This window comes from Mizuhopecten yessoensis, unplaced genomic scaffold (genome assembly GCF_002113885.1).
Source record: "Mizuhopecten yessoensis strain PY_sf001 unplaced genomic scaffold, ASM211388v2 scaffold5141, whole genome shotgun sequence".
In the NCBI taxonomy this organism is placed as follows: Eukaryota; Metazoa; Mollusca; class Bivalvia; order Pectinida; family Pectinidae; genus Mizuhopecten; species Mizuhopecten yessoensis.
In genome coordinates this window covers 516,730-620,538 of record NW_018405900.1, presented here as the reverse complement: position 1 = coordinate 620,538, position 103,809 = coordinate 516,730, and the positions used below count along the sequence as shown (strand labels likewise).

General features: G+C 36.3%; 5 protein-coding genes and 1 long non-coding RNA gene across 16 annotated transcripts in view; 5 read left to right on the top strand and 1 right to left on the bottom strand.

Annotated features, from left to right (window-relative positions):
• Window positions 1-8,846, top strand: part of LOC110450246 (sulfotransferase family cytosolic 1B member 1-like) — a 24,493-nt gene extending 15,647 nt beyond the window's left edge. For 3 of the 4 annotated variants that reach the window (XM_021497646.1, XM_021497647.1, XM_021497648.1), the window contains exons 2-6: window positions 2,923-3,137; window positions 5,443-5,781; window positions 6,452-6,555; window positions 6,681-6,867; window positions 7,048-8,846. In XM_021497646.1, the coding sequence (XP_021353321.1) occupies window positions 2,939-3,137; window positions 5,443-5,781; window positions 6,452-6,555; window positions 6,681-6,867; window positions 7,048-7,160 (942 nt within the window). In that variant the 5' untranslated portion in view covers window positions 2,923-2,938 and the 3' untranslated portion in view covers window positions 7,161-8,846. Of the gene's footprint in view, window positions 1-450; window positions 536-2,922; window positions 3,138-5,442; window positions 5,782-6,451; window positions 6,556-6,680; window positions 6,868-7,047 lie in introns of those variants that run through there. The other variant, XM_021497645.1, reaches the window with a different exon arrangement.
• A 7,993-nt stretch (window positions 8,847-16,839) lies between these two features.
• Window positions 16,840-28,017, top strand: LOC110450247 (sulfotransferase family cytosolic 1B member 1-like). 4 transcript variants are annotated; one of them, XM_021497649.1, is made up of 7 exons: window positions 17,969-18,114; window positions 23,287-23,537; window positions 24,042-24,256; window positions 25,396-25,734; window positions 26,402-26,505; window positions 26,631-26,817; window positions 26,999-28,017. In XM_021497649.1, exons 3-7 carry the CDS (start codon window positions 24,058-24,060, stop codon window positions 27,109-27,111), a joined length of 942 nt encoding a protein of 313 aa, XP_021353324.1. In that variant the 5' UTR covers window positions 17,969-18,114; window positions 23,287-23,537; window positions 24,042-24,057; the 3' UTR covers window positions 27,112-28,017. The 4 variants fall into 4 exon arrangements, with proteins under 4 accessions (XP_021353326.1, XP_021353324.1, XP_021353325.1 ...); XM_021497651.1 differs by lacking the exons at window positions 17,969-18,114; window positions 23,287-23,537 and adding an exon at window positions 16,840-16,942; XM_021497650.1 differs by lacking the exon at window positions 23,287-23,537.
• An 11,329-nt stretch (window positions 28,018-39,346) lies between these two features.
• LOC110450272 lies at window positions 39,347-46,130 on the top strand. Its single transcript, XM_021497726.1, has 3 exons — window positions 39,347-39,428; window positions 43,801-44,900; window positions 45,219-46,130. Exons 1-3 carry the CDS (start codon window positions 39,347-39,349, stop codon window positions 45,432-45,434), a joined length of 1,398 nt encoding a protein of 465 aa, XP_021353401.1. The 3' UTR covers window positions 45,435-46,130.
• Window positions 46,131-55,352: 9,222 nt separating this feature from the next.
• Window positions 55,353-76,135, top strand: LOC110450244 (putative sodium-dependent excitatory amino acid transporter glt-6). Of its 2 annotated transcripts, none has more exons than XM_021497644.1 (11): window positions 55,353-55,610; window positions 62,654-62,728; window positions 65,769-65,891; window positions 67,151-67,238; window positions 67,406-67,448; window positions 67,804-67,897; window positions 69,807-69,933; window positions 70,883-71,116; window positions 73,117-73,185; window positions 73,699-73,833; window positions 74,937-76,135. In XM_021497644.1, the coding sequence occupies exons 1-11, from the start codon at window positions 55,415-55,417 to the stop codon at window positions 75,118-75,120; spliced, it is 1,368 nt and encodes a 455-aa protein (XP_021353319.1). In that variant the 5' UTR covers window positions 55,353-55,414; the 3' UTR covers window positions 75,121-76,135. The 2 variants fall into 2 exon arrangements, with proteins under 2 accessions (XP_021353319.1, XP_021353317.1); XM_021497642.1 differs by having other exon boundaries at window positions 73,117-73,311.
• LOC110450245 lies at window positions 71,042-82,946 on the bottom strand. Its single transcript, XR_002462955.1, has 3 exons — window positions 82,893-82,946; window positions 72,360-72,402; window positions 71,042-71,124 (listed from the first exon to the last, which is right to left on the bottom strand). It is a non-coding gene; the product is annotated as an uncharacterized LOC110450245 (long non-coding RNA).
• On the top strand, window positions 80,719-99,836 carry LOC110450243 (transmembrane protein 117-like). 4 transcript variants are annotated; one of them, XM_021497638.1, is made up of 6 exons: window positions 80,719-80,934; window positions 84,125-84,884; window positions 91,887-92,122; window positions 93,769-94,026; window positions 94,432-94,555; window positions 94,916-99,836. In XM_021497638.1, exons 1-6 carry the CDS (start codon window positions 80,830-80,832, stop codon window positions 95,500-95,502), a joined length of 2,070 nt encoding a protein of 689 aa, XP_021353313.1. In that variant the 5' UTR covers window positions 80,719-80,829; the 3' UTR covers window positions 95,503-99,836. The 4 variants fall into 4 exon arrangements, with proteins under 4 accessions (XP_021353313.1, XP_021353315.1, XP_021353316.1 ...); XM_021497640.1 differs by having other exon boundaries at window positions 80,825-80,914; XM_021497641.1 differs by lacking the exon at window positions 80,719-80,934 and adding an exon at window positions 80,952-81,252.
• Window positions 99,837-103,809: the final 3,973 nt, after the last annotated feature.

The window sequence follows — 103,809 nt, the reverse complement described above, 5'->3', positions numbered from 1 at the left end:
GGGTTGTCTAAATAATCATACTTTATATTACATTATATGACAAATCACAGTTTATATTTTAATGTGGTGCACACAAATGCACATCTGTAGAATATATGTGTGTTAGCTCTGTAACGGGTTGACTGACCTATCGTGCGGTGATAACGTGTAAACATGTCGAACTTAACAGGTGAGAAACACAACATTGCTCGATGGGAAGGTTCCATTACGATGGTAGCATGAGGGGTCAGACATGCTGGCCTACATATATATATATATACGGGTACCTTACAACCGCGTAGCACCTATTGTTTGGATATATATATATATGACAGATGGTGATAGCGGTACATGGACGACACATATGATATATAGATGTCAGACAGAAAATATAAATATCTGTGTCAGTGTAGTAAACACGGAACACGTGTTCAGGTAAAAGGAAAATGGAATATTCCATTATGAGGTTAACACGAGGGGCTATAGTCAAAACTTGTGTGTGCTGACGTGAAGAGTGGGATGTATTATTGGGGCGGAACAATTGGGAGTGCATGGTGTGAGTATAATATGTTGGTAATATTGTAAGTAAGGAGTATATAGGTGCGTGTGTGGATATTAAAACGAGTAAGAACAGTAGCGTTCATAGCACGGTGATATAGTGTACATGTATCTGGTGGCCGTGTAGGAATGGGTACGTGATTATATCAATATAGGGTAGATAAGTTAAGCTAATACCAATTTATTCCCATTATAAAAAAAACAACAGTGGTACAAGCATAGACATATATATTAGAACACATATAAACAAGTTGGTATTATCAAATTAATAATCAAACTAGGGAAAACAACTACTACATTTAAACTAATGGTTTAAATTCTAACCTTTTATTTTGATACCTAAAAGACATAATATATATATATATACATATTATGTAATTGTTCAGGCTTTAAAAATACCACAGATTACATACTTACCAAGTGTCCAATATATGAGTAAAGAACAAGTTACGAAGCTATGGGGAAAATATATCGTTTTATTTGGAACAATGGACCAGACCGTGTTAAACGTAGTGTTATGAAAGGTGATAAATCGGAAGGCGGGCTATCTATACGCGACATTGAATCCCAGATAGATGTTTAAAGGGCATCCTGGATACGAAGGTTAGTACCTCCTGTAGACGCCTGTTAGTTTAAATCAATTTTATTGCAACAAAACGCCTGTTGTTAGGGGATTCCAAATTAGTATTTGGAAAAGCTCGGTGGCGCCAGTATTGTGTTTATTATGTCCCATGGACACATAAGTAACCTTCCAAAATATAATGTACCACAACTTTACACTGGTATCCTACAAGCATGGTTGAAACTTAGAGAAATTAATACACTACCTTTTAATATGATTATAAGGGAATTCGCCGGGAGATCATTTTGAGAAATAAAAATATCGGAATTAATGGAAGTTCGCTAATTTCAAGAAATGGATTGAGTCTGGCCTAACTTTTATCAACGATATACTAGATAAGGATGGCGGTATAAATAAAATTAAGATAAACCGACAGTTAAAAGAGGAGTAAGTCATGTAAAGAAAGCTATACCAAAAGAATGGAAGGAAACATATTTAAATGGAAGCTCTTCCACAATATTCTCCAAATTGAATCTTCCTTTAAAGATGCAATAATAATGATAATTGATATATATGTAAAGTTAAGGATAATTATATGCACTATTTCATTGAATGTCAAGAAGTACACTCATTGTGGAATTTGATCAATGAGATTCTACGAAAAATATTTTGCAATGTTCAGTTAAGAAATATGTATTCGTTGTGATAGGATATAAGATATTTGATACGAAGTGCAAAGAATTTAACCTTTCACTGTCTCTGATTAGTTACACAATATACAAATATAACCACATCTCAAATAGAACGCTTGACAATTGCTCAATTGTATATACCTTGAGAGAAAACTACTACTACAGAGATATAAAGAGATTAACTTTTCAAAAGGCATGGCAGTGTCAACGATTAATGAAAAACCTGGTATACAATGAGTAAAATTATTAAAAGAATAAATAGAAAAAAAGTGCAATGATGATGATACTGAAGGCTTTCCGTGTTGGAAGTTTTACAATTCAGACTGGCAGGAATCTTTTTGCGGGGATTTAGAACCGATTTCGTCTGCAATTTCAGATTTTGAAGAGAACACTTTGTTTTTATTTATGAGATGGGAGGATGGTGATGATTTCCTTTTTCCAGCTATTTTCCGAATCATGTTCCATACTTTTTTGGAGGATGAATTTGAAGATAAAGTAGAAACTCTTACATCAAAGAGGTGGTGGAAAGATGAACCGCTGGGATTTGGCTACGATCAACCCGGAATGGCTGTGGCTGTATTGACACTTTTGTGGTGTTGATTTCACATTCTAAATATGCTGCACTAGGTAAAACCTTTGCATGTTGTGGTTTGTTACAGTCGAAATAGGCTGCACTAGATAAAGAATCGTCTGTGGTCAATGCTGTCAGTGAAAGATAAAAAGCTTTCAATTGAGATTTAAAATAAAAAAAAACATTTTATATTATGTTCTGGTTTTTGATATCTTCCCCAATGACTATCTATTCCGGCTATCGTTTCTAAGGAAGTGCCGACATTTTAGTTTGTCCTTGCTTGGTAACGAGCATGTCTCGCTGGGTATAAAAAACGCTGTACATTCTAAAATGTCAGCGCTTCCTTAGATACGACAACCGTAAAAGATTGTCCCTGGGGGAGATCTTAATACAAGATTCTTTTGCTTGTTTGTTAAATTTCAATTGAAAGTTGCACTGTCAGCATTAAGTAAGCTGCACTAAGCTAAGAATCTCTATAATCAGTACATCTTAACATGCTCATTATTATTTTTTCTAATATTTTCATGCAATATAAATTGAGATGTTTTCTATCATTACAGATAAATAGGAAATAAGATGAATCCCTCTGCGCTTGATCCTGAGATAATAAAACAATACTTAAACAATATGTGGAGCAAAAAACATCCCACTTACGATGGTTGTATGCTTCCGAAATTCGGACCGCTATTTCCTGATCCACAAAAACACATGGAGGCAATAAGGAATTTCGAGTCAAGGGAATCAGATATACTACTCTGTACATTTCCCAAATCAGGTAAGAAGCCGTCACGTGTCTTGTTTTTAACTGTGATACCAAATGTTAGTAATGGTGGCAAAATTGTAAATATTATAAAAAGAATATAACACATGTAAGTAATTAAATATCCTACAGTAACAAACAAATCACATTTATTAGCTTACATTAAATATCTTACAAAAAAATACTTAAAATAAGCAACAACGATATTACATTAAATTGCAAACAACAAACTTTCATCAAATATATATTCTAACACGATTCGTTTGCAACGCGTGTTTTGATTGGATACGAACCATGTTCTAATCTGCGATAGAATCATGATCAATCGTGTTAAGCTCCTCCTATCGCACTTAAGACACGCCCCGTTTCTAACCAAAACAATATGGCGTCAAGCTCGCCTCTTAGCGAAATCCCGCTGAGGCTAGCAGGCAACAGAACAGAAACGACCAATGAAATGTATTTGTTGAATGAATTAAAAAGAAAACATTCCTTGTTCTTACCTCCATTTATTACTGAAACGTTCGTTCCATCCGTGTGAAAGCATCTAGTCAGATCCGAAATCAAATGAAACATTTTACATGTGTCATATGAATTGACACAAAACTCTTCACAAATCTATACAAATAATCACCGATTTTGTTGATAAGCACAGATTGGTATGCATACTGACATGGAAATGTAAGAATTTTGTCAATATTAGTCCAAATGTGTCGTATAAACTTTGGTAACAGGACGTTCACGAACAATCCAAATATTCCGCCTCGTTAACATACAGATCGAGCGCTCGCCAGTATGGGCGGGGCCAAATGACCGACTTTTGAAAGCATCTTTCCGATTGGTCAGTCCGCTGCAGAATGACACGTCGCCAGTTCAGGTCACAAAGTACTGTACTACGTACTTTTGTACAAGGAAATACAATGTTTCTAAACATATTAGCTTAGTATATTCGTAAAGGTGTGTTAGAATGGGGATAGTACGTTGTTTTTCGTGTCTATACTGAGGATTAGAACATGAAGTTTGGTTTAAACTCTCTACCTATCGGTCTCGAGTTCAAACCAAATTTCATGTTCTTATCGCCAGTATAGCCACTCAAAACAACGTACTATCCCCTAAACAAAGAATGAGCCCAAAGTTACAAAGAACTCACATAAACCATTTGTTTTAGATATATAATATATTGAATTTGTATAAAACAAAACAAATGTAAGATTGATTTGGAGACCCTTGAAAAAGCACAAGGAGAATAAGACCATGTGTTTCGTAAGGGAAGCGTCTACTGCTTCATCGACGGCTCCCGCCATGTAAATCTAGGTCACCTCCAAGTAATGTCACGTCCTCACATGGAGAGCACGGTTAGTGACAACAAAACCACAAGGCTCACTAATTGACATTATTAAAAAAAACATCGACCTTCCTATCACACAAAGAAATATCTTATTTCCTTGTTGATGACGACCATAAAACTTGCCTATAGTCCTCATCCACCTGCATCCTTGGAAGCTCTGTGTTGTGTGTTGTCCGTCAGTAGTCGACATCTATCACAGAAGTCATGCTATTGGAAGCTCTGTGTTGTGTACATGTGTTGTCCGTCAGTAGTCGACATCTATCACAGAAGTCATGCTATTGGAAGCTCTGTGTTGTGTGTTTGTCCGTCAGCAGTCGACATCTATCACAGAAGTCATGCTATTGGGAGCAAGCTCGTGTATACCGAATCAGCTGTGATATATAAACTCCGAAGTTAGGAGACTATCAGAATTTATTACAATCAAAGACCAGTTAAGAGTTCACATCAAATAGCCCATAAAAAGTAACATCAAATAGTTAACACATAATTTACTTCAAATACATGATAATTATAGCTTATTTTGAATTTGTGATATGTTCAAATAGTCACCTTTCTTATAATACTAAAATGTAGGTAGTTAAGATTAAGTTGGGGTTATTCGGGCTATTTTGTGCCTGCTTTCAACTCTAACTATTCGTTATCATCAAATATATATCATCTGTTCATATATTTTATCAGAACTTCCTTCATCTGAAATTGCTAACAAAAACCACCGTAGAAAATAAGTTTTATCAATCAATTGTAGAAGACGTGTTTGTTTCGATAGCTTGATTAAAGAAATCATAAAAAATACATATTACTGAAATTCAGATTTAGATATTACGATCATCATTTGATAGCAGTTAAAATTCAAACAATTTAAATCTGGTATATAATGCCATCTGAAGCATTTCAACAATCAGAAATATTTTTCTCCTAAATATTTATATTTCAAATCAATAAAAATAAAAAGAATAAGGCGATGATTTGTTACAGGAACACACTGGGTACACGAGATTGTGTCGATGATTCTACAAGGAGGGGCACAGTACACCAGTGGTCATAAGATACACACGATGATGGAGTCTGCCGATATTGAACAAATGCATGAGCAACCCTCTCCGCGTTTCCTCAACACGCATCTTACATTTCGTCATCTCCCAAAGAAGCATGTAGATAATGGATACAAAATCATCCATGTTATAAGGAACCCTAAAGATGTGATGGTGTCCTTTTACAACCACTGCCAGAATGACCCATTAACGGCCTGTACAGAGGAAGACTTCCCCGGGACATGGAACAACTTTATCGAAGACATGTGTGCAAACAAGCATAGTATGTCCTACATGTTTTAATCTGAGAACAGCAACAACGTATTTTTTTCGAATTATGGCAACAATGTATGTTTAATTCTAATGATAGCAACAATGTATATTTTAGTCTTCAATGTATGTTTAAGTCTAATGATAGCAACAATGTATATTTTAGTCTACAATGTATGTTTAAGTCTAATGATAAAAACAATGTATATTTTAGTCTACAATGTATGTTTAAGTCTAATGATAGGAACAATGTATATTTTAGTCTACAATGTATATTTAAGTTCATTGATAACAACAATGCATGTTTATGTCTGGTAAGAGCAACATTTTTTTATTTTTTGTTTGTTTGTCTGATGATGTTTGTAGGGATGCATATTTAACAACAACAGAAAGAAAGTATTGTGAGTGACGTCAGACAAAAAATCAGTAAATATTATAATCTGCGGGGTTTTAATTGATAATGAATTAACTTGAAATATAGTCAATTTTGTCTCCCGATCAATTGGGGATATGAAAAAAGTAAAAGATTACGTATAAATCGTTATAAATCAAGACTCGTGACATGTCTTCTGAACAATTATTTAAAAAATGTTTGTCGCCATATACATAGATATAAGCGGTTTGTGTAATGTACATGTGTATTAGATACTTTGTCACTGATTCCTCTACTTTTCATGTTCCAGATTTCTATGGGGGTTATATCGGCTATGAACGAGAGTGGGCGATGTCAAAACAGGCAAAAACTGCAACAAATATCCATACTGTGTTTTACGAAGATTTGAAAAAGGTATCATGCTTTAGAGTTAATGCTCAATAACTACAACTTTCCCATTACCTAATGTATACATATTATCACGTTTTATATTGAACTTAAACATTTTGCTTTAAGAAGCAATGCTATTTATTTTTCAGAATCCAGTTGTAGAAATTAAGCGTATGGCAGCTTTTTTTAATAAAGAAATAAGCCCCAAACTTATGGAGGAAATCGCTGACAATTGTTCGTTCAAAAACCTTGCGGACGCAACAACATCAGGCAAGAAAGGTGTGGATATACTCAGCAAAGTTTCAAAGGACGGAACCAACTTCATATTCAGGAAAGGTAACCCTCCTCTGATACCATGTAAAGTAAATTTATCTAACAAATTGGATACACTGTTCAAACCAGTGTTGAAGCTTGGCTCTTTTGGATGTATAGTTCCTCGTGACTTTAAATGTGTCTTTTCGTCTCAGTAAACCGTTTTAACGTGCTTTGTTACGATATCTCCTCTCTTGTTCACAGGTACCGTAGGAGACTGGAAAAACTGGTTCACTGTCGCCCAAAATGAAATGTTTGACGCCATGCTGGAGACGGGGTTGAAGGATACCAATTTGAAATTTACATATGAACTCTAAAAACGTGATATCCTATCCATTATCTATCCGGTAGTACAGTGCAGTCTTATATGATGTACAATAAGGAGCTGACATACAATCGTATGGTGTATTTTTATGGAAATACTGTGTTATTACAAAGTAATACTGTAAATACACCATATGGTACTAACTCAGTAGTACTAACGACATCTACTGAGTTAGTGCCGCATGATGTATTTTTAAGTGGCTGTTGCCGAGTTAAGATGGTTAAATGTATTAACATGAACAATCTTCTAATTAACAATTTGAATAGAAAATGCTGTTTAATTAAGGTATGACGTATTTGTTTTTGCATAAATTGAGTAACTGTGGTATGATGTACTGAGACCGGTAATTTTGTCATTACAAGAAAAGAGATTATGCCATCCAGTTTCAATTCAAATTAATCAAATTATTTTCAGAGGGATTAGCTGAAATAAGAAGTAAAGCTGAAGCCGTTTTTAAATAAATGTGATAAGACGCCCGAGTACAAGAAGAGGTTCAGATGTTTATCCTGTGTGCGCGTAGCATCATAAGACAGAGTCCTTGTTTTAACAGTTTTACGTAAATTTGAAATTCTGCTTTAAAGAATTTAGGTGATTCTCGTTGTCGATTATCCAGGGGTACGTTGTAGATTGTTGTCGATTGTCCAGGGGTACGTTGTAGATCGTTGTCGATTGTCCAGGGGGACGTTGTAGATCGTTGTCGATTGTCCAGGGGTACGTTGTCGATCGTTGTCGATTATCAAGGGGTACGTTGTTGATCGTTGTCGACTGTCCCGGGGTAAGTTGTAGATCGTTGTCGATTGTCCAGGGGTACGTTGTCGATCGTTGTCGATTGTCAAGGGGGACGTTGTTGATCGTTGTCGACTGTCCAGGGGTACGTTGTAGATCGTTGTCGATTGTTCAGGGGTACGTTGTAGATCGTTGTCGATTGTCCAGGGGTACGTTGTCGATCGTTGTCGATTGTCAAGGGGTACGTTGTTGATCGTTGTCGACTGTCCAGGGGTAAGTTGTAGATCGTTGTCGATTGTCCAGGGGTACGTTGTNGATCGTTGTCGATTGTCTAGGGGTACGTTGTATATCGTTGTCGATTGTCTAGGGGTACGTTGTTGATCGTTGTCGATTGTTCAGGGGTACGTTGTTGATCGTTGTCGATTGTCTAGGGGTACGTTGTATATCGTTGTCGATTGTCTAGGGATACGTTGTTGATCGTTGTCGATTGTCTAGGGGTACGTTGTAGATCGCTGTCGATTGTTTAAGGGTACGTTGTTGATCGTTGTCGATTGTCTAGGGGTACGTTGTGGATCGTTGTCGTTTGTCCAGGGGTACGTTGTAGATCATTGTCGATTGTCTAGGGGTACGTTGTATATCGTTGTCGATTGTCGGGGGGTACGTTGTAGATCGTTGTCGACTGTTCAGGGGTACGTTGTTGATCGTTGTCGATTGTCTAGGGGTACGTTGTAGATCATTGTCGATTGTCCAGGGGTACGTTGTATATCGTCGTCTAGCTATCTGGTGACTTTACATAACTATTATACCTGTTTCACGTGTTGTACAACATTCCTTTCATACAAAACGTGTTGGGGATACGAACATCACGTGATGTATACAATCGATGGATCCGTAACCTGTTTTGATCGAACCCATTTAATCGATATTACATGAAAATAAACTTTGAAAGTAATTGAGAGTATTTTTTAAATGTGTTGCATTTTTATACTGACTTCTCATTCCGTAACTCGGTGCTAACCACACAGCTAGATATAGACACAGGGTATAGACACGGAGTATAGGATATTCACTTGATTTGCTTAGTGCTGCTTATTTACATTCAGTAGCTTATGTGTATTATATTTGGAAGAGTTAGTAACTTAATAATTTTGCCTGTAGAAAAAAATAATAATTGCGTAATAGTTAAAACATAGAGGAAGGAAGATACAATTACAAACGTTTATTCTAACTTTCTCACATAGCCTAACCACATCTTACTAATTGTCTTCTACAAAGTTTGCCTTAGTTTTATAAATACATTTTGTGGAATCCTCGTCATTGAGATATTATGGTCTCCTTGTAGGTTCCCAGACCCGTTCATATCAGACGAATTAATGACTATAACATTGTTAATTGACAAAACGCTAACTTCCCGCAGAATATGATGTCAACAGACCAGAGGAGGGGAGTGCTGACAATATCCTCAAGTGGACATCCCTGTTGATGAGAACAGGGGAACAGGGCAATAAAACATGAAATACTGATCATGGCTTGAGAGATTATTGCAGCGTAACTTAACATAGTAATCATATCATTGTCCCCACCACTGTAAGGGTCTCGTCTGCTGTGGTAAATAACAACACTTGCTGTGGTGTGACCGTGTGTTCAAGTTATAAACTACTGAATGAAATACAGTTATTAGCATGTTTTAAATTCGTTCTGGTTCTATAATATATATGATATATTTCTAAGTTATTAGTTTTGTTAACGAATCAACCAATCAAAATATCCGGTTTTCCCTATCTTCATTCGTAAAAGTTAAAAATATGTTTTGTTAACGTAATATTATCGCAGGGTTAGGGTCGGGAAACAGACCGAGTGGCAACTCCTTACATGATGTTTTGAACTTCTAAACATGATATTTAATGCTACCATGCATTAGTAAAATTTAGACAGGTTATTTCTAGGTGACAAAAGCACGCAAATGCAGCTGGGAGTAATCCAGTTTTGTGTCGCCTTTTAATAAATAGGATAATAAGGTTAGATATCAGAACGACTCTTGTGTAGACTATAAAGTTTGGTTTGGTTTGGTTTAGTATTGTTTAACGTCCTATCAACAGCTATGGTCATTTAAGGACGGCCTCCCCTGTGTGCAAGATGTATGCATGTAGTGTATGCATGTGTCTTTTGGGAGTCTGCGATATGTTCGTGTTTGTCTCCTTGTGATAGCGCGGAACTGATGCCGACTTTATAGTGCTACCACACTGAAACATACTGCCGAAGACACCCAGCAGGACACCCCACCCAGTCACATTATACTGACAACGGGCAAACTAGTCGTATCACTCCTAAATTGCTGAGCGTTAAGCAAGAGTAGAAACTACTATTTTTACAGACTATAAAGAAACACATATTTGTTGAAATACCAGTTTCCAAAGTACATTTTTAAGTTGTACGTAAATCTTACCTCTGAGGGAATTGTTAGAGTATTTAATATAGATTTAATCATTAAATGAATGAAATACTCATTTCAAATAACTTAATTTATATGTCGGAGATTAGCTTCAGAGCGATAGTCAAGGCATTGCGGAAGTACTCAACTGTTTATTCAGATCAAGCAATAACACAATATGAAGTAAAAATGAAATATCTGAGTGAAACGAACAATTTTACAGTATTAGAACCAAGTAATGAAATTATTGATTTAAACAAAAATAAAATGTTTACATCATTACATAGACATTAGTTTTTTTTTTATACAAGTGAGAGTACATTTGTTTATGTGTACATGCCAACGTTGTGACTTCCTTATTTTAGTTGTGTTTCTTGCTTTAGGTCTTTTATTTCCCGATTGTCGAATGCTGTACCGATTTGATTTCAATACAGTGCACAACATATTAGAATGGAGATTTGTACTAAAGTGACTTTTGACCAATACCAGTTTGCAGTGAACATTGGAGAGTAAGAACATGTTTAAACATACATTGACTGTTATACACGGGCTCAACTCTCGAGTGTTATTTGTTTCAATTTCTTAATAGATAATATTTAAATAATTGCATCGATAATTTTATTAACATTTTTTCAATAATGAACGGAAAATAACTTTTACTGTTCATTCTTAACTTATATGAATATACATATTTATTGCAAACGTACGACTGGTTATTTTAATGACCTTAACCATTTGTGTATGGCACTTACTATAACAGGAACGTACCAAGAATATAACAACACTCATTGAGGAAACCTGATGTATATAAATCAAAATCATATTTAGAGTAATCGTCTCCACAATTTGAATTGATGGTTTAAAGAATACCAAAGATATATTTGAATCTTTATATTTAGCAACTCATTTAAATATATAACTATTTCATACAAACACATAATGTATATGTACTGTTATCTGTTATAATTAAAACAGGTAATTTCTATTGCTATATACGAACCGAATTGTCACGGACTTAAACCCTATTTAATAATAGCTTTATATTTGGTCTTTTTCGGTTATATATCTAGTTTCTATCTAAATAAATATGTTTCCGCTCAAAATTTTGATTAATGGGCTGGTTTAAATACAATTGAATTATTTGGGATACAGTAAGGGAATTTCCATATCAATTTTCCTGTTATCATAAATTTACTTTTTAGCATAAAGTTATTCTGAAAGTTGATTATAAGGGACACATATATGCTATACATGGGATGTGAATAAGGGTAACGTACATGTGACATGATATAAACGGTTGTTCAAATACATGTGTTCCGCAGGCATATGATAGGAGTGATAAGATTAAGTGTTGAGTCATGCGCTGTACTGGTGCACTAAAATGTAGGACACGTGAGGCCTGATACAGCATAGGAATGTCTGAAGATGTAAATGGAGTGACATCTCAATGGAACTGGATTTTAAGGATCCCTGTCCCTCTGCACTATGGTTTTACGTATACTCAGTAACCTCCTCGTCATTTCGTGTTGACTATACTTTAGCACAGGTTTGCTAAGGCCACTCCGTTGACCAGGTAGATCAGTCGATTAGAACTATAGTACATGTACAACCATCTGAAATCTGCGGTTAATTCCGGTAAAACCCCTACTGAACTTTTTTTAATCAGATACCCGTTGCTGATTTTATTTTGTTTATTTCATCTCTATTATTTTTCATACAAATAAAACTCCGCAGGGTATGGCTAAAGTGATGTCGGAGAAAACAGTTTCAAATACGTGGTTACAGTTTTGTCCAGTAGTATCAGGATCCTTAAGAGACAACTTAATGACACAAGTTTGTATAAAGTGTTAAGCATCCTGATCTGTATGTCAAATAGAAGATTTGTTTCTGAAACCATTGCTTATTTCAGAATACCTTTGAAGAAACTCTTATTCAAATATATCAGAAAAATAAACCATTTGAATGTTAAACTACATCTTGCGTTGTTATGCTGTGTATTGTATCGGTGTGTGATTTATTATCTCACCTGCCCGAATGGCAAGTGAGTTTAATTCATGGTGCGGCGTCCGTCGTCCGGATGAAGGGTTACCATGTTTGTTCAAATGAATCACCTTCACCCATTTGCAAGGTCACAGGGGTCAAACATGTTGAAATTTTTAAACAACTTCTGAATAATCTAAAGGTCAAGGGCAACGATATTTGGCCAGAATCATGCTGGTATGAAAGACTTTAAAGTCTGTTCAACTTAATGTCTTTGTTTGACTTTCAAGGTCACATGTGTCACAAGGTTAAATCTTGTTATAGATTCTTTGAATCAAACACTTGTATTTTGCTTGTAGCTGTATTTTAGTCCACTTTTAAGATTGCAAGTGTAAGATTAATACCAGGTGAGCGGTTCATGCCCAATGGGCCTCTTGTTTACTGATAGTCTATATCAGTTAATTTAACTATCATAATTGTCACTGATGCTTGGTGTAATGAGAAATGGACACCTTTCACGAGACATAAACTCAGTGTACGTGACAGCCTTATCAGACGATAATTTGTCACACATTTCAGAGGCGACGGTTTGATATGTTTCTGTACCATGGTTCTTGTCGGCCGCTGTGTTGGTACAGAAACATACAAAAAAACACTGGTTTGACAACCATTGTGCACAATGATATGAGTTTTAGTCCCAAACCGGTTCCCGGGTAGGATTATAGGTTTGCACTCCGTCCGTACGTCCGTTCGTCCGTCCAACAAGTTTGTCTGGCACATATCTTCTATACTATTTCACATGGAGTAACCAGATTTGGTGTACAAAGAAATCTTGGGATGGCGGAGTGCAGAGTGCAATAATTAGGTCACTGTGACCTATGACTTGACCTTTGACCTTAACTTTTGAAAACGTTTATCCGTGGCATATCTTCTATTCTATTTCACATGGAGTAACTTTATTCGGTGTACAATGACATCTTGGGATGACGGGGTGCAGTGTACAAGAATAAGGTCACTGTGATCTATGACTTGACCTTTGAACTTAAATTTTGAAAAAAGTTTGTCCGGGGCATATGTTCTGTATTATTTCACCTGGAGTAACCATATTTGGTGTACAAAGATATCTTGGGATGACAGAATGCAAGAAGTAAGTCACTATATCCTCATTGTGACCTATGCTTCCTGATATAGGTGTACTGTTTTTTAAATATATAAATCATTACTGGTGAGGGACTATGGATTGCCTTGCAATACTCTGCCTTGTTCTTATCACTGTGTTGAAAAGTGTTCCATGGTACACAAAGATATGAAAAATGAATTAATTTTGTCCGGCACTTGTCCGCCATCATATCACATGGTTATTGTATACATGATGTCACTTTTGGTAATTAACACTTGCAACAATAATTAAATTTAATCGAAGAGGGTCTGTCACATAGTCATGGTCCTGACTAGGAATAGACTGATGAATAGGAATAGGATAATGAATATCATCTCTATCTGCAGGAGCAGCATCAATGTGCTTCATGTTTTTCTTGATGTTCTCTGCAAAGAATAATGTAAAATTTCACAATCCTGAAAACGTAAAGTTAAATAGCCGTAATCATAGCAGTGCATGATGTCATGTTAGTAAAACCACAAAGAGAAAGTATTGATTGTAATGATGGTGTTATATTCATTTAAGACTGAAGCGAAATGATACAGTGATTGTTCATGACTAATTAATGAAAACTTTTAGAATCAAATTGATTAAACCTGCATACATGAAAATATATTATAATATAGCGATGAATGCTTTAATGGTTATATGATCAACATTAAAGAGAAAATGTTTACATTTATTGAAAAGGGCAAGGTATACATGCTTGTCTGAAGATTGATAAGTTTGTTAAAATATTAAATTGTGCTGATTTTCACCTTATGCATGTCAACTGCTAGTTGTGAGCCCTCTGGGACTCGAACCCAGCATCCAAAATCAATTGGATGGTACCAAATACAAAATTCTGTTCATGCAAAACGAATGAAAATCAGCAGAACATCCAACCAAGTACAAGTTCAAATGTTTTTTTTTTATAATTTGGTTTATATTGATCAAATTCTTATTCAATTATGAAACTATATATGTAGCATATAGTAGTGTCATGTATAGCATATATAGAGGTTACACAACGAGTGGTTGTTGAATATGGTATTTATTTCACTCGAGTTAGTTAATTTTCAAAAGTTACAAAAGACACGAGCTTTAGCGAGTGTCTTTCTGTAACTTTTGAAAATTAACTAACGAGAGTGAAATAAATACCATACTCAACAACCACGAGTCGTGTGATCTGTTTCTTCTACCACAATACGCTGTGTTATTCCACTCTCAGATCATTGTATAAACACGCAGACTGTTAGATAAATATGAGTTATATACCACACGTTGTATATGACCTTCAAGAGTTTTGATTGGTCGAGAAGATGAACTTTGACCGGGAAGACTTTTTCCACGCGCTTTTTGCCACATGCTGTTTTGTTTACGTCGTCTGCTGTCCACATCCGACAAATGTTGGTGACTTTGTGAGGTTATGCGGAAAAGGGGGTTATTAAGGCAATATTAAAAGAAGATGATACTTAAAGATTTGATCGCTGGTTTCAGGCAAAATTGCTACAGACGCTCAATATCGTTTCGACGTCACACCGTCGCGTGTCCAGGTCGTGAAACCAAAACAAGATCTTTCACAGTGTCGGGAAATATTTCGTTCTCCCAACATCACGTTATCGCTATTTGGACGGTCTGACTATGGCTGAACTTTCACTATAAACGTCAACCATAGAACCGTCACTAAGAAACGTAGGCCTATGGTTTTGGACATAGACAGGATAAGTTCGTCTTCATCACTTGGCGGGAGGCAGACTTCGTACGATATGCTTACGCGCATCAGAGACGTATAAAGCTGTGTTATATACGTCTCTGCGCGCATATAGTCCGTGGTTTGTTTATATAAATTAATGCAATACTGCTACTCTCAATATTTAAAGTCGTTCATCTATTATATTTTTTCATAAAGTTGTTGCCGAAACATTAATTTTGACAATTATTAAAGAGGTATGGCGGAAAACTGCCCGTATTTCCCTAAGTCGGCTTTTTTGAAAACGGAAAAAATTATTGATGAGTAAATAATCTTTAGTAGCAAAAATGCATGGAATAGATATAAAACCAATTGAATATTAATTTATGAACTGTTGAGAAATTCGGTATTGTTGATATAATACTGCAAATATAGCCATATTCACTATATCTATGAAAGTGAAGGGGTTTCTCAACCTTAAAAAATACTTTCAATACTTTCCCATCCGAGGACCAACTTTTGAATAAACATTTTGATTCCGTGATGTAATATGCAAAAACAAATCGTATGACGGAAAAGTGATCCTCCTTTGGGAAAGTGCTCAAAATAATGAAAAACCGGGTTGATCAAGGTTTTAAAACTGCGACAGATGTTTCTTGGGTTAAAGCAGTTTGTATTTCCCTTTTTGTCTATGTCCGATGTAGCCTAATGTGTAATGCAGTTAGCTTGTGACCAGAAAATGTGAACAGCGTAGGTTCGAATCCACATTCAGATTCACTTTTTTGTTTGTTTTACTTTTGTTTAATATTTAGGCATGTGATCATTTTCCTTAATTAAGTGATAAATATTTTTCAAATCAATAGAACATTTTATTGATATTTTAATAACATACCCATTGATTTATCTTCTACTGAATCATGTCAACAAATCTCTGTATGTGTGTACAGTACAGCTACGCTTTGTAGTTGAGACATCATTTTAAATGATATTTTTGAATTGTTTTACAGTCATATTGGCTCTAGTATTTTTATTTATTATCTTAACGCAAACAAACGATGCCGAAATACAAAATATATGGCATTGTTACAAAGCAAAAAAAATGAAGTGTTATTATCGAAAAGATCTTACCGAACATGCGGGAAATTCATCGTCGAGGCCAGTCTCATTTGTTTGAAATGCAGGAAGACTGCAGCAAAAAAGTTAGGAGCGCAATACACGTGTAAGACAAGCTATTCGAAAACTATATGTAATTTTATCAAAGAAAGAACAAAATCGATATGTGTGTTTTTAAAAAAAACAAGTAACAGCATGACGTAGCAGTAGTAATGAAAACTTAATCCTTTCAAACTTGTTGGTAATGAATGTACGATCTTGTGTTTTATACAGCATAACGCGAAATACGCATGTATTAGTAGCCATAGCCTTGAATTCGTCTGTTTACAATAATCTATTCTTAGACACGGGATTCCGATCGTGCTACCTGTATAGAAATACCTGAGGACGTGTCATAACAGTGCACGGTTGGAAGCGCGCACTATAGCGGATCATAGCTTTGGGGAAATAGGCATAGCAACCCGCCTAGCTCTTTGTAAAAAAAGTCATTTTTGAATATTAATGAGTGACTTTTTACATATGGGTCATATCACTACGCCAGCCTTGTCAACAAACACATACATGTGTGTATGTTATTTCCGACTGATCATGAGATTGTGGTAATATATATACACCATTGACACATTAACTAGGTTGTGCCAAAACAGCAGAATTGGTATTGATGTTCTCGAGTTTCTTTAGCTACTATTACTGGTAAGTGTATCTTTATTTTACAAAAAACTGTTAAAAAGATTTGTTTATGATAGACAAACTTCTGACTTATATATATATTTAAATTAAATGATTTAGTTTATCTTAACATTTCAAATTACTCTCATTTATTTATTTTCAAATTGGCGGCTTCATATACTTACCAATATATAACCAATGATATGAATGAATCATGACTTATTTATCTATTTTGAAAAATTGTTTAGGCATTATTTTGATTACATTTGAGATTATTTGAGATTATTTTTTAATTTTACCAGAAGAAAATATCACAATGTGTGGGTATTTCCTTGTAACCATATGTTAGATACCGGATAGGTCTCAAAACCATGGCTGCTCTCCACTCTGACCTCAGACCTGCATTACAAAAGTGTGATAGCAATAAAGGAGTCAACATGTTAGGCAAAACAAAAAATATGTGGTGTTTCCAGAAACCCTACTTACCTTAATTGTTTGTGCCTATAGTACCCTACATTTTTAAGGCAATTTTCAAAGAAGCACTGTTAAAGTAAGATCACTCTCCTATTCAAACACATTGTTTTTGTCTGGCCTTATGATAAATAAACAAATCAATATGTACTATACCTGGTCTTTGATGAATAATCAACCAATCAAACATGTCAACATATATGAATTGTAAAGAAAGGTCATATACATAGATTATTACTGTAAAAGTGAAAAGTTCATGCTTAACTATGCTATACTGATATGGGTCACAGCACACATAAACATACAAGCATATATGACTTTTGTAACGAAGTCCAAATAATGTTTACCTGGTTTTAGTATCAACAACATACAGCTAATATATGTCTCTGTCTCGCAGCATTCGAAACTGACCACATATCAGTATAGCATGTGTATTAGACACGATTAGTAACGAACCCCTGTGAACTGACGGAATACTTTAGTACAGGTATCGACAACAATGGTATCTGTGTCAGGACGAATTTATATTTAGGACGGATATGTATTTACGCTGCCTGTGTGCCTTCAACCTCGTTTTGACATCCGTGGCCACCCATGACGCGTGAGAAAAGAGTATTACATCATCCTCGCCTGACATATAACTATATCAGATCTAGATAACACGTAAAACCTTACACAAGTGTACGTGTACCCTTTTATGTCGAATTTAGACAGAGCTGTACAAGGTAAGAGACGGACATATTTGCACAAGGTAATTTTTCGTGTGCAATGGCCGATAGCAGCCTTCACACCCTATATCTTATTTGTGTATGACTTAAGCATGTACATTTTTAAAAAGTACATTTACACAGCTTATATCTTATATGTATATGACAAGTACATGTGCATTTTGTTTTAATTGGACATATGTACACATGTTTTATGTTATACCGATAATCAATCCAACATATACACAGATCTTTTTCAGACGACAGGTAGATTTGGTACAAAATGATAAAACTTCACAAAAGAGTTGTAATAGTATGCCAACAGCTGACATTTAAATCAGTGACTGCATCATTTATGAGAGCTTGCAAAGTTGGAAGGACTTGTGTGGCTTTGTCTGATTTTTTTATATTTAAAGGGACATCACGTGAAAAGGCGTTTTTTTTTTAATGAATGTATGTATTCACTTATGTTACCTCGCTATCCCCATATTCATAGTCCGTTCCAAATGTCCAGGTTGACCATTTGAATTGTTCGGGAAAGCCCTGCTAAAAATAGCGCCGATAACGTCACCTGACTACGAATTGTACACTGTCACCTTCATCAGACAAATGACCAGTGAAGCGTATGCACACAAAGGTGTAAAATGTGTACGAGTTGTCCATAAAATCGATGTCGATTTCGGCTGTGCTGGAAACTTATGAACGATAGTTGTTATATATGTACCGAAATAACTCAATTCAGCTACGCTACTTACACATTTGTCTGATGAAGGTGACAGTGTACATGTCGTACTAGTCATCGAAACGTCACATAGAAAATTTGATTAGTTGTGTAAAAAGAACTTCTCATAATCCATACTTACCAACCCGAAGAAAATGTTTAAAAAAAAATTTGAAACGGTTAGAAGGAAAATATTGATGCAATTTATATACTATCCCCAGTCAACATATAGCAGATGGTATAGGGGAGATAAATCCATGTATGTTTCAATTATATATAAATATATCATTGATATTTTGAGGTATACAATGCTCTTATTAAAAAGTCAATCAGAATTAATTAGTAATAGGCAAGCAATGCCCTTTTGATATATTAAACAGAGAAATTGCTATAATTTTATTTTTGTGCAAGTTTTTAATGCATATATGGATATATATATACCCTGCTGCTGCTAAACGAAGTAGTTAAAAGTATAGAACCATGTAGTATCAATATATATCCATTGGTAGGATTGATAACAAATAAGGGATACAACAATAACAAAATATAAAATAAAATGAGGCAAAACAACTAGAAGATTTTTAAATACATGTAGTATATAATTATGTGTAAGCTGTATTGCCAGTGTTCTATGTGTAAATCTTTCATCCCATCGACTTTCAGACGAAAAGTCTCTAACGGCCTCTACCGTTCACATATCATCCACTCGAGAAGAATCTAAATTCAACCACAGAACACTTAAGTATTAAAACTTCACACATTTTTTTTTTACTTTATTGCACCCATCAGTAAAAACAGCACCCAAAGCTTAATCCTTTAGGTGTATTGTATAAATATCAATGTATATATAACAATCAGTCGAAGGGTACATATATTTCCTTTTTTTTAAATTATATAGTATAACAATATCTACTCGTAACAGGAACCGTTACACCATATGGTGCCGATACTAACCCAGTGGTCGCAAGTGATGCATCAGAAAATAATCGCAATGCCATACTATTAGGGTTGTCAAACCGGTATTAATTTAGTAACTGGTTACTCTTCTACCGATCGAGTAACCGTTTTTACGCCACAAACATACATGTATATATTAATTAGGATGATAGTTTACTCGTGTATTTTAAGATTAACGCAGTAAATAGTTGCATATGTAACCTCAGCAAGTATATTTCATGGACAACAAATGTCGGAATGCAGTAAGACGGATTCAATTACAGTTATCTGTACTCGAAATGATATGCGGTAACAACCCTACATAATAACCTACATATCAAATCTATAAGATCGTTCAATATTTAAATGTCGACCAATCAGAACCCGACCTTACACGGACATTTTGTCAAATAAAAAAATCAACGCAGATCGCAGTAGTGTTTGTAGTGCCACTGCACACTTTTTCATAGGGATATTGGACAATGCATAAATTTCGACTAATCACGGGTCAATCTGCAGCAGCCATTTTGCGGAAGATGTTGGCCGTTTTTCCCATCTTCAAGAACATGATTAAAATATTCAATTAAACAACTTTTATTGTGGTCCATAAATCAGAACAGAAATTGTTATAGCCTGAAATGATTCAACAAATGATAGGCCGTGCTTTAGATCTGTTCGGAAACTTAACATCGAATATCTTTAGTGACTACATGTATTATATGTAACTGCAGTAAACCTCTATTACTATGACAGTTGTATCCCTCTGTACAACCACGCATGCTTATACACTAAATATGTGTATGTTACATATCTTTGTATATCATTGTACATGTAAGTCAAAGGTGTTGAGATAAAATTTTACATCAAATTCCCCTATTGAGCCCCGCAACACTGCACTCAAATGGGCCACATCCACCGTTTATACAAAATTGAGTCCCCTTGGCCTAAAGATGCTCAAGGCCGAATTCAGTCAAAATCTACTGGGTCGTTCAGGACAAGTAGCATTTTAAAGGAAAAAAAGTTGACGGTATAAATTTTTAGGAATTTAAAGACAAAGACGAGCGAAACGGCTATCACATATCAAGCAAGATAACGAAAAAAACGCTAACGATCCTGAAGAAATATTGAAAGAAATTGAGAATTTTTATTCAAAGCATTATAGCAATGACTGCATTGATAAAAGGGATATAACTGATTATATTGATAACTGTGTGACTTTCAGGATACGTTATCAGAGAAAGAAAACTTTCATGTGAAGGCGAGTTGAAATTAGAGGAGTGTGCAGCAGCAGTCAAAATATTTAAGCCAATCAAAAGTCCAGGTAGTAATAGTTTTTCTGGTGAATTCTACAAAACATTTTGATAATATTTCGGATATTGCGTTAGGTTCGCTAAATGACGGATACAGGAGAGGTGAGTTAAGTAATACACAGAAACTTGGAGTCGTAACAGAGTTAGAAATAGGAATATAAAAATCGCCAACGGGATGTGATGAATATTTAATCAGAAGAAAGTTGTAAACAGCTAATAGTATAACTAGTTTCGTTCGCATGGAGAAGGAACAATCACGTGGTCTGATATGTTATGTATTTCCTTAAATTTACTGTATTGTTGCATTACTTATCCAAAAATTTAAAATAATTCGGACTCGCTAACCCCCTCTTCCCTCTCTCTCCCCCTATCTCTCTCCCTCTCCTCCTTTATATACATGTTTATATTAGTGCGCATGCGTGTTGTTTGGTGTGTGAATGTGTGGATGTATTTATGTCAACTAATCAATTAATTTATCATGCATAGCTTATTGTCGTATTTCTGCCATCATGAAATTTTGTTAAATATATTATTGTACAGGGACAGGGCTTGATATAAGTTGTACAACTTGTGCCCAATTCCATTAATATGTAAAAAAGGCAATAAAATACAATGTAGTTTAAATAAAAAATCGGCCGACTAGGAGATGACACCACTTTATTTATGCGGTATAGGGACATCAGAAGCGCGTTATTAATTGTTGAACAATTTGGAAAAGCGTCTAGTCTGCAATCGAATAAATCAAAGATCGAAGGTTTGTATTTAGGCTGCAACAAAAAAAAAAACGGTATATACTAGGTGAAGCAAGTTAAGTCGTTGGGAATATACTTCGGCGCAAATTCAAAGTTAAGTTCCAATCCTAATTGGGCAGATATAATAACAAGTATCGATGCACTTATTAGATATTGAAAATAAAATAAAAGCGGCCATGAAAGGAAAATGTGATTGTTCAATTTCAATTTCAATAAATTTCATTGTCAAAGGACAAATGGATTGGGCAGCAGGCATAGCCTATTTAAGCCCTCTCCTAACATAGTAACAAACAGTGGTACAAGCATAGACATAGACATTAGAACACATACAAACACATATAAACAAGTTGGTATTATCAAATTAATAATCAAATTAGGGGAAACAACTACTACATTTAAACTAACGGTTTAAATTTTAGCCTTTTATTTTGATACCTAAAAGACATAATATATATATATATATATACACACATATTATGTAATTGTTCAGGCTTTAAAAATACCACAGATTACATACTTACCAAGTGTCCAATATATAAGTAAAGAACAAGTAACGAAGCTATGGGGAAAATATATCGTTTTATTTGGAATAATGGACCAGACCGTGTTAAACGTAGTGTTATGAAAGGTGATAAATCGGAAGGCGGGCTATCTATACGCGACATTGAATCCCAGATAGATGTTTTAAAGGCATCCTGGATACGAAGGTTAGTACCTCCTGTAGACGCCTGTTGGTAAGGGATTCCAAATTAGTATTTAAAAAAGCTCGGTGGCGCCAGTATTGTGTTTATTATGTCCCATGGACACATACGTAACCTTCCAAAATATAATGTACCACAACTTTACATTGGTATCCTACAAGCATGGTTGAAACTTAGAGAAATTAATACACCTATCTTTTAATATGATTATAAGGGAATTCGTCGGGAGATCATTTTGAGAAATAAAAATATCGGAATTAATGGAAGTTCGCTCATTTCAAGAACTGGATTGAGTCTGGCCTAACTTTTATCAACGATATACTAGATAAGGATGGCGGTATAAATGAAATTATGATTAACCGACAGTTAAAAGAGGAGTAAGTCAGGTAAAGAAAGCTATACCAAAAGAATGGAAGGAAACATATTTAAATGGAAGCTCTTCCACAATATTCTCCAAATTGAATCTTACTTTAAAGATGCAATTATAATGATAATTGATATATATGTAAAGTTAAGGATAAGTTTATGCACTATTTCATTGAATGTCAAGAAGTACACTCATTGTGGAATTTGATCAATGAGATTCTACGAAAAATGTTTTGCAATGTTCAGTTAAGAAATATGTATTCGTTGTGAAAGGACATAAGATATTTGATACGAAGTGCAAAGAATTTAACCTTTCACTGTCTCTGATTAGTTACACAATATACAAATATAACCACATCTCAAATAGAACGCTTGACAAGAACCGATTTCGTCTGCAATTTCAGATTTTGAAGAAAACACTTTGGTTTTGTTTATGAGATGGGAGGATGGTGATGATTTCCTTTTCCCAGCTATTTTCCGAATCATGTTCCATACTTTTTTGGAGGATGAGTTTGAAGATAAAGTAGAAACTCCTACATCAAAGAGGTGGTGCAAAGATGAACCGCTGAGATTTGGCTACGATCAACCCGGAATGGCTGTGGCTGTATTGACACTTGTGTGGTGTTGATTTCACATTCTAAATATGCTGCACTAGGTAAAACCTTTGCATGATGTGGTTTGTTACAGTCGAAATAAGCTGCATTAGATAAAGAATCGTCTGTGGTCAATGCTGTCAGTGAAAGATAAAAAGCTTTCAATTGAGATTTAAAATAAAAAATCATTTTATATTATGTTCTGGTTTTTGATATATTCCCCAATGACTATCTATTCCGGCTATCGTTTCTAAGGAAGTGCCGACATTTCAGTTTGTCCTTGCTTGGTAACGAGTATGTCTCGTTGGGTATAAAAAACGCTGTACATTCTAAAATGTTAGCGCTTCTTCAGATACGATAGCCGTAAAAGATTGTCACTCGGGGAAATCTTAAAATAAGATTGTTTCTTGTTGTTGTTAAATTTCAATTGAAAGTTGCACTGTCAGCATTAAGTAAGCTGCACTAAGCTAAGAATCTCTCTATAATCAGTACATCTTAACATGTTCATTCAATTGTTTTCAAATATTTTCATGCAATATAAATTGAGATGTTTTCTATCATTACAGATAAATAGGAAATAAGATGAATCCCTCTGCGCTTGATCCTGAGAAAATAAAACAATACTTAAACAATATGTGGAGCAAAAAACATCCCACTTACGATGGTTGTATGCTTCCGAAATTCAGACCGCTATTTCCTGATCCAGAAAAACACATGGAGGCAATAAGGAATTTCGACTCAAGGGAATCAGATATACTACTCTGTACATTTCCCAAATCAGGTAAGAAGCCGTCACGTGTCTTGTTTTTAACTGTGATACCCAATGTTAGTAACGGTGGCAAAATGGTGAATATTAAAAAGGCTATAACACATTATGTAATTAAATAAACTGCAATAACAAAGACATCACATTAATAAGCTTACATCAAATACCTTACAAAAAATACTTAAAATAAGTAGCAACGATATTACATCAAATTGCAAACAAAAGCTTTCATCAAATATATATTCTAACACGATTCGTTTGTAACGCGTGTTTTGATTGGATACGGACCATGTTCTAGTCTGCGATAGAATCATGATCAATCGTGTTAAGCTCCTCCCATCGCACTTAAGCCATGCCCCGTTTCTAACCAAAACAATATGGCGTCAAGCTCGCCTCATAGCGAAATCCCGATGATACAGGCTAGTAGGCAACAGAACAGAAACGACCGATGAAATGCACTTGTTGAATGAATTAAAAAGTAAAAATAACCCATTCCTTGTTCTTACCTCCATTTATTACTGAAACGTTCGTTCCATCCGTGTGAAGGCATCAACTTAGATCCGAAATCAAATCAAACATTTCACATGTGTCGTATGCATTTACGCAAAACTCTTCAAAAATCTATTCAAATAATCACCGATTTTGTCGATAAGCACCGATTGGTTTGCATATTGACATGGAAATGTAAGAACTTGTTCAATATTAATCCAAATGTGTCGTATAAACTTTGGTAACAGGACGTTCACGAACAATCCAAATATTCCGCCTCGTCAACATACAGATCGAGTTCTCGCCAATATAGGCGGGGTTAAATGACCGACTTTTGAAAGCTTCTTTCCGATTGGTCATTCCGCTGCAGAATGACACTTGCAGTTAGTTAAGATTAAGATGGGGTTATTCGGGTTACTTTTTGCCTGCTTGCAACCCTAGCTAATCGATATCATCAAATATATGTCATCTTTAAATATTTTATGAAAACTTCCTTTATCTCAAAATGTTAACAAAAACCACAGTAGAAAATATGTTGCATAAATCAATTGTAGAAGACGTGTCTGTTTCGATAGCTTGATTAAAGAAAATCATAAAAAATAAATATTACTGAAAATCAGATTTAGATATTAAGATCAAAAGAATAAGGCGATGATTTGTTACAGGAACACACTGGGTACACGAGATTGTGTCGATGATTCTACAAGGAGGGGCACAGTACACCAGTGGTCATAAGATACACACCATGATGGAGTCTGTCGGTATTGAACAAATGCATGAGCAACCCTCTCCGCGTTTCCTCAACACGCATCTTACATTTCGTCATCTTCCCAAGAAGCATGTAGATAATGGATACAAAATCATCCATGTTATAAGGAACCCTAAAGATGTGATGGTGTCCTTTTACAACCACAGCCAGAATGCCCCATTAACGGCCTGTACAGAGGAAGACTTCCCCGGGACATGGAACAACTTTATCGAAGACATGTGTGCAAACAAGCATAGTATGTACAACATGTTTTAATCTGAGAATAGCAACAACGTATTTTTTTCTGATTATGGCAACAATGTATGTTTAAGTCTAATGATAGCAACAATGTATATTTTAGTCTTCAATGTATGTTTAAGTCTAATGATAGCAACAATGTATATTGTAGTTTACAATGTATGTTTAAGTCTAATGATAGCAACAATGTATATTTTAGTCTACAATGTATGTTTAAGTCTAATGATAGCAACAATATATATTTTAGTCTACAATGTATATTTAAGTTCATTGATAACAACAATGCATGTTAAAGTCTGGTAAGAGCAACATTTTTTTAATTTTTTGTTTGTTTGTCTGATGATGTTTGTAGGAATGCATATTTAACAACAACAGAAAGAAAGTATTGTGAGTGACGTCAGACAAAAAATCAGCAAATATTATAATCTGCGGGGTTTTAATTGATAATGAATTAACTTGAAATATAGTCAATTTTGTCTCCCGATCAATTGGAGATATAAAAAAAAAAGATTACATATAAATCGTTATAAATCATGACTTGTGTCATGTCTTCTGAACAATCATTAAAAAATGTTTGTCGCCATATACATAGATATAAGCGGTTTGTGTTATGAACATGTGTATTAGATACTTTGTCACTGATTCCTCTACTTTTCATGTTCCAGATTTCTATGGGGGTTATATCGGCTATGAACGAGAGTGGGCGATGTCAAAACAGGCAAAAACTGCAACAAATATCCATACTGTGTTTTACGAAGATTTGAAAAAGGTATCATGCTTTAGAATTAATGCTCAATGAGTACAAATTTCCCATTCCCTAATGTATACATATTATCACGTTTTATATTGAACTTAAACATTTTGCTTTAAGAAGCAATGCTATTTATTTTTCAGAATCCAGTTGTAGAAATTAAGCGTATGGCAGCTTTTTTTAATAAAGAAATAAGCCCCAAACTTATGGAGGAAATCGCTGACAAATGTTCGTTCAAAAACCTTGCGGACGCAACAACATCAGGCAAGAAAGGTGTGGATATACTCAGCAAAGTTTCAAAAGACGGTACCAACTTCATATTCAGGAAAGGTAACCCCTCCTCTGATACCATGTTAAGTAAATTTATCTCACAAATTGGATACACTGTTCAAACCAGTGATGAAGCTCGGTTCTATTGGATGAATAGTTCCTTGTGACTTTAAATGTGTCTTTTCGTCTCAGTAAACCGTTTCAATGTGCTATGTTGCAATATCTCCTCTCTTGTTCACAGGAACCGTAGGAGACTGGAAAAACTGGTTCACTGTCGCTCAAAATGAAATGTTTGACGCCATGCTGGAGACGGGGTTGAAGGATACCAATTTGAAGTTAACATATGAACTCTAAAAACGTGATATCCTATCCATTATCTATCCGGTAGTACATTACAGTCTTACATGATGTACAATAAGGAGCTGACATACAATAGTATGGTGTATTTTTATGGAAATACTGTGTTATTACAAAGTAATACTGTAAATACACCATTTGATACTAACTCAGTAGTACTAACGCTATCTACTGAGTTAGTGCCGCATGATGTATTTTTAGGTGGATGTTGCCGAGTTAAGATGGTTAAATGTATTAACATGAACAATCTTCTAATTAACAATTTAAATAGAAAATGCTGTGTAAGTAAGGTATGACGTATTTGTTTTTGCATAAACTCAGTAATTGTGGTATGATGTACTGAGACAGGTAATTTTGTCAAATTGAAGAAAATCCAGTTTCAATTCAAATTAATCAAATTATTTTCAGAGGGATTATCTGAAATAAGAAGTAAAGATGAAGCTGTACGAGTTGTTTTTAAATACATCTGATAATACGCCCGAGTACAAGAAGAGGTACAGAGGTTGGTCCTGTGTGCGCGTAGCATCATTAGACATAGTCCTTGTTTTAACAGTGTAACGTAAGTTTGAAATTCTGCTTTACAGAATTTTGGTGATTCTCGTTGTCGATTGTCCAGGGGTACGTTGTAGATCGTTGTCGATTGCCCAGGGGTACGTTGTATATCGTTTTCGATTGTCCAGGTTTACGTTGTAGATCGTTGTCGATTGTCCAGGGGTACGTTGTAGATCGTTGTCGATTGTCTAGGGGTACGTTGTAGATCGTTGTCGATTTTCCTGGGGTACGTTGTAGATCGTTGGCGACTGTCCAGGGATACGTTGTAGATCGTTGTCGATTGTCCAGGGGTACGTTGTAGATCGTTGTCGATTGTCAAGGGTTCCGTTCTAGATCGTTGTCGATTGTCCAGGGGTACGTTGTAGATCGTTGTCGATTGCCCAGGGGTACGTTGTATATCGTTTTCGATTGTCCAGGTTTACGTTGTAGATCGTTGTCGATTGTCCAGGGGGATGTTGTAGATCGTTGTCGATTGTCCAGGGGGATGTTGTAGATCGTTGTCGATTGTCCAGGGGTACGTTGTAGATCATTGTCGATTGTTTAGGGGTACGTTGTAGATCGTTGTCGATTATCAAGGGGTACGTTGTAGATCGTTGTCGATTGTCCAGGGATACGTTGTATATCGTTGTCGACTGTCCAGGGCTACGTTGTAGATCGTTGTCGATTGTCAAGGGTTCCGTTGTAGATCGTTGTCGATTGTCCAGGGGTACGTTGTGGATCGTTGTCGATTGTCCAGGAGTATGTGGTAGATCGTTGTCGATTGTCCAGGGGTACGCTGTAGATTGTTGTCGATTGTCCAGGGGTACTATGTAGATCATTGTCGACTGTTCAGGGGTACGTTGTAGATCGTTGTCGATTGTCCAGGGGTATGTTGTAGATCGTTGTCGATTGTCCAGGGGTACGCTGTAGATTGTTGTCGATTGTCCAGGGGTACGTTGTATATCGTTGTCGACTGTCCAGGGCTATGTTGTAGATCGTTGTCGATTGTCAAGGGTTCCGTTGTAGATTGTTGTCGATTATCCAGGGCTACGTTGTAGATTGCTGTCGATTGTCCAGGGGTACGTTGTAGATCGTTGTCGACTGTCCAGGGCTACGTTGTAGATCGTTGTCGATTGTTCAGGGGTACGTTGTAGATCGTTGTCTATTGTCCAGAGGTACCCTGTAGATTGTTGTCGATTGTCCAGGGGTACGTTGTGGATCGTTGTCTATTGTCCAGGAGTATGTGGTAGATCGTTGTCGATTATCCAGGGGTACGCTGTAGATTGTTGTCGATTGTCCAGGGGTACGTTGTATATCGTTTTCGACTGTCCAGGGCTACGTTGTAGATCGTTGTTGATTGTCAAGGGTTCCGTTGTAGATCGTTGTCGATTGTCCAGGGGAACGTTGTAGATCGTTGTCGATTGTCCAGGGGTACTATGTAGATCATTGTCGACCGTTCAGGGGTACGTGGTAGATCGTTGTCGATTGTCCAGGGGTACGTTGGAGATCGTTGTCGATTGTCCAGGGGTACGTTGTATATCGTTGTCGACTGTCCAGGGGTACGTTGTAGATCGTTGTCGATTGTCAAGGGTTCCGTTGTAGATCGTTATCGATTGTCCAGGGGTACGTTGTGGATCGTTGTCGATTGTCCAGGAGGATGTGGTAGATCGTTGTCGATTGTCCAGGGGGACGTTGTGGATCGTTGTCGATTGTCCAGGAGGATGTGGTAGATCGTTGTCGATTGTCCAGGGGGACGTTGTGGATCGTTGTCGATTGTCCAGGAGGATGTGGTAGATCGTTGTCGATTGTCCAGGGGTACGTTGGAGATCGTTGTCGATTGTCCAGGGGTACGTTGTAGATCATTGTCGATTGTTTAGGAGTACGTTGTAGATCGTTGCCTATTATCAAGGGGTACGTTGTAGATCGTTGTCGATTGTCCAGGGATACGTTGTATATCGTTGTCGACTGTCCAGGGGTACGTTGTAGATCGTTGTCGACTGTTCAGGGGTACGTTGTAGATCGTTGTCGATTGTCCAGGGATACGTTGTATATCGTTGTCGACTGTCCAGGGGTACGTTGTAGATCGTTGTCGATTGTCAAGGGTTCCGTTGTAGATCGTTGTCGATTGTCCAGGGGGACGTTGTGGATCGTTGTCGATTGTCCAGGGGTACGTTGTAGATCGTTGTCGATTGTCCAGAGGTACCCTGTAGATTGTTGTCGATTGTCCAGGGGTACTATGTAGATCATTGTCGACTGTTCAGGGGTACCTTGTAGATTGTTGTCGATTATCCAGGGCTACGTTGTAGATTGCTGTCGATTGTCCAGGGGTACGATGTAGATCGTTGTCTATTGTCCAGGGGTACGTTGTAGATCGTTGTCGATTGTCCAGAGGTACCCTGTAGATTGTTGTCGATTGTCCAGGGGTACTATGTAGATCATTGTCGACTGTTCAGGGGTACGTGGTAGATCGTTGTCGATTGTCCAGGGGTACGTTGTATATCGTTGTCGACTGTCCAGGGCTACGTTGTAGATCGTTGTCGATTGTTCAGGGGTACGTTGTAGATCGTTGTCTATTGTCCAGGGGTACGTTGTAGATCGTTGTCGACTGTTCAGGGGTACGTTGTAGATCGTTGTCGACTGTTCAGGGGTACGTTGTAGATCGTTGTCGATTGTCCAGGGGTACGTTGTATATCGTTTTCGACTGTCCAGGGCTACGTTGTAGATCGTTGTCGATTGTCCAGGGGTACGTTGTATATCGTTGTCTATTGTCCAGGGGTACGTTGTTGATAGTTTTCGATTGTCCAGGGATACGTTGTAAATCGTTGTCGATTGTCCAGGGGTACGTTGTAGATCGCTGTCGATTGTCCAGGGGTACGTTGTGGATCGTTGTCGATTGTCCAGGGGTATGTGGTAGATTATGTGACTTTACATAACTATTATACCTGTTTCACGTGTTGTACAACATTCATTTCATACCAAACGTGTTTGAGATACGAATATCACGTGATATATACAATCGATGAATCAGTAACCTGTTTTGATCCAACCCATTTAATCGATATCACATGAAGATAAACTTTGAAAGTAATTGAGAGTATTTTTTAAATGTGTTGCATTTTTATACTGGCTTCTCATTCCGTAACCACACAGCTAGATATAGACACATGGTATAGACACGGGGTATAGCATATTCACTTGATTATCTTAGTGCTGCTTATTTACATTCAGTAGCTTATGTGTATTATATTTTGAAGAGTAAGTAACTTACTAATTTTGCCTGTAGATCAAATAATAATTGCGTAATAGTAATAATATAGAGGAGGGAAGAGACAATTATGAATGTTGATCTTTATTCTAACTTTCTCACATAGCCTAACCACACCTTATTAATTGTCTTCTACAAGGGTTGCCTTAGTTTTATAAATATATTTTGTGGAATCCTTGTCATTGAGATATTATGGTTTCCTCAAAGGTTCACAGACCCGTTCATATCAGACGAATCAATGACTATAACATTGTTAATTGACAAAACGCTTACTTCCCGCAGAAATGTCAGTCAGACACACAATACACCCCTCCCCGTTAGGCACCTCAGATATATTTCTGATCATATCGTATGTCAACTGACCAGAGGAGGGGAGTGCTGACAATATAGTTAAGTGGAAAGCACTGTTGGTGAGAACAGGGAACAGGGCAATAAAACATGAAATACTGATCATGGCTTGAGAGATTATTGCAGCGTAACTTAACATAGTAATCATATTATTGTCCACACCACTGCAAGGGTCTCGTCTGCTGTGGTAAATAACAACACTTGCTATGGTGTGACCGTGTGTTCAAGTTATAAACCACTGAAAAAATACAGTTATTAGCATGCTTTAAATTCGTTCTGGTTCTATAATATGATAAATTTCTAAGTTATGAGTTTTGTAAATGAATCAATAAATCAAAATATCCGGTTTTCCCTATCTTCATTCGTAATAGTTAAAAATATGTTTTGTTTACGTATTGTTATCGCAGGGTTAGGTCCGGGAAACGCCACTTGGCAACTCCTTACATAATCACGCGACACAAAGACCGTTTAATGTTTTGAACTTCTAAACATTAGTAAAATTTAAACATGTTTTTCTAGAAGACAAAAGCACGCAAGTTCAGCTGTGGAGTAATCCAGTTTTGTGTCGTCTTTTAAGATTAAGACTTGAAATAGGATAGTAAGGTTATATATCAGAGCGACTCTTATGTAGACTATAAAGTTTGGTTTGGTTTTGTTTAGTATTGTTTAACATCCTATCAACAGCTATGGTCATTTAAAGACGGTCTCCCCTGTGTGCAAGGTTGTATTCGTGTAGTGTATTAAACTGGCTGCCAGCCCCTAAGATTTAATGAAGAATTTCTCAGCTATTCATTACAACTAGCATATATCCCGCTAGTTTAGAACTTAGGCTAGAATCAGACACCGAAGTGATCAAAATATTTTGAGTTAAACTTTTTTCTTAATAATTAAATATTCTAGAGACGGTGGCCAGTCTAGTAGTGTATGCGTGTGTGTTTTGGGAGGCTGTGATATGTTCGTGTTTGTCTCCTTGTGATAGCGCAGAACTGATGCCGACTTAATAGTGCTACCTCACTGAAACATAATGCCGCAGACACCCAGCAGGACCCCCACCCGGTCACATTATACTGACAACGGGCAAACCAGCCGTCCCACTCCTAAATTGCTGAGCGTTAAGCAGGAGTAGAAACTACCTTTTTTACATACTATAAAGAAATACATGTACATATTTGTTGAAATACCAGTTTCCAAATAACATTTTTAAGTTGTACGTAAATCTAACCTCTGAGGGAATTGTTAGAGTATTTAATATAGATTTAATCATTAAGTGAATGAAAAACTCATTTCCAATAACTTAATTAATATATCGGAGATAAGCTGCAGAACGACAATCAAGGTATTACGGAAGTACTCAACTGTTTATTCAGATCAAGCAATAACACACTATGAAGTAAATATGAAATATCAGAGTGTTTTCTTTTTACATTGTAGACAATGTGACTGTTCACAAAATCCTACGCCTTAGACATACAGCACAACGTTGAACGCAGTGAGCATGTGAGCTGACAAAATTCACATGCACTTTGTACTGATACACATATGTAGTAATTGGGACGCTGCATAAATCATGATGTTTGGTCTAAAAATGTGGATAAAGTCGAATTTTATAGACTTCAATTAATTCTGATCAAAAGACTTTACAGTTTACACAGATCCCTTCGATGAAAATCCTATTTAGTTTATGGTATACACTGCGAACGTGAAAATGACTCGAAAGTAACAGAAAAAATACAATCCAACGCCAAATGTACAATGGATCATGCGAAATATTCAATACGTGCAATTTTTTTCAAGTTTGTTACTTCAGCAATTGGAAACAATACCAATATTAAATATCAAAATCAACGAAACTAGGGCAAATTATGAACTTCCATATCAAATAAGGTCAAGTTCAAGCAACTGCATGTCCTCTGAGGGAAAACAGAGGGAGAAAATACGGATAACAAGGCAATTATATCGACGTTCATAGCACACACACGGATCAAAGAGATGATGACGTCTACCATTAACCTTGCCGCTACTCCCTTTTAAAATGTACCTCTTGAAACCCTTTATCGTAAATATTCCCGTCAGCAGTCGTCATAGCATCTCTTAAATAACAAATCAGCTCCGATATGTAAACCCTATAAGTTTGAAGCATAAAGAACAGGAAAGGTAACAAAAGGGAACGAAATAGAGGTAACAGTTAGCTGCTCGGTGTAGTGATACTGATCGAAATAGAAGTAGCAGTTAGCTGTCCGGTGTAGTGATACTGATCGAAATAGAAGTAACAGTTAGCTGTCCGGTGTAGTGATACTGATCGAAATAGAAGTAACAGTAAGCTGTTCGGTGTAGTGATACTGATCGAAATAGAAGTAACAGTTAGCTGTCCGGTGTAGTGATACTGATCGAAATAGAAATAACAGTAAGCTGTTCGGTGTAGTGATACTGATCGAAATAGAAGTAACAGTTAGCTGTCCGGTGTAGTGATACTGATCGAAATAGAAGTAACAGTTAGCTGTCCGGTGTAGTGATACTGATCGAAATAGAAGTAACAGTTAGCTGTCCGGTGTAGTGATACTGATCGAAATAGAAGTAACAGTTAGCTGTCCGGTGTAGTGATACTGATCGAAATAGAAGTAACAGTTAGCTGTCCGGTGTAGTGATACTGATCGAAATAGAAGTAACAGTTAGCTGTCCGGTGTAGTGATACTGATCGAAATAGAAGTAACAGTTAGCTGTCCGGTGTAGTGATACTGATCGAAATAGAAGTAACAGTTAGCTGTCCGGTGTAGTGATACTGATCGAAATAGAAATAACAGTTAGCTGTCCGGTGTAGTGATACTGATCGAAATAGAAGTAACAGTTAGCTGTCCGGTGTAGTGATACTGATCGAAATAGAAGTAACAGTTAGCTGTCCGGTGTAGTGATACTGATCGAAATAGAAATAACAGTTAGCTGTCCGGTGTAGTGATACTGATCGAAATAGAAGTAACAGTTAGCTGTCCGGTGTAGTGATACTGATCGAAATAGAAGTAACAGTTAGCTGTCCGGTGTAGTGATACTGATCGAAATAGAAATAACAGTTAGCTGTCCGGTGTAGTGATACTGATCGAAATAGAAGTAACAGTTAGCTGTCCGGTGTAGTGATACTGATCGAAATAGAAGTAACAGTTAGCTGTCCGGTGTAGTGATACTGATCGAAATAGAAGTAACAGTTAGCTGTCCGGTGTAGTGATACTGATCGAAATAGAAATAACAGTTAGCTGTCCGGTGTAGTGATACTGATCGAAATAGAAGTAACAGTTAGCTGTCCGGTGTAGTGATACTGATCGAAATAGAAGTAACAGTTAGCTGTCCGGTGTAGTGATACTGATCGAAATAGAAATAACAGTTAGCTGTCCGGTGTAGTGATACTGATCGAAATAGAAGTAACAGTTAGCTGTCCGGTGTAGTGATACTGATCGAAATAGAAATAACAGTTAGCTGTCCGGTGTAGTGATACTGATCGAAATAGAAGTAACAGTTAGCTGTCCGGTGTAGTGATACTGATCGAAATAGAAATAACAGTTAGCTGTCCGGTGTAGTGATACTGATCGAAATAGAAGTAACAGTTAGCTGTCCGGTGTAGTGATACTGATCGAAATAGAAATAACAGTTAGCTGTCCGGTGTAGTGATACTGATCGAAATAGAAATAACAGTTAGCTGTCCGGTGTAGTGATACTGATCGAAATAGAAATAACAGTTAGCTGTCCGGTGTAGTGATACTGATCGAAATAGAAATAACAGTTAGCTGTCCGGTGTAGTGATACTGATCGAAATAGAAATAACAGTTAGCTGTCCGGTGTAGTGATACTGATCGAAATAGAAGTAACAGTTAGCTGTCCGGTGTAGTGATACTGATCGAAATAGAAATAACAGTTAGCTGTCCGGTGTAGTGATACTGATCGAAATAGAAGTAACAGTTAGCTGTCCGGTGTAGTGATACTGATCGAAATAGAAATAACAGTTAGCTGTCCGGTGTAGTGATACTGATCGAAATAGAAGTAACAGTTAGCTGTCCGGTGTAGTGATACTGATCGAAATAGAAATAACAGTTAGCTGTCCGGTGTAGTGATACTGATCGAAATAGAAGTAACAGTTAGCTGTCCGGTGTAGTGATACTGATCGAAATAGAAATAACAGTTAGCTGTCCGGTGTAGTGATACTGATCGAAATAGAAGTAACAGTTAGCTGTCCGGTGTAGTGATACTGATCGAAATAGAAATAACAGTTAGCTGTCCGGTGTAGTGATACTGATCGAAATAGAAGTAACAGTTAGCTGTCCGGTGTAGTGATACTGATCGAAATAGAAATAACAGTTAGCTGTCCGGTGTAGTGATACTGATCGAAATAGAAGTAACAGTTAGCTGTCCGGTGTAGTGATACTGATCGAAATAGAAATAACAGTTAGCTGTCCGGTGTAGTGATACTGATCGAAATAGAAATAACAGTTAGCTGTCCGGTGTAGTGATACTGATCGAAATAGAAATAACAGTTAGCTGTCCGGTGTAGTGATACTGATCGAAATAGAAATAACAGTTAGCTGTCCGGTGTAGTGATACTGATCGAAATAGAAATAACAGTTAGCTGTCCGGTGTAGTGATACTGATCGAAATAGAAATAACAGTTAGCTGTCCGGTGTAGTGATACTGATCGAAATAGAAATAACAGTTAGCTGTCCGGTGTAGTGATACTGATCGAAATAGAAATAACAGTTAGCTGTCCGGTGTAGTGATACTGATCGAAATAGAAATAACAGTTAGCTGTCCGGTGTAGTGATACTGATCGAAATAGAAATAACAGTTAGCTGTCCGGTGTAGTGATACTGATCGAAATAGAAATAACAGTTAGCTGTCCGGTGTAGTGATACTGATCGAAATAGAAGTAACAGTTAGCTGTCCGGTGTAGTGATACTGATCGAAATAGAAATAACAGTTAGCTGTCCGGTGTAGTGATACTGATCGAAATAGAAGTAACAGTTAGCTGTCCGGTGTAGTGATACTGATCGAAATAGAAATAACAGTTAGCTGTCCGGTGTAGTGATACTGATCGAAATAGAAATAACAGTTAGCTGTCCGGTGTAGTGATACTGATCGAAATAGAAATAACAGTTAGCTGTCCGGTGTAGTGATACTGATCGAAATAGAAATAACAGTTAGCTGTCCGGTGTAGTGATACTGATCGAAATAGAAATAACAGTTAGCTGTCCGGTGTAGTGATACTGATCGAAATAGAAATAACAGTTAGCTGTCCGGTGTAGTGATACTGATCGAAATAGAAATAACAGTTAGCTGTCCGGTGTAGTGATACTGATCGAAATAGAAATAACAGTTAGCTGTCCGGTGTAGTGATACTGATCGAAATAGAAATAACAGTTAGCTGTCCGGTGTAGTGATACTGATCGAAATAGAAATAACAGTTAGCTGTCCGGTGTAGTGATACTGATCGAAATAGAAATAACAGTTAGCTGTCCGGTGTAGTGATACTGATCGAAATAGAAATAACAGTTAGCTGTCCGGTGTAGTGATACTGATCGAAATAGAAATAACAGTTAGCTGCCCGGTGTAGTGATACTGATCGAAATAGAAATAACAGTTAGCTGCCCGGTGTAGTGATACTGATCGAAATAGAAATAACAGTTAGCTGCCCGGTGTAGTGATACTGATCGAAATAGAAATAACAGTTAGCTGCCCGGTGTAGTGATACTGATCGAAATAGAAATAACAGTTAGCTGCCCGGTGTAGTGATACTGATCGAAATAGAAATAACAGTTAGCTGCCCGGTGTAGTGATACTGATCGAAATAGAAATAACAGTTAGCTGCCCGGTGTAGTGATACTGATCGAAATAGAAATAACAGTTAGCTGCCCGGTGTAGTGATACTGATCGAAATAGAAATAACAGTTAGCTGCCCGGTGTAGTGATACTGATCGAAATAGAAATAACAGTTAGCTGCCCGGTGTAGTGATACTGATCGAAATAGAAATAACAGTTAGCTGCCCGGTGTAGTGATACTGATCGAAATAGAAATAACAGTTAGCTGCCCGGTGTAGTGATACTGATCGAAATAGAAATAACAGTTAGCTGCCCGGTGTAGTGATACTGATCGAAATAGAAATAACAGTTAGCTGCCCGGTGTAGTGATACTGATCGAAATAGAAATAACAGTTAGCTGCCCGGTGTAGTGATACTGATCGAAATAGAAATAACAGTTAGCTGCCCGGTGTAGTGATACTGATCGAAATAGAAATAACAGTTAGCTGCCCGGTGTAGTGATACTGATCGAAATAGAAATAACAGTTAGCTGCCCGGTGTAGTGATACTGATCGAAATAGAAATAACAGTTAGCTGCCCGGTGTAGTGATACTGATCGAAATAGAAATAACAGTTAGCTGCCCGGTGTAGTGATACTGATCGAAATAGAAATAACAGTTAGCTGCCCGGTGTAGTGATACTGATCGAAATAGAAATAACAGTTAGCTGCCCGGTGTAGTGATACTGATCGAAATAGAAATAACAGTTAGCTGCCCGGTGTAGTGATACTGATCGAAATAGAAGTAACAGTTAGCTGCCCGGTGTAGTGATACTGATCGAAATAGAAATAACAGTTAGCTGCCCGGTGTAGTGATACTGATCGAAATATAAATAACAGTTAGCTGTCCGGTGTAGTGATACTGTTACGTAGAGATCGGCGAAAGTGGTTTATGTGGAAGAGTCTGTATTGTTCTTGATAAAGTCAACCTGATATGACAAAGTGGATAGCTTTAATGCCATCTTGGGCAACCATTAAGGTACTGAGTCTCCTAATAATTGGAGCCTACATGCATGACTAGTAATCAACTATAGGAGACATTTTTATCGGAATTATCATTGTCTTTAGCCATGCATGCAAGCTGTTGGTTGTAGATTGTCTCCAGAGACAAGCCTGTACACCAGCTGACAAGTTAATATAGTGTTAACTTTCCTTTCCTCAGAAGTAACATGCTAACCTCTTCTCTTTATACAGTTAATTTCTCCCCTCGTTAGGTAGATCAGATATGCAAGACATTATTATTCAATTAGTGTTTTTGTGGTACCCTTGTTATCTATTTCTTTGTAGCATCGATACATCATTGAGGTATGACGAAATCGGTAATAGTTAGATGAAAAGTGGCATGGTGATGTCAAAATGATATTGTAAATCATTATTACATTTCTTGACGTATTGTGAGATGGTGGTTCAGAATAAGTGTTTATATAATAGTATTGAATTGATCAACAATGAATACATTGCAAATTTATTGCACACGTTTACTCGAATTAATAGGCTTTAAAACACCCCTCTCCCCCCCAAAAAAATCGAAGTCAGTATTTTCTGTGTAGATAATATCGTTTAATGAATTATCCCATGTAAAATGAAAACGATCAAGTGATATTGCTATCTTTAACAATATGAAATCAATACCCTTCCGCATTTTATAATGTACGGAACATAAAGCCGTTAGCTACATGGAGTGCGTCAAAGCTTCGTCTGTGTTCATAAAATATTAATAGTAGTGAGAATGAATGCTTCTTAGCAGCCATAAATGACTCAAAAGTCACGCTAGAGAGTGTATTATTAGTCACGCTAGAGAGTGTGTTATAAGTCACGCATGTTATCAATGCTGCTTATTAGACACACAAAAACAATCCATATATTTCTTATGACACGCAAATATTCGCATTGTTTCGTGTACATTTTTATTTTTAGATTGACTTTTTATTCTAAAAACCACTCTAAATTCCATTTGCTCCGTCTTATTTATTCAGTAAACCTCAATGTTAATTGGACACTTAATTAAATTAAATGGGCGCCGTATAATATGTAAATATCACGATACAACTGACTGTGAATGGTCCCTTCAGGATTACAGTATTACAGTATTACAGTATTACAGTATTACGATCGTCTTCACAGCAGGAGGTTGAATTATTATTACTGTTTATTGTCCTGGGCCATATCAGGACTACAAGTATTGAATAATAAAGATACCTCAGCCATCTGAAAGGTAAATTAGACCGATACAGGCGCCTCACCAGATATAAGAGATGCATGGCCTATACAGGAGGATACTGCCAGTCTCTATAGCGATATGTGTGGTTGTTTACGTCACGTATCAAAGACAAACAAGTAAGTACTTTATATTTAATTAAATTTTATGTGTATTAATGCACTTTATTACATACTTACTAATAAATACGTGTTTTTTTTGTATATGCGATACGACACAATTGCTCTTACCCATATCAGCCTTCGCCGTATCACACCCCAAAAGCCGTATCAGCCCGCAAAACCCGTATCACACCCCTTTTAAAAAATATTCGTTTTCAATATTTCAAAAGAAAAATAGATCATAAGGTAGTAGCTTTTATAAGTAAGTATGTAATAAACAGAATAAAACATGCCTTTTTCCATATCACACCCAGTATCAACCCTCCACCAATATCAGCCCTTGGGCTGATATTGCAGTCTCGGGTTGATGCTGGGTGTGATATGGAAAAAGGCATGTATTATTCTCTATATATCAAGACTATCCCACTGGTACATGTACCTTATACCACTAGATTTGTTTGCGTCATTGGCATATACTTCCAAATTGTATAATGTAATATTTTCAGTAGTATAAGGGCAAGAAGTCTTTGATATCTTTATAGTTTTAAAACTATTCTAACACTAAATTGATCGAATTCATTTGTTTTCATTTTTTTCTCGGTATTCTAGACCTAAACATCTATGCCGTTACCTATGTAATTGATTAATAGATATTCGAGTTTATTGAAAATATTATTGAAATGAATGACAACCCTAGCATTACCTTATTAATATAGAAAATATAGATTTTTCTCATAAACTCTAGAAATTGAAGTGTGGAGGCATACATATCTAAATATTGTAAGTCAAAGCACAAAGTCAAACAAAATAAAAATGTACTTCACTATATTTTGGCCTATTGCTCAATGTAGTTTTTATTTATTTCCTATTCATCTTAGAAGACAGGTGTTAGAGATGTATTAACAGATGCTATATTCTAAACCTCTTATCATTATATGGACGACGGGACATCACTGAACTATTCATATGATATATGCAATGTATGATTTATATTTGATATACGCAATGTATGATTTATATTTGATATATGTAATGTATGATTTATATTTGATATATGCAATGTATGATTTATATTTGATATATGCAATATGTAATTTATATTTATTCTTCCATTCACATCGATAGACCCACACGTGTCTAATGTTTCATAATTATTTCATGTGTTTCTTCATTATTGTAATTCCTTTAATAGAAACTTTAGTAGGATTTGTTGAAACGCATTGTATGTTATGAATAGGATAATTTCAAAGCAGGAAATCGCATGTATATCCATCAAAAACACTGTTTGTTATGTAGTATGTTAACTTGATCACATCGTGACGTCACCAGAACCGCTAAGATGACTTCACAAAGCCACGACGATGGAAAAACTTGTGTTTTCATTTTACATTTTAAATAGTCATTAAATGTGCAGTTAAACAAGTTCTGGTTGAGAAGCTACATGTAGTCTTAAATAAAACCACAATGTCATTCGCATAATATCTGATTTCTATGAAAGTTTCTAAAGTTATAAACTCTTTATGCTGGGAATGAAGTTGGGATCCACTAGATACTGGTAATAATACATCTATTAACAGTGCTGTAGGGGTGGACAATTCATTAACAGTGCTGTAGGGGTAGACAATCTATTAACAGTGCTGTAGTGGTGGAAAATCAATTAACACTGCTGTAGGGGTAGGGCAATCCATTAACAATGCTGAAGGGATGGAAAATCAATTAACAGTGCTGTAGTGGTGGACAATCCATTAAAAGTGCTGTAGGGGTGGATAATCAACTTACAATGCTGTAGGGGTGGATAATCCATTAACACTGCTGTAGGGGTGGACAATCCATTAAGAGTGATATAGGGGTGGAGAATCCATTAACAGTGCTGGTGGGGTGGACAATCCATTAACAGTGCTGTAGGGATGCACATTCCATTATCAGTGTTGTAGGGATGGACAATCCATTAACAGTGATGTAGGGATGGACAATCCATTAACAGTGATGTAGGGATGGACAATGATTAACAATGCTGTAGCGATGGACAATTCATTTACAGTACTGTAGGAGTGGAAAATCCATTAACAGTGCTGTAGGGGTGGACAATCCATTAACAATGCTGTAGGGGTGGACAATCCATTAACAGTGCTACAGGAGTAGATAATCCATGTACAGTGCTGCAGGGATGGACAATCCATTATCAGTGCTGTAGGGATGGACAATCTATTAACAGTGCTGTGGGGTAGAATCCATTAACAGTGTTGTAGGGATGGACAATCCAATAACAATGCTGTGGGGTAGAATATCCATTAACATTGATATAGGGGTGGACAATCCATTAACAGTGCTGTAGGAGTGGCCAATCCATTAACAGTGCTGTAGGAGTAGATAATCCTTACCGGTGTTGTAAGGATGGACAATCCAATAACAATGCTGTGGGGTAGAATATCCATTAACAGTGATATAGGGGTGGACAATCCATTAACAGTGCTACAGGAGTGGACACTCCATTAACAGTGCTGTACGGGTGGACAATCCATTAACAGTGCTGTAGGGGTGGACTCTCCATTAGCACTGTTGTAGGGGTGGACAATCCATTAACAGTGCTACAGGAGTCGACAATCCATTAACAGTGCTGTACGGGTGGACAATCCATTAACAGTGCTGTAGGGGTGGACTCTCCATTAACACTGTTGTAGGGGTGGACAATCCATTAACAGTGATATAGGGGTGGACAATCCATTAACAGTGCTGTAGGAGTGGCCAATCCATTAAAAGTGCTGTAGGGATGCACATTCCATTAACAGTGCTGTAGGGGTGGACAATCCATTAACAGAACTGTAGGGTTTGCCAATCCAATAACAATGTTGTGGGGTAGGACAATCCATTAACAGAGCTGTAGGGTTGGACAATCCATTAACAGAGCAGTAGGGTAGGACAATCCATTAAAAGTACTGTAGGGGTAGAATATCCATTAACAGTGCTACAGGAGTGGACAATCCATTAACAGTGCTGTAGGGGTGGACAATCCATTAACAGTGATGTAGGGTTTGCCAATCCAATAACAATGTTGTGGGGTAGGACAATCCATTAACAGAGCTGTAGGGTTGGACAATCCATTAACAGAGCTGTAGGGTAGGACAATCCATTAAAAGTACTGTAGGGGTAGAATATCCATTAACAGTGCTACAGGAGTGGACAATCCATTAACAGTGCTGTAGGGGTGGACAATCCATTAACAGTGATGTAGGGTTTGCCAATCCAATAACAATGTTGTGGGGTAGGACAATCCATTAACAGAGCTGTAGGGTTGGACAATCCATTAACAGAGCTGTAGGGTAGGACAATCCATTAAAAGTACTGTAGGGGTAGAATATCCATTAACAGTGCTACAGGAGTGGACAATCCATTAACAGTACTGTAGGGGTGGGCACTCCATTAATTGTGCTGTAGTGGTGGACTATCCATTAATAGGGCTACAGGAGTGGACAATCCATTAACAGTGCTGTAGGGGTGGACAATCCATTAACAGTAATGTAGGGTTTGACAATCCAATAACAATGCTTTGGGGTAGGACAATCCATTAAAAGTACTGTAGGGGTAGAACAACCATTAACAGTGCTACAGGAGTGGACAATCCATTAACAGTGCTACAGGAGTGGACACTCCATTAACAGAGCTGTAGGGGTAGAACAACCATTAACAGTGCTACAGGAGTGGACACTCCATTAACAGTGTTGTAGGGATGGACAATCCATTAACAGTGTTATAGGGGTGGACAATCCATTAACAGAGCTGTAGGGTTGGACAATTTATAAACCCTGTTTTGGGGATGAACAATCACAAACAATGTGTTTCCAACGCACCACGGAACTGAGTAGGTATGTGATCAATTACTTGAAATTTCTGATATCATGTTAGGTATTTGGGAGAAAATATTTGTATTTCAAAATACGAATTTGAAAGGAAATTATAACCACAGTAAAAACGATATATTGATATAAATCAGATAACATCTGGATTGTTTGTGGCTGCAGCGTTCTTTTGTTATCAACAGTTACTATAAATATAAAGTTCACAAATATATTTTTGATATGAGTATTTGGATCTTTGTACCTGATACGCCTATGCCTTATGAAAGGATATAGACCACAGGAAATGTATCATTAGACCCATAAAGTATATTCCTGCTTTACTTTCAGAACAGTTTTTAATAACAGGAGATATGTCCGTTCGATTCTGGATGGATATGAAGATATATATAAATTGTATATGAGATATTTGTCATAATATTTAAAGATAACATATTAATTTTACATAAAAGACATTTAAGAAATGAATGGATTTCAATTGAAAATTTCTCCATAATGATATTAATATAAGCTTTGTACTACTGTATTGCTTGCAGATATAGAAGAATTTCAGAAGAAGACCATCCAGATCTCGTCTTCCTTAAAGTCACCAAATCCTTATCGGACGTACGGACAAGTCACTACGCAGACACCCGATCTCTCTCGGACGTACGGACAAGTCATCGAACAGTCATCCAATCCTTCTCGGACGTACGAACAAGTCACCATACAGACACCCGATCCCTCTCGGACATACGGACAAGTCACCAAGCAGACACCCGATCCCTCTCGGATATACGGACAAGTCGCCGTGCAGTCACATGATTTTTCTTGGACGTACGAAAACAGGTACACTTCTCTGTACGAGAAATGTGCTGAATTACCGAAGGCAAAAACGCACATCAGAGCTCCATTATATTTTTATTCTAAATCCAATAATGTTGCATTTTGCAAAGCACCGAAAACAGGCAGCACATTTATTGGGACTGTGGTCAAGGCACTGGAAAAGAATGGAGACCTGGTACGAAACATGTTTCATGTCAACCGAGAAAGTGTACATGGTCGAAATGAAGCAACTCTCGATACGATTGTCAAACAAAACTCACAGGATTTAAAAATAATTCTTGTGACACGGGATCCATTTACGAGACTTTTTTCAGCGTATTTAGACAAGTATTTTGTTTTAGGTATCTGGGGAAAACAAATGGCTCAGAATCTGGGTAAAGATCATAGAAAAATTAGAGATGGTTTCTGTGGATTTGACATATCGTTCCAAGAGTTTTTAGACTATGTAACGGATGTTAGCCTCGGCAACAAGAATACAGATGAACACACTTTGCCTGTGTCGAGCCTGTGTAATCCATGCTTCGTACGATATGACGTCATTTGTAAACAGGAGACCCTAACCTCTGATACAGAACACGTCCTCAAACTTATCAATATCACCGAGCAGAAGCGACTCGCCATTGTGAACATGATTCGTGGTAAAACCATGACAGATACTATTTTTTCTTGGATTTCGTCTCATTTGTGGTACTATATCGTTTATAAAAAAGATTGCTCATCCAAAATACTTCTCGTGGAAAGACTTTGGCAGGTGTTACAGCTTCAGGGATATATAAACGCCTCTCTGACCTTCCCGGCACGTTTGTTTAAGGTGAGGAAGGTTTGAAGGACAACATTACATTTCAACAAACACTCGATCGTTTAGTTTATTATTATAAATTAAATTACACATAAACGTTAATTAATTTCGTCAACACTACTTTCTATTTCACACACCATTCAAAATAACTCACTTGACACATTCTGTCACTTGGGGATAAAATGCCTATTTCCATTAAACCAGACGACTGAATATCTTACCGTCCTATGCATCACATTTGGTTAAGTACAGTGGCACGCTTCATTGCATGTGTAATGTATTATGGGAACTAAATACTCGAAATATTTCTGTTGTTTTCTCTTTCCTCAGAATTTGCCGGTGTTCAGGGCGGAGAGCGTGACAACGCTCATACTGAAACAGATACGCTCCAGCCCACTAACAGAATCCCAGACGTTTATACAAAGGACACGTATACTGCAGCAAGCTTATGGGCAAATAAAGCCAGCTACGGTAGCCAGAGTACAAACCATGTTTGCTCAAGACTTCAAACTCTTCGATTACGATCGGTCTCCGCCACATATTTAGTGCTGGTCTAACCGAGCACAATACGACCTGTTGCCTTATAAGATTGGTCTTGTTTTTATTCGAATGTTACTTAATTAAAACATAACAACGGAACACAGCCCAGCATTTTAAAGCACAACCTGTTTTAGGAACTCGTTATCATTTGTTAGTTACTAACCTTTGCGCCTGTGCCAAAGTATGTGATAATCTTTAAGCTTGAAACGTCTCCCAATGTAGGAACATGATTTGGTATTCAAATGCATTGACATGTAAGACTTAAGACGAACCTTCCCCGTAGGCTGTCTCTGAATCAATGGCACTTGAGGCCTTCTAGGCAGGAACTTAATAGGAACGGTTAACCTGTCGTTAATTTGACCAATGTGAGTGAGGTATGTCTTGTATCTTCTGAACAGCTTCAAAAAAGTGTCAAACTATAGACGTGGACGTTACCAAGACATAAGTGACTCTATTCGTGATTGCAGGACTGAGTAATCCGGCTATTTTATTCAACAATGCTTTAAGATATGGCTCGATTTTTACGGATCGTTTACCTACCTTGTGAAAAACTATCTGTTCATATAATGGTATTGATAGTTGTCTCCAGCTCTGACGGAATGACATCGTCGCTCAGCATCAGGTCATTCTTTCCTCAGAGACGTTTATTCCTCTCGACTGAATGTTTGGTTGTTTTTTCAACAAATAAAATAAAGTTTGTATTACAAGGGTGATATCCCACTGGTTTGTTCATAACTTCAAACTAGATAGAAGCAAATAACAAGTTAGGTATACAAAAAAAATTGTACCTTCCTAACAATAAGAGTACGTGATGTGAAAACTGCCTTGACCACAATCCCGATACCTGATGGTATTAATAGTATAGCATTAGAAATGATCAGTGGTACAGTAGTTCATGAAGCACACATGGAGATTTTTTGGATGTGACTGCATTTCGTAATATGAATTTCTAATAAGGCTCCAGTAATTTGCATGGTTCCATGGTATGTGTCCGCCTTTTATTTTGGATTCTGACGCGGATTATCAACTGTATCCGCAGACTTATAGGGTGGGTTAGCCAACGGGGTGCTTCGAGACATTAACAACAAGTTCACTAATTTTAATAATATTGACAAAGTGGAGCATATCTGATGCTTGGGTACCTGTTCTTAGGTTTGCTAGGACTCTACGGAGGTGCCTCAGATACTTGTGTAGACTGTTCACTTGTAAGTGTGTCAAACTCAGTGGCTACCATTTTTCAGTAAGATTTATGATGTCAACAAAGTTTTACAAAAAATACAAATGATATAGTAAACAGATATGTAATGGCGATTGGCATATGCATAGACTATATATTTAAATACTAGAAAATAGTACAATAGCAATATGATATTGTTCACATGTATATAAGCTAAATGATGAGCGTGTTTGTATTGTGCAAGTTTTGTATTTGTATAACGTTTTGTGATGTCTTTGAAATGTGAAAAAATAACAAAAATGAAATTGAAAAAACAGGTTGTAAAAAATGCGATTGCAATGGGCTCAACCTTCGATTGTTTACACTTCACGGTTTCGCATCTTAACATTACTTTGACCTTATGCATGATATCTCTCATAACGATTTAAACAATATCGACTATATACACGGCATTCCACTCAATATTTGAGAAGGACACGTAATACACAACATGAATAAGTATAGAACTTTATTTTTAAGTATGAGTAGTCTCCCTTTGAACGATCGGGTCTATAATGCTGTCGTTTATCTTTTTAAAAATATATCGTTACAATTAATTTGACACGACAGGGCCTTTTCTGTGTCAGATACTACCAACATAAGAACATTGAGATCCAGATATTTCAAGTAAGGTATGTTTATTGTACACTCTATGTAACCAGTTTATTCTAACAAAGAACAATTGGCAACAGTAACTTGACGGATCGAATCGTCCTTCCTTCCTGTACAATTCTCTCCTATATATGGATACTATTTGCAGCGTGCGCATCTGTACATGTTAAAATGCAGTATTGAGACGAAAAGGGAAGCATGGACTGGTTTGAAGAAACTTTACATCATCTAGTTCGAAAAAAAGGGTGTGTGAAGTAAGAGCATTGAAAAATGGAGATGTTGGAGTACAACTGATAGAATAATGTTTGTTTTTAATTCACTTGGTAACTTGCAATCCGTCCAATGTAAACCATGTGGATCATCACTGGAAAACTGTTATTAAGTAACATACAACTTTAATAAAATGGAGAGTTGGATGATGGCTAACCCAAATCAGAATAGAAGTTGCTCAGTTGAGGGGTTGGAAGGGGTTGGGTGGCATTTAAAAATACATACGACGGCCTTAAAAAGCACCAGTACGGAGTGCCTTCTTGAAGACCTTTCATATTGGATGACAACCGACGTCGGAGGAAAGTGCGTGCCATTGCAATACAGTTAGGGGAAGGAGAGGTTTTATAAACGGCTTGGTTGTGGTGATGGGAATTCGCCAAATGAAATGAGGACACTCTCATAGGGTGAACTATGTACAGTGGCATTGGCGCCGCGGTGGGCCGCGGTGGGGCCGCGGTGGGGCCGCGATGGCCAAGTTGTTAAGGCGTCTTACAATCTGCTACCACTAGCCCTCCACCACTGGGTCGCGGGTTCGAGACCTACGTGGGGCAGTTGCCAGGTAATGGTTTAGGTCGGTAGTTTTTCTCCGGGAACTCCGGCTTTCTTTTTCCACCACCAAAACCTGACACGTCGTTAAGGATCGCCGTCCCTCCGCCTAAAATTGTAATGAGGCATTGGTGTTTTTTTTCTACGGCATCGCTATTGCATAACCAAATCATTTCTGAACAATAACCCATACCTTGCGGTAGTTTCTTCAGATTTTTTGGGATAATATGAAATTTCGATTTACTTTTCGATTTTTGTTTTCAATGGAACAAAGTGAAACAAAATACATTTGATTTGATGCAACAATGGTTTATTAGAAATATAACACATAAAAAATAATAACAACGTAAATTTTGATGAACAAAACACACACAAAAATGAGTAATTTTCTAACAATAATACAAAAACAAACAAAAATGCCCTTTACATGAATCAATAAAATTCTGAGTGCCAATGCAACACGTTTAGGACAACGAAAAGAAAATATAGGTGACAAAAAATAAATATCTTGCGGACTTACTTATCATACAAAAAAAGATAAAGATACACAAAAAAAGAGAGACCACTCTTACATTTGTACCAATAATAATTCAAATTCTCAAAAAGTCATATATATAATTTACAACATACAATCTATTCAAGGGAAGATAACAACATTTTCGAAATGGTTATCAGGGGCAGGTGACTCTTACACTGAAAAACGACAGTGGAATTCTTTAGTGTTTTGCTCTGGCTGGGATGGGGATCCTTAAGTGACCGTAGCTGTTAATAGGTCGTAAAACACAAACAAACCAAACCAAAGTGGCATTAGGATGGCAACTATCTTATCAATTTTGTTTTATAAAATAGGCATCATCTGGCTATATATCTTCTTTGCGTAAAAAATTGCATACAAAATACCGTAGCATGTTTGATACACTTACAAGAGTGGAGGGGAATATTTACTTGGTACCAACAATCAGCTTCGTTCTGAACCATTTATACATGTAAGTGGTTGATTGGATCAATGTTGATTCCAGACACTGGCGGAAAACTTACTTTTGCAGTGGCTTCAGGCTTTACCTTTTTGTTGTCTACCAAGATACAGCCATTTGTTATATCCCGGAAGCTAGAATTACAAATACCCCGCAAACATTGTGGTATACGATGTCGTCAATTTTTCCGTTGTGTGATTTTTTAGGTTACATATGTATACGATATAACATGAAAAGTCTACCATTTGGTATAAATGAGTCGGAAAATTGCATCGTGGACTTTGTTTGAAAGAGCGGTTATTAGCATGTGTACTGTAATGATTGATTTAGCTGGAAGAAAAATATCAAATCATAAATTCAGAAACAAATAGATTAAATAGAAAAAATAATTACATATATGTAAATGAACACGTATTACACAAATCTAGCATGTTCTGCATGGACAAGATATGTAGTACACAGGCATAACATATATTACACAAACCGATGTTGTACGTAATATGTAGACAGGAATGCATTAGAAATACCTGAGGATAACATTAAGGTAAAAAGATGAATTCATCAGATCGTAACAGATGTTACAATGTAGATTGTGTGTGATAAAGATGTACAGTTTTTACTTAAACAGAAAACAAGATGAATGGTCTGATGTTCATGTCAGTAAGGTATACACTGTATTTACTATACACTGTATGGTCTGATGTTCATGTCAGTAAGGTATACACTGTATTTACTATACACTGTATTACTATACACTGTATGGTCTGATGTTTATGTCAGTAAGGTATACACTGTATTTACTATACACTATATGGTCTGATGTTCATGTCAGTAAGGTATACACTGTATTTACTATACACTGTATGGTCTGATGTTTATGTCAGTAAGGTATACACTGTATTTACTATACACTGTATGGTCTGATGTTCATGTCAGTAAGGTATACACTGTATTTACTATACACTGTATGGTCTGATGTTCATGTCAGTAAGGTATACACTGTATTTACTATACACTGTATGGTCTGATGTTTATGTCAGTAAGGTATACACTGTATTTACTATACACTGTATGGTCTGATGTTCATGTCAGTAAGGTATACACTGTATTTACTATACACTGTATGGTCTGATGTTTATGTCAGTAAGGTATACACTGTATTTACTATACACTGTATGGTCTGATGTTCATGTCAGTAAGGTATACACTGTATTTACTATACACTGTATGGTCTGATGTTTATGTCAGTAAGGTATACACTGTATTTACTATACACTGTATGGTCTGATGTTCATGTCAGTAAGGTATACACTGTATTTACTATACACTGTATGGTCTGATGTTCATGTCAGTAAGGTATACACTGTATTTACTATACACTGTATGGTCTGATGTTCATGTCAGTAAGGTATACACTGTATTTACTATACACTGTATGGTCTGATGTTCATGTCAGTAAGGTATACACTGTATTTACTATACACTGTATGGTCTGATGTTCATGTCAGTAAGGTATACACTGTATTTACTATACACTGTATGGTCTGATGTTCATGTCAGTAAGGTATACACTGTATTTACTATACACTGTATGGTCTGATGTTCATGTCAGTAAGGTATACACTGTATTTACTATACACTGTATGGTCTGATGTTCATGTCAGTAAGGTATACACTGTATTTACTATACACTGTATGGTCTGATGTTCATGTCAGTAAGGTATACACTGTATTTACTATACACTGTATGGTCTGATGTTTATGTCAGTAAGGTATACACTGTATTTACTATACACTGTATGGTCTGATGTTCATGTCAGTAAGGTATACACTGTATTTACTATACACTGTATGGTCTGATGTTTATGTCAGTAAGGTATACACTGTATTTACTATACACTGTATGGTCTGATGTTCATGTCAGTAAGGTATACACTGTATTTACTATACACTGTATGGTCTGATGTTTATGTCAGTAAGGTATACACTGTATTTACTATACACTGTATGGTCTGATGTTCATGTCAGTAAGGTATACACTGTATTTACTATACACTGTATGGTCTGATGTTTATGTCAGTAAGGTATACACTGTATTTACTATACACTGTATGGTCTGATGTTCATGTCAGTAAGGTATACACTGTATTTACTATACACTGTATGGTCTGATGTTTATGTCAGTAAGGTATACACTGTATTTACTATACACTGTATGGTCTGATGTTCATGTCAGTAAGGTATACACTGTATTTACTATACACTGTATGGTCTGATGTTTATGTCAGTAAGGTATACACTGTATTTACTATACACTGTATGGTCTGATGTTTATGTCAGTAAGGTATACACTGTATTTACTATACACTGTATGGTCTGATGTTTATGTCAGTAAGGTATACACTGTATTTACTATACACTGTATGGTCTGATGTTTATGTCAGTAAGGTATACACTGTATTTACTATACACTGTATGGTCTGATGTTCATGTCAGTAAGGTATACACTGTATTTACTATACACTGTATGGTCTGATGTTTATGTCAGTAAGGTATACACTGTATTTACTATACACTGTATGGTCTGATGTTCATGTCAGTAAGGTATACACTGTATTTACTATACACTGTATGGTCTGATGTTTATGTCAGTAAGGTATACACTGTATTTACTATACACTGTATGGTCTGATGTTCATGTCAGTAAGGTATACACTGTATTTACTATACACTGTATGGTCTGATGTTTATGTCAGTAAGGTATACACTGTATTTACTATACACTGTATGGTCTGATGTTCATGTCAGTAAGGTATACACTGTATTTACTATACACTGTATGGTCTGATGTTTATGTCAGTAAGGTATACACTGTATTTACTATACACTGTATGGTCTGATGTTCATGTCAGTAAGGTATACACTGTATTTACTATACACTGTATGGTCTGATGTTTATGTCAGTAAGGTATACACTGTATTTACTATACACTGTATGGTCTGATGTTTATGTCAGTAAGGTATACACTGTATTTACTATACACTGTATGGTCTGATGTTTATGTCAGTAAGGTATACACTGTATTTACTATACACTGTATGGTCTGATGTTTATGTCAGTAAGGTATACACTGTATTTACTATACACTGTATGGTCTGATGTTTATGTCAGTAAGGTATACACTGTATTTACTATACACTGTATGGTCTGATGTTCATGTCAGTAAGGTATACACTGTATTTACTATACACTGTATGGTCTGATGTTTATGTCAGTAAGGTATACACTGTATTTACTATACACTGTATGGTCTGATGTTTATGTCAGTAAGGTATACACTGTATTTACTATACACTGTATGGTCTGATGTTCATGTCAGTAAGGTATACACTGTATTTACTATACACTGTATGGTCTGATGTTTATGTCAGTAAGGTATACACTGTATTTACTATACACTGTATGGTCTGATGTTTATGTCAGTAAGGTATACACTGTATTTACTATACACTGTATGGTCTGATGTTTATGTCAGTAAGGTATACACTGTATTTACTATACACTGTATGGTCTGATGTTTATGTCAGTAAGGTATACACTGTATTTACTATACACTGTATGGTCTGATGTTCATGTCAGTAAGGTATACACTGTATTTACTATACACTGTATGGTCTGATGTTTATGTCAGTAAGGTATACACTGTATTTACTATACACTGTATGGTCTGATGTTTATGTCAGTAAGGTATACACTGTATTTACTATACACTGTATGGTCTGATGTTTATGTCAGTAAGGTATACACTGTATTTACTATACACTGTATGGTCTGATGTTTATGTCAGTAAGGTATACACTGTATTTACTATACACTGTATGGTCTGATGTTTATGTCAGTAAGGTATACACTGTATTTACTATACACTGTATGGTCTGATGTTTATGTCAGTAAGGTATACACTGTATTTACTATACACTGTATGGTCTGATGTTTATGTCAGTAAGGTATACACTGTATTTACTATACACTGTATGGTCTGATGTTTATGTCAGTAAGGTATACACTGTATTTACTATACACTGTATGGTCTGATGTTCATGTCAGTAAGGTATACACTGTATTTACTATACACTGTATGGTCTGATGTTTATGTCAGTAAGGTATACACTGTATTTACTATACACTGTATGGTCTGATGTACATGTCAGTAAGGTATACACTGTATTTACTATACACTATATGGTCTGATGTTTATGCCAGTAAGGTATAGACTGTATTTACTATACAATGTATGGTCTGATGTTCAAGTCAGTAAGGTATACACTGTATTTACTATTCACTATATGGTCTGATGTTTATGTCAGTAAGGTATACACTGTATTTACTATACACTGTATGGTCTGATGTTTATGCCAGTAGGGTATAGACTGTATTTACTATTCACTATATGGTCTGATGTTTATGTCAGTAAGGTATACACTGTATTTACTATACACTGTATTACTATACACTGTATTACTATACAATGTATTACTATACAATGTATTACTATACACTGTATTACTATACACTGTATGGTCTGATGTTTATGTCAGTAAGGTATACACTGTATTTACTATACACTGTATGGTCTGATGTTTATGTCGGTAAGGTATACACTGTATTTACTATACGCTGTATGGTCTGATGTTCATGTCAATAAGGTATACACTGTATTTACTATACACTGTATGGTCTGATGTTCATGTCAATAAGGTATAGACTGTATTTACTATACACTGTATGGTCTGATGTTCATGTCAGTAAGTTATGCACTGTATTTACTATACACTGTATGGTCTGATGTTTATGTCAGTAAGGTATACAGTGTATTTAATATACACTGCATGGTCTGATGTTCATGTCAGTAAGGTATACACCTTATTTACTATACACTATATGGTCTGATGTTCATGTCAGTAAGGTATACACTGTATTTACTATACACTGCATGGTCTGATGTTTATGTCAGTAAGGTATACACTGTATTTACTATTCACTATATGGTCTGATGTTTATGTCAGTAAGGTTTACACTATTTACTATACACTGCATGGTCTGATGTTCATGTCAGTAAGGTATACACTGTTTCTACTATATACTGTATGGTCAGATGTTTATGTCAGTAAGGTATACACTGTATTTACTATACACTGCATGGTCTGATGTTCATGTCAGTAAGGTATACACTGTTTCTACTATATACTGTATGGTCAGATGTTTATGTCAGTAAGGTATTCACTGTATTTACTATCCACTGTATGGTCTGATGTTCATGTCAGTAAGGAATACACTATTTACTATACACTGTATGGTCTGATGTTCATGTCAGTAAGTTATGCACTGTATTTACTATACACTGTATGGTCTGATGTTCATGTCAATAAGGTATAGACTGTATTTACTATACACTGTATGGTCTGATGTTCATGTAAGTAAGTTATGCACTGTATTTACTATACACTGTACGGTCTGATGTTTATGTCAGTAAGGTATACAGTGTATTTACTATACACTATATGGTCTGATGTTTATGTCAGTAAGGTTTACACTATTTACTATACACTGTATGGTCTGATGTTCATGTCAGTAAGGTATACACTGTTTGTACTATATACTGTATGGTCAGATGTTTATGTCAGTAAGGTATACACTGTATTTACTATCCACTGTATGGTCTGATGTTCATGTCAGTAAGGTATACACTGTATTTACTATACACTGTATGGTCTGATGTTTATGTCAGTAAGGTATAAACTTTTTACTATACACTGTATGGTCCGATGTTCATGTCAGTAAGGTATACACTATTTACAATACACTGTATGGTCTGATGTTCATGTCAGTAAAGTATACACTGTATTTACTATACACTGTATGGTCTGATGTTTATGTCAGTAAGGTATACACTGTATTTACTATACACTGTATGGTCTGATTTGATATTTATTTTAGTAAAGTATACACTTTATTGACTATACACTTAATTGTTTGATGCTTATATAAGTAAGGTATACACTGTATGGTTTATATAAGTAAACTGTACACTGTATTTTCTGCTTTAAATTGTATGGTATAATTAAAGTATACATCGTAGGATTTTATGTTTTTGTCAGTAAGGTAGAGACAGCAGGTTTCTATTGACAAAACTTAACAAGGTGATAGCCAGGATAGAACTCTGTAGTCGACAGTCATCAACAGAGTAGCGTTTGTCATACCCGAGTGCTTCCCACTCAGATCCGCTGATTAGAAACACGGGGTTTATACCCCGATACGGTTAGTCGTGTGCGATATAGTTCAGTTAAACTCAGCCTCTCAGGACAACATGATAAATGATAAGTGTGAATCTGTAAGCGGTGGTCAAGAGGATATTGATCCTACTGAACGGGCCCCAGGGAGTTGTAAACGGTTGGCAAGTCACGCCCTTGTTATAGCAGTATGTGGCGGGGTTGTTATTGGATTCGGACTTGGGTTCGCACTTCGTCAGACTCACCTTTCGGAGGATGCTATGATGTGGACAGGTAAACATTGTTTTTAAACAAACCATGTGTTTTTACAAGTTTTGATCTAAATTAGTTGACTTTTCGTTGATGCATTCATCCTCCACAGAAAAGTTAGATCCCCAGCGATTGACAGTTTTAATATAACAATTCAAATCTTTTCCTTGTAATTAAAAAGACACTTAAGAAATGTTTAAGTGCTGGTAAGGGTTTGACTAATTGCGGTGTACAGTAAAACCCCACTTCGTCGAACTCGATTTACTTGAATACCCCCTCATTCGTCGAACAGTTCGTTTGGTCCCGACCGAGTCCTTACATATTCTTCGTAAAGTAACCCCGGATAAGTCGAACCGTTATTCCTCGAACAAAAAGTCGTCCCGACTGTATTAATCCTTTCTATTCGTCGAATAGGTGTGACCTGATATTTTACCTGTGTATCACAGGTACCGGTATCGAAGAGTTCCTCTCGTTTTGATATTTTGTAAAATTAACGTAGCCGATTACAGCATAGCTATGTACCAGCAAATCTTATAATGAAAAATATGTGTTTTCTGATATATGAGTGATTTGCAATAAAACGTTGATGATCTAAATTACTTGTTTAAACGGGATATGTAGATATTTCTTAATCTTCATCATTTAGATTTGTGTTTCAGCATCAGATGTCACAGAATGTCCATACTGATTAAAATCTTAGTACATCCATTTGACTATTTGGTTATGCTAAACAGCCTGCTTTATGCTATCGTTGTCGCTAAACAGCCTGCTTTATGCTATCGTTGTCGCTAAATATCCTACTTTATGCTATCGTTGTTGCTAAACAGCCTACTTTATGCTATCGTTGTCGCTAAACAGCCTGCTTTATGCTATCGTCGTCGTTAAACAGCCTGCTTTATGCTATCTTTGTCGCTAAACAGCCTGGTTTATGCTATCGTTGTCGCTAAACAGCCTGCTTTATGCTATCTTTGTCGCTAAACAGCCTAGTTTATGCTATCTTTGTCGCTAAACAGCCTGCTTTATGCTATCGTCGTCGCTAAACAGCCTGCAGTATGCTATCGTCGTCGTTAAACAGCCTTTTTATGCTGTCGTTGTCGCTAAATATCCTACTTTATGCTATCGTTGTCGCTAAACAGCCTGCTTTATGCTATCGTCGTCGCTAAACAACCTGCTATGCTATCGTCGTCGCTAAACCGCCTGCAGTATGCTATCGTCGTCGTTAAACAGCCTGCTTTATGCTATCGTCGTCGCTAAACAACCTGCAATGCTATCGTCGTCGCTAAACCGCCTGCAGTATGCTATCGTCGTCGTTAAACAGCCTTCTTTATGCTATCGTCGTCGCTAAACAACCTGCAATGCTATCGTCGTCGCTAAACAGCCTGCTTTATGCTTTCGTTGTGGCTAACCAGCCTGCTTTATGCTATCGTTGTCGCTGAACAGCCTGCAATGCTATCGTTGTCGCTAAACAGCCTGCTTTATGCTATCGTTGTCGCTAAACAGCCTGCTTTATACTATTGCGTCTCTAAACAGCCTGCTTTATACTATTGCGGCGCTAAACAGCCTGCTATGCTATCGGTGTCGCTAAACAGCCTGCTGTATGCTATCGTTGTCGCTAGACAGCCTGCTTTATGCTATCTTTGTCGCTAAACAGCCTGGTTTATGCTATCGTTGTCGCTGAACAGCCTGCTATGCTATCGTTGTCGCTAACCAGCCTGCTTTATGCTCTCGTTGTGGCTAACCAGCCTGCTTTATGCCATTGTTGTCGCTGAACAGCCTGCAATGCTATCGTTGTGCCTCAACAGCCTGCTTTATGCTATCGTTGTTGCTAAACAGCCTGCTTTATGCTATCGTTGTCGCTATCCCAGTCTCACTTTTAGGATATCACTTGGATTTGACATGTAAGCAATCAACAAGTTTAACCCTTCCGTAACATTTTGTCTTTTTCTCTTTTTACTTTTTCAACGCTTACAAAATGTATAAATTTTCTTGTGTTTATATTATGCTGTAATCTCCCCGATTTTTAATTCGAATAACGGTTTTATATATACCTCAGTATAATGTTCTCTTTTTCTTACCCTAAACAATGAATAAAAGCGTGTTGTGTAGATATTTAAACCACATAAATGCTATCCGACCTAAACGTGCACGAGAGAGATTGTACTACATTTGTAAACAACACCAGGCAGTCAGTTTGGTCAAACGTTTGATGCAATTACTTACTTCGGTGTGTTTTTTCTAGAAACTGTTAGACACTGTGCAATATCGGTGGTACATAATTAAATTAAATCGACATCGGGAATGTCTACCCCTTCGTTAATAGGTCATAAGTTTGAGAAAATCAGAAAAGTGTGTTCCTATTGGCTACTAAGGGTTATAAATTCTATATTATATTGTTAATGCCATTAAATTAAGACATACACCGACAAAACCAATTGGAGTCTTTAGTTTCAAAATTATATGTCAATTCCCATAGCCATTTGTATTACTAATAGCTGTCTTAATATGGATCTTTCAGATTGTATTTTTATATACTGTGCAATAAGTTTTACTTTCATGCTTGATTTTTTTTCAAATTGTTGCCCCGTTCTTTGTGTATTATTGAAATTCATCACTTAAACAGGTAGATGTAGTCTGGTATCGTCACCATGCATAGCCTGCTGGCGCTTCGTGTGTGATGATGACCAGGAAAAATATTGCGTAGTTCGTTTCTGTGCTATTACCGACAATACACAAACTACCTAAGTTTGAGGAATATATAGGTACGTCTGAAATGGATCTACATTATTTCCATAATTGCTGGATATCATCAAATTAAAAATGTCGATTTCAATCATGTTAGGAATATTATGGAACAGCCAGTTGCCATTCGTTCTACCTAACGTCAATGTCTGCGTTTTAGAGTGTCATCGAAATTGTTGCCCGATGTCTTATCCAGTTGATCTACTAGGACAGTGTCACAATATCTGGAACGACTTTCAAGTAACAATTTTAACATCTGATAGCAGGTTTTATCCGATTCCGGGAGCATGGGGTCAAACGCAAAGCAAAGAACGCAAATTCCTGGCAGAACTCCTGTTCAAAGGACATTTGGTTAACGAAGAAGGGGTCCCTAGAAAGTCAGCACAGGTTGCTTCTCAGTGAGTCCCCTATTTAATATTGGGGAAACATATACACAACTCTTAAGTGATTTGCTTCTGTTCAGCACCCGTCAAAAATCTTATACTGACCCGAGTTTGTAACACTCGATAGTCTATACTCAGATTTGTGATGTGACTGAACATTACTGTCTTCTTTTTCAAATGTTTGGTGGTCCCTTTCGACGTTAGACAAGCGTCATTACCAGCTATACCTTGAACCACCATTCTTCTAAACCTATAGTATATCTGACATCTACAATGATCCGTATTGGCTGAGGTGTATACTAGTGTCATCCTTTATGTCCGTCCATTTTTCGTACGTTCGTCTGTCTACATTTTGCTTGTCTGGAGCTTCTTTACTCAAGTATTTAACAAAATGACACTTCAACCAAGCCTTTCTTACATCATTCTTGGAGCCCATTCAAAAGGCAATGCCATATGTTTAGGACCAAGGCCGAAGCTACAGATTCATAAAAAAGACGTTGGTAATGTTAGATATTTGATTTGTCCGCAGATTCCTGCCTGAATTTCGAACTAAACTTTATGAAACTACGCACAATTTATCCTTGTGTTAATATCTGAAGACAGCTTAAGCTAAAGGTCATAGGTATAAGATTAAGGGCACTGCTACAGGATGTTTACATGGTGACGGAAATATTTTCAAAAAAAACCTCCATATTTCTTAATACTATAATCTAAATGTACACTGCTTGTTTGCATTTATACATGCAAGTGCAACTTCAATAACTATCCCGTAAGAGGAAGATACTCAGGTTGGCCTCCATCATGAGGTGAATGGGCGTGTAGTTATGTATTGTCTGTGTATTTTATTTTGGTTAAATTCAGAGCTCTGGTTCAAAGAGACAGTCACTTTCAATCAATGATTTTGAACGGGTTAAATGTGATGAAATCTTCAAATGGATTTATTTAAAGAAGTGTAAAGTCTGAAGTAGTGATAATTTCCCTATAGCTTACTGACATCATTTGCTTTAAAGTGTCATTCAATTCCAAATACAAATTGTAAAAATCTCCTTTGAAAGATCTCATATGGACATGGTTCTCGTGCGGACATTACACCGAGGCTTTATGTATAAGATCTATATTGACGGTAATTTGTCGGTAGCTTGCTGCGATAAAGTGACGTGAAACTTGTTTAAAGGCCAAAAAGAGTAAAATGTGTTAAAATATTATATTTATAACAAAAGGTAGGTAAGTTACAATATTTGGCCTGTTGTTGGTCGATGTGAAGAGCTATCGGCTTTACGTTGTCCCATTTTCTAGATCGTAGAGGACATAACTTCATACTCCTAGAAACTGCGATTCACGATAAGAATAAGAATGACATGACAGGATATTTTGTTCCGAATGCTAAGCTTGATGTGTTCTGTATTGATAAACGAGTTTTATCTAACTACTGGATATGTCGCTGTATGACATGACAGGATATTGTGTTCCGAATGCTAAGCTTGATGTGTTCTGTATTGATAAACGAGTTTTATCTAGCTACTGGATATGTCGCTGTATGACATGACAGGATACTGTGTTCCGAATGCTAAGCTTGATGTGTTCTGTATTGATAAACGAGTTTTATCTAACTACTGGATATGTCGTTGTATGACATGACAGGATATTGTGTTCCGAATGCTAAGCTTGGCGTGTTCTGTATTGATAAACGAGTTGTAATTAACTACTGGATATGTCGCTGTATGACATGACAGGATATTGTGTTCCGAATGCTTAACTTGATGTGTTCTGTATTGATAAACGAGTTTTATCTAACTACTGGGTATGTCGCTGTATGACATAACAGGATATTGTGTTCCGAATGCTAAGCTTGGTGTGTTCTGTATTGATAAACGAGTTGTAATTAACTACTGGATATGTCGCTGTATGACATGACAGGATATTGTGTTCCGAATGCTAAGCTTGATGTGTTCTGTATTGATAAACGAGTTTTATCTAACTACTGGATATGTCGCTGTATGACATGACAGGATATTGTGTTCCGAATGCTAAGCTTGGTGTGTTCTGTATTGATAAACGAGTTTTATCTAACTACTGGATATGTCGCTGTATGACATGACAGGATATTGTGTTCCGAATGCTAAGCTTGGTGTGTTCTGTATTGATAAACGAGTTTTATCTAACTACTGGATATGTCGCTGTATGACATGACAGGATATTGTGTTCCGAATGCTAAGCTTGGTGTGTTCTGTATTGATAAACGAGTTTTATCTAACTACTGGATATGTCGCTGTATGACATGACAGGATATTGTGTTCCGAATGCTAAGCTTGGTGTGTTCTGTATTGATAAACGAGTTTTATCTAACTACTGGATATGTCGCTGTATGACATGACAGGATATTGTGTTCCGAATGCTAAGCTTGGTGTGTTCTGTATTGATAAACGAGTTTTATCTAACTACTGGATATGTCGCTGTATGACATGACAGGATATTGTGTTCCGAATGCTAAGCTTGGTGTGTTCTGTATTGATAAACGAGTTTTATCTAACTACTGGATATGTCGCTGTATGCATGTGGTTATTATAGTTGTTCATTACAACCGTCGGTATATTGAAACGTACATGAGGCACCTTTTACGTAAACTCTCGTAAATTATAACTCAAGAGATTGTTATCATATAACATACAACACAATTAAAGCATCACAGTAAACCTCATTTGTATCGCATTCCATAAAACATTTCAGTCATATGATATGGAATCTTTCTTAAACGTGTTATAAATCTAATATAGAAATGGAAAGGCTTTTAACGTTCCACCATTTATCCACCTGTGAATTCATAAATCATATTCTTTTCAATGCATGAGCATAACTACATAATAACCCGATTAAGAGAAACCCACCTAAAGAGGTAGACATGTTTTGACGGGACATCTTCCGGTCACGTTTTCATATGATACAGTATATAATGTTTTGCATGACGGGTAAACTCATTTTGAAGAAACTATAATCTTTATACAGTATTTTGACTGAAAAGCTATAGACCAGAACGCCTAATTTCTTCATCGAAAATGTATTCAAAATATTTCTTTATTTATGTGACATTAAAAGAACTTTCTACCTTGTTCAATTCTCCTTTTCTCTGACGGAGAGCAATGAACAGGTGCCCCTATTCATTTCATGTAAAAACGAACGGAAATCAGCGATACACTCATAGAAGCACTGTACAATCCTCTTCAATCAAATCAGAAATGCAAATCATCTTCTCCATAGCACCATGACAATTCTTCAAAATCTACTCACTTTCTCAGTAGCACTATGAGATACGTGAAAATTGGAGGAAGGGGCATCGGGAGAAAACTTTTCATGACATCTTGAATTCTGCAACATGCAAAATTGAAATGACTCCACAGAAAACTGAGGCCACTGTGATGATACAGCCAGCAGAGGAAATCATGATATGTTTTTGATGTAAAGTTGAATATTACTAGTTTTCTGGTTGTCTCTGTCCAGATGGCTCACTCACATTCTCACACTCACTCAGCCTAGAACGAACTGTATAAGCCATTTCTACCTCTTTAACGACCACGGGCTGACCTCGACACGTTTTCACCACACCCGGAAGGCAATACTTAGATTTGTGCTGTAAAATTGATGTAAAACTTTTTTACCATCTGCGGTCAGATTTCTGTTTACAGTGTCAGCATATTTTTTTTTTTATCTTCAATAAACTTATTACCAAGTTTAAATTGAAACAGCAGTTTTTGAGTGTTTCGAAATTCTTTCTTAAACACGATTTATTTACGTAGCATGAGACAATACCTCAGTTTTTGATGGGCTATAATGAAGTTTTTAATTGGTTGGCCTCGGGGTCCTGGTTCGCAGTGTCAGCCTCTTTCAATGTTAAACGAACCTGATAAACAAATTATCACTTAAAGCGCCTTCCTTTTTTATTGTTTACAGGATTGCCAGGTGAAATATTCATGAGAATGTTAAAAGTGACAATCTTACCAGTTATTGTATGCAGTATCATTCACGGTAAGTAGGCTTGTAAGGCTGTTTGTGTGTAGAAAACAAACATCATAAATTATTAGTAAGCTGTCCTTTTTTAAGAAACCATGTGCAACCCTACATTACGTACATGTATATTCTGTTTTCATATGTAATTGGTATTAAACGAGGGTCCACTGCAAAAAGGCTTTCAGCTATTCATCGTTTGGCCTGAAGGTGAAGGACACGGCAGACTACAAATTTGTTTTTGGGTAATGGCCCATCTTTTCTCTTGATATTTCGCCTCACCAAATCTTTCAATGCAAACGATTTAGAACAGGTTGGATACCCATAAATGTCGATGGATTGTGACGTTTTTTTAGCCAAATCAACCATCTCACGAGGATCTTATTTTGACCTTTTGGCCTTCACCTTTTTCGTTACTGCTCGATATCAGAAACGACGTCTCAGTATACTTCCTGCTCTTTGTTTTCGTGAAAAAGCTCATCGCGTTAGATTGTTCACCAGAACTCGCATCGCATGTACTTTCGATAAGTCGGTCATTTTTTTTCTACATATCAAATGAAACTTGGCATATATGTATATTATATAAGGTGAGGGGTTGCGTTAGTTGGATGCGCATATTTCGAGGGGGGCGATTTAGTACAATATATCATATACACTAGTGTTAATGTTAATTCGAAGATTTAAACTATGGACTACCCGTCGTTATTGCATTGTGTCTAAGTTGTCTTCTGAATTCGCTTTTTTCAATTGTCATTTTTTAGTTCAAAACGCTTGGTTGACTTTAAAGTATTGTAAACACAAATGTGCACGATAATTTATCACAAATAATTACAAATTCGTCAACTTCTCACAAGCCATTATATATATTACAAATTGATGAAAAAGGTTATAAGAAGGAAAAACTAAGAACTTCTTTGAAGGAAACTAAGTGGACTCTTATGAAGCATAATATACTTATTTATGGAACTATACAAATAAGCCTTTAGCTAGCCAAATGTCTAGGAAAATGACAAAAAATCATAGTCAATCACATTCCTCAACATGTAGGTAGAACGATTTCTATGTATTACATAGTGATTATGAGATTATACACTCTTTGTTAAATATGAGACACAGATTTTGAATCCCATTCTACAGTGACAAGACTTTCTTACGAGACTTTGATATAATTGATATATACATTATATTCCGTCTTTGCGTATTGCAGAGTTATCTTCTCTTGGGAGCAGGTATTGATTGTTACGTCACTTGTTTGTGAGAGTAACGTCATCAATTTTTGAGAAAACGACGTAATTTTCTCACACAAACCAATCTTAAGTCTAAAAACACAGGACAAATAAGAATGAAATGAAACCCTTCCTCGATATTTCCAAGATCATACAAAGTAAATTCTTTCTTATTTCGAGGCAATGCATTGTATCAACCATCTCTGTATCAAAATAATGTGTTTGTAATCTGTATTTCGCAAGCACACATTTATAATTTTAAATACCGGTTTTGTTAAACTACTATTGTAGATCAAAACGGTTATCAATGTGTTTATACAACATACATTTTGAAGCTGTCTCAAATATGATTCTCATTTCTGAATAACAGTATCCTTTATACGTTGTATCTTTAACGATAAACAATATTTTTTATTTTGTACGAAATGTGCCAACCACATAACTCGTAATCCAACGTACACACAAATCATGTCTCAGATGAAAAATTGAAATTGTTTTACAGTTTTAAATTCCTGTTATAAAGTTATTAAAGTTCATCGTATAAGGCAGTCAATCTACAGTTACCCGTCCTCAATATGTGTAACCAGTAATTAGCTACATGTATATCTCTCCTGCGCTGTTTATGCAAAGGGAAAAGACCAAGTTCAAAATAACCAATGGCATTACTTACTATTTTCATTACACCCATTAAGATTTTCAAAAATAATGAATTAATATTTTCAATCTGTGAAGGACTGAAACCTATACTTTACAGCCGTAATTCACAATACAAGATGTATACGTATCAAATAAAGATAATTGAGATGTTTTCATTCAATAGAAATCATTTCGCTTTCCGATTCAGAAGAAAAAAGGTTTACCTTCCAGGTAGAGCAAAGATATTAAATACAACATTACATTTACCATTATTATTAAAAACAAAACTGAAATAACAAAATTGATCTACTACTTCTATAAGCTTAACAATCAAACACCCACTGGAAACAATCGTTTCGTTTCCTAAAAACCACTATTTCTGTTTTGTTTACATTTATAAACAACTTCCAATGTTGAGAATAAGTGTTTAAAAATTTCAACATATTTTGGAGATCAATTCTATCCTCAGAAAACAATATTGTGTCATCTTCGTACATTATTAAAAAACAAATTGAGTAATTGCAAGTGAAAACCTTAACAATTCGGATTCCATGTCGTTGACAAATAAAGAAAATATTTCAGGAGATACATATTTTGATAATCCGACCTGTAAGTCGTACATAGGAGACAAGTTATCATGAAGCTCTAGGCAAGACACTCTCCTTTATAAATGTTATAACATAAAGTAACCACAGTTACCATGTTAAATACTATCAAACGCTTTCCCATAGTCTATAAAAACAGAATGAAGCATGTTATTACTCTGTAAGGGTTTGGTAATCAACAAATGCATCTCTGGTACAACTTCATTGTACCGGGCTTAAAACCAAACTGAGCATCCGTCATAACATTATCAAACTTTCAAGAGTGAGGTAAACAGCTTGGCCGTATGACTTACTAACGTTATTCCACTATTCAATGGATGTTGAACAGATAGTTGAATAAATGTCAGTGTAGAATATAAATAGTCATTAAAACTTTCCATACACTTATGTAATCCAGATAATAATCAATACCTCCTCGATATCCAGGGGTTACTCTATACAGGGCGAAAGTGAGCGTAACCCCTAAATATCGAGGATGAATCATTCCATAAATGGTATGTAAGAATATCAATAATTCTTAAGTCCAAATATTCATTCAATCCATTAATTATGTACATGTTTATCTATAATACATCATCGTATCTGATTGAACAGGTACGGCCACCATGGACCCTCGCTCGCACGGCCGGGTTAGCCTCCTAACCTTAGGATTTGTGTTCCTGGCCAACACTGTGGGCTCATTAACCGGGATCCTATGTTACTTCATCGTCAGACCAAGTAAGTGTGTTGTAATTGACCGGGGTAATTTGCTTCTACATTACCTTACTATTAAGTGTAAGTTCACAGGTGAGAGCCGTATATTATTACGTTATCAGACAAGCTAACAGTGCTCACATTGATCGACATATTCAGTTTTGTTTCCCCAATTACTTCGTTTGTGATGAGAACAAGCTTGCTCTGGTGAATGGCGGTAGATGTGTGGTTATTGAACAGGTCTATGTGTGGGTGTTGAACGGCTGTAGATGTGTGGGTGTGGGACGGCTGTAGATGTGTGGGTGTGGAACGGCTGTAGATGTGTGGGTGTGACACGGCTGTAGATGTGTGGGTGTTGAACGGCTGTAGATGTGTGGGTGTGGAACGGCTGTAGATGTGTGGGTGTGACATGGCTGTAGGTGTGTGGGTGTGGAACGGCTGTAGATGTGTGGGTGTTGAACGGCTGTAGATGTGTGGGTGTGGGACGGCTGTAGATGTGTGGGTGTGACATGGCTGTAGATGTGTGGGTGTTGAACGGCTGTAGATGAGTGGGTGTTGAACGGCTGTAGATGTGTGGGTGTTGAACAGTTCTATTTGTGTGGGTGTGGAACGGCTGTAGATGTGTGGGTGTGGAACGGCTGTAGATATGAGGGTGTTTATCGGCTGTAGATGTGTGGGTGTGAAACAGCTGTAGATACGTGGGTGTTGTACATTTCTAGATGTGTGGGTGTGGAACAGTTCGATGTGTGTGGATGTTGAACGGCGGTAGATATGTGGGTGTTGATCGGCTGTAGATGTGTGGATGTGGAACGGCTGTAGATGTGTGGGTGTTTGCGGTGTTCTGCTTGTTATGTGTTGGGTTTTTTTTCGAACGACTCACTTGCATTTTAACATCACTTGAATACTACAAAACAGTTACCCTAATACCAAGCCTAATTATACATGCTCTAGGTAGGTTGGATGACAAACAATGGTAAAGTGTTGCCCGTGGGATTGAACCTAGGACCACACAGTTCTTAGGGTTTTGTAGGTATGGGATAAAACGCGGACCACTGGTGTAAATAGGTTTACACACTTCCGTCAGCATTGTTATGTTCTTGGTGGGGGTATTTTTTGTATGAAATACAACGCTGATCACTGGTTCAATGCATCGTTCACCATTGTGAACGAAAATTGATCTCGTGGAAAAGAACAATCCTTTTCCTCAAGAAAAGTGTACTTAATGTATATCCTGACCATGTGATGGTAGAAAAAGATTAAAAGATCTTAAATCTGTATTACAGGCGAGGGGCTGGTGGTGGAGGATGTAACACAATATACAAGTGTCAGCACGGATATACAGCCACAGGATATGTTTGCCGATCTGATCAGGTTTGTTATATTGTTTGTACAGAACATAATTCAATACTGCTTTGAATAAGGCACTGCATTTCAAACATGATACCTAAAAGTGCAATACATTTTATAAATAATGATGAGTCATGTATTTAGATATATATTATCATTGTGTATTAAAATGCAGTTTTATTCTTTTACAGAAATATTTTTCCTGACAATATACTGACCGCCTGTTTCCAAAAGGTATCTATTAAAGTTAACGTTTAAGCCTTTCTGATAAGTTTGCCCTCGTTTCGCGGCTATAGTATGCTTATGAAAACATAATAGAACTGTTGTAAAAATATTTCTTGGACTGGGAAGAAAAAGAGCTGAAGATTTGTCGATGTCCCGTGTGTAAATGTTCCTTAACCCGTGGGAAGACACAATATGCCAGAGATGTTCGGACCAACACATATGTAAAAGAAGTGTTTATTTTTAGAAATGTAAATCATAACAAGGGAATGTGCTAAAACCATAAATAGAATAACGAGGTTACCAAAAATCAGCCCCTACCGCAAGGATGCGACACTATATCTGACCTATATACATATTTTTACAGACGCAGACCAGATACGATTTAATAAGCGAATTTAACTCTACTAATACAAGGCTGTCCCGCTCCATTGGTACAGCAGCTGGTACAAACGTTCTAGGTAAGTAGTGCTATGTACATCAAATAACCTGGAATACTTCCGTATTCCGCATATTGTTCTTACACTCTAATTACTGCGACAGTTTGTTTATTGGATGACCGTATTTAACAAAAATCAATAAGAGTAACCAAGTGTGAACAAAAAAGGTCATTCGAACGCAAAATCTATAAAACTAGGGGGAAATTGAAAAAACAGGAAGGACACTTGAAATAGTACAAGGAAAGTTAGACCAGGTGTTCCAAAAATCATATCACAGACTCAAACCCGCAATACTAACCACAGAAAAAAGGTCTTCAAACTTAATATATCACAGATCATTTCGTGCTACATTGTACCATTCTTCGAGTAAACTTAAACAATGTTATAGTGTTAGCAATATTGGGTACTAGTACAATGTATATCAGTCCTTCCTGTGTAAAAAATTAAATTTGTCACTGTTAGCAAGAACAAAATGTTTAAGGAGGAAGCTGAATTTGTACCAGAACAGTTCGACGAATGGTGTAAAATACTTGCCGGATCTATAAATTCAACAATAACATGGTATTTTTCTCAAAACAATATGAATTTCCGGAACTAATTAAGACGCATTTATCCTCCAAAATAATAATTAGAATTACTTCGCACATTCTTCACCTCAGCGTCATATCTTGACATTTACTAGAAGTGTGAACATGACAGTAAACTCACTACCCATTATATGACAAAGCCGTTTGGCTTTAATTTTGCATTCGTAGTAGCTTAATACCAGTTTCATTAGCTGGAGCTCACCATATCTCAGGAAGTTTGCTTCTCTGGCATTTTTTTGAAGTATCAGCAATATCTAGTAAATTAACATTTGTTGTATGATAAAGTACTCGGGTAGGATTTCCTACCAGTGACATGGTAGTTACGTTTTGGTGTTACAGGAGACATGTTGACGAGTGTCGCGTTGGTGCAAGATTCACCTTTCTATATCATTTCTTCTTTTAATGAGTTCACGATGTCTTTGTTTTCGTTTTGATATATTCCCATGTTCTGTTTGTGTCCTTTGAAATGTTAATCGCAGCTCTAACCTGATCCGATAGTGTACATCTTTTAATCTTTAATGTAGAGCAAATTGCTTTACCCGCGATAAGTACAGTAAAACCTCGAAATACTGGCCTGCGTTTCCTTTACCACATCACCTACCTCTAGCGTATTTTATGGTTGGTTGGTTTTATTCTGAATTATCATCTTTCTCCTGTGAAATGTAGTTGTCCTGAATGCATTTCAAATATGTGTCATGTTAAATGTAATATCAAGAACGCTTGACTTTTTGTATTTTATTTACTACAGTTTATTCAGTCAGTCACCTTAAAATACTATATATTTCATTACAGAAATGGGGTCTGTGTGAATGCCTCTTGTTATGTGTCCGTTCATGTTGAGCCTGTTAGAATCAATTTTTATTTTCATTTTGACTGTATGTGTTGATGTTATATTCCCATTGAACTTCTTTTGTTCTGTATAATGCCCTAATGTATGTGTTTCGGATAAGGTCTTCGCAAATATATCAACAAACTTTACCTTTAAAAATTATTAATGCTGTGACTATTTTTCTAGTTACATATTCACTTTCCTGATAAAAATAGCATAATCGGTCAGGAATTTAGATTGAGATTAAATTAGGTAACTTATTTGAGAGTAGTTACTTATATATATCACTTAAAAGAAAAAAAGCGAATGTGTATTTAAACTGGTTTGGTTGTGTTTTTCAGTAGCATTTTAAAATGCAAACATGTTGAAGGTAACAGGAGATTATAGTAATATATCATATGTAATTATATATTTCTCTTTTCCTACATAGGTTTAGTTACATATAGTTTCAATGATATGTGATCAAATGGTATGGAGTATCAGTATAATGTTTAATGTATAACTTCCTTTTCAGGCGTTTTGTTTATGTCAGCTGTCATTGGGACGGCCTCAAGCACGTTGGGTGAGAAAGGCAAGATTGTTGTCGACTTTTTCGAAGCTTTCTCGGCCATTTTTATCAAAATGCTGACATGGTTTATGTGGTAAGAACGATACAAGTTCAGGCCGTCCTTTTTTAACATTTGCATTTAAAGTTGTGTTATGTTTTGATAGTTTGGTGTTTTTCAAAAACGCGAAAAATATTATGTTTATATGAGGTACACTATGTTAGATATATTGATATTACATCACCTTTAAAATAACGTTAATCACGTTTAATATAACGTTAGTCACGCTTTCACCTAAATTTAATCACTTTTCATATACAAAAGCCCGCGTGAGATGTAGTGTAAAGCACGTGTGATATCCTATAAATAATTTGTTATATAACATATAATGCAAATCGTGTTCGAAATCATGCGAATGACGTGAAATGTAATGTAAGACGTGTATGTATTGTAATCACGTCTGACATGAAAATAATGTAATTCGCGCTTTACATATTGTAAAATAAATACCAAAAATACATATCACGTTTGATATAACTTGCTGTATGATGTAACTCACATTTGATATGGTAATCTCGTTTAATATAATATAATCCATGCGTTGCTATGTTAAATATATTTGATAGTCAAATCAGGTTTGATGTAAAAAAAACTTATTTCGCTATATATGCAATATATATATGCGCAAAATGAAACATATCGAAAGTTCGAAATATTTGCTATTCAAATGATTTTGGTTGATATTTTAGACACGCATAAAATAAGTAGATTTTCAGTATATTTTGCTTTATTTTCTGTATGATTATAGCTATTCTATGCATAGTATTAAGATTTTTTTGTTTAAAAAAATGTCTGAGAAAAGTCAATTTTTAATTTGTTACTGTTATTAAAACATTAAATGAAAAAAGTTTTTTGTTTTACATCACGATGGTTTTTAGATCAATCAAAACGTAAAAAAAACCGTAAACATAAGTTTTTGTTGTAAAAACGTATGCTATGTCTTGCTGCCATAGCACAGTTGTAATGACTGCTGAAATCTGTACAGGTCGACTCCTGTGGGCGTGGCCAGTCTGATAGCTGTATCAGTGGCCCGGGTGGTAGACATTGAGGATACGTTCAGCAGTCTAGGGCTTCTGGTGGTGGCCTTCTTGACAGGAATTATTTTCCATCAGCTGGTTCTGTATCCCGTCCTACTGTTGACAATCTTCAGAATGAACCCTTTGTATTTCTACCTCAAGTCAGCGAAGGCTTGGATGGCAGTGTTCGGTCCTCCAAGCTCGTACGTACCTACAGTAACATAACACGCAGCTCTATTATATCATTTCACTCTGTCATCATAACGTTAACCTGTCTCTACCGCTGTCATTTCACTCTGTCATCATAACGTTAACCTGTCTCTCCCGCTATCATTTCACTCTGTCATCATAACGTTAACCTGTCTCTACCGCTATCATTTCAATCTGTCATCATAACGTTAACCTGTCTCTACCGCTATCATTTCAAAACAAAACGTCATCGTCCGTTGCAAGTTAAAGGAAAATAGTTAGTCCATCATGTTACACTATATAATCGGTCGAAATAATCTATGTAAGGTCTCCGGTAGAATCGGACCATTTCTTCTGTGCCTTCGCCTGGCTATGTAAGTTTATCAACCAATCAATTATCCAAACTGATGAATACTATTCTTTAAAGAACCATTAAATCAGGGTTACTGTCATATGGTTTTTAGTTCGGTTGCAAGATTTCCCAGATGACTGTTGATATACTTCGTTGCCATTGCAAAACTGAGCTCCTCTTTGAGACAACTTGTTTTTAAATAAAGCTGGATATTTATCGCACAGGTTAACGGGACAGATCCTATGTAACAACATAAGTTCTACCAGAAATATCTTTAATAATAGGACTGTTGTTTGAACGTTTTGATCTTAACTAGTCCTTGGAAAAGTATGACTTAATGTCAGGAGATAAAACTGCACTCGTAAGAACCTGTTGCCTGGGATTCGGATATTTCTCAGAGATGAAAATATAGATTAGGGGCGATAGAGGTTTTAACAGCGAACGCTCAATATGAGTTACATTTGACCAACAGATAGGGTTGGACAACAGGTTGTAAGGGAAGATAGATAGAATGATTTTGGTAAATTGTAAACATGTTTAATACACATCGATTTGCTATAAATAAAAAAGCGCAAGTTTGGCTAAATCTTGAGATTAAAAAATCATAAGCTTAAGCTGAAATTTAAAGAAGTTCATTTTTTTCAAAACAGAGACAAAATACCTTGATTTTGTAATAACTCATAATGGTATACTGAAAGACCCAGGAAAAGTCAAAGCCTGGCTCCAAATTGTGTTAAAGAAGTTATATCTGAATGTGTTGTTACTAATGTACAAGATTTCTTTCATTTTTTCCCGAAATTGCACAACCTCTAATTTCTCTGACAAAGAACCACCGGACTCATAGCTGTCAATCAGCCTTTGAACATTTGAAAGAAAGTCTTATAGTCGTTCCCCTTCTAGCTTACCTTGACATTGTCTGAAGTCCATCTGATCCACAAATTAGGTGGTCTACCAAAGAAAAAGAAGCATTTTCCTTTCATTATGCACTACAATAAATAGAATTTGTAATCAGGACTGGTCCTAAACCTTTTAAGTACTTGTTGGAGTCACCTACACAAAACAAGAAAATTCAACAATGTCAATTACCATAGTCTCAACCATTAAAGTTTGTCAAACATTAGCCACAATAAACAGAATGCGGGAAAAGCACGAAATTAAAAAAGCGGCAAAATTAAAAAAGTACCACACTACAGAAACAATGTATGGACTGAAATAAACCACAGCGTCTATAGAATACATTAAATATACCACAAACGCAATAACACAACGTCATTACACAAAATAAAAAGTCCTTAAGAAAATACTAGCTAATAAAACACTCAAACACAAATAAATATCCATGAGTATGTCTCAAGAGGAATATTATAATTGCATACTTGCCAACTCTCCCTATTGTGGAGGGAGACTTCAGATTTCGGACCCTAAAACTGAACATTTTCAACCAGTGAATTTACTAAACTATTCCTTATTCTAAGATCTGATGATGTCATCTCAAAGGACAGTTCAAAAGCTGCCCTTTTAAAGTGTTTTACCTAAAACACACACACTCTATTTATGCATTTAATTTTGAATACGCGTAATCCCCCCATGAAAATTGTAATTGTAATTGTATACCCAATATTATTCTAATATATTAGATATAATGACATGTCTCTATTCCAGAGCAATCGGGATTCCGGAAATATTACGACTATGTGAGGAAGACTTTACTGTCGACAAGAGAGTATCAAGGTTTGTAGTCCCGTTTGGAGCGACGGAATCTCGTATTGGCAGCACGCACTTCATCGCTTTGTCCGTCCTCTTCTTGGCCGGAGTACAGGGCGTCAGCCTCAATCCCCTGCAAGTTTTTACTATATGGTATGAAGTTGGCCTTGGTAATGTTATAGAATTTCAAAGTTATATAATTTTAATGTTATAATCCTACATAAAGACATATTTATTGTTTTGGAAATCGTTATTGACCAACATGTTGTCCTAAATTTGACAGGTAACATTATGATTGGTTCCATTGAAAACACAGGAAACATTTGTTTAGCTGCTGGTATTTTCTGCGTTGGTTTCTGTGCCTCTTCGATTCTTCCTCTTTTTTTCGTAACGACTTTGTGTTCTGCTTTTGTCAAAAAGTTTATTATGCTTCTCTAATATACATTTATTGTTAAATACATTCAGTTTTCTAACAATAACCATTTGTGTCCTTAAGTGTACATGACTATTTGCTATATTAAGTATATTTTGATTTTGAAGGATACTGTGTTCTATGTCATCCCTGGCTGTACCTGCTGTTCCCAGCGCCTCCCTTGTCGTAGTCCTAATCATATTGACGTCCGTCAATGTCGACAGTGGCGCGATGGGTATTCTCTTTACACTTGAGTGGTTCACGTAAGTGTGTCATAAGAAATGTACAGACACGTTTACAGTAGTATAAGAACCGTATACATTAGTAGTATAAAGCCTAGATATACAACAATTCACCGGTGTTACAAAGATAGGATGGTTTCGGTATTAATATTATATTTCAATAGTAGGCTACGTAAATTTATATATATATAAATTCCTGTAAATTTCAATGTTGTTGTTGCTAGATCAACTATACTGTGTAACTATTTTGATCAAAATCCTACTAGCAGTGATTATTGACGTAGTCATACTTGATCTTTATATTCTTACCTATTGTATTGTTTATGCGACTTAATAGCATTTAGATTCTGGTTCAGCGAATAAAAGACCATACTGTTATAACAGTCAAATTAAGATAATAAAAATGGTATAAATAGAGGTTACACAACGAGTGATTGTAAAGCTCGCGTCTTTTGAAACTTTTGAAAATTAACTAACTCGAGTGAAATAAATACCATATTCAACAATCACTCGTTGTGTAACCTCTATTTATACCATTTTTATTATCTTAATTTGACTGTTATAATTTTTGTATTCACTGTTTTATGTTCAATGTATTATGTATAACATATAAAGCAAAGCAGAAATTGAATTAGACTAAAAGTTTTGCTACTTATTTAATCCTATTCAAGAATATATCAATGGTTATTTACTGTGTAAAGGGATTATGTTGTTGCCAATTTTCGTTAAGAGGCCGTCATCCCTCATGTTCGGGAAATGAAAACGCAAACACTGTTATATAAGAAAAGAACATCTAAAAGCCTTCAATAGACTGAGTTGATTTTGCAATCATAATTGAATCATCTACATAGAGAATAAAAACATACTTAGCATACCTCTGTCTGCTAAGGGACGATTTTCTAAAAATGTCTAACAGTCATTCACATAAAACTTTAAAAAGTTTTCTAGTTCTCGCACATTTCTCGCAGAAATTTTTGGATCGCAACTCAGAAGTAAAATGCAAAAATATCAGAAAAGATTCACCGAAATATACAGCGTTAGAGTACATATAAATGCAGTTAATATTGTCTCTAACATCTGTATGGTCAATACATTAGACTGATATATATACCTGTGTGTTTCAGAGACAGACTACGAACCACCAGTAATTCCATGGCGAATATCATCTGTACGATGACAGTGGATAAGTTATGCAAAGGAAAATTGGAAGTGGTTCCTACTGACAAAACACAGCAGCCAAATGTAGATAGCTGTGACAGCGATAGTGACACAGACGGCACAAAATCTGTTCTTTTAAAGATAATTTAAATATCTATAAATAAAACAGAGCGCCGTGAAATTTGACTGCGTTTTACGTATTTAAGTGTATCGTGATCTTTTTTCAGTTCCATTTGTATTCATTGAGAAGAAATTGCTTCACCACTGATATACTATCTTGGCCGGGTATCGAACACGTAAAAGGTAGTCCGCCATTTGATCCCGAAACTAATCCAAATTATGAAAAATATTGTTTTGTTTTCTTTTATGATGGATATACATTATATATCAGAAAACTGTATCAAAAAATCTACATTGATAATTTTGTTTATTTTTTATCCCTATTTGGATCAATATTTCCCGAGTTTCCTCTCGTTTTATCACCAGCCTTGTGACACTCTGAAAAGAGATGTCCGGTGTTGTAGCAAATTCGCACCAAGTCATATGTTTGACCCATTAGAAGTGAAACATCTTATTCTTGTATACACTAAGTATGGGAACATTTTTGCGAGTTCGATCGACATCCATTTACCGTGATTATTGGTGACGTCTAAACTAATAAAGTTCGAATTGAGATGTCCGAATACTCCAGCACAGTTCCCAGGTAAGAAATTTGGATTAAGACTTTGACATAGCGAGGCACTGGGCGATCCTATGCGTTGTAGCTCCGCTTTTATATGTCGACGTGCTCTGTACAATAACACAAAGCCGTAAATCAGCAGCATAAATATGTCACCATAGCAACTGCATGTCCCGAAATACTTTTGTTTCGTATCGTTCAGCAAGGCTGAATAAATAATGATGTTCTAGATAGGGAGTAATACAATGATAGAAAATAGTATGGACCCTTCGTGTCAGTCAAATTTTATGTGTTTTTGTTTTCAGTGAGTTCCATACATTTTAGTTTCGGCAACACTAAAAACGAACTACTGTATCCCTCGCCCTGATTGCATTTACTTCCGTGTTATTCTTTCAACCTCCACACAAAATAAATTTCCGCTAGCGGCCGGTGGTGGAATGTTGCAATATAACGCTTCCTAGCTTGAGAGATGTCATGTGATTGCGTCGACACGTATCTAAACAAAATCTTAATAAAATATAAACTTTATTTTAAAATAATTATGAAACAAGTTTTTTTTTATTTATATGAATCATCGCTAAGATCATGAACATTACTAAACATTCATATGACGAATCGAATAAATCATTATTATGATCAGTGAAATTATAAAGACAACCACAGCTGGTCCAATCACATAGGAACACTTTCAAAGAAGGCAAACAACATCAATGCATTCTTCATATACCAGGGGTGCAGAGAGCGAAAGTGAGCGTAACCCCTGGGTATCGAGGATGGGATCGAGGGTGCTTCAATGTCTTTGACATTTTTGACATTCATATTTTTTAATTGGTATAATAAATCGCTCCTGGTGACCGTGTGAACTTGAAACCACTGGTGAAAATACAGGTATATCTATCATGAAATGGACTCTACCTTGGAAATAATTAACACTTTACATATATACCTAATTCCAACAGATGGTAGAGAGTCATCTCCCAACTGCCAGGGTTATCACCATACCGTGACATTAGATTAGGTAGAGTCAGTCCGGTGAGCCTTGACCACTGACCTGACTGGAGACTCTATTAATATATAAACAATGGAGGATTAATCCCCTATTGTTTATAGTATACAAGATACAAGAATTTTTATTTAGAGTCGTGTTTGTAACAATGCAACTTTAGCTCAGAAGAGCTATTCTTACGACTATATATAACAATCATAATTAATAGAAACAATAAAATATCACAAAGGTAGAGGACTTCTTGTTTGGGCAACACCCTTCACTTCAACTTCAACATGATACTCTAAAACGTTAAATATACTGAACATTATTTAGAGGCGTCAGAGAGATCGGTTAAAAACAAGTATTTTTAATTTTATTTTTTAGAACTATATGATAAAAACAACATGTACGCTTAGAATTTGTGAGAGAGGAGATTTGCCTTCAGTGTTGAGAGGTCTGCACTGTCGGCGATGAAGGTTGGGAGGTTGTTCCAGGTACGAATTGCTCTAGGAAAGAATGAATTTGCATGATAATTTGTGGAGCTGTGTGGAGTCTGGAATTTGTGTTGTCGGGCTCGCTGGAGAATTTGGAGGTTGCCATCATATGCCAAAAGGCCGTTTATGATTTTATATAGTAATATGGTGGAGGTCATTTTATGGTGTTGTTCAAGGGATTGCCAGTTCAGGGTTTGGAGCATTTCTGTAACACTACTGGTGTAGTTATAGCACCCAAGGGTGTACCTGGCGGCTCTTCTCTGCACCATTTCAACTTTATGGGTAAGGCTTGCCTGCCATGGATCCCAGATGGGGCTACAGTATTCAATGTGTGGGCGGACATAAGTTTTATAAGCAAACTCTTTTGTTTTTACATTGGTGGTTTTGATATTTCTCCGAATGAATCTTAGGGATGAATTTGCCTTGTTGGTAATGTTATTGATGTGGGTGTTCCCATGAAAAGTTTTTAGTGCTGGTTAAGCCCAGGTATTTAGCCGAATCTGCTTGCTTTAGAATTTGTCCATGGAGAATATAGTTAAATTTGTGTGTCAGTCTTTTCTTTGAGATGTGTAGAAATTCACATTTATCAGGGTTGAATGATATTAACCAATTTTGTTCCCACTTTTCCAGAAGATTTAAGTCTTTTTGTAGTGATTCTGCATCAGAGTCGGATGAAACAGTTACATAGACAATAGTGTCGTCTGCAAAAAGTATAATTTGGCTTGTGATAGAGTCTGGTAGATCATTTATATAGATTAGAAAAAGGAAGGGCCGCATGACTGAGCCTTGGGGACTCCAGAGAGGAAAGGACAGGACGAAGATATGGTGTTACTTACAGCAACTTTCTTACTACGGTCAAGGAGAATTTTTTTGACCCATGTAATGATTTTGCTGTGAATGCCGAAACGAGTGAGTTTTAGAATGAGTCGGACATGGTCGACTTTGTCGAACGCCTTTGAAAAATCCATAACGGCTATATCTGTTATGACCTAGTGCTAGATTATTATAGATGTCTGAGGTAGAAGCAAGAAGTTGTGTTTCGCAGTTACGTTTGGAGCAAAAACCATGCTGGAGAGGGCTGAGAAGATTATAGTTGTCGGCGGGAGCCATGATGCTTCTGGTAAGGATGTGTTCCATCAATTTACTGGGGATGCAGGTTAGCGAGATTGGACAGTAGTTTTGCGGTTTGTTTTTTGGTCCCTTTTTAAATACAGGGGCTACAATGGCAGTTTTACAGTCTGAGGGAACTACACCGCTTGAGAGGGAACAGTTAAAGAGATCTGTGATAATTGGAGCTATTTCAACATAGACATGTTTAAGGAAATTTGGAGAAATTTTATCAGGGCCTGTGGCTTTCTTGGGGTCCAGGTTTAGAAACACCAGGAATTGTGATATTAATGTCTGACATGTAGTTCGCAGGCTTTTGTGAGGAATAAAGTTCAAGATCACAGAGATGAGATAGTTTAAGTGGGACTGGGTTGGTAAAGACAGAGCGGAATTGTCTGTTTAGTGTTTCTGCTTGGGATTTTGGGTCAGAGTATGTTATGCCAACGACCTTTAGTGGTGATACCTCAAAATTATCAGATTTTTGTTTTTTAACAAAGGACCAGATTTTTTCACTTGGTTTGGCCTTGTCGATATTTTCAGAGTCGTTGATTACAATCGATTCCACATATGCCCAATAACTTTGCCGTATTTTTCTTTGAATTTCTGTTTTAATAAGTTTCATTTTCTGATGTAGTTTTGATTGGTGTGCCAAGGAAGTGCTCTTAATTTTCTTATAAAGTTTGTCGCATTTTCAGATAGATCTGGTTTTTATGATAGACCATTTTTCTTCTGTTGTGGAATTCTGGGTGGACGACAGGTATAAAGTAGTGAAAGAAATTAGGCCAGTCTTAATGGCATCCCAGTCAGCTTTATCAAGTTATATGCTAGCCTTATTTGACGTGGTTGTTTCCGTTGTCGGCCAAAAGTGACAAGGATTTCATGAAAAACTAGGTCCTGATCAGCAGTTCCAAGACTAGGTAGGGTTCTAATTTCGTGGACAGGAGATGGCTGATTGAGTAAAAAGAAATCACTGAATTGTATTCTCTTTACGAGTAGGTATTTTTACATCTTGTTCAAGGTTGTGATTTTCTATGATGGTAAGGAAGTCAGAATAAGGTGCAGTATTGCAATTGTTTTTATAGCATTGTTGTTGCCAGTCATACTTAGGGAGATTAAAGTCACCAACACCAAGTAGCCACGTGTGGGCATTTCTATGGACACGTTGGAGGGACAGGTCCAGTTGTGCAGTGCTATCAGGGTCGATTTCCGGAGAGATTTATTTTAGTCATATATCTGTAGATATTCAAACTGCTGGCAAAGGAAACCATAGAAAATCATAGTTCAAGAGAGGTTGATATTAAAAGGAAATCCCATATGAAATAGAGGAAAATCTTCAAAAACTTGGTCCAGATTATTTTTGGACACAGATAAAGTGTGTTGCCCCGGACAACTAGGGCAACACCCCTGGGTTTGCCACTGTTCCGAGGCGTCTATGCTTCGGTTAATCAATTTTTCAAATATCAAATTGAAATTTGGTATAGAGGTGTATTATAGTCATATAAACGTCACATCTTCTGTTGTCGCTTACTTTATTCGGTATTTTCAAAAAAAAATCTGGCGACGCTTGTTGTCACATGAGGTAGCAGAGTACAGTAGCGTACGGTGACCATGGTGATATTTTTATACAATGAATAACCCCTGTAATATAACATGTATCAAAATTTTAAAAAAAAATCAGCACTAAAATTGGCATATACATGATGAAGTGGACTATGTGGGCTTCATAATTTTTCAAAAAAAAATCGAATTTGGTTTGAGACTACAATTTTGGGCATTTACAAATCTGTGTCTACACAACAAAAGCTAGCTTTTCATGTAGTCTATTTTTGTACTCAGCACATGTGTAAATATTGTGAAAACTCCACCGGAATGACCTATGCTAAAACGTGAGTATTTCTGTTACCGAGTAGGCGATATTTAATTTCAGACAGGTTTTAAGAAAAACAATTCTACTTGCGGGGGTCAAATTCTGGGTTAAAAATCATGATTTTTTGCATATTTTGGTGTTTTTTGATGTGGTAACCATGGTTTTCAGAAGTCCCAAATCTGGGAAATCACTTTTTGAAAAAAAAAATGTTCTTCTAAAAAACACCTATTCAAAATGTAGTTTATAAATATATATATATATGTAGGTGTGTTGTGCAGGATGAATCCGCTATCCATGTTTATCCGGGACATGCCCTTTATTTTTAGGGTCAAGCCATTTCTACTGTACTCTGCCACCTGAAGACGCTTCAAAGGGAGGTGACTCGTACATAAATTTTGGAGACAAATAAATAATTTGTTAAAACAGTTTATTATAGGCATAACCATTGTATGAGTGAATCAAGGGGCATCTATATATGTCCCTAAACGATGCTTGATATTTATAGACGTTAATCTATTACGCTAAGTTATTAAAAAATACGCAACTAACCTGAAATATAAACATGTGAATCCTTATTAATTCTCGGTTTTTGCAACGCTTTAAGTGATAACGACTGTAGGATTAAGGATACACATATTTTGGTGTTATTGGTGTCCTGTTGACGATCTGTCCCACCCACAAGTGTCGTTACGCTAGCATGACTCACGAACATAGCTAACCTGGAATGGAGATTGACGATAATGTCGGTCTAAAGCAGGAAAGAAGAAACCAATTTCTTCGAAAGGCAAAAGGACAGCGAGAAATCACAGGTGGTTATTACTTAGATGAGGTCATTGGATATTTAATTTCCCTTTTTGTAAAAGCAATCACAACGAAATAAAGTACTGTGTTACCGTACAGTAAAGCGAAACATGTTACTGGGGTACACAATGCCTTGTAAACATTTAAATTCGGGGCGTGTCAGGTCACTGAATGCAGGGGTACTTATATAATTATACATAGTGTAATTGTGTATTGGCCCTGATTAGCGTTATCTGCATGCGATCAGATTGGCTTCTCGCGATCGTAGCGTTATACATATTCAATTCATCGAACATTACAGTTTAATATTACCACTGAAGAGTCCAAAACAGTTGAAAAAGACTAGGTATGTTTGATTCTGTATAATTGTCACAGTGTGTGACGGGCGTATATATTTCATTTTATGATACTTTCATTATTACAGGCGATATACACCAGTTGTCGGGGTGTAGTTGGTGGTATCATGATCATTGAACATCAAGGATAAACAATATTTGTATGATACCTGGTACGCCAGTAGGGACTCGCTGATATAAAAACCACACTTAAAATGTATAAGGGGATGCCATTTCATGGTTTGAACCAGAGACATATTTTTTATTATACGTCTCTGTTTGAACTGAGAAAGATCTGATGATACACAGGTACTATCCTCGTCTGTCAATACACCTATAATTATATTATATGGGGCAAAGAAGTAATTCCAACAGTGTGGACAAGTTTAGGTTGTCAAATTTTCGGAGCGATCCGCTCCTTTTTCAAGACACAGTGAAACGAACAGTTGCATGTACATATACAGCATATTACAAGAAGATAGAATTGATATACTATAATTGAAAATATAGCTTTTATATAAAACCAATAGTCCCCTCGGCTAAAGGCAGCCGAAGGCAGCAATTAAGCTGAGAGCATCGCGGACAAGGAATGCTGATGTAGAGGATCGCTACGAAAATTTGACAACCTAAACTTGTCCACACTGTTGGAATTACCTCTTTGCCCATATAATATTTTAAGTAATTGGTATCCTACGGACATACCTCCATTAGGATCCAGTGTTTTATGGGATTTTACCGTCAATATATATTATTTTTTGACCCATATAATTAAATTATAGGTGTATTGACAGACGAGGCTTGTACCTGTGGATGATACAGCTTATAATATTCACTTTTACCTGTTACCACTACTATTGCAGAACGACAGCAATTAATGTACATGTATATAGCAGAGGAGGAGTTAGGTTCCGACAAAATATCTTTCTTTCAGTCTAGATAAGAGCTGATTTTTTAAAAATTGTTGTTCAAGTTTCAGAAAGGCTTTTGAATGGTATATTTACCATTGGCTAGCAGTGAAAGTTTTTGCCAAATAATCTGATACACATCTACCATGATATGAATACAATTTGATGTACATCCGTATTAACTATAGAATATCACAGACACTGGCCATAGGTATTTAGGTCATCTGGTCAACAAAGCATGACAACGAAAAGGGACACATTATAAATCACATTTACCTGTAAGTTGGCTGACAACGTCTGTTTGACAGTCCTAGTAAGGTGTTGATAAACACATGAATACACATGGGTATTGGTTCTATCAGCTCATTTTTATTGACATTCTTCATCAATGGAAGCCCTTCTGTCAGACTCTAGTCAGGTACAAGTATCTTATTCTATATATGAATTTGATATATCATAGATTATGTTGGATGTGTATACGTACATGCTATATCCGTTTATAAAGTTTATACAGTACATGTATTTTGATGTGTGACTTAATGTCTAACCAGGATACCCTATATAGTATTAGGCAAGGTTTAATTTATTTGACCAGAATAAGATAAAATTGTAGATTGCATGTATTAGGACTAATTAGAGAATTTCCTTAAGCTTATCTCATACAATATATGTGTACATAAATACTGCATATTTCCTGTTTTCAACTTTGCCCCACCCTCCTGACTACATACCGGGAAACAACCCACCTGTCCCGAAGTCACCGTCCTCCTCTACCCCATTCTCGTACTCCTTGCTCTCACTCTCCATACATGTGACAAAAATTCTGCTTAACTATCCTGAAACCTATAAATTCTATAATTACAACCCTGCCTAACCTTCCCTGCCATATACCCTATATACAGGTCACACCCATCTTGCGTCACAGTCACAGTACTAGTCTACTTGATCACAATCCAATCCCATTTTCCCAGCCCTCACCCTCCAGACTACAGTTGTCCAACAACAACCCTGCACTGTACCAACGCCTTTATTGCCTTCTATGTGTGATCACGAACCTGTCGTATCACCTTCTCTGACCCCAGCCCTGTCTTGCCTAATTCAAATGATTTTCGATGATCATTATGTCATCCGAGCATCCATGGATGATTGTTTTTCAATTAGAGTTGAATTACCAATTAAAGCGGAGCTGTAAGTACTACACATGTGTATCTTGCATATCATATTTATATATAATCGACATAATGCAGTACAGTCAAAATGTGAAAAAGTGTCATCTTTGAGATTAGGAAGAGAGTGTATGTGGAGAGTCTGTAATTGTTTATTTGTTGAAGATTAGGCGTGCTATTTAAATGTAGAGACATATTACTTAAGCTTGGACCGTTAGGGAGAAATGTGTATTGAGAATGACCAGCGTCATGAGAACAAAAGGGTGGTGTGTGTTAAAGTGGAGATAGGACAGAGTTCAGTTTAGTTTTGTGAGGTGCACGAGAGAGGACGTAACTATTGGAAGTTGTGGAACGAACGTTGGAGTGACAACATGCGAGCAGTGAGAGTGTTGCGGTGAACGTATGGATATGTACCTGTATATATGTATATAGACTTAAATAAACTGTAAATAGAAGTCAGTGCATTGTCTCATAATTATGACATCAAAGACAAACCAGTGGCTCCGTCACATAAAGATAAAAAGGTTGTGTCTTAATAAACGTCCATAAGCTCAAAATTTAAATCAGGTTCAAAATATAGTTGTAAGATAAAAAGTATTTAAGCTTTTTATAAACATGTACAGGGCTACATATACATGTATAGTAAATGTAGCAACTGGTAAAATGTAATGTTATTACAATATTTATTGATTCAAGCACAAGCATGTCACTTATAATTATTGTACTTGACAAAGGTGATAGATGCAAATTGATAACATTTCCTTATAAGTCAGATTTGTTTTTAGTAATATTGTTTTTTTTCTCCATTTCAGATCATAGAGGATCCCGAAAAAAGTTCTGAGAAGCATGATGCAGACACACCAGAACTACCTCGCAAATCTTCAAGTCCAATCCTTATAAACGTCAAGAGTAATAACAACAGTGAGGACACCAAGCATCTCCTTGAAATGGATGAAGGTGAGGACAAAAAAGCTGAAGAACCAGTGGAGAGAGCTTCAAACAGGGGAGATGACATTGAGCTAGCAAAGAGTAATGTAGAACCAGATGAAAAAGAAAAGAATGAAAATGTCAAAGAACCAGTGAAAAATGATCTAAGAGAACAAACAGATGATCAATTAATGAGACAGGAAGTTGATAACAATAACGCTAAAGGAGGAGGTGTGGACGACCCTGATGCTATCACACCTATTGATGATGACCATGTGGTACCAATTGATACAGATAACAATGACAAGGCCAACACAGACAAAGCGGAGGGGAAAGATGTCACAGACGCAATTAGCGTTATGTCTTTATTTATGGAGAAGGATTTACGATTTTATTTCCAGCATCCCTATTTGAGGATATTCATGGCATACTTTGTTACGTTCTGTAATTTTCTGATATATGCTGAAGACCCTGTGGCACACAGTATGAAAGAATGTAATATTCCTCTGATTGGGAATGACTTTGCCTTTGTGTGTACTCGCTATCCCCCCAATGGCTTCAGCTTCCTGAAGGTGATCATGTGGCTAGGAGCCATTCTCATCGGCTGTATCCTTGGGAAGATTCTCGTACATTTGTTGCTGTTCAGTAAGTATGAATATTATCTCCTGTTTAAAATATATCTGTGTCATCATTGCTATACTTTTCTGATTGTTTTGGACTTGTTCAAAATCTTATTGTCAATAAATACCTAAATATTGTAAGTTTTTATCGATGAACACAGAACAATATTGGTATTGTAAAGTAGTGGAACAAACTGATGAATGATTTTACCCTTATGAAGAATTAGATGGTAATATGCCTTTAGTTTCTCTTGTTAAAAGTAATTTGATAAAATTAGTTCAAATACACACCAATTTCTATTCATATTGAACTAAATGTGATCTGCAGTTAATATACAAGAATAGAAAAAGCACATACATGTAGTACTGAGCATTGTCTAACCTTCAGATTTAGTCATTTATCTCATGTGTACCACTTAAGGGCCTGTCACACCTAGCCGATTTGGGTTGCCGGAGCTATAGGGCCTGTCACACCTAGCCAATTTTGGGTCGCCGAAGCTATACGAGAGCACAAATTTGGCGATTTTCGAGGATTAATACTAAAGGACACAGCGCAACGGTATCACATAGAGCTCTAAGAACAGTAGTACATTGCCAAAAAATTAGCAATGGCAGGTGACTGTACAAATTTTTGAACAGGCTCAAAAATGTCTGCCGTTGCGCTGCCGGAGCGAGCAACGGGACTACAACAGCAGTGCTCCAGTATGACTTCGTTGATGTTGGTAGAGCACTGCTAGCACCACATAATGGATCGCCGGCTCTCCTGTGGCCATAATGTGTACGGTACTGGTACCAATGTGATACCTTAGTACTACCGAATACCACCGAAGTAGTACTGATGCGCCGCCGATGTACTAACAGAAAAGTGGTATTCGGTAGCACATTGGCTATTGCATCGGTAGAACAACGGTATCGCAACTGGAACACCAGTACTTCATTGACATTGCTACTGTCAATTTTGATGGTTTTCCAATTGCTTTTTTGTCATTGCTCTGCCGATTTTTTCACCATTGTTAATTTTTTGCTTTGGTTCAGTCCCGGTGAGGTACAACGGTAGTGTGTGACAGGCCCTTTAGACATGTCATGTTACATGTAAACTATAGATCGTATGATTTGTAGAATACTCGTATAATTACCATATGTAGCAAATGGTTGGAACTGACTTGCAATTGCTGATAAACAAGCAGGTTGGACTCCTATATTGTACTACCATAATCACATTGTTTATTATCATATGATCACACATAGCATTATTACTATTACTGTAAAATCAGTCTTTATAATATATGGGGGGTTTCACAGTGTGACACATATGCATGGTGTTTGAATTACATCCAAATTCATGATCCTGATAAAAGTTCATTATGATTATAGGTATGTAGGCAATTAGCATTCAGACAGCAGCTGACAGAATGATAATTTAATCCTGTTTATGTTTTCATGATTACCATGGGAAAATTAAGCTTGAACTGAAATACAGCTGTATCAATGTTACAGACACCGGTAGCACTAATATTAATGCTACATGTACAGTACTAACATCAATTTTGTGTAACAGTAGCACTAACAGAATGAAGTGGCTTGGACTTAACTTGGCTGATTTGCCTTCGTTTTTCATTAACAATTTAGCTATGTTGTATTTATAAAACCATTGAAATGATTTATACAGTTGTTCTACAGAGTTTGTGATTTTACAATTCCAGTAAGCTTAGGGTACCAGGTAAAGACTTTAAAACAGCTTGGAATGGAATATATACATGTTGAGTGTTGGTATATGTTAATGATAAAACAAATCAAGGTGCTTATTTTTTTCTATACATTGTATGTGATACATAGCTCTTAAATAATTATATATCTTAACTTCCCTCATTAGAGGGTACTCCTAGAAAAATCTAGGATGTTTTTTTTTTATCTGGAAACCATTGATACAGATTTTACTACCAAAATTAAAGTCATACTGTTTTTCGTTATACCAGTATTGAAAGTAAATTTGAAAGGAATAAAATATCACTGCATAGAAAAAAGTAACTTTTAGTACAGTACACCACATTTGTTAAGGTGAAAAGGTATGAAATATTATTGGGTAGTTAATATAAGCAAGTCAGCTAAAACAACTCTTGATACAGGAAACAAAAATTGTGCAAAAGGTTATATTTCCTTCTATAATTTTTCTTCTCAGGGTGTTTAATACATTGCAGTAATATCTGTCTCCTATTTACAACATTGCCTCTGCCATCTCTGCATTATCCTCACATGATGAATATATGAACACTCAACATATATATGTCTTAACATATCTACCTGAAGGGTAAATTTCCAGGCTTGGAATGACTTTGCTAGTGGATTATTTCCCTTTATGATGAATGCCTTTATGCTAATATATATATTGGTATTTTTTTTTTGTCCTGGACAATATTGCTTATCACATTGCATTAACATATAACTGTAATTATATATTCACACTTTTTAAAGTTGGAGTTCATTTTTGTATACCGAACATATATTGTAATAATGTTTGCATCATTGTTTTGAAATTGTTTATATAATGTAAAATACATTTTTGTAGTATTTTATTCACATTTTTGTCACCATTTATTAGTGTATTGCACCATTTTACCCAGCATTCCACTGCAGGCTCATAATTCTTATCACAGTGATTGCTGTATTACAGTGAACACACACCCATGTCATATTTATTTTGTGGATTTTCCTATAACACAGACTGAGATGTCATCATGTCATGACATCATGATAGTTTATACTGCATTAAAAAGACTATATATATATATATATATATGTAGATATAAAATCAAAATGGCAATGTTGAAGAGTTGAAAATGACCGAAAACTTGTTTTAAGAAGAAAATATTATATATTTGCATACAATTTGGTTCCATTTCATATGAAATTTATGAAATCTTTTCAGAAGTCTTTTTTAGCTTGTCAGAGGTGGAAATTGTTAAACTGTTTCAGATTTTACCTTTACATATACAACATATTATTAATGATGTACATGTGTGCGCATGCTGGAAACCGGGAGGGCCCACTTGATCATGGTGTAGCTATATCACCAGCTTAATTATGCTTATGATATCAAATTGTAATTTTTACATATATATTGTGCATATAATGGCAGGTTTGCATACATGTACACTGTATATTTGCCAATCTTTTGAAATTTTCATGGGGGAGATACCAGGGACCAAAAAAACCCATTTTAAAATGACTTATTTTCAGTTGTTTTTTCAGATGAAAGGATTATATTTTAGATTATAGGAATTACATTTTTATTTAGCAAATTCACTAGTTGGAATATTAAATTCAAGTGTCAAAAAATTGTAATCTCTTTCCAAAATAGGGAGAATTGGCAAGAATAGGTTTGAGATGTATGTACCAGTAAACAAGCATGGTCTCCGAAGTCCATCTAGTGGATACATGTACCCATAGATTTTTTTCTTTCTTCAAAAAGCAATAACATATTTGTGTGTACAGCCATGAACATAAACAAAACATTTTTATATATTACATTGTCAAAATTTGTATACAATAGCATAATAGTTGTGGAGGGACGTGTGGGGGTGGGCGCGGTAAGATAGTTTATACCATGCATATAATGAGTGTCATCTTCAGATGTATTGAGAATTAGAAATAGCTGTAGTATTAGATATATATATAGTACCGTAGATGGTAAAGCTTTTGACCAATACCAAATGTAGGTCACTGTGACCTATATATACTTTCCACTTCGATGACTTTGTTTATATACATGTGTAAGCTTTGTGTTTAGCTTCATCTGTTTGGTTAATGTTTAGCTCCATTTCCAACAAAGCAGGAGAAGGGACAGGACTGAGCTTGCATGATTTACAGACATGTTCTCGCTGTCTATAAAGCTTAACTATAAACACACAATGCACATGTTAAATCATACACAGCGTCAAAGTAAACCCTTGTGCTGATGTAATATTTTGCAACTAATAATATGCCATTTTAAAAATAGTTAAAACTACAAGCACTGCTTTTGATTTTCCAGTCACAGCTGTTCCTTCTAGGTTTATAATATCATAATTATAATTAAGATCCAGTACTGCAATATGTTGGCCATTGTATGTACATAGTGTAGTAAGAAGCTACGAGTAATATGAATGCTAACTATAAGGTTAGCCTTCTACGGCGAGTGTAATCTACGATCAGACCAACAGTACGCGAAATACGTCCGTATAGCAGCTTGACAAAGTGTAGACTACCCTCGATATGATCAGGCACGGTAGCTCAACACCTTCGGGCAAGTTGACCTGCTCACCAAGCATACAGAGAAGTCGCCTCGGCCACTTTACAAGTGCATTTTCACAACAATATCAACATTTGCTTTTATTTTATCACAAAGTAGTTCTATAATTTGGTATGGTGAGCTAAGGTATATAATTAAGGTGCAGATATTTAATCAGGGACACCCTACTCTTTTGAAAATAGGATTGCTGCATCATCATTAAAATCACTCAAAGTGATAAAATAAGACCTATGATGACTGATTAACCTAATAAGGTCCAGCAGTGTTCTGATTAGCCTCCACACTAAGTGTTATAATATCCAGTGAATGACCTATAACAGATCAGAATGTACATGTGTACATCAAGCCGCTTATCCACCGGTACCTCCTTATACTGTTATAACTTCACAGAGTGACAATCGCGAGTGATCATACATGTATGTCCTTCATTGTTCCAATCCACCTGATAACTGATATAACTTCACCACGGAGTGACCAATCACGAGTGATCATACATGTATGTCCTTCATTGTTCTGATCCACCTGATGACTGTTTTAACTTCACCACGGAGTGACCAATCACGATTGATCATACATGTATGTCCTTCATTGTTCCGATCCACCTGGTAACTGTTATAACTTCACCACGGATTGACCAATCACGAGTGATCATACATGTTTGTCCTTCATTGTTCTGATCCACCTCTTTACTGTTATAACTTCACCACGGATTGACCAATCACGAGTGAGCATACATGTATGTCCTTCATTGTTCTGATCCACCTCTTTACTGTTATAACTTCACACAGTGACAATCACGAGTGATCATACATGTATGTCCTTCATGGTTCTGATCCACCTGGTAACTGTTATAACTTCACAGAGTGACAATCACGAGTGATCATACATATATGTCCTTTATTGTTCTGATCCACCTCTTTACTGTTATAACTTCACACAGTGCCAATCACGAGTGATCATACATGTATGTCCTTCATGGTTCTGATCTACCTGGTAACTGTTATAACTTCACAGAGTGACAATCGCGAGTGATCATACATATATGTCCTTTATTGTTCTGATCCTCCTCTTTACTGTTATAACTTCACAGAGTGACAATCACTAGTGATCATACAAGTATGTCCTTCATTGTTCTGATCCACCTGGTAACTGTTATAACTTCACACAGTGACAATCACGAGTGATCATACATGTATGTCCTTTATTGTTCTGATCCATCTCTTTACTGTTATAACTTCACACAGTGACAATCACGAGTCATCATACATTTATGTCCTTTATTGTTCTGATCCACCTCTTTACTGTTATAACTTCACAGAGTGACAATCACGAGTGATCATACATGTATGTCCTTCATTGTTCTGATCCACCTCTTTACTGTGCTTATTCACGGAGTGACCAATAACGAGTGAGCATACATGTATGTCCTTCATTGTTCTGATCCACCTGGTAACTGTTATAACTTCACCACGGAGTGACCAATCACGAGTGATCAGACATGTTTGTTCTTCATTGTTCTGATCCACCTCTTTACTGTTATAACTTCACCACGGAGTGACCAATCATGAGTTATCATACATGTATGTCCTTCATTGTTCTGATCCACCTGGTAACTGTTATAACTTCACCACGGAGTGACCAATCACGAGTGATCATACATGTTTGTTCTTCATTGTTCTGATCCACCTATTTACTGTTATAACTTCACCACGGATTGACCAATCACGAGTGAGCATATATGTATGTCCTTCATTGTTCTGATCCACCTAGTTACTGTACTATTTCACAGAGTGACCAATCACGAGTGAGCATACATGTATGTCCGTCATTATCCACCTCATTACAGTATACATCATTACATATTTCATTACATCTTTTTATTTATATTAACATGTGTTATTATATGTTGTTATATATACTTAGAATTATGTAAAAACCAATTTTTAAGAAATTTGCAATTAGATACAGTTCTTCAAGAATTTAACAAAATCCAATTGATACTTGTGTAGAAAATGAATTAATCTTTAAATCAACAATAATAAATCAGTGCCTTAATTTAGAATATTTTTTTAAACTTCATGCATTATTACATGTATTCCATACATTGTATTCAAGTATATAGATATGTAGTAATTTTAAGCTTTAGTTCATTACTCATATCAAGATAAAATTAATTTGTAGTCATTTTTTCTTGTCCATTCATTGAAATATATCATTAAAATGTGAAAACAATTTCTGTCAATTATTTGAATGAGTATGGAATCATAAAGGAGTACAAATTAAATGAAATATCACCTGATATCTTTAGGTGCTTTTCCATCATAGCGTAGATCTACTGTGTAGAAGTGGAAATTATGGCAGCGTGGAAATGCTTACATTTTTCCTGTTGAGTAAATTAGCATGAAAATATCCACACACAAATATATAGATTGTAGATTTTCAGATTATATAGATTTAGAACCATTGCAAATGCAGGAAAATGTCCACATCATGATTAGTTTAAGGAGTGACACAAGCTGACCATTTCCACATGCGAGAATTTTCACTAAATTTACAGTTAATCAAGATGATTTCTATAATTCTAGCATTTATGTGAAACTATCTCCATGTGCCTTCTAACTGAACATTTTGCTGTCATTTTGTTTTTAAATATAGATTTCATCTGTGTGTACATGTATATGCTTGCATTCTTCTGTTGCACCTGTAAGGTTGTTTAATAAGGATCCCTTTCCTGTTTAGACAAACTGCTGCGCCTGAAGATGTTCACGGAGGATCAGGGATCCTGGATGGCCATGTTTCTCTGTAGTCTTTTGGCCCTTTTTATCATGTCTTGGCTCTACAACGGGTTTCTGATAGCCGGGGGAGATGATACGGAACCGTACCGGATTTCCGGAGATCTGGGACTGTCCAACTCTATCTTCATGAAGGCTGCTGCCTGTGGCACCTGGTGTGGAGATTTCTTCACTGCCTGGATGGTTGGTAGCGATTCCCTCTCACTAACCAAAGATTGAAGTATGAATGATGCTGAGAAATTTTTGAAAGTAGAGGATCAGCATTTTATTGAAGGAATGGGAGGAAATATATATGTAAAGTGGAGAGTTATTAGAAAAATATGACCTGTGAAATTAAAGGGTTATCTTCAGAAGTTGCTTGTCACATAGTTTCCACGAATATTGATTCCACTATTTGTTCTTCAGAAAAGTAAGTCACATGCATGAGAAATTTGATCAAATGAACACAAAAACTTCGAAGTTCCCTGTTTAGTCCTGTCTGAATTAATGTTCTGAATTATATTTACTCAGTAATAATAGATATTATTTTTCATATTATTCCCAACAAGTGATTGGCCAGAAGTGCATCACGTGTCCACCGATAAAAAATTGATATTGACTTGGAGGGCGTGTTTTTTGTTGGAAGGACTGGGTGTTCCTAAAAATAGAATTATGACATAACTCCAAACGAACGCACCGTCTCGCTTCCGTAGCTTTCTTACATTATTGTTTTAAAAATAATGTCTGGGACATAGAAACTGGGTTCAGTGTTGGCTGTTTGGGACATAGAAACTAGGTTCAGTGCTGGCTGTCTGGGACAGAGGGTTCAGCGATGGCTGTCTGGGACATAGGGTTTAGTACTGGCTGTCTGGGACATAGAAACTGGATTTAGTGCTAGCTGTCTGGGACATAAGGTTCAGTGCTGGCTTTCTGGAACATAGAAACTGGGTTCAGTGCTAGCTGTTTGGGACATAGAAACTAGGTTTAGTACTGGCTGTCTGGAACATAGGGTTTAGTACTGGCTGTCTGGAACATAGGGTTCAGTGCTGGTTGTCTGGGACATAGAAACTGGGTTTAGTGCTGGCTATCTGGGACATAGAAACTAGGTTCAGTGCTGGCTGTTTGGGAGAAAGAAACTGGGTTCAGTGCAGACTGTTTGGGACATAGAAACTGGGTTCAGTGCTGGCTGTCTGGGACATAGGGTTCAGTGCTGGCTGGCTGGGATATAGGGTTCAGTGCTGGCTGTCTGAGACATATGGTTCACTGCTGACTGAACGGGACATAGGGTTCAGTGCTGACTGTCTGGGACATAGGGTTCAGTGCTGACTGTCTGGGACATATGAACTGGGTTTAGTAATGGCTGTTTGGGACATAGAAACTGGGTTCAGTGCTGGCTGTTTGGGACATAGAAACTGGGTTCAGTGCTGGCTGTTTGGGACATAGAAACTGAGTTCAGTGCTGGCTGTCTGGGATGTAGAAACTGGGTTCAGTGCTGGCTGTTTGGGACATAGAAACTTGGTTCAGCGCTGGCTGTTTGGGACATAGAAACTAAGTTCAGTGCTGGCTGTTTGGGACATAGAAACTGGGTTCAGTGCTGGCTGTTTGGGACATAGACACTGAGTTCAGTGCTGGCTGTGTGGGACGTAGAAACTGGGTTCAGTGCTGGCTGTGTGTGACGTAGAAACTGGGTTCAGTGCTGGCTGTTTGGGACATAGACACTGAGTTCAGTGCTGGCTGTGTGGGACGTAGAAACTGGGTTCAGTGCTGGCTGTCTGGGACGTAGAAACTTGGTTCAGTGCTTGCTGTATACTTGGATGACTGATCTAGTTTGTCGATGACTCTGTGTTTAGGTGACAGATATGATGCTCCAGGAGAAGCTCTACCCCAGCTGGGCCAAGCCGGTCCGCACCTGGTGGAACCACCGTTACAATCGTATCATCTTGTTCTGGGTGGTCACCATTGTGACATCCTTCATCGTAATCTTTACGATAGCTACTGACTATATACAGTGGGAGAAGCTGAACCACGGATTCCTGCCGACTAATGAACTGTCCAGGGCATTCCTTGCCTCCTTCATACTGGTTATGGACATCATGATCGTGTGTCAGGTAATTGATGTCTGTTACATACAGCCAACAGTCTTTGTTAAGGGCATTTTATATGATAAAGAAACACATGCAGAGATGGTAAACTAAATGTTTCACCTGTTTTACTTAATCTTACCAAAGTTAATAGTTTAACAATTTACATAACATTTTGATGTTAGTTTCTCATTGATATTGCATAAATAATTAATGTTTCTCCAAAAAGACATTTTCATTGACTCCCAACACAATGTTCTTGTTTTACAGTCATTATGAGGGTCTTTTCAGATAATGAAAGACAATGAAAGACCTGGCAATGTAACCCGTTACTGCTGGGTAGGTTTGGTGTTCAGTAGTACCCTGGACAAAACACGATACACTTCCCTTCTCAGTACATGTACTAACATGGTATAAATTATATTTTTACAGGACTGGGATTTCCCCCATTTTATGAGTGCCATTGATATTAAGATGCCTGGTGTTAACTCTGCACACATCAAGTTTGAAATCCCTAAGTGTCTCAGAAAAGATACTTGGCAGGTACACATAACAGGTGAGGGGTGATCTTGGTTTGTACTTCGTAAATACAACTGTGTGAGTGTCACAATAAACTACTGTCAATGCACTTAGTATAGAGGTAATAATATTTGAGCAGTATTTTAGCAACTAAAAATATTTTGTTTTCCATACTTACCTGGTATTCAAACATGCTAAATCATTTATAGCTGCTACAGGTTTTTAGGAGACCAAGTTAATGTATAAAGTTTCAAACATTTTATAGAACTGAAATAGGTATAATTCCTTTTGGCATGCAGTATATATTTAGAACTGTTGGTGAAGTCATCAAATTAATCATATATAGCTTAACATTCACACTACAATCCTAATGAAAATGCTTTATCTACTTGTATAGGTAAATGGTTTAACTATGGGATTCTCTTCATCGTCATGCTGCTTGACCTCAACATGTGGAAGAATCAGATCTTTTACAAGCCTATAGACTACGGTCAGTATGTGGATGCTGAGGGGCGCATCCACACAGTGCTAGATGATTACAGTCTTAAAAACTTCAACGAGAGCATGCTTACCTGGTCCTACAGAAACCAGACAATAAACCCACTGACCAATGCCACCTACCTACAGGGAGATATGGTGGTCAGCACACGTTACTATGGCTACAGTCTGGCATTGAAGGGCTTAGCCTTTGTTCCAGCCCTTGTCGCGTTCATCGTGTTTGGTGTCACCATTTGGATGTTCGGCCGTTTTAAACCAACAAAGGATGATCCGTATGCTGGTCGATTAAAGAAGCGCGGAAAGAGGCGGAGATTCTCTCTCAGAAATATATCTAGTTCTTTCAGAAAAATTGAATTGCGTAGAAAAGTTCAAGCTGTTCCTAGACTGCTACATTTCCGACGAAAACAAGGTTCTAATCATGACCCTGCCTCCATTGGATCAGGATACCTTGAAAATTGGTCTGCTCCAGCTGACATTGCTAGATAGAGACATTCAAAGCTGTTCTGTCATCGTTTTCTAAAGTTCATATCATGTTGATGGTTGTTTCGTTTCTGTTTGATGTTAAGTATATTTTTGAGACTTTTCTGTACAATTTTACTGTAAATTACCGACGTTTTGTAAGAAGGACATTTTTATAAATGGTGATGATAATTAATCATGAATCAAACACCTGTGGCATAAAGGGTCAAGAATTTCCAAATTGAAGAAAGATATCTCCCCTATTCCTTAAGGGAATTTAAATCTTCACAAATAATTTGAAAACATTAATAAGTATGGGCAGAAAATAAGAACATGCATATGCTCAAACAACTATGCTTCAATAGTAAGTCTTGAACTAATTGTTATAAATCCCCAACCCGACATATGCTGTGATGATTCTACTAGAAAACAGTGTCGGCATAAAGTAGGCAATCATTTTAACAATCGTTTTATCATTATGTAGTACGACACTATAGATTATTTCTATACTGATAATATTGCAGCATGCAATTCTTATATGAATAGTAAATGGGTTATTTCATGTTTTCAAATCAAAAGTATCATTGAGGAGTATTATGATGTTACTAGAAGATCATGCCTATTATCGGTAGCTGTGTGACCTCGTAATACATCTGTAGTTATATGTGGATAGCCTGCTATATAAAGACAGTGGGTGGATGTCAGCTTTAACCAAAGTGATACTGTTTTATGTTATGAAGAGAATATAATTATCATGATAATTGTTCTGTGTTAACTGAATTGGTGTGAAATTGTAATGTGTCAGAACTTCACATCATTATTATGCAATGTTTTCTCTGAAACACCTGATTTCTCAGGTGTAAAATCATCTTCTAAGAACAAAACTCCCCTCCTCGTGATCTGATATTTCTACAATATAACTACTGCATATTATTCTTAATTATGATGTTGGATCACTTTTAAACAATCTGATAGTTTTATCCCTATTTGTATAATGGAAACTATTTCTATTTATAAACCTTGAATGACAAACAGAATTGGACCAGTATATGATTACCAGATATATTTTACCATACACTTAAAGGGTGCTGTTCCTAAACGATCCTGGATCCCTGTTACAGAACCACAGAATTAGCGTTGGTGAAACAAAATGGCCTCAAGATGGCAATTTTTATTTTACTACAACTTGTGAAAATTTATTTTATATGCTACGTTACCGACAGATTTTACATCCCGACCAGTTTGTATTACCATAATACTTGTACAAGTCTTCATCATCACTATAGAATATGTATTTAGTTGACATTAAATTATGAGATTTTTTGAAAATAATGTTGCGGGTAAACATTTTTATTGTCATACCTGACATGTAGTTCAACGTTTAAATGCATACTGTGTGAGTACCGTAGATGCCTTATTCTTACAGGTTGACTCATTTCCTCTGTATTTTTAGATTGATAGAAGAGGGGAAATACATGGTCTGAGATATTTTATAGAAATGATTTACAAATCCCTCAATTTAAAATGATATGTACATTATTTTTCTCGTGGGTTATTTTTGCATCAGCACTTGACAGCAAAATGAAGTTCACACAGATTTTAAATCACTTTTCCAAATTTGCACTTTATGCTGTAGTGATCCATTCCCCAGCCTAGTGGAGCCATGTAGTATTAAACATGTAGGATAAATACTGGAGCCTAATTACATGCGCAGTTAAATAAATTCAGATATTTTAACAAGATTCTCTTCCTGATAATTGGTGCCCATGGTAATGAGTTTTTCTAGGTTTTGCTGTTTACCATTATAACCTTATCACCGTCCTGAAGGTTAGCATTATAAATCATCTATCATGGATACATAGGATAATATCATTACTACGTCTGTTTAATTTCCTCAACTTCCTGTTGTTGTGTTCATTGATATCGCTATCCTTTACATGTAATAATTCAGTAGTGGAATGTCATGTTTAGAAACTGATATATTTAAAGTAAAATGGTGATGATTTTGTAACACCAGGTACATGTGTTAACCAAATGTATTGACCAGCAAAGCTTATCTTAGATATCCGGTAAATTGTACCTCTTGGCAGATTGATTACATCCAGTGAATAATTGAACCACATATGTATATAATACCTGATATAGGTTGTCGTGTTTTAAACCAGAGTTCGTGAAGTCATGGTTAGTTTGTGTACCTACTTTACTAGTGTCTCCTGTCTGTAAAATGATATATTATATCTGAGAGTATGGCTGGACACTGACCTTTTCCGACATTATATCTGAGGGTATGGCTGGACACTGACCTTCCCGATGTTGTGTTGCTAGATGTTGTTATGTAATTAACAACATTTATATTATTACAAAGAGGAATATGATATTATTGTGTATAAATGGCTGATATTATATCTTCAGTTATACAATATATATAACATGCCAAAATGTCAAAAACAGACATTCATATGATATTTTTGTACAAAGTCTATATATAACACCTGGCACGGGTGTTAGAGTATCTTTGTTATTGCTCAGAGGTTTTTGATTAACGGGTGTCGAGCATTGTGAAATATATGTAGTACATGTATATATTTTGATGTATATGTATAAAAGATTAAGAGCAACAAGTTTTACATCTGTACAGGGGATGAAGATTGAAAGCTTTCAGTCTAACAGATACTCAAATATTTCTAAGTAATGACAAAGATTTCATGTACATTTATATTTCAATTTACATCATTTAAAGACAGAAGTGGTTGCCTATGGTACTATACTTTTGTAAGTAAACCCCAACGGAATGTGGTATATTTTCTATACACACCTATGAGTAATTCACAAAAATCTATTAATTGTTGACATTTCGTACCTTATTTTTGACATGCTAACTATATATTTATTAGATATAACTGACTGAAGTTTGTTCTCTGTATATTGTTGTAGAGAAAAATATAATTCTGATACTACAATGTTTAGTTTAAGATATTTTAAGTGTATTTCATGAAATTGTGTTCATGTGCCAATGAACAATACCACTTATTGATGTTCATAATTCAATACTTGCTGAAAACAGGATATCTAGCCCTAAAAGCATGTGATAATTTAATCTGATGATAATGTTTGTATCATTTTTGTCACCAAATTAATTCATACAAAAGTATTCTCCAGTCGTAAGAGTGTGAAAAAGAAATCTCACCTAAGGGTGACATTCATGACTGTTTACCCCAAGGCTTGCTTCAAGTCAAGTTTAAGGTGGTTTGCTATTTCCTTGTTATACCCTGATAGTAAGGAAAGATTCGTTTTCTCCCATCTCATCATTAAAAATTGATTATCAACATTTATAAGCAATGTTGCAGTCCTGATTTGTACAAAACTTCTCCCATCAAAAGCTGATTGCGATGTCATATTTTATTGTTACCATGACGTCATGCATTGTTTCTTTTAATGTGCTATCTATTATTCCCTAAGGGGTGTCAGTGAATGGGTAAAATGAGAGACAACTCAGTGTGCTGGGGTAATAGGATAGTTGTACCCATGATTATTTCATTACTCATTGTAACTATTGAGGATCAACATCCTGGTCATACCTGGACATTTAGCTTAGCTGTGCTGGACATTACTTCACCTGTCATCCTTAGCTTAGCTGTGCTGGACTTTAGTTCACCTGTAATCCTTAGCTTAGCTTAGCTGGACATTAATTCACCTGTCATCCTTAGCTTAGCTGTACTGGACATTAACTCACCTGTCATCCTTAGCTTAGCTGTGCTGGACATTAGTTCACCATTTATCCTTAGCTTAGCTGTGCTGGACATTAGTTCACCTGTCATCCTTAGCTTAGCTAAACTGGACATTACTTCACCTGTCATCCTTAGCTTAGCTGTACTTGGTATAGAAAACCCTTCATCCTTTGTTACACAATCAACCCTAACAATATGTTTGCTGATGAAATTTTCAAGTAATACTTGACAAAGTGCGAAATTTCATGTTTATATATTTTAGTATTCCCTCGTGTTGGATAACCTCATCATAATTTTGAGTGTGGCCACTTGATGGACAACTTAATTTTATGGCCAGGAGACAAGGCAAATGGAAGTGTCCAGAGAGTTTGTGTGGCATCGAGCAGAGTTGTTCCTCGTAAAATAGTTAGTTTGATGCATTCGATGGGAATTAAACTCATTTCATAATGAACTTTACCAACCTTTGAATTGGAAGAGTTCAAATGTGTCTTCAGGGGTGAATGAGTTAAGAGAGAAAAAAGGGTATAAATCTACATACAAAATTTGTGCTGCATGTCACTAAAAGAACTTGTTGATTGGAGTTAATCAAAAAGGTTGGGAGATATGAGAATTACTGCTGTTAATAAAATAACAGCTCCACCTTGCTCCTTATGTCTGTAACACATATGGAAAATATTTAATTATCATATTTGTTGTTCAGTGTGAATGTGAATTTTATTGATGTAATAGAAATATATTCAGCTTCCGCTTTATGTGAGCAATAAATTGCATGAATGGATTGCTTAGTTTGTCCGCAAATCCGGAGAAAGCCTGGCCTAATTAGTAGCAATATATATAATAATCAGGTAGGTTATATACTGGTGGTTGAGTAGGTGACATATATTATGTAATCATTACATCACCCTGATTTATTCTTTTATAACGATTTAGCTCTGATTGGCTAACCTTGGCTATTACCCTACAACAGTTTGATGTAGGTTCCTTATTTACAATATACCGGTATTCAACCCTACCCAGTGGGCTTGTAAAACAGTCAAACTTGAAAACATTTGCAATGCAATTGCATTTTGATTTTTATGCTTTTATATCTTTTTACATTTTCCCAGTCATAATTCTATATACTAATATTAAATCTGTGCTTCATTATATATATAAAATGGCCTTTTTCATAATAAATCTTTGATCTCCACCAGAATTCCCCCCCCCCCCCAGGCCCCCAAATTATAGACTGAATACAGCTGATTGTTCCCAGTTTTTGAAACACTGCATAGTAATGTAAAAGTGGCATGCATGCAGTAGAATTGTTTTATTTCTTTGAAAAGTATAGATTTTGCTGGCTAATGTAAGGGTGAATGTATGTCATACTGCATACATAAATGTCAAGTTATCTTTCCAAGTGACATATCAAATGTTATAACACACCAGTCAATAAACCAGTATTTTATCAGTAGCAGTAGGTATTTAAGCGAAGTATTACTAAACCAAGTAAATGAATGGACTTGGAAACACTTTGTTGACATGCTTATTTAAGAAAAAATCATGTATAGGTTGATTCTCTGAGTATAAATAGACACAATTTTGAAAATAAATGAATTATTCTCTTAGAAAATGTGAGCTGTCACTTGCATAAAAACCATATATAGAGAGCATCAACACTTGGAATAATTACATCTATATTGTACAAATCAATGACATACCTTAACAGGATCTAACTCAGTGCATATTACCTCCCTTACCTTCAGAGTCAAACTAATATAAATAAAGGTTTGCTACCTCCCTTACCTACAGTAGGAGACATGGTACAATATGTGTTACCTCCCTTACCTACATGAGACATCATTCAGTGTTCATTATCTCCCTTATCTACAGTAGGAGACATGGTACAATGTGTGTTACCTCCCTTACCTACATGAAACATAATTCAGTGTTCATTATCTCCCTTATCTAAAGTAGGAGACATGGTACAATGTGTTACCTCCCTTACCTACAGTAGGCGACATGGCACAATGTGTGTTACTTCCCTTATCTACAATATGAGACGTGGTACAATGTGTGTTACCTCCCTTATCTACAGTAGGAGACGTGGTACAATGTGTGTTACCTCCCTTACCTACAGTAGGAGACATGGTACACTATGTGTTACATCCCTTACCTACATGAGACATAATTCAGTGTTCATTATCTCCCTTATCTACAGTAGGAGACATGGTACAATGTGTGTTACCTCCCTTACCTACATGAAACATAATTCAGTGTTCATTATCTCCCTTGCCTACAGTAGGAGACATGGTACAATGTGTGTTACCTCCCTTACCTGCAGTAGGCGACATGGCACAGTGTGTGTTACTTCCCTTATCTACAATATGAGACGTGGTACAATGTGTGTTACCTCCCTTATCTACAGTAGGAGACGTGGTACAATGTGTGTTACCTCCCTTACCTACAGTAGGAGACATGGTACAATGTGTGTTACCTCCCTTACCTACAGTAGGAGACAGTGAAATGCTAGTTATCTCCCTTACCCACGTTATAATTTTCCATTACATATAGTTGGAGACTGATTTTCAATATAGTTGATTAAAGCTTTACCTGCTGTAGGAGGCTAAGTGTGAAGTTTATTGCCACCCATACAAAGTAGCTAAAATGAAATAAGACTTTGGAAGTTATCTTTGAATTAGCCTATGATAGAGTATGCCTAATGCTTTTCATTGCCAGTATTTGTGTAGAATAGAAACATTTTTTTCTCATAATTATGATAGTACCTTTATAGGTTAAGATGAATTACTATGAGTGAATGGAGCCTTTGAGTTGTCTTACCATGATTAAAAGTTTAATTTCTATTCACATAAAAATATATTCGGTAACGTCAGGGACAGAACTATACGTCCCTGGTAACGTACACAATGTTGTTAGGAAAATAATCAATGTTATATAATGATTTCAAAAAATTCTACGAAATATTCTTACCTGTTCTATACCTTCAACACAAGGTTGAAGACAATATATACAATGTTATTTAGCTTATCGGCTCACATGGTACTGTAGTGATTCTACTGTCTTTTATGAATTTTATAGAATATCAATGCATTTAAGATTGCCACATGTACATTAATGTTTAAGGACCATTTTAGTTTGGGCATGAAGCTGAATCAGTGTTCTTCTGATTCTCAAAGGCACCAGAGGAAGTTCAATTTCATCATAAAAAATTCTAAACCATACAAATGTTTAAGTTGAGTGAAATTATATTCATCAAAAGAGGCAATCTGAGTCTTTAAAAGATCCATACAATGATAATGGTTGAAACAATTAAAAGTCTGTCAGATTTAACATTTTAAAAACCTATCCTGGTTTATAGTAATGTACATAGTAATGTCGTGATCTGTGTATCTATCTGTTAGTCCATGCATGTGTATGTAGTAAAAAGTTTGTGTATAGAACCCCTGAATATATTTAGTTTATAATTACACCATTGTATGGCAACATTGAGTTCTATGGTCATCATTAGGCCATTTGATGGTTAAAAGGTTAAAGGTCACACTTGACAAGTTTCGAAGCAAAAAGATTGTGTACAATATATACAGTATCTCCCAAACCCCTAGACAGGTTTGGGGTATATTTAGTAAAGTAAAATTCTGATTTGATTTTGTTGTCATAAGTGAAGAATAAAGGGTCAGAGGTCACTCTTGTCTACGTTGAAGTAAAAAGCTTATGAAGAAGATATCTCACAAACCCATCAACAGTTGCAGTTACTGCCCCCCCCCCCCCCCCTAACTTTTATTGACACTTTATTTTTGCAAAAACCTTATAATTTTGCTAATCTCTTCACTGCATGCAGCTGTATACATTTTCTGTTGTTTTACAGGTTACTAAAAGGTACCGCTTCCAGACATTTTGATAGAAACTGATATATTTGGTATAATAATAGAACTTTTTATAAGAGAAGAATATCAAATTTTCTTTTGTTGCAACTTTGCTAAGAACATGACCAATGTATGAAGATGTGTTCACTTCTAGTGTCAGTGGCTGTTATAATTATTTTTTAATTGTAGTATCATGTCAAATTACTTATTAAGATTTATTTATTATTTCATTTAAGTTAATAAATACTATTGAACAAAAGGTTGTGTTGAAGTTTTGTTATATCAGATAATATCAAAAGAGGACAAGATATTGAAAGAATAGGAGACAACAAATCTATATTGGATCTTGTTAAAATGATTCAAAAACATATGATCCTTAAATAGAAAACAATTGACAAGGAACCATTGACCCTGTATTTAGGAGACAATTTACAAGGATGCCATTGACCCTGTATTTTGGAGACATTTTACAAGGTAACCATTCACCCTGTTTTTGGGAGGCCATTGACCCTGTATTTAGGAGACAATTTACAAGGATACCATTGACCCTGTATTTAGGAGACAATTTACAAGGATACCATTCACCCTGTATTAAGGAGACAATTTACAAGGATGCAATTGACCCTGTATTTAGGAGACAATTTACAAGGAGGCCCTTCACCCTGTATTTAGGAGAAAAATTTACAAGGACGCAATTCACCCTGTATTTAGAAGACAATTCGCAAGGATACCATTCACCCTGTATT

Coding starts and splice junctions, on each gene's coding strand:
- LOC110450247 (XM_021497651.1), top strand. CDS start 24,058: ATGAATCCCTCTGCGCTTGATCCTGAGAAAATAAAACAATACTTAAAC. Junction 24,257..25,395: donor CTGTACATTTCCCAAATCAG/GTAAGAAGCCGT, acceptor GATTTGTTACAG/GAACACACTGGGTACACGAG. Junction 26,506..26,630: donor TTTACGAAGATTTGAAAAAG/GTATCATGCTTT, acceptor TTTATTTTTCAG/AATCCAGTTGTAGAAATTAA.
- LOC110450272 (XM_021497726.1), top strand. CDS start 39,347: ATGCATGGCCTATACAGGAGGATACTGCCAGTCTCTATAGCGATATGT. Junction 39,429..43,800: donor CACGTATCAAAGACAAACAA/GTAAGTACTTTA, acceptor TATTGCTTGCAG/ATATAGAAGAATTTCAGAAG. Junction 44,901..45,218: donor TCCCGGCACGTTTGTTTAAG/GTGAGGAAGGTT, acceptor CTCTTTCCTCAG/AATTTGCCGGTGTTCAGGGC.
- LOC110450244 (XM_021497642.1), top strand. CDS start 55,415: ATGATAAATGATAAGTGTGAATCTGTAAGCGGTGGTCAAGAGGATATT. Junction 67,449..67,803: donor TGACCGCCTGTTTCCAAAAG/GTATCTATTAAA, acceptor ATATTTTTACAG/ACGCAGACCAGATACGATTT. Junction 69,934..70,882: donor ATGCTGACATGGTTTATGTG/GTAAGAACGATA, acceptor AAATCTGTACAG/GTCGACTCCTGTGGGCGTGG.
- LOC110450243 (XM_021497638.1), top strand. CDS start 80,830: ATGGAGATTGACGATAATGTCGGTCTAAAGCAGGAAAGAAGAAACCAA. Junction 92,123..93,768: donor ATTTCTTCACTGCCTGGATG/GTTGGTAGCGAT, acceptor CTCTGTGTTTAG/GTGACAGATATGATGCTCCA. Junction 94,027..94,431: donor ACATCATGATCGTGTGTCAG/GTAATTGATGTC, acceptor ATATTTTTACAG/GACTGGGATTTCCCCCATTT.